Source organism: Lemur catta, chromosome 9 (genome assembly GCF_020740605.2).
Source record: "Lemur catta isolate mLemCat1 chromosome 9, mLemCat1.pri, whole genome shotgun sequence".
Taxonomy (NCBI): Eukaryota; Metazoa; Chordata; class Mammalia; order Primates; family Lemuridae; genus Lemur; species Lemur catta.
The window spans coordinates 31,269,452-31,412,756 of record NC_059136.1 but is presented as its reverse complement, the minus strand read 5'-3'; the positions used below and the strand labels follow the sequence as shown (position 1 = coordinate 31,412,756).

General features: G+C 51.1%; 1 protein-coding gene across 5 annotated transcripts; it reads right to left on the bottom strand.

The window, feature by feature from the left end:
* Positions 1–41,802: 41,802 nt before the first annotated feature.
* On the bottom strand, positions 41,803–134,224 carry ST3GAL1 (ST3 beta-galactoside alpha-2,3-sialyltransferase 1). 5 transcript variants are annotated; one of them, XM_045560372.1, is made up of 8 exons: positions 133,909–134,224; positions 114,128–114,281; positions 60,149–60,997; positions 51,852–52,048; positions 50,772–50,951; positions 49,791–49,836; positions 48,359–48,478; positions 41,803–46,505 (listed from the first exon to the last, which is right to left on the bottom strand). In XM_045560372.1, exons 3-8 carry the CDS (start codon positions 60,452–60,454, stop codon positions 46,332–46,334), a joined length of 1,023 nt encoding a protein of 340 aa, XP_045416328.1. In that variant the 5' UTR covers positions 60,455–60,997; positions 114,128–114,281; positions 133,909–134,224; the 3' UTR covers positions 41,803–46,331. The 5 variants fall into 5 exon arrangements, with proteins under 5 accessions (XP_045416328.1, XP_045416330.1, XP_045416329.1 ...); XM_045560374.1 differs by lacking the exon at positions 133,909–134,224 and adding an exon at positions 132,752–132,991; XM_045560373.1 differs by lacking the exon at positions 133,909–134,224 and adding an exon at positions 114,435–114,570.
* Between the last annotated feature and the right edge of the window lie 9,081 nt (positions 134,225–143,305).

Sequence of the window (143,305 nt, the reverse complement as noted above, 5' to 3'; positions counted from 1 at the left end):
GGGCTGTGTGAGCTACTTTGGTCAATGAAGTAGAGTGAAATATTGTCACTTCTGGGTGAAAACTTGAAAATCCAGTGTGTGACTCTCTACATTTCCTTCTTTCTGCTGTGGAAAGCAGAAGGTCTACCACTCCGAGTCCCCAAGTGACTGTGGTGATCCGTGTCCATCCCCCAGTTTCTCAGTCACGTTGCACATGTAGCATGAGCAACAAATAAACCTTGATTGTTTTAAGTCACTGGATCTGGGGATGTTTGTCACTGCAGCATAACTGATTTCACCCTGACTGGTACAAGCCCCTACTGTGTTGCAGGCACTACCCACCGGGCATAAATGGATGAATAGGAAAGGCACAATCCTTGTCCTTGGGCAGCTCACAGTCTTGTGAGGGTGAAATACAATAAATGAGTGAGCAAACAAATAAATGCATACATACACATACTACATATTATGAAGGAAAAGAATTGGAGTAAAAAGGGAATGAAGAATGGCAGGGGCTGGGAAGCAGGAAATTGACTTAGACCATGTGGCTAAAGGAAATCTCTGGAAAGGGAACACTGAAGTCGAGACGTGGAGGGTGAGAGGAAGGGAGCATGGAGGGAAAGCCAAGAGTCCCAGGAGGGACAGCACTTGAGAAGGCCAGGGGAGGGGCCGGCTGGATCACTGAGGGAGGTGACAGGAGGCTCCTGTGGCAGGGAGAAGTGGGAGGGGAGGTTACAGATGAAGGCAGGGAGGAGGCCAGATCCACAGGGCCTCAGAGCCTGAGGAGGGAGCTGGGTTTATTTGAAGCACTTGGGGACTCCCAGTGCCTGAAGACATGAGGCATAAGCCCTGCGGTGGGAAGCTCCCCCTTTTCCCACTGGGCTGGTCACAAGTCCCGGTCTCTTGGTTGTAAGCTCTGGAGACTCCAAGGCTCACGCCAGGCCTCTCGGCTGCCTCTGAGAGAAGGAAGCGTGACTTCCCCAGGGTATTTTTAACCCTGCACAGTATTTCAACAATCACTCCCTCTTCCTGCCTGGCTGGAGCCCGCAGAGGCTGGGACAGGGGCAGGGCAGGAGAGGCAGACCCAGGGCTGGCTGCAAGGGCACAGGTGTCCTCAGAAGAGACCCCACAGTGGGGTCCTGGCTAGAGTCTCCGTCCTCACTCCCACAAGCCTGGGAGTGAAGCAGTGCGGTGCTCGGTGCCACGAGGACTGCGGGCTGCGAGGCTCAGGGCCTGGGACCGTGCTGTGGAGACTCACGTCCCCCTCTGCCCTCTCTCAGACTGTATTTCTGACCCTGTGACAGCCACTGGTTGGTGACAATGTCCAGGCTCTCAGGCAAGTGCTTTTTCTGCTGGACAGTGGGTCGGTGGGTGGACGGAGGGGCAGGGGGAGTGCAGTGGGGTCCTCAGCCGAGCTCCCCGTCATAGCCTGAACTCTGCTCAGTTCCACACACCTGCACCGTACACGTGAAGATACTGCATCCGCCACACACGCGTACACACACAGATGCCACACACGCGTACACACACAGATACTACATACACCACACATGCGTACACACACAGATACCACACACGCGTACACACACAGATACTACATACACCACACACACGTACACACACAGATGCCACACACGCGTACACACACAGATACCACACACGTGTACACACACAGATACTACATACACCGCACATGCGTACACACACAGATACTACACACGCTTACACACACAGATACTACATACACCACACACGCATACACACACAGATACCACACACGTGGACACACACAGATACTACATACACCACACACGCGTACACACACAGATACCACACACGTGGACACACACAGATACTACATACACCACACACACGTACACACACAGATGCCACACATGCGTACACACACAGATACCACACACGTGTACACACACAGATACTACATACACCGCACATGCATACACACACAGATACTACACACGCTTACACACACAGATACTACATACACCACACACGTGTACACACACAGATACCACACACGTGGACACACACAGATACTACATACACCACACACGCGTACACACACAGATACCACACACGTGGACACACACAGATACTACATACACCACACACGCGTACACACACAGATACCACACACGTGTACACACACAGATACTACATGCACCACACACGCGTACACACACAGATACCACACACGTGGACACACACAGATACTACATACACCACACATGCGTACACACACAGATACCACACACGTGTACACACACAGATACTACATACACCACACACGCGTACACACACAGATACCACACACACCACACACACACAGATACTACATACACCACACATGTGTACACACACAGATACCACACACACGTATACACACAGATATGACACACACATACACATGCAGATACCACACACACATACACACAGATACCACATACACATATAGATACCACATATACCACATACACCACATACACACACCAAACAATCCATATGCACACACACACCACACACTACATACATACACCACAAACACAGATACCATATACACCACACACCCATGCACACACAGAGATACCATATAAACCATACATATGTACACACACAGATACCACATACACCACACACACACCACACACCCAGATACCACATATACCACACACACACCACACATACAGATACCACATATACCACACACACACCACACAGAGGTAACACATGTACTACACACACACACCAAACACACCATATGCATACACACAGATACCACACACACCACATACACTACATATACACACCACACACACAGATACCACATACACCACACACACTAGACACACACACAGATACCACATACACCACATGCATACCACACAGAGATGTCACATGTACCACATACACACACACCATACACACCTCCACCATCACACACACATGCACTACCACAACCCTCCACACGCACACTGATACACATATACCACACATACATGTACCACACCACACATCATGTATAACACCACACATACCACACACACATTCCACATCACACAGACCCACATGCCTGCACAGTGCACACATGAACCATACACAGCCACACACACAAATGCACACCGCACAGCCACACTGCCTTCCTCTTTGTATCTCGGGGGTGCAGCAGGAGAAGCAGCGCCACCGGGGTGCCTGCTGGGGTGGCGTGTGGACATTTGCTTTCCTTTATCCTGCCAGGTACTTTATTGTAGGTGTTTGAAAACACTGTTCTGACAAGGGGGCTGTATTGCCTTCCCGGGGCTGCCAGAGCGGATTGCCACACCCTGGTGGATTAGAGCCCCAGGGATGAACCCTCTCACAGTTCTGGAGGCCAGAGGTCTAAGATCAAAGATTCCACAGGGCTGGATCCTTCTGGAGGCTCCGGGGAGAGCCCGTCCCCGCCTCTCCCATGGCCGGCAGCTACGTCGCTGCGGTCTCCGCCTCCGTGTGCGTGTGGCCTGCCCCTCTCTGAGTCTCAGCCTCCCTCTTCATTCTCCTACAAGACCTGTCATTGGATTTAGAGCCCATCCTAACTCCAGGATGATCTCATCTTCAGATTCTTAATTAATCTACAAAATGCTTTCTCCAAATAAGGGTTTTTCCCAGTAAGGTTCCAGGTGGATATGTCTTTGTGGGGTAGGTAGCACTGCTCAGCCCACAGGACCGTGGGCTTCCCCAGGCTCCCAAGTGGGCTCTTGGAATATGAGCCATGTGACTTTCCTCACCCCACTGACTGCACACATGGGCCATGCACCACACAAACGTGACAACATGGGCAGAACCGTGCCCTGCTCTCGGGGGCTTGTGAGAGGCCATGCCAAGGGGACTGACACAGCAGAGATTGCAGGAACTGTGCCGAGTTCTCCTTTGCCTCCTTCCCTCAGCTAATGGGGTCCTCCACTGTGAGAATGGGGCTGTCTTTGTTGCAGCTGGCCCAAGCCCCCTGTGGACAGATGAGGAAACTGAGGCTACAAGTAATTAGCCTAGGTCATGTGGGGAGCCACAGACCGAGCTAAGGGTCCAGCCAGGGCCTTGGGTTCTAGATCTTTGTATCAGTCGGGAGAGGCCCCAGGATGAGAAACGGGCTGCCTGGTTCGAGAACCTGCAAGGAGGTCAGTGTGGCTGTAGTGGCTTGGACACCGGATGAGGTTGGCAGGAGGGCAAGGGAAGGGCGACAGGGAGATGCCACCGTATTCACTGGAACAGGAGGGGCCCCTGCTCTAGGACTGGCTTCTGCCTGTGACCAGTCCCTCAGAGTGGCAGACCCTGCCTACCTTCCTAGATAGGAACCTGCTTTTGAAGGACACGCAATGAACCCCTGCGTGTTAAGGCACAAAGGGCCCTGGGGACCATATGAGTTCACCTCTTCAGAGGCACAGCCTTCTCTGGGCCAGGACTCGAGGAGACTGCACCTGTAGGAATCCCCGGGCCCCTCCCATCCCCTCCTTCCAACAGACAAGGCTGCAGGATTCAGAGAACGAACATGACTCGCCGAAGTCACACAGCAAGTTAGAAGCAGAGCCCAGACCCGAGCCTTGAGACTCCGACCAGTGTCCTGGGCTGTGTCTAGCAAATAGCTTCTGCATGGAATTCTCCCAGCCCCAAAGTGCTCATTTTACAGAGGAGCAAGCTGGGGCTGCGGGCCGAACACTGCTCTGTTGGTTTGGGAACAAAACAATAAAAACAACGTGTTATGTAGACTCTTGTTTTGTTCACAAGCCAAGGTCTGCTGGGGCAGAGTTCTTCCCTCTGAGTTGTTGATTCTGTGCATGAAGTTCTTCTTTGAAACTTCAGGCGGCTACGAGCCAGAGAAGAGAGATGTTCTCTGTGTCTGGAGTAGAATGAAGGTGGCTTCCTCCAGACCCTGGGGACCAGTCCTTGGCCCGTGATCCTTGAACCCCAAGCCACTTCTTTTATGAGAGTCATTTTAGGGGGCTCACCACAGGGGCTCTGAGGTCTGGCAGAACTGACTTTGTATCCTGGGATCCCCTCTTCCCTGCTGTGTGTACTCAGGCAGGTTGCTAAACCTCTCTGCTCTGCAGTCTCCGGCACTCCCAGCTCAGGGGTGTATAGAGATGAAGCCCATCCCTTACCCAGAGCCAAACTGTACCCAGAGCCGGGAGCAGCGTGGACCCTCCATGAGAGTCAGTTTCCCCCGCTCCATTCCAAACTCTACGCAGTCACTTCCCAGCGGTACAAACAGGAACCCAGCCTGAGCCGGCTGGACTGGCTGTTTAAAAGAACTTTCTGGCCGAGAGGGTGTGTCTGCACAACTTGGTTCTCTGCCCCCAGGGCTCTGGGAAAAGTTCCAGACTTGAGAAAGTTTATCAAATTCCTTTCTTTACCCACCCAGCCTTGAATTTCATGGAAAACAAAATAGAGAAGAAAAAAACAAAGCAGCCTAACACGTGCTTTAGTTATTGCATGGATTTTAAAGTCTTTCAAAGCCGGCTTTCTGCACTGCCACCTGCTAACTGGGTGTCTTTGGGGAAGGTATTTGAACCCCTCTGAGCTCAGTGTCCCCGTTCCCTGTGTGTAAGGGGAGTGCAGTGATGAAGTTCCTGCCCTGTGTTGAGGGACCAGAGGGCACATGGCACAGTTGCTGGCGTGGAGCTGGCGACCACGGCGTGGCAGAGATGGTGGTGGTTGCTGTAGACAGCTTTCCTCACTCTCAGCCAGACTGTCTCCTTGCAGCAGTCCTTGGCTCCAGCCCCATGTCTGTGCGCATCCCGAAATTCCTCTTTCCTCTCCATACCATTGCTCAGCCACTCACTTGCTGGTCATCTTAGGCAAAATGCTGCTCTCCTTGGGCCGTGGTGTTCTGCCCTGAACAAGCAGGGGCCTGGTGACCTCCAAGGGATCATCCAGCTGTGACCTCCTCAGAGCCAATATTTGGCTTTTCATATTTTCAGACAGCTGTAACATCCTTCTCCTCACACGTTCTTTTCTCCTCCAACCTGAATGTAGCAAACGTATTCTGGCTGATTAGTATCCACACTCCCTGCAGTCTGACAAGAACCCTTCATATTGTGTTGAAAGAGTTAGGCTGTCCCACTATGGGCAGGCTTGGTGGTGGGGCATCGGTCAGGGTGGGCTACACTCTGCTGGCCAAGCTGTGAGCACTTGGTCAAAGCGAGGCCCTTTACACTGCTGGACTTTGAATCTCTAGCAGAGTGATGCGAGATGGACAAAAGGACAGAGGGCATTTGTCCCAATGATTGGTCCTGTGGTCCGGCTGAATACAGACCCCCAACGATATCCATGTTCCTAGTCCCCAGAACCTATGAACCTGTTGTTTTACATGGCAAAAGTAGCTTTGCAGGTGTGATTAAGATTTGAGATGGTCCATTTGGGCTGCTATGACAAAATACCTTAGACCAGGTAATTTATAAACAGCATAAATGTATCGCTCACGGTTCTGGAGGCTGAGAAGTCCAAGATGAAGGCACTAGAAGATTCAGTGTCCGGCGAGGGCCTGCTTTCTGGTTCATAGAGGGAAGCTTCTTGCTGTGTCCTCACATGGTGGAAGGGGCAACCAAGCTCCCTCAAGCCTCTTTTATAAGGGCGCTAATCCCATGAATGAGGGGAGAACCCTTATGTCCTAATCACCTCCCAAGGCTGCACCTCTCTTTTTTTTCTGAGATAAGTTCTCACTCTGTCACCTAGGCTGTAGAGCAGTGGCCCGATCACAGATCACTGCAGCCTCAAACTCCTGGGCTCGAGTGATTCTCCTGCCTCAGCCTCCTGAGTAGCTGGGACTCTAGGCACATGCCACCATGTCCAGCTAATTTTTTAATTTTTTGTAGAAATGGAGTCTCTCTCTCTTGTCCAGGTTGGTTTCAAACTCCTGAGCTCAAGCAATTCTCCTGCCTTGGCCTCCTAAAGTGCTGGGATTACAGGCGTGAGCCCCCCCACCTGGCCGCTGCAACTCTTAATACCTCCATACTGTAGATTAGGTTTTAATACATGAGTTATGGGGGGGACACAATCATTCAGACCCCAGCAGTTGGGGAGAACATCCTGGATTGTCCTTGGGGACCAATATAATCACAAGAGTCCTCGTGAGGGGGAAGCAAGAGGATCAGAGGCAGAGGCAGAGGCAGGTGATGTGATGATAGAAGCAGAGGAAGAAAAGGTCATGGGATGTGGGGCCTCGAGCCATGGAATGTGCGAGGCCTCTAGAAGCTGGAAAAGGCGAGGAATGAATACTCCCCTGGAGCCTCCAGAAGGAACTCAGACCTGCTGGCACCTTGACTTTAGCCCTCTGACCTGAAGAAGTATAAATGATACACCTGTGTTGCTTTAAGCCACTGAGTTTGTGATAATGGTTACAGCAGCAAGAGGACTCTGACACAGGTCCGGATGAGACATGGACACAAAGCCCCAGAGCTCCTGGTTCCAGCCCTTCCCTGAGCCTGCCCCTCTGGCCTTCTCCGATTCTGGGAGCTTCCTGGCTTTTCACTCCGCCCACGCTCCGCTGAAGAGCTGGCCCTCGCTATCCCCAGCTGAGTGTGTGCTCTGCCACCTGCAGTGCTGTTTGCTCCACTGAGGCTGCTCCCTTGCTGTTTACTTTACATGTAGGTCGGCAGTTCTGACTCAGACTAGCTGATAAGACATGTGCAGATGATTGTTTAGACTTGCTGCAAACACCCAAAGAATATTGTCCTGGATGTAACAGATGCATCGGGTTCCTTGAGCTGTCTGTAAGAAAATGTTAGAGAAAAACACAGGAGAGCAGGGTCTGGAATCTCCCTGCAGCCCGGGAGGGTTGAACACAGTTGCATGAGTCATGGCAGCTCATAGATCGTGGAGACCACCCTGGTAGGACTTCAGGGTTTAAAGAGAGCAGAGCATGTGTGATACAGGGAGCTCATGCAAAGACCCCTCCTTTTAGCTTTGATTCTGTTACCGCTTCCATTTCTGTAAATGCATTCCTGATGCTAAAGGACTGAGCCTCTAGTTATTTGTTTAGTTCAGGATCTTTCCTATTAGATTTTAAGCTCCTGGGGCCCAAGGGCAGGTTCACCTGGATCTCAAGTCCCCAGCACCTGGAATGAGCCACAGGCTCGTTTGCAGAACGAAGCTTTTAATTCCCTGGCTTTCTCTCCTCAACTAGACAATGACAACCCTCTACAGCTACAACACTTTACATTTACCAAAAACTACTAGAAAGGTCCAGAGGAAAGGACTTCACGTTTGATTTTGAGTTCCAACGCTACCCACGGCTTGACCTTGGGGAGGCCACTCCCACTCTGGCTGGCCTCGGCTGTTATCGGGGGGTGATAACACCTTCGTGGAGCAGATGGGTCTGTCTCCCCATGATCTGTTGTAGAAGGCAAGGACCTCTCAGTGTTGACTTTGCATCTTTCAGTGTCCGACACACAGTGTCACAATGGGCCTGGCCTACAGTGGGACATGGTGAGTGTCTGCTGTCTGAACTTGGGAGAATATCTCCGGAAGTCATGTTTCCTCGGTTTCCCCACCACCATCCTCGTTTCTTACCTGCACCCATCTCCCTCGGCCTCCAGTGTCTCCTCCCTTCTGAAGCAGGATGCTCTAAGCGGCTGCTGACCATTGGCTCCCCACTGCTTTACACCTGTGAAGGCTTCCCACTGACCACAGGTGAGTTGCCCAGGTTTTAAGCAGGGCTGACCAGGCCCTCCCTGATCTGGCCCTGCCCTTGCTCACCATGGGTCCTCTGGCACCCTAACTCCAGCAACATGGAATGTCTCTAACTCCCCACTCACCTTGGGGTCCCTGTCCCCTCACCCTTCCTTCTGCCCACCATGCCAGGCCCATGCAGGTGCTAGAAAGCAGTGGTTACCTGGGCGAGCTCTGACGGGTCATAAACCCAGTTCTCCCACCTCCTAGCAGTGTTGCTTGGGCATGTGCCGTAACCTCTCTGGGAACAGTTTTCTCATTACACAAATGGGTAAAATTATATACCTCCTTCTAAAGGGCAGCAGAAAGTTTTAATGAATTTTTTGTAGGTAGCGCTTAGAACAGAGTCTAGCATATAGGTTATATGATATTCTAATTTCTATCTCACCTCTTTAGCTAAGAAAATCTTTTCTGGTGTTTCAAGACTCAGTTCAAATGTTAGTTTTTCCACGAAGCCTTCTTTGAAGTCTCCTCCTATTACTATGCTGCTGTAATAGTAATAGTAATAGTAATAATTACTATGTCTATTTCTCCCTTTAGTTCTGTCAATGTTAACCTCATATATTTAGGAGATTTGATGATTGGAGCATAAATATTTATAATTGTTATATCTTCCTAATGAATAGACCCCTTTATCATTGTACAATGTCCTTCTTTGTCTCTTGTGACAGTTTCTGACTTGACTTAATGTCTATTTTGTCGGATAGCAGCATAACCAACCATTCGTACTCTCTTTGGGTTACCATTTGCATGAAAGAACTTTTTCCATCCTTTCACTTTCAGCCTATGTGTGTCCTTAAATCTAAAGGGAGTCTCTTATAGGCAGCATATTATTGGATCCTGTTTTTTTATTTTCAAAATCTGTTTGGCTACTCTGCATCTTTTGATTGAGGTGTTTAATCCATTGTGGAGCCGTCTTTGACCCTCTGTCTCACCACAGAGGTTTGGTGTCTCCTTCTGGGTGCACTCAGACCTTCACTTTTCTCAGCATGACACTTGCACTACTAGACTGCTGTATTTGTTTAAATATCAATATTTCATTTAAGTCTGTGGCTCTTTGACAACAGGGATTTTGCCCTTTACCTGACACTTAATATAGTGCCCAACATTTAGCAGGCATTACATGCATTTTATTAAATGAACAATGTAGGTGAGAATAATAATAGCTAACATTTAGCAAACATCCAGTCTAGGTGCAGTGTGAATCTCTTCACTTGCGTTAGTTCTCTTAATTTTCACCACAAAGCTACAAAGTATGTGCTATGATTATCTCCATTTTACAGACTTAGGGAACTCAGGTTTAGAGGAATAAAGAAAATTTTCAAACTTACCCAGCTGGGAAATAGCAACCCAGGATTCAAGCCCAGTTCAGCCAGTTCCAAGCCTGGGTTTTACCCAACTCACTGCTGAGTCAGTTAGCACTCTGCCTTGCTGCATGTGACAGACAAACCCAAGTGACAGTGGCCTACACAGGAGGGAAGTTATTCCTCTCTCATCTAAAAGAAGCTAAAAGGGAGGCAGCCCAGGCTGGCCTGGCAGACAAGGTTCTGTTTTCTGTGCTCCACCCTCAGTGCACAGCTTTTATCAAGGTCCTGTGGAACAAGAGGCTGCTATAGCTCCAGCCAAAACAACCCCTGCATTCCAGGTCACCAGTGGGGAGGCAGGTAAGAAAGGTGCATGCTCTCCTTTTAAGGTAACTTTCTGGAAGTCCCATGCATGCTTTCTATTGCTGTGTAACAAATTGCAATAAATGAAGCAGCTTAAAATAACATGGATCTATTATATCAGTTTCTGTGGGTCAGGAGTCTAGGCATGGCCTAGCTGGGCTCTCTGCTTCAGGGTCTCATGAAGCTGCAATCCAGGTGGCATGGGGCTGTGGTCTCATCTGAGACTCAACTGGGGAAGGATCTACTTCCAAGCTCACCAGGCTGTTGAGAGAAGTCCATTCCTGTGGCTGTAGGACTGAGGGCCTCAGTTTCCTGCTGGCTGTTGGCTGGAGGCTTCCCTCAGCTATTTTTTCTATTTTTAGCAGAGACAGGGTCTCCCTCTTGCTCAGGCTGGTCTCAAACTCCTGAGCTCACACAATCCGCCCGCCTTGGCCTCCCAAGTGCTAGGATTACAGGCGTGAGCCACCGTGCCCGGCCATGTTAAACTCCTTTTGAAAACCTTCCACACCCACGCCTGTGTTCACTGCTGCTAGCATGCGGTTCAAGAAAGTATTTCTATATATATATTCTTCATTGATCTAAGGATACCTTGGTCACATGGCTGAATTAATGAGGTCACATTTGGGGGAAAACACATGGCATAAACATTATGTTTGATGAGAATTTCAGCTGGAGTGTGAGCAGAACAGTTGTCTGAAAATAGGAAAATTTTGCAGTTGTCACCCAGTCCAGCTTTCCCGCAGTGAGCGTGAAATATTTGTGAAATCAGAAAAGGTGTGCCTGGGGATCTATGCCTTTTTATTAGCAAAATAATGGACTAGTGTAAAAAAATTCACTCCTTGAAAACACGGAAGATGCAAGCTTTTGTCTATCCCAGCAAGTTTATATTTATACATGCCCGCTGCCTCAGGGCACTTCAGCACAGTCTGTCCCGGGCATCCTTGGATTTTGGGGGGCTGTCTCATTGGCTGTAGTCAGTGTCTTTCTAGGGTAGTAATGCTGAAAGAGTGATGTTTCAGCAGCACTGTAGACTTGTTCTGGGGCCAGATTTTCATCAGCAACGACCTTGGCAAACTCATCAATTAGTTTCTGCACTGCTTCGTGACCAGCAGATGCTTTATCACAATAAATCTTTAAAAAATTAATGTTGTGTCTTTTATTAAATTTTTGCAACCAGCTTGTTGAATGTTCACAGTTCCCTTCAATCTTCAACTCACGGTGCTAGATCTCCGCTTGCTTCATGACCAGCGTGCCATAAGTGGTATGTGTTCGCTGCATCGCTGACTGATCGATTCTTTCAATAGACCATGGAGATCTTCATTCTTAGCATAAGGCTAAAATGAAGTGTTTTTCTATTTTTCGTGAATGTCTGTTCATCCCTTTCAGCATAGAACTCCAATACTTCCTCCTTTTTCTTCAGGTCCCCGATGGTGTCATCCCAACACCACACTCTTCCCTTAAGAGCTTTCGCTCTTATACTCTGTGCAGTTTCTCCAGCTGTTTGACTTTCTGTCCTGTAGATAAATATAAATGCTTCCTCTTTTTCTTATCATTGTTATCCATAGGAGTATGATTAGGTCTTTTTGACATATTCAACAATATCTTTACATTGCAGAACAGAGAATAAGTATAAAAACATAGCGAATAATGCATATAAGTCTTGGCCCTCTGTGAATTATCACAGGGGACCTGCCGTTGTTGCATCTGGCTTGCACACCTGCCATTTTATTATTCTTTGTGGGTGTGCTTGTGTGGGAAAATCTGGACATGCTCAGAGAAGGTATCTCACAGCTGAAGCGAGCTGGGAGAGTCTTTTTTCCCTTGAGGATGCTGAATAAACAGTGTGTTGTGCACCTGCATGTTGACTGTGACCTGTCACACGAGGTCTGGTGTGGAGGTCTGGAATTTTCCTCCTGTGGCATCATGTTGATACTCAAAATGTTTCAGATTTTGGAGCAATTCAGGTTTTGGATTTTGGGATAAAGGATGCTCCACCTGTATAACAGGATGTGTCAGGTTAAAAAAAAAAAGCAGAATAGAAAACTGTGTGTATAAAATGACTTCAGTCATGTAAAAATATGTGCAATGAAAATAATCTGAACGATAAATTACAAAAGTGTTAATGTTTATCTTTGGCTGAGGATTTTAGGTGAAATTTATTTTAGGATTTTTTTTTCACTTTCTTCTTTTTGTTTTGTGTGTTTTTTTCTTTTTTAAAATTTTTTTATTGATACATAATAATTGTACATATTCATGGAGTGCATGTTACAACTTGATACAAGCACACAACATACAATGATCAAATCAGGGTAACTGGGACATGATTCACCTGAAACATTCATCTTTGCTTTATGTTGGGAGCATTTGAAAACTTCTAGCTATTCTAAAATACAATAAACTATTGTCAACTATAGTTGCCCCATTGTACCACTGAACATCAGAACTTCTTCCTTCTATTTAACAGAATTACCCCATCACCAACATCTCTTCATTACCCCTTTCCATCACCCTTGCCAATCTCTAGTGGCCAACATTTTATTCACTGCTTCCTTGAGATCAGTTTTCCAAACTTTAGATAATGGGCAAGGATCACTTCAACTATCATAAAAAGGGAGGAGAAATAGATATATCCACATACACTGGCAGGAAACAATTTCACCTGGTTTGAATTGCATGGGTGGGACATGGCTGTGGTGGCAGCTGGCTTTATGGCTCCCTCAGTCAAGCTGAAAATGAGCATTCCTCCCCCAAAAACCGTCAACTGGTGAAGCAGGAGGGCCTCTTCCCATAGGCCCCATGGTGGTCAGAAGGGGGAGAGCTGGCCTGGGGCGGGGCAGGGTGACGTGCAGTCCATCAGGGCCCACGTGCTGTCCACCTCCTGGCAACAGCGTCCTAGAGAAAGCCTTTGCATCCCACCCACAGCTGATGCTGTCAGTGTCCTGTCCCTGTGCCCCCAGTGACCAGCTGCCTTCTCCCAGAGCACCTGCACGTCAGCCTGTGCAGGGAGTAGCTAAAGGAGCCTGGGAGTCCAGGAGAAGCTCGTGACCAATGCCAGGTGGGAGTTGGTGGGGACAGGTCCAGCTCCTTCACCCGCTGGTGCTGAGTCAGGCTCTCCGCAGCTCTCAGAGAAGCCTAGTAGGACTGATGCCCAGGTGCCCACAGTGGCACCCTGCTCTTTGCCGCCTCTGGCATTGGAGCTCCCCCCTTCCCTGCCTCATGTCTCATTCCTTGGTGCTCTCCGAGATCATTTCCTGGGTAAACTACGCTCGCAAATCCCCGTGTGAGAGTCTGATTCTTGGGAAGCTCGACCTAAGTCTTGACACCTCTCACGGGCTCTGCTCCAGCATCGGGGACATTCTTTGCTCCTCATATATCTTCTCCCAGGGACACAGCAAAGGCAACTGTCAGCACATGGGACAGCAAGGTGGAGAAGCTGCCTGAACAGCTAAGGATGAGCACTGAGTCCATTCAAATGTCAAAGGAACTCAAAACAAATGTGAGGATTATGACTCTGACACAGAGTGTATCAAACCTAATATTTAAAAAATTAATAATAAAAAGTACAATAATCAGGCAGTAGAAATGGAAGAATGTTAGAAACAGATGTAAGGACACAGACATTCTCATTTTACATAGTGGGAAGTTAATGACACTGCGTGACACTGGAACATGTAGCTGCCTCCTCGCTGCAAAAAATCCCAACCTCTGAATGTTTTTCCTTTATACATATATTTTAATTTTAGTAGAAGAACCTTTAGAAAATAGTATCTTTTGCTGTGAACAAGTTTATCTAGTTCCTCGTGTTCTTGAGTTTCACTTTCATTTCCTTTTCTTCATCTTAAATTAAAATTCTAAGTAATACCCTAGTGATCTAGAGTATCTCACTTTTGTTAAATTATTTCCATAATTATATTAATTATAATATTTCTTGCTACTTCGATAGCAAGTATGTACTGAGCACCTGCTCTGTGCCAGACACTGTCTTAGATGCTGGGGACACAGCAGTGACCGAGGCGGACAGCAGTCCATTCCCCACTGGCTCCCATTGCCATGGGACCCAGGAGTGGAGGGGGCTTGCCGTCCGTTTGCAAATTGTATGGGATGATGTTTGCCAAATAATATCAACAACATCAGGTTTTTTTCTGCGTGGCGGGATTTTGGATGAATCTTTACCTTTTTTTGTTGTTGTTCTTTTTAGTATTGCTTGAACTTAAAAAAAAAAAAAAACATATGTAAGCTTTACCAAAACACTAAAGTGACTTTTGGTTTATTTGTTTGTTTCTTTGTTTGACAATCCTTGGCCTCTAGGAGACTTTCGAAGCCTTCAGCCTGGCACCCAAGGCCTCGGGGTCTGGGCATCAATTTCCTCCTCAGCCCCGTGTCCCAGCACACACCCACGGGCCCCTGTGTCGCTGGAACAGAACCACATTGGCAGGGCCCAGAACCCTGGGGGCTCTCTCACCCTGGAAGACCCCCCTTCGTCCTTGAGACTCATCTCCAGCATCCATGGCTGGCTCTGTGAAGCATCCCTGCCACTGTCCCCGCCAGGTACCCACCACGATTGTCTTCTGTGCCTGGGACCGTAAGAGCCTGCTGACCTGTCTGCTTCCCTGCAGGGTCCTGCTTGTGTAAAAAGCCAGAACGATCACGGCATTCACATAAGGAGGGCACACAGACCAATCTGTCCAAAGAAACCCAAGTATCCAGCAAAAGTGCACTCACGCTGGGGCAGTCCATGGTCCCTCGGGCAGGGGGGTTCTGGAGGGCTCCAAGGTTCAGTCAGAGGGGCTTCTGTGTGGTCTTAGCCTTACCCACACCTTGGGTTTTTGTTTCGAGCAAGGGCTGAAAGTGATCTCTAAAGTTACCCTTGATGTGAGTTATGAGTTGGCTAATGTTGGACCTGACCTTGGCATATTTTTATTTAAGGAACCTCTGGAGATCAATGCCTTAAAGCAAAAATCCTATCTCTCATGTGTCTTTGGGGAGAAGGGACCCTCTGGTTTATGACTTTGGATACTGGGGTTCTGCTTCCCATTCAGTCACCTATCAGTTGTGTGGTCTTGAAAAAACTAATTGATCTAAGTGAGTCACAGTTTTGTTTTTTGAGAAATGATGATAATCCTGCCATTTTATTTCACGGGATTCATATTAGAATCAAACAAGATATAAAAACTTGTTATAAGACGTGATTTCTCAAAAAAAAAAAAAAAAAGTCCACAACATAGTTTCCAGTACAATGTGATCTTCCTAAAACGCCCATTAAGATGCTGAGTCTATTTCCCTCCCTGCCTGTGAATCTGGGCCAGCCTTTGTGACTGCCTCAGTCACAACAGGATGTGGCATGTAGCAGAGGGATGTCTCATGACTTCCTTCCGAGGCCAGGATAGAAAAAGTGATACATTCTCACCTTCCCTGCCCCCGATTTAGGTGGTAAGATCTCTGAACCTTCAGCCCGATGCTGTCGCCACAAAAGGACTCTACACAAGCATCTGTAGTCCTATCATCAACCTCTGGGGAGATGTGGTCACTGTTTCCTGTCATTTAGGATATTTAAAGTCACATGGTCACTCTTGTGGGTTGGGGGATAATCCAACTGGGAGCCCTGACAGGAACTACATGGACAGCAAGATGGTCCCCAATGGAATGAAGGAGTTGATCATAGAAGACGACGATGAGAGAGAGTTCTTCAGAGGATAGAACAGACCCAGCGGTAACAGGTTGGATAGGTAAATAGTCGAATGGATAGATGGATGAACGGATACTTGGGTGGATGGATGTTGAATTAAAGAATAGATAGATGGATTAGTTGAATGTATGCATGCATGTATGTATGTACTGTAATAAAAAATTTGAAATATTGTGCGAATTACCAAAATGTGACACTGAGATACGATGTGAGCACATGCTGTTGGAAAAATGACATCAATAGACTTGTTTGACATGGGATTGTCACAAACCTTTGATTTTTAAAAAACACAATATCTGTGATGCACAGCAAAACAAAGTACAATAAAAAGAGGTGTGCCTTATGTTATGTACTTTGTATAAATTAAAGAATGGAGAGATGGAGAGTTGGGTGGATGGATGATGAATTAAAGAACGGATGGGTAGATAGTTGGATTACTGGATGGATGCATGAATGATGATAGATGGTAGTAGATTCCCTCTACAGTGCACACCCCATCTTATCACTGTCAACTAGAAATCTAACCATGTCGCACCATGCTCTCAACCCTCCATCTTCTCCCCATTGCCTACTAAATAAAGTCCAAGCTCTTTACTGGGACATACAATGTGCTCTATGATTGGTTTCTTCCTTCCTCTCTAAGTTCTCTCCTCAGAGCCACAACCTTTATACAATTGCCTACATGCTCTAAGCTGGAACTGTACTGACCTCCTTGGTATGACTGTTAACTGGCATCTTCCCACCTTTACGCTTCTGCTCCCTCTACCTGGGACTTACTTCTCCCCCAGGTCTCTTTCCTCATTTCATCCCCCTTTCCCCTACATAGAATCACATCTGGACCTCTTAAACTCTAGTTTTCTTTTTTGTTTACCGGCTCATCACCTGCACTAGCTGTGAGTTCCTAAAGGAAACAGACCTACATCTTATTCAGCTCAGCATAAGACACTGCACCTGGCAAAGAGTAGGTACTCACTAAACATGTCTTAAAATGTAACTGTGTGATAAGGCAGAGGAATGGCCCCTAAAGATGTTCATGTCCTAGTCCCCAGAACCTGTGAGTATGTTATTTTACACGGCAAAAGGAACATTGCAGATGTGATTAAGTTAAGGGTCTTAAGATTGGGAGATTGTCCTGGATGACCTAGGTTGGAGCAAGGTTATTACAAGTGTCCTTAAATGATGGGAGTGGGAGGCAGAAGAGGCAGAAAAGATGTGACAGTGGAAGCGGATATCGGAGTGATGTGGCACTGCAGATGGAGGAAGGGCCAAGGAGGGCAAGTAGCTTCCAGAAGCTGCAAAAAGTAAGGAAACAAAATTTCCCCCAGAGCCTCCAGGAGTGCAGCCCTGCAGACACCTTGATTTGAGCCCATGGAGTCCCATTTAGGACAGCTGACTCCCAGGACTGTACAATAATAAGTTTGTGCTGTTTTAAGGCACTAAATTTGTAGTTATTTGTTACAGCAGTCATAGGAAACTAATGCACCTGGTAACAGCTAACACTGATGGTTTCCTACGTGCCCACTGTGCTCAGCATGTTGCATTTGTTAAGTCGTTTGGCTCCTGAAGGCTAAAGAGGCGAAGTAACTATCACGTGGGTAGGATGTGGCTGGCGGGGATTGGAACCCAGGCAGTCTGGCTCCAGAGTCCCGGCTCTTAGCCGCTTCCCTAAATGAAAGATTACTAGAGACCTGCATCTCTGTGCTCCAGAGATGCAGTGGCTGGCTGTTTTAGTGTCGATTCTGAGGGAGAATGATCCTAGCTCCTTCCTTAATCCAGACCCCAGACGCAGGAATCTCTTCTTGGGCTTCCATATCTCCTTTTTATTCTTCTCTCTTCCTTCCTTCCTCGTGAAGATGCCATCAGCACTAAGGAAAACAGCCACTGTAGGAGCCAAATGCTCTGGGAGGCAGCTCTGGAGCCAGCCAGGCTGCACCCTGCCTCTCCTTGGGGCTCCCCCCCACCCATCCCAGCCTCCCACTGAGGAGGGGAGACATTGGGGTGCCGGGTCGGAGTTGGGGTGTCAAGTCAGCCTCAGGTCCTAGCCAGGTGGACTGTGGCTTTTCCCAGAAATCTTTGCCCTGTGCCAGATTCTTCTGGAATCTGCCTGCCCACTGTGCCAGGCAAATTCCCATTCTGCTGCCGTGATCTGCCTCCAGGAGAGCAGGCAGCGTGAGGTGGCTGAGTGGGGCTGAACCCCCGCGGCTTTGGGGTGGCCCGTCCAGGTGTGACCGTCAAGGCTCTCTCCATAGTCAGCAGGTGAGGTTTGCACCCTTGGCTCCCAGGGGCACAAAGATAGCAGGAGGAAATGTGAATCATTCATGAGTAAATGGAAAAAGCAGCTCCCTACTAGCAATCAAAGAAACACACACTGTTTACCTAGCAAATTTGCAAAGTTAAAAAAATGGTAATACCCATCGTTCTTGAAGGTCCTGGAACAAATTTTTCACAATTCAACTTAGCCTTATGCATTACTTTAAAAACTTCTTACCCTCTGATCCACTAGTTCTGCTTCTAAGGAATCATAATAATCAGGGTAAAAAACCCAAACAGACATCAGGACAATGATTTATGTTGAAAAATCATCATTGCAGTGCTATTTATTATAGAAGAATGAAAAATAAGAAACAGCACAAGTGTCAAACATTAGGAGATCAGATAAATAAATTTTGGTAATTCCATAGACTAAATTGACTGATTGTAAAATAAAGCTTTTATAAGACACTAACGGCATGATTTTTTCTGATAAAGGATTATATAAAAATAGCAAAAGCCAAATGTGTACTTACTGTGTGATTCAATGAAGGTACATACACACACACACAAACATATATATGAGTATATACACACATATTTTTAAAAGAATACATGATAATGTTAAGCATGAATATCTATGTGGCTGAGTCTTAGGTTTTAATTCACTTCCTTATAATTATCTGTGTTTTCCCAAAATAACTGTACATTAAGTTTATATTATTTTTAAGTCAGAAGAAACATAGGTGTTACTTGTGAACATCTGCCAAGTCCTTGCTGTGTGGTTAGCACTCATAAAGTCAGGAGTTACAGAGACGATTAAAACCTAGTGTGAGCTCCTTCAAGGAGTTCTCAGATGTATGGAGGAGGCGAAAGTGGTGGCTGGCCCTGTCTGCCCAGCTCTGCCCACAGCTGCGGGTTAAGCAGTCAGCACCCCCGTGTCAGCTGACCGCTCAGCGTCAGTTTCAAACACGCCTTCCTGGGAAGGGCTCCAGGCCCCTAGGTAGACGTTGATAGGTTTGGAAACGAAGCTAATCTACAACAGGCAGAAGCATTTTCTGGCTCTACTTTCAGGGGCTTGGTCCTAGCTTTTAACTCAGATCTCGCAAACCCTTCCCTGGCCCTCCACCCCCCACCTGGCCTGCCCCGGCCTCACCTGGGCAGTCCCCGGTCTCCTGGCACACCAGGCTCTTTCCTCCTCCCTCCTGCTGTGTAGAAGGTTCTTATCCAGAAGGTCGGGCCTTGCACAGGTGAAAGCACAGTTTTGGAGCCAAAGACCTGAGTCCGAATTTCAGTTTCACTACTCACAAGCTGTGTGGTTTAGTCACTGTGCACATGACTAACCCTCTCTAAAACTCAGTTTCCTCCTCTGAGAACTGGAGGTAAAGCAGTGGCTCTCCAAAATGGACGGAGTTTGTGAGCTCCATCAGGCGAGCGTGTACTGAGTTCTTGCAGTGGGTGGGCCCCAGTACAGAGGGAAGAGGCTGTGCTGGCAAAACACATGCTGCAAAGGGAGAAGAAAACACCCTGATTTGTAGCCTTTGCCAGTTTCCATGGTGTAAATACTCCCCCCAGTCCAACGTCAAGCTACCCAAAGGCGAGCTAGTTGGCAAGAGTCCTGCGTGTTTAACGATCAGCTTTAGGACCCGTGTGGGCTTTAGCACACCATTCGTCCCATGAGGACAAGCTTGGCCCTGGTCTTCGTGGAGCTCCCAGTTTAATGGGAGGAAATCAAGAGCTATTTGTATAAAAATGTAAGACATGTCCTACATGGTACATAGCCTATCTCTCAACTAGAAGCTCTGTGATAGCAGGGACGGTTTATTTTCAAAACCTTTTTCTCACCCTTTCCTGACAGATAATATGTACCTGGCAATATGTGTGGAATGAACGCCTTTTAGGAAAGGCCCAAGTCATCAAAAGTTGAGCTAAGAGCCGAGACGGAGTGTAACCCCAGGAGTAACTCTTTTAAATAAGTGGCCTCTCTAAGGAAAAGACATTTAAGAATTAAATGTAACCGTATAAAGGATATAGCACAATGCCCACTATATAGAAAGTATTTAATAATGCAATATATAGTACTTAATATTTCTCTTCCTTTGTTGTTTGGGGCCAAATCTCAGTAGTATCCTAGCTCAAGTGGTATGTCACTTGCTGGCACAGGATCCTCCTGCCTGCCATCCCCAACGCCTTCTGTGGAGACCCCACACCAGCCCTACCATAGCTTCCCGGAGGGGACTGTGTCTTTCCCTGACCACAGCCCTGGTGGCTGAGCCAAGGCATATTCACATCCATGCACTCGTGGTCTGAAATAATCCTGGCTGTCGGTGCCCAGCATGGAGCATGGGGCCTTCTCTCCATCAGGGGTGTTTGGGGAACCTGGGGATGCTGAAGGAAGCTTGTGAGGTCACAGCTGCCATGGTTGAGGTCACAGGTTGGTTCTGGTTAGGGACCTGCTTGGATTCCTTGCTATCACCTTGGGCAAATCCTCACCCTTTGAGGCTCAGTTTCCTAATCTGTAGAAGGAGGGTTTGAACCAGATAGTGTCTGAGCCTCCTTCCAGCTCTAACGTGTTCTGATTGTATCAGTGGACACTCTATGAAATGTCCTTGACGCTTCCAAACTCTCTGGACCTCAAGACTAAGCTGTCCTTTCAGGTGGCCACTCAGGAGCCTCCAGCAAGGATGCCCTGCCTAGCCCCCCATGTCCTGGTGGGAGGCAGGTCTGTGGAATGAGAGAGTCCTGGTGACCCCTCACCTCCACTCCCTCTGGCTACCATGGCTCCCCATTTCCCCAGTGTTGGCCTCCCTGGGGATGCCCTGCTGGCTCCCTATGGCCCAGGAGGATCCCAGGCCACCAAGTATGGCCATATCTGCCAATCCTTTCTTAATACCCCACCTGTATAGGTCCAGTCTCTGCTGGAATGCTTCTATTGATGGGGAGCTCCCCACCATGGAGAATGGGGCTTTCCATTGTTGGGGGGTTCTGAGAGTGTAGGTGAAGGCAGTGGAGCTGGAGAGCAGAAGAGGGAACCAACCTCCATTAAGCATTTACAAGGAGCCAGCCACACAGGACACAGTGTTCTGCAAATCATCTCATTGGATCCTCCTAAAAATCTTGGGAGGCTTGAATAATTATCCTCAGTTTAGAGATGAGAAAATGATCCAAGCGCAGAGACACTGGGTCACTTGCTTGAGGATACAGCTCTGCGATGCCCAAGCCTGAGCACCCACCATGCATTGTGCTACCTGCTCGCAGAGCCCAACCTGACCTCACTGGGGTGGCAAGCCGTGTGCCATATTCACCTTAAATGTGTCCCCTTGCCACCCCACATTCCTGTCTTAGAGGCCCTGGGCCTCTGGGAGCCCTTGAGTGAAGGCTACACCACCATTATGGACTCAGGGGAAGGGAATTTTCACCCATTGTGTCCTTATTAGGTGCCAACAACTCTCTCATCTGCTTTTCCTCCATTATTATATCGTATACCCCTTAACATCAGCTGTAGAGTTTATGGTTAAAGGGACAAAGGCACAGCCCCTGCAGAGACAAAAATGAAGGCTCTAAGAGGCTGGGTGACATTCTGGTTCCATAGCTGATAAGAAAAGCTGGGATTTGAACCCAAGACTATCTGAGTCAGAGCACAGGCCCCTGTCTCTGCAGGAAGCCACACATTCTCAACCACATCCAACCTGCCCCCAGCTCAAAGTCCCCAGGGAGAATGGGGCTAATCAGCTGTGTTTGTAAAAGACAGGTGTGGAAGCCTCCGGACACTGGTTACTCATTACCCTTCATTAAATGCTGATATTGCAAACCCTCATAAATAGGCCAATGGGTGGTAAGTCACCAAAAGGCCAAACCAGACAAACAAGAGCCTTACTGATTAACCAAACCCCTCCTGCCCGGCTTGCCAGCTGCTCAGCAGCCTTGGAGGAGGCTACAGCCCCCACCTCTGCCAGGGTGGCCAAGGGTCAAGGCTGAGCTTGTTTTCCAGGCCCGGCTCATTGGGAATCATGAGAATTAGCAGTGGGAAGGGGCCCTTGATTTGGTGCCGACTCCTGGGACCTCTGGAAGGTGCAGTTGCTGGGCGCTTTTCAGGAACGCTGTCCCTTGAGTCCTGCTTCCTCTGACCCCATGAGGGTCACTGTGAGGAAGTGGCTTTCCTCCTGCATTGCTTAGGGACATTTGGGGGCCTTAGCTGTCTTCCCTGCCCCTGGACTCAGGGTCTCAGCTGCCGCCACCAGTCTGGCCCTCAAGCTGGATCAGTGTCAGGGACACAGGCAGCATTCTCTGGCAACCCCAAGATAAGCTCAAAAGTCTTCTTGGCTTCAAAGTTTGCATGAATAGTATTTGTGGAAAAACAGAACAAAAGGGAAGAAAATGACCACCAAGGGAAGCAAACAGCAACTAAAAAAGGTTCTGGAATTTCCAGAATCCTGCAGCCATGGTCTTGGTTGGTGGGTGTATGAGTCTCTCGTGGCTGCTGTCACAAATGACCACAAACTTAGGAGCTTAAACCAACATGGATTTGTTACCTGAAAGTTCTAGAGGTCAGAAATCCAAAATACATCTCCATGGGCTAAAATCTAGGTGGGCTGCATTCCCTGTGGACACTCCAGGGGAGGATCTGCATCCGTGCTCTCTCCACCCTCCAGAGGCTGCTGCTGTTCCTGGGCTCAGGGTCCCACATCACCCCGCCCCCACGTCCCCTTCTGGGTCTCTGATTCTCCTGCCTCCCTCTTAGAAAGACCCTGTGATGCCACCGGGCCCACCCAGATAACCTAAGGCAAACTCCTCATCTCAATATTCTTATTTACTCACATCTGCACAATCCCTTTGGCTACACAAGGTAACATATTTCCAGGTTCTGGGGATCAGGACATGGACATCTTTGGGAGTCATTATTCAGCAGCCTGCAGTGGATCTGAGCTCTTTCTGCAATGATCACTGACAGATCCTTTGTCCCAAACGTCACCAAGCTCCCCAGTGACCCAAAGGCATAGGCATCCCAGACATCTCCTTCCTTGGGGGCCCCTCCCCGGCACCCCAGGCCTGGCGGGCAGGCCCTGGACACATGTCCCGTGGGCGGCAAGGTGCCCCTTCAGGCCTCCAAATGGGAGGAACTCGGGCGGCCTGTTCGGCCCCTCAGCAGTACCTCTCTGGGGGTTTACCCACCCTTGGCTCCTGATCGAGCTTTAGCTCTTATTCACAACCGTATCTTCTCTGTTGGGCTTGGGTTTGAAACCAGACTTGGCCATGCCAAGGTCATGAGTGACCTTGAACAAATTACTGCCACCTCTGACCCTCCATTCCTTGTGGGCCACAAAAGGGCCTGATGCCATCTCCTTCCCAAGGCTGCTGTCAGGATGGATCGAAATGGTGAACACATAACTCAGAAACAGTCAAGGTTTCTGGCCCCTTGGAATCAGGATATTGAAAATCACAGCTCAGATTCTGGCACGCCCTGCTTTAAATCCTCCAGTGGCTTGTAATAGCACTTACAATTAAGGCCTAAAGTTGGCTGTGGTGTCAAGGGCCCATACTCTGCTGAGGCGGGAGGACTGCTTGAGCCCAGAGTTCAAGACCAGCCTAGGCAACATAGTGAGACGCCATCTCAAAGGAAAAATGAAACACCTAAAGGCTCCCTCCTGGGCCTGCAGGAACCTGCACGGTCCTACTCCTGCACCCTCTCTGGTCTCACCCCAAATCATCCTGTCTTGACTCACCAGGCACCAGCCACACTGACCTACTCCCTGTTTCCTAAACACACCAAACTAGGTCTGTCCTATCCCGATTTCTGTTGCTATAAGAGAATCCCACAGACTGGGGAGTTTATACAGGAAAGAAGTCTATTTCTTACAGTTCTGGAGGCTGGGACATCCAAGGGCATGACCTAGTGAGTGTCCATCCTCCTGTGGTGGAAGACGGAAGGGCAAGAGAAGGCAAGAGAAGCTGAAACAAAGATAAAAAGGGTGCTGAACCCCAAGATAACTAAGCCACCCACACCCAAACAGCAGCACTAATCCATTCATGAGGGTGGAGCCTCTCAAATGCCCCGCCTCATAACACTGCCATGATGACAATCAAGTTGCTAACACCTGAACTCAGGGGGACACATACAAACCATAGCAAGGTCCCGCTTCTGGGATTTGTCCCTGCTATTCTTTCTTCCTGGAGCACTCTTCCCCAGAAATTTGAATAGCTGACGACTTTTCACTGGTTAGATCTTAGCCCAAGACCCAGCTCCTCAGACAGGCTTGACTGGGCCACTCAGTATGAATTAGTTCTCCCAATCATTCCTCATCTCCTATATTTCCTCTATAACATTTGTCACGTTCTTTCTCCTGGGCACCCAGCTCGACCACGTCTCCTGGCCTTGTTTGCAGTGAGGGGTTGGCCCTATGACAATGCCCTGGCCAATGGGTGTGGGTGGGAGTGGTGTGTTCCATTTCTAGACCTGATTTATAAAAATCTCCCAAATTGTCCTCATGCTCTCTCTACCCCTGTCTGTAATGCCAGGTGCGGAGGATTCAGTGAGGACTAGGAGTTCCTAGCCAATGATAGGGTCATGAGATAGTGGAGCCTGCATCCGAACGCAAGAGGAAGTAAGAAATAAATTTCTATTGTGTTAAGCCACTCAGATTTTGCAGTTGTTGCCATTGAGATTTTGCAGTTGTTGGCCATTCTGACATTTTTTATTGGTATTTTCCTACTTGTTTACTGCCTGTCTTTTCTTACTAAAATATAAACTCCATGAGGGCAGTCCTGGTCATCTTGGTCCCTATTGTTGCCTCAGTAACTAGCAGTCACTGGTACATCATAGGTGCTCAACCAAAGCTTGCTGAATTAGCAAATAAATGAGCAAATAAATAAAATTGGCCCGACTCCCCTTTCTATGTTCGACAGAAGTCCAAAGCTCACCCCAAGTTTCAGCCAATTTCTAGGGACTTGGGCTCAAGGACTCAGAAAATGCATTTTGCTTTTCCTTGTGTTGAATTCATTAATCTTAAGGGTCATAATGTGAATCTTTATTCACATTACAATAATGTGGACATGGAACTCTATCGCATCTGTGACGCAGACACACACACACACACACACACACACACACACACACACACACAGCAGCCCAGGGCCTTTGTGCATGCAAGATACTTGACTAAAGTCCACAGACGGTAGAGGAAAGCATTCACCCCACAGCAATGCCTACAACTTCCAAAGGAAGTCAACAACCCATTTTTAAATGCCTAGAGCCACCCTTCCCCACCCAGGCCTTTCCTGCTGCCAGTCCGCTCCACGTTTTGCTGTAACCATATGTCAGCTTTCTGGTTCTTCTTGTCCCCTCCCACCTACCGTCTATCCCCTGGTGGTAGATTGTGCTTTTCCCCAAAGATATTGCAGGCATTTAGCCCATCTCGCATGCTCTTCTACCATATGGAGACCTCACCACCCTCCCAGAGGCGGGTTCTCCTCCCCTCCCCTGGCCCCTGGGCAGGCCTGTGATGCTTCCCCCCAGCTAAAGTATGGAAGACGTACTGCTCCATGCAAGGCAGCTTCCAGCTCCTCCACTGGGACTCTGCGTTTGGAAACTTGAGCTGACAGGTCAGAAGAACCGATTGCCCTGAGCCACGATACTGTGAGGACTCCCTGACCACACAGAGAGGCTGTGACAGGTGCTCTGTCACCAGCCCCAGCCAAAGCCCCATCTGTAGAAACTGAAGATGCCTTTTGATGGCTCCAGCCACCTGCTGCGGAGTCACCTCAATCAGCTGAATGTTGCCATTTGAGGCCCCAGACATCGTGGAGCAGAGAGGAGCCACCCCTGCTGTGCTCTGTCCCGGTTCCGGCTCGCAGAACCTGTGAGCATACTGACACTGTTGTCTGAGGTCACTAGGTTTGGGGTGCTTTGCTGCACAGCAATACAGCAAATGGAACATCCCTTCCCGGCCTCTCAGAGGCAAAAACCAAGAAATGAATCCCCTCATTTTCTTAAGCAGAGCTGTGTACTCATTTCTTTTGTTGTCCCGGCTCTTGCCTTCAGGGTGTCACATTCTGCCCCAAGTGGCTTGTGAAGGTATTTCCCTAAACAAAACCCCGAGAGGTGATTTGATGCCAGCGATTAAGACAGCAAAGTGTTTTGTTTCTGCCAAGTTTTTCAGTACTTGGCACACAAGATGCTCAATTAATGTTGGTTTTTAATTCCAAATTCTTCTTTGAACTGCCGGGGAGTGGGAAGGTGAGTAGCAGGCTGGGGTAGGGGTGACGTCAGGATTCCAGAAATATGCATTGGCTCAGCACGTTAGACTCAGCATCTGTATCAAACATCTAGCAATAAAAGTGTTCCTACCAGGAAATTTAATAGAGGAAATTTAATACAGAGAATTAGGTACAATGGTATTGGAAGAGTTGAGTAACCCTACATGTGGGGTTGCCAGAGAAAATACAGACTAGCCAGTTAAATTTGCGTTTCAGGGAAACAACAAATTTTTTTTACTTGTAAGAAATGGGTACAAAATGCTGTATGTCCCATGCAATATTTGGGGATATTTATACTACGAAATGATTTGTTGTTTCTCTGAAATGCAAATTTAAGTGGGCTTCCTGTATTTTTATTTGCTAATTCTGACAGCCTGCCTGATTCACAGGGAGAACTTCCAGGCAGCCTAGGGGTTAGAACAGCAGGAAGCTTCCCTTCCAGGGGCTGCAGGGTGTTAGCGGCCTCCAGGGGCGGAGGCTGCTGGGCAGAGCTGGAACCCCGGCAGGGGCTTCCTGGCAGAGGCTGGGACCAGGGAGGAGCTGTGGCCACTGCAGAGATGTTGCCTGATGCCCTACCTTCCTCCTGCCTTCATCGTCTCTTCCTAGTGCCTCCTGCTGGCTCAACACAGCCAGAAGCCATTGGCCAGTGAGCCCACCATTTGGGCATGTCATACTGAGCGCTAACTCAGGCACTGTCATTAGTCTCAGGGTGCACAGAGGACAAAAGGGACCAGTTATGGCTGTGGGGTGAACTGGCATTCCTATTAGGACCAAGGAGGGACTGGTCTTGTAGAGAGCACGGGGAAGGGCATTAGAGGTAGGGAATAGCCAGGGCAAAGGCACAGAGGAAGGCAGGTACACAGGTGGGAATGACAGTGAGATGTGGGGTACAGTGAGGATGAGATGAGAAAAGGGGGTGATGCTAGCCGCAGAGCCAAGAGAGGTTAGCAAGAGGCACATGTTGTGGGTCTCACTAGGAGCAGGTTTGAAAGGCAGGCAGTTGATTGTGCAGAGCTGATGCCAGCCCCCTCCTGGTAGCAGGGAGGGCAGGAGGAAGGAAGCTGGGAGGAGCAGCTCTCCTGATGCCTGTCTTGGCCCTCGGGTACCACCAGCACGAGCTTCCTCCTCCTCTCCCTTCCCCCTCACCACTCTCAGCCTTTTTTGCTGCTCCTTTGACCCCGTGCCCTCAAATAGCACTGAAACGTGCAGCATGCTGCATTCTGGAACTTCCTAGCCAGGCTTGACTCCATCTAAACATACCTGAACCCCATCCTCAACCCTCCACTCCCTGCCAGGGGCTCAGGAGAGCGTGCTAGCTAGTTGACACAGAGAAGTCCTGGGCGTCTTGACTTACTGAGCTTCTCCTAGGTCAGTTTTGCATTTGAACAAAGACCTCCAAAGTCAAGTGCAGGACTGAGCCCTTGAATAAGTCTCTGTACCTCCCAAAACGTGGAGCTGGCAGCCTCTGCTCCCTAGCTCTCTGCAGGGGTTGTAGGAAGCAAATATGATTGTGGACACTAACGTATAAAAGAAAAATCAGACTCTCTGAACTTGACTCCTACTCCCCTACCCTTCACGCTGGGCTCCAATCCTTCCATTTACACATTTATCCATCCATCCAACTTTTTAAAAAGTGGTGCCCTTTTCCATGCAAACAACCCTTATTTACCACCTACTAGATACCAGGCACGGTGCTGGACACTGAGAACACAAAGAGAACTCACACGTCTCTGACTATGAGCTCCCCATCAAAGGCGGTAGACAGAAAGCAAAGAAGCACTTCTGGTAAGATGAGGGCAGGGGTTGCACTGGGAGCTCTGGAAGCCTGGTAAGGGCTAGGAGTGGTCTGGAGAGAGCAGAAGGTGATTTTCCAGTGGAGCAGGAGGCTGCCCCTATCTCAGACGAGCTAGTGCACAAGCAGGAGCGGAGATAGTCCGTGACAGCCGATGATAGTTCATAACAAACGCTGAGCTCCAGAGCTGGGGGCAGGGTGCTGGCGGGCGGCAGAGGGCCTTTTCCACCACACCTTGGACTTGATGTTGCAGGGGTTTGGGAGCTCTGGGAAGAATCTGACCAGGGGGATAGCCTGATCAGCCCTGCTATTTTAACACCCCCGCTCTCAGCTGTGCCTACGTGCACCAGGACAAGGAGACTCCTGCTATCTACACAATGTGACCCAGAGTGGCTGTGCACTCTGCTTTTTCCACTTTTATTCGGAAAGTTCAGCTGGTAAAGGGAAGCCATGTGTATGTAACGGGAAGTCTGATTTCCAGGACGTGCCATGCAGTCACAGCTCTATTTGTGGAACAATTCCATGGCTCTGATTTCCTTAGAAACTCAAATGAAACCTCCGCCAGCAGACAATGGAAGGGCTCAGTTTCTCTCTTTCACTGTTCCTGGTTCGCACCCTCCCCCTTCTCCCCTCCCCTCCCCGTCTATCCAAAAGGGTTGCTGCTGGGAATGTGTGACCTGTACCCCTGGATAAGGGCTTCTAGAAGGATCCCCACCCATGGGATACAGGACTGGACAGCTGCCCTGAGACCCAGCCTAGCTTGGGCTCCCATCTCCCGAACCTCTGGCCACGGGGCCCAGCAAGGGAGACACTTGGCCTCTGGATTCTCCCCCAAAGCAGGACAGGTAAGGGGTCTGGATCTAAGCTTTCCGCTGTCGCTGAGACCCGGTGAGATTCCGAGCAAGTCTTTTAACCACCCTGGGCCTTGGTTCCCACATCCATGAAAAGGGGTTGTTAGCACATCTCCGTCCACCTCATAGGGGTCATTTTATCTAATGAAAAAATATATGAGAAATATATTTATTTATTGTTTTTTTTTTAAATTGGGGTGAAATTTATATAACATACAGTCAACCATTTGAAAACATTCTACTCAGCAGCATTTAGTACATTCACAATGTGTAGCCACCACCTCTATCTAGTTCCAAAATATTTTCATCAACTCAAAATATGACCCTGTACCCATTAAGCAGTTCTTCCTCGTTCTTGCCAACCCACCACTCACCCACCCACCCCCCTCCCCTGGCAACCACTAATCTGCTTTTTGTCTTCATGGATTTACAAATTACGGGCATTTCATATAAATGGAATCGTGCAACATGTGACCTTTTGCATCTGGCTTCTTTCACTCTCATAATGTTCTCGAGGTTCATCCACACTGTAGTATAAATCAGTACTTCACTCCTTTTATAGATAATTAATATTCCACTGTATGTGCAGTTGGCCTCCATATTCATGTGGCTTACATCTGTGCATTCAACCAACCACAGATCAAAAATATTTTTTAAAAATTGTGCCTGTATTGAGCATGCTCAGACTTTTTTTCTTGTCATTATTCACTAAATAATAACACAATATAACAACTATTTACATAGCATTTACATTGTATTAGGTACTAGTAATCTAGAGATGATTTAAAGTATGTGCGAGGATGTGTCAGGTTACAGTGCACAATACTACGTCATTTTATATCAAGGACGTGAACATCTGCAAATTTTAGTATCCTGAAACCAGTCCTCTATAGATACTGAGAGACAACTGTGTATACCATAATTTGTTTATCCATTCTTGTGCTGATGGACATTTGGGTTGGTTCCACATTTTGGTGTTGTGAATAGTGCTGCTATGAACATTCACGGTCATGTGCTTGAGGACCTGTTTTCTATTATTCGGGGTATACACCTAGGAGCAGAATTGTTGAGTCATCTGAGTAACTCTGAGTTTAACTTCTTCAGGAAACACCACACCGTTTTCCACAGAAGCTGCACAATTTTCCATTACCACCAGCAAGGCACAAAAGTTCTAATTTCTGCACATCCTCTCTAACACTTATTATTTTTCATCTTTTTGATTGTGAAATGTTATCTCAGTGTGGTTTTGATTTGCATTTTCCTAATGACTAATGATATTGAACATCTTTTCATGTGCTTGTTGCCATTTGTAATATCTTCTTTGGAGAAATAGCTGCTCAAGCTCTTTGCCCACTTTTAAATTGGGTTGTTTGATTTTTTGTTGTTGAGTTTAAGGGCTCTTTATATATTCTGGAGACTAGGGATATGATTTGCAAATATTTTCTCCTGTTCTGTAGTTTATCTTTTAAAAGGGCTTATTTTTAATACAAGTTTGAAATAATTCAAAAGAAAACATTATGTATTAGTAGATTTTGCATTTTTTGCATTGCCTCATTTACTGTTTATTCATTATTGATTGATGGATTTAGGACACTAGTTATATTCTATAACAGCAATTGTGCTAAGAGCTTTGCATGCACTTTCTGATTTATTCTGGAGGTAGCGTCATTTATACTATAAAGATGAAGAAACAGAAGAGCAGAAAGGCTTTGCTTGTGTTTTTCTACCTGCCTGAACCCCCTTCTCTGACCTCCTCACTTGGCTAGCTCCTGCTGCCTCCCATCTCCCCGAGCCTCTCTGCCTCTGTCCCCTACCCTTGGCCTGGGCTTAGCAGAGGGAGCCATCCTCTGGGTCCCCAAAGCATACTGCCCCCTCCCTATTAGGCTTGTCTATTGAATTGCAATGTTTCCCCCACTGAGGACCCTTCCAAGCCTCCCACTCCCTGAGGGCCAAGGCCAAGGGCTGCTCTGTTTCATGGTCCCACGCCTGGCACATGGTGGACATTCCATAAAGCACGTCTCCTGGATAAATGTTCTCACTGCTATTCAAATGAGGATCTGGAAATAATGTTTCAGTGTGGAGAACAATGAGTTGTAAATTAACACGCCAATAATATAAAATGCAAAAAATAGACCCGCCCCCATGGCTGCAACTCTGTTAGAATACAGCTGCACATGCGAGGAAGGGAAAGAGGGACCACCTACTGGATTCTTGTCTCTCTCTCCTTCCCTCTTTTTGTTTCCTTATTTTCTTTTTCTTTTTTCTCCTCTCCTCTCCCCTCCCCTCCCTTTCCTTCCTTCTTTCTTTCATCTTTCTCTCTTTCTTTTTTTTCCTCCACAGAGAAAGAGAAATGATCTTGTATTTTCTGTAAGAGATTCCGGTAAGAACTTCTAGAACTTTTAGACTCTTTGGGGATGCCTGAGCGGTTAACAGTGAAGCATTCCAAACTGCCCCTCCATTGCATGACAGAGCTGGCCATCCTCAGACAATTCGGGGCCTACTGCCCACCTGAAGGACATTGAGTCTGGAAGTGCAGAAAGCACTTGACCAAGTCTTTGTGATAAAAAGCCCCAGAGCCAGAACTTGAACTTGTGTCTTTCCATTATAAATCAATTCAGTTCAAAGCAGTTCAGTTCCTCACATGCATTATGCAGTTGAACCAGGCCCTCCACTCACCTGTGGGCACCCAGGGGTGCCTAGGCTGGCTGGGGAGATGCACACCCCTTCTCTAATCCCAATGGCAGTCGGACTGTCTGTAGAGTGGGGAGCAGAGAGGCTGCACACTGGGCCCGGGCTCCCTCATCCTCAGTGTCTAGGGGCTCACAAGCCAGGTATTTGACTTGTCAGAGCCCATCTTTCTCAGTCGCTCCTTGCTGGGCCACTGCTCAACTGAGATGAAGGATGTGAAGAAATTTTTTAATGTGCGTGTTATTAAAATCTACATTCAACCACCATTCTAGGTTTCCTCCCAGTGATGGCACTCAAGGTTCCCCTACCCGCCCTTCTCTGCACCTTCAGTGGCCCCCGTGTTTCTTGGTACAAAGCCCACTTTCCCTAAAAGGTCCTGAGAGACTCAGCTCTTGCCGCCCATGCCCATCCTCCTCACACCCACGCCCTGCTCTCCCACCTCTGGATGCTGCAGTGCTCTGCCCTCTGCCGGGCACTCCCTCCCCCTCCTCCTTGCTTGGCCAATCATCCTTATCCCTCCCATCTGGGCTCAGTGGCCTCTTCCTCCTGGAAGTCCTCCTTGACCTTCCTAGATGGGCTCAGGCCCTGTGCTCCATGGAATTCTGAGCTTCTCCAGATACCCATTGCACTGTCTTCTGATGGCTGCTTGACCATCTCTACTAGGGGAACACAAGGGTTACACCAGGCAGTCACAGAGCATCCTCCCATGAGTGTCACAGTGCTCTGAGATCCATAACCTTGAGTGCCATGAATAAACACAGTCCCAGGCTCTTGTGGGGCATCTGTATCCTCAGGTAAAGCCCAGAGTTACTGTCGTAAGCCTCAGGAAGTTGCAGCCAAGCCTGAGGTGCTCATGTGCAGAGAGGTAGGTGATGGTTGCAGGATGTAAGTCTCCTTCTCAGCCCATAGCCCTCCAGCCTCCTGCCCCCCATCCTTGACCCTGGGCTCTTGTCTATCCAGTCCTAGAGCTGGGCTAGAGCTGGGGCTGGGAAGCACGCAGCCTGTCTTCCCCTCTGCCTCCTCTTGCCAGCCTCCATGGCATCCCGCTACCCCAGATGGACAGATCTGGTCACACATGGGCTCCAGAGAGAAAGCAAGGATGCCAGCCACGCCACCACCCTCTGCTTCTGTGGGAGGCCTCGGAGGCCTCTGGAAGACACCTGGGCAGACATGGTCCTTATCACAGCCCTGTCACACACTGACTCTGTGACTTTGGGCCATTCAGCCTCTGAGCCTCCTTCTTATTTTTCATACCACGAGCAACACCACCGCTGCCACTGCCACCTCCACCACAGCCATAGGCAGAGCTCGTTGTGTACCAGGCACCTGCTTCAAGCCCACTCCCTCACTTAATCCTCACACCGACTGACCCTCTGGGTTCCGCGGCGTTCTATTCCCATCGCCTGAGAGAAGGAACAGCATCCATGGTGCTGCTGTTTACTGAGAGGCCCCCTGCACTGGGCAGGAGACAAGGTGTGAGATCGCGATGGGCGGAAACAGTGACAGAAACCCCAAGGGCGGGCATGGAGAGTGACCTCCTGGATTGTGTGGGTGGACTGAAGTTTGGCGGCAGGCGAGAGAAAGTGGGTTCGAGGTGAGTCCTAGTGGCTTAAGCCATTGAGGGATGAAGGAGGGGCCCTTTCCCGACATGGGAAGGCCTTGGGGATGTCTGGTGATGGCCAGGCTGCCCTACTGGGACTGCAGTGCAGAGTTCCCCGTGCACTTCCTTCTCTATGTGCAGGGCTGACCCTTGGTACCTCACGGCCTTGGTGTAGGATGCGGCAAACAATGCCCTTAGTTGCCATGGCAATTAGAGGTGGTGCATGGGAGTTCCCAGCTCAGTGCATGATGGAGTAGGTGCTCACTGGGCATTCAAGGCTCCTGTTGCTTGGGCTTCTCTTCCAGGCCAGGCAGGTGCCAGGCTCTGGGGATATCAGACCAAATACGAACCGGATCCTGGTCTCTCGGGAGCCCCAGGCTGAGGTTAGAGATGGTGAGCACAGAAATGATTCCTACAGTGTGGGGACCCTTCAGAAGGCCTCTGTGCCCCCCGGGGGAAGTCAGAGAAGGTGTTCTAGAAGGATGACATGGAATCTGGGATTGGAAGGTTGGCCACGCCAAGTAGCATGGAAAGAGGACTTTAAGAAATGCCGACAGCAGATGCTGAGTTGGGCTCTCCGGGAAGGTCACGTAGCTGGGGTGGGGCCTGTGGAATGTGGGCAGGATGGAGGCTGGCTGGGACCAGCTCCTGGCCCTCGGAGGGAGCTCTGTCTTTATTTTTATCCCTTTAGGATTAGATAAAAAATAATGTTGACCAGGATAAGTAAATTCTTGCATATCTACTAAACGTACACACATTGCTTTGTAATTAACCCTTGAAGTGCCCCTTATATGTTTCCTCATTTCATAGCTAAGAATATCAAGTCTAAGTAAAAGTACCCGGATTAATAAGGGATCTTGTTAACAGACTAACAGAGCCTGTATATTTGCCACCATGTCACTGTCCTTTAATAAATGTGCTGAAGACAGATGAATTCCATTGAAACGTAAGTTACAAGAGGGCAGAAGTTTTTATGTTTCGTTCAGTGCCATATCTTCAACCCTGAAACAGTACCTGCACTTAGTATGCACTCAATAAATATTTATTGAATGAATGACATGCTTTGATGGCTTAGCCATCGGTTCTGGTTATCCATTGCTATGTAACAAACTATTCCTAAACTTAGTGACTTTCCTGCAACGGGGACCCAAGGAGCAGGAGCAGGGCAGGGAGGGATGACGGGGAGTGTGGTTGGGACTCTGGTCATTGAAGGGGCCCTAGGACATCGAAGGGAAGCTATTCAGAAGATTTAGATATGGGGACCTGAGTGCGGAGAGAGAGAAAATGGAGTGTGTGTAACTGTGGTTTGAGGGAAGGGGGCCGAGGAGGGAGTCTCAGGCAATCCAGATAGTTGAAGGTGGCTTGGGGGATGAGGAGCCTGCAAGGTGCCTGAGAAGGATTCAGAGCAGAAGGAGGCAAACAAGGACAGAGGAGCTCCATCAGGCTGTAGGAAGACAGCCGGCCCTTCAGTCAGGAAGGCCCTTCCCCTCAATCCCTCTCTATGGTAAACTCCCACTATACCCTCAGCACCCAGTGCAGGGCGACCGCCCTCTCGTCTCTGAGCTGCACTAGCTCTAGCAATGCTTCTTGCTACACTCCTCCACCTGGGTCTGGTCAGTGCTGTTGGCCAAAAGAACCTTCTGGAAGGCCCTGGCATTCCCTGGACTCTGCTGGATCTCTGGTGATGAATCAGCCCACAGGCATTCACCTCCAAAGTGCCTCTGGAGCAAAGCTGAAAGTCCCCTGTCCCCACAGCCTTGGGGAGAGGGGGATGGAGCACGTATAATCATTAGCCAGGACTCATATAGCTTCAGCATGCTTTCTCTCCGGAAGCTTGACCTCTGCTGGGCCAAACACAGCATCAGGTGCCTCGAAGGTACATTTGACAGCTATCTGGGGATACTGCCGGGCAGCCTTGGAGTGCAGGCTCAGAGCCTGACAGCCAGGTTCACATCCAGGGTCCATTGCTGCCGAGCCGTGTGCACCTGGGTGAGGGGGCTCCCTCTCAGAACACTAGCTTTCTCGTCTGCAGAATGTGCCCATCAGTGAGATTCCCTGCCCCCAGGGTTGTGTGAGAAACAGATGCGTGACCTCATGCAAATACCCAGAATGGGTTGGTAGCATGTTAAATACTCAGTGTATGTTACCTTTCATTCTGTTTAAATAGAGTAAATTCCAAAGGGCCACCAGTCAATCAACACCATCTTTATTTGCATGCCTAGTATGTGCCTGGCACCGTTCCAGGTGCTGGGCACCTAGAAAGGGAGAACCAAGGATGTTCCTGGCTTCGATGAACTTCTGTTTGTAACTATGCTCGGAAGTGAGGAATTAGATAAAAAAAAAAAATTGAGACACATGAATATTGTTTAAGCCCTCCAAAGTGCAGATTTGGAAACTGAGGCTCCGGAAGCCAGCACACGCAGCAGCACTGCAGCTGTCTGCGAGAAGGGGGAAGGATTGGACTAAGTAGCAGGATGCGCCCTCTCTTTCCAGATTGCTTTATAGCATCTCCAGAAAGTGGGCCTCCATCCTTTGCCCGTACAACTCCCAGGACAGGGCTCAGGCCCCCCATGCGACAGCAGCCCGGGCTGTGTGGGAGAGTCTGCACTGGGAACAGGCTGTGCAGAATGAGCCAGGCAGAGAACAGTAACAGCCACCAGCAGCCCCACACTTCCCTTTCACACACCGGTCCTCTGGATAATAGAGAGCAGCGGCTGAGCCTGGGTTGGACAGGCTTGATCCCACCACGCTGCAACTCCGGACTCCTGACCCTGGGGTCCCTCTGATGTCTGCCCTGGTCTGTCTGCAACTCACTGAGCCTGCAGCACGGAGCGCTCTGCCCAGGTTCACTCAGGACTAACCAGGGTGGCACCAGCAGGCCTCTGCCCAGCAGCTCCCAGGCCACGGTGTGGTGTCCGCGACATCAAGGACAAGCGTGGGTAGAGACTGTTGGTGGCCCTCAGCTATTCCGGATGCACCACCACACCTTCCAGTTTCCCCTGCAATTCCATCTGGACACTGCAGCTGGCCTGGGCTAGATCTCGAAGGGAAGCGATGGGCACTGGGTCCACATGGAGACAGTTAGGAGCGAGGGGACCGTCTCCATGTCCTCCTCCCCTTGTGCAGCGACCTTGAAGGCCCCGGGCTGAAGTTGAAGTTGGCTGTGTCCCAAGATGAAAAACAGCTGGGAAGCCTGAGCTACCGCACGCAAGGCCCCTGTGGGAGAACCGCCAAGCCCACCAGACTTTGACCCCGCAAGACAGAAACCTTTGTTGTCCTAAGTCACTGCGATTCGGGGGCTTATTTGGTATCGTGACATCGGCCTGCCCCCATCCTGACAGAGGCAGAGTCAGGCCTGGCCTTTAATCCTGGTCTATCCTTATGAACTGTGGGGCCACAGGCAAGTAGCTTTCAGTCTCTGTGGGGGCAACACTATCGAATTCCGGGATGTTGCGAGTATTCCCTGAGAAAATGCGTGTGACGTGCTTGGCAAAGGGGGCCTGCCATCTTTGCTTAGTATATATGATGCCATTTAAAACTCATCTTGCAGATTAAGAAGCTAAGGTTCAAAGAGGTCAGGTTTCCCTCCCCGCTCCCCAGGTCACACAGCTAATAAATCCCAGGAGTGCCAGGGAGAAGGATCAGAGGGGAAGGCCGGTAGAAATTCCAAGGTCTGGAGGCCCAGGCGGGCTGGGGCCAGCTGTTTATGTGGCAGCAGGAAGCCATGTGACGCTGGTCAGACAGCTCACACTCACACTCGCTTGGGGCTTTGATCTTTTCCAACGGGGCCCAGACTTTTTCTCTTGACCTATTTTCTTGGCCGCATAACAGAGATAAAAATCTCCCTATCTGGAAGGTGTTGGCCGTGCCACTAAGGTCAAGTCTTTTTAAGATCTGACCTTACACGTGGCCACATTGTGCCTTTTCTCTTGTGCTTTCAAACTGTGTCTGGGTCCCAACCAAACCCTGCGTTGAAAGAAACGTGGCAGAAAGTGGGTCCGCTGCGCCCTCTGGTGGCCACCGTCACCAGGTGCTCGGGTCGGCGCTCCGGCCAAGGTCTCAATGCACCCTTAGAGGGCTGGCTCTACCGCAGGGAACCAGCCCCTCAACTCCAACGTGCTTTGGTTTGGAGCAAAGCTGTCCCCAAGCCCTTGGGCAGTATGGGACACTTGTAATCTTTACCCCAGACTCAGGAGCCCGTCCTGGCTACACCTCAACTCAACCGCCCTAGGGCTCAGTTTACTGTCTGAATTCTCCTCTAGAAAGAGGAACGCCTCCTGGCAGGATTGCTGCAGGATTAATCGGGATTCACGTAGGTGAAGCACTCAGCCCCTGCTGTCGGCAGCTCGGGAAAGGAAACCGTGCGTGGGCCTTGTTAACAGACTCCCCTTCTGCATGGGTGCTGCACTACCCGGCTGTCTGCTTGTCCCCCCAGTCACTCAGACCTTCTGGTGGCAGAGACCTTGTCTCACCCATCTCTGGGTCTCCAGCCCCCAGTGGCCCTCAGGGCACATTTGTCAAATGAAACATGTATGTAGGGTGCATCAGCTCATCCCAGTCCTGCGAGGCAGGTGAGCCAGGAATCGTCGTTTCTCTTTGCAGAGAGAGTCTGTCTCTGGATCCAAGCCTTCGACTCCCAGGGCCTGTGGGTGCTCCTGATCCAGCCACAGCCTCCTCCTGGGGGGCTTACAAAGGGAAGACATCCCCCAAAGCTTCAGAAAGGCCAGTTCCAATGTCACAAAACACCGGGGGAGGCGTTCTCAGAATGCTCAGGCACTCGCGGGAGCTGTGTCCGGGTGTCTGTGGCTCTGACAAAGCCCCCAGGACATTCAACTGCCCACAGCGACAGGCTCGACGGAAACATCTCCGAGGGCTCAGAAGAGGGTGTTCTGATCCTGTTACTTAGCGTCCTCTGTGCAGGAGGAGCTTGTCACTGTGTCATCACAGGGAGGCCCCCGGCCCCACAGAGGGGCAGGCTGCTTTCCTGACCTGTGGAGCATGCCAGGGGGTCCTGGGGGTCATAAACTACGCCCCCTGACAACAACCTGGCCTACGGTCACTTCTGTCCTGCTCCAACAGCAGTGTGGGGGAGAACTGCACCTTCACTGGCCATGTGGGTGTTTCTGGACCTTTCTGTGCTGCTGGGCCACCTGGCTGCTCCACTTCTCTGTGTTTCCGCCACAGCAACCACAGTCTTGCTGCCTGCATCCCCGCGCTTGCAGCAGACTTTGCAGATCGGTGAGCATGTTTTTACCCAGTGTGTGCCTTGGGTCTCCTTGGAGCTTACGTGCAGCACCTGCTCTCCAGCCCCTGGCTGCTGGCTGCTCACTCACTGCTTCTCCCCATGTCCCCTACATCCCTCGGAGCTGCCCCAGCGTGGAGACCGTGCTCAGACACCAGTGCCCGGGCTGCCCTGCCTTCCAGCCCCCAGCGGTTTCTGTGAGGACTGTGTCCTGCCACCTTCAGGTCTCTGCTCACCGGGTCTGCGTCCCCCGCCTTTCCTCCCTTGCTACCCAGCTTCCATAGGTGCACGCTCCCTGCAGCGTGTCCCTTCCCAGGCTCCCCCAGCACACCCCCTGCAGGCCAGCAGTCCACCTCCATCCCTGCACCCTGCACAGCTGGGGCGCCTCTAAATTCATTCCCCAGCCTCAGCTGAGCCCTGTGCCCGGCCACCAGCTGCCTCTGTCCTCACAGCTCGCTCCAATTACCCACGCGAAGACTGTCCCCAATTGTTCCCTGCTTCCTCCCTCCTCCTCCTTCTCCTCACCTGCAGGTCACCTCTACCCCACCCCTCCCCCCACCCATGGGGAAATCGAAGCTGTCAGATGGCAACAACCTCACCCTCCTGCCACCAAAGCTGTCTGCCCTCGTGTCTCCAAGTGGCCCCTCACCGTCTGCTTGTGATGGAGGTGGGGGTCCCTCCTGTCTCTTTCCCCTTTGGGGCCCTCCTCCTCCTCTCTCCTGCAGCATCCCCTGCCTTCCTCCCTCCACTGGCTCCTGGCAGTGGCGGAGGCTGCCCTAGTCCTCCCCCTCCACATGCTGGTCTCGGGGACTCCAGTGATCCCAGCCTAGTTTTCACCCCATCCCCCAGCAAGCCCACTCTCTGCTCCCACCCAGGCCATGTCTCAGACGGCTTCTGTGCCTTAGTGAGGGGTGGGCCTCTGAGTACACACACACACACACACACACACACATACACACACACAATTTCTTTTTGTGACGTGAGGACCGTTAGTGACTCCTGCTGTGAATAAGCCAACTGCCAAAGGCTCCCAGAGGACAAACAGGGAGCTCCCATGGGGCCACCTAGCCCTTGCCAGGTGACCCTGCGGTCCTGCAGGACGGCCACATTGCAAAGCTGCTCACTCACACCCGGGGCAAAGCGGAACCTGAGGCTCATCCCTAAACGCCAGCGGAAGTCAGTAACGAAGAAGAAAGGAAGAGAAAACGAGAGCCCACCTGGAAGACACTAACGATGGCTGAATGTACAGAACAGAACGGGCTGACGAGCCACTCCGCTCGCCTTTGCATCCCCGGCGCATTTAAACATCCTTTAGAAGAAGGAAGGAAACTGTTGCAGAAAGCTCCTACTCAGGAACTGCTCCTTAGTCCGTCTGCTCTTTGCTGCTGATTAGGCACGTGGGGAGAGTGGCCTGAGTGGCGTTCCTAGGACTTCCCCAGGGTCCCCAGGACCAAGCCCCCAGCGTCTGCTTGGAGGAGGGGTGCGGCGGGGTGCAGAGCAGGTGGGCCTTGGCTCTGGCCCCTGGACCCGGGCAGGTGCTGGGGCATCCTGAATGCCTTTAGATCCTCAGGGCTCTCTGAGGAGGCACCTTGCAGGGGCTCTGGCCTGAGACGAGGGGGTGACACACAGGGGCAGGGTGGCTGGGCACTTGGAGCCCCAGGAGCTGTGCCTGGGGGCCGCTTGTGGTGTGGTGCCACCTCGTGGCCGCCTGACCACATTGCGGCTGCAATGTGAGGCCAACCGGGAGAGAATTTGGGAGCGCTAGCTCTCCCATGGAATGGAGGGCAGCGTGTTGACAGTAGATGAGAGCAGGGCCGTCTCAGGGACGTGGGGCACGGAGAAAGGGAACTGTGGAGGTGAAGAAACCACGTGGAGGAGGGGCAGAGGCAACACGAAGGCCCAGGCAGTGGGGCAGGAGGCAGGACAGAGGTGGCTGGAAGGGGGGGAGGGAGTAAGAATCACACTGGGTTCCCCACCGGAGCCTCATTGTTCATTTCAATGTTGCTGAGAGCGCCTCTGCTCACGTGTTTGATTTAATAATAGCTAACGTGTTGGAGGCTTACTCTGCGTCAGGCTTTCGTAAGCCCTTTGCATGTGTTAACTCATTTAGTCCTCGACGTGTTTCTATGCAGTCATTACGTCATCCCAACCTTTTCCATAAGGAGATCAGACACAGGGACGTTGAGTAACTTGCTTAAACTCACACAGCTAATGAGCAGGGTTTGGGCAGCCGGACTCCAGGGCACCTGCGTGACTCTGCACCATCCCGCCTCGGGGGCTGCCTTCGGAGGGTCACCAGAGACAAACGTCTCTGGTTGGGAGGCAGCAGGGCAGACAGGACCCCCAGATCTAGAGAGTGAAGCCCACTTCGGTCTCCTGCACCCTTGTCCTCACCCATCCCCAGCCTGCAGGGCTGCTGTGAGAATTCAAGATCATGCCCAGGGAGGTGTTGTACAGACTGTAAAGTGCTGCACCAATTGGGAGGTGTCATCACTGTTTACACCATTTTTACATTATAGAGTCCCAGTAATGGGTTTCTGGATCCATTAAAAACCAAAACAAACAAAACCCCCAACTGGAAATCAGTGCCAACTTTGGGCCAGACTTGTGTCTATCCCTGGGTGTGCCCGACTCTGTTGGGGGAGGACAGACACCAGCCCAGGCCACAGTAGGCCCTGGCCAAGCCAATCTCACTCAGCAAACGTCCAGGCAGCTGGTGTGTATCTACTGGGGCCTCTGGAGATGCTTTTGTTTTTCATCTCACACCCACTGAGGGCCCTTATTGTCACGCCCATTTGACAGATGAGGCAGCCGAGGTTCAGAGGTCAGGTGACTCACCAGTCACCCAGCAGGGAACAGCACAGCTGGGTTTGAGAAGAGGCCTCTCCAAGGCCTACACTAAGGCTCCTCTCTGCCTCCTGAGCCTCTGGGCATTGGTGTGGGGGCGCCAGCCCAGGGGACCCCCTGGAGATGAAGTGTTGAGCCATTTCAGGACGGAAAACATCTCTTGAATGGAAGCAGCAAGAGAGAGGCAGCACTAACGCACGGCCCTTGTAGAAAACAGCACACCCACCCAAACGATAAAATAGCTCTTTTTTAATTCACTTTGATTCAGGTCATTGGAAATATTCAACAATAAATAAAACAGACCAGGGGCTGAGGAAAGTAGACTCCTGCTACGGTCATCCAAATGCACCCAGATCAACGCTCGGCTGCGGAACGGAGAGAGGCGAGTGGGAACAGAAAGCAAATTTTAAAACACCAACAACCAAACACACAAGTCTGCAAAGAGGAGAAAGTGCTCAAGAAACTTTGGCTTTGAAGGGAATTCGGGGAAGTGCTAAAGCGATTGTACAGGAGGAAGGGAATGAACCCGCCACCACTCGACGGGGAGGGGTCCCTGACTCAGACGGGGATTAAAGCTGACGTCCCAGCTCTGGACCGGCAACTGCCGGATGGCAGTTTTAGGACAGAAGCTGCGTGCCGGTGCCGGGTTCCACACCAGCGCGGATGAGCCGGTGGGCTCTGGCAGGCGGAACGGGAGGTGCGGAGCAGGCTGGCTGCCTGTGGGAATTCAGTGCCGTTTTGGTGAGAAAGTAAGAGCTGCTAATGCCCTGACCCCGACACGCCGTGAGGTGCTGCTTGTCCTGACTCTGGTTTTCCTCCTCCCTCTCCTTCTCTTTGCGGTGTCAGGTGGCACCCAGGGGCGCAAGAGCTGGTGCTTTCAGGCAAACAAGAGGACAGTTGACTCTATCTCAGAACTGCCTGGCCCAGCCCACAGGACAGGATGAGGCTGGTGGCACGTGGCCAGGTTTGCGGCAACCCAGACGTCCACCATGAACACAGTGACGTCCCCGAGCTCTTCAGAGGGGCGAGGACAGTAGCCGGCTCCCGATGGCACATGGCAGGCGTCCAGATGTCTCTAGCTGGACACTGGCCACCCTGGGCTTGGGCTTCCCTGCGGGAAGTATTTTTGATCATAACCAGGCGAGGGAGAGTGGGTTTCTGGGTTTCCACCTTGCTTGTTGTCAGGCTAGCTTGAAGAGGACACTTAAACAAATAACCCAGCTCTCATGCAGCAAACCATGTGGGCTGGGATTAGTGGGAAAAGCCAGGTACAAGAAAATAAAACGTAGAACATTAGGAAACCAGACGAGGTGGAGGCGGCAGCTGAGATCTGAGTGATTCTGGCACGGAAGGGCCCGCGGAGAGGCGCGGTGGATGCTGCCTCTGCTGCGATTCACGGTCAGGCTTGGCCTCTAGCGCCCCCTTCTGGCCACAGCAGAGAATGCGATTCCATAAAAGAACCACTGCCTTCCCCACCTTGTCTGGTTTCCCTATTTTTTGTTTTACGAACTCAGTTTTCCTCCCGGATTCTGATGTGAAGCCAGAGGTTAAAAACCTTCCCTCCCTTCTCCTGTAACAGTTGGGAGAGGGCAGGGGAAGGGCATGTGGTTCCAGCTCTAGAGTATCCACCTCCTGGCTTGCTGCTGGGGGAACCGCGGAGGCTGGGATGTTGCTGAGATCTCATGGGCCAGGCTCATCAGCCCCTGCCTTTTTTGCAGCTTCAGGCTCAGCGCTGTGTGCTACAGGCGGGGACTCCTCTGCTCCCTGCCTACAGCCCAGGACTGGTCTCCAAGGGGATCTCTGTCTGCAGAGTGGACAGAGCCCTGGGCTGGGATTCAGGGGCCAGAGGGAGCACCCTGCCATTGCCTGCCCAGCATGGGTCCTTCTTGTTTTCCTGCTGACAGCACAACCAGTGACCTTTGGGAAATACTCTTGTCTGGTTCTCAGCCACCTTCACCCCAGGCCTGGGTTCCAAATGGCTTGCATCAATTGGTTCATTTAATTCTAGCCACAACGACTGGCTTTTATTCGGGTAAGTACCCACTGCTAAGCCAGCAAGACACAAGAGAGTCCGCTAGGCTATGGGAAAGAGAAATGCCATCTCCTCTGCTGGAGGGTTACGGCATGAGAAGGCAGAGACAAGAGCTTGCCCACCAGGGTGGCCTGCGGGTGGAGCTCGGCGCTGAGAGAGCAGAGCAGACCCCTACATGATGGTTACACTTTTTCAAGATGCTGGCTGGAGTCTCGCTGGGAAAGCCCACCTCTGGACAATTTAAACGTGGAGCCAATAACACCCTATTTTTGCTCAAACTCTGACTTGTGCTGGTATAATCAGATTACTATTGCAAGTCACTTCCCTACTCTGGGCCATGCTTTTCTCAGTGTAAAATGAGAGCTAACGTGGTCGACTAGAAGGTATCCCCCAGCTTGAACATCCTAGTGGGAGGAAGAAGAGCAGACCCGGCCCAGACAGCCACCCATGCAGCAGCCAGCTCAGGCACAGACACTTCGTCCCTTGGGGGGACCTGTTCTTCATCAGTAAAACCCAAAGCAGACTGCTCTACTGAACCTGTCATCATCCCCAAACAGACTCAGCTTGCAGAGAAGGGGAAGAGTTCCAGAGTCACCACGGAGCTCTGTATCAGCATCCATGTGACTCAGTTTGTCCCTGGGACTAATCAGCCACCCACGGACATTTGCTGAGTCTTCCACGTCAAGCAGGGCTGTGAGCCTCGGAGGGGTATGACCTCAGAGTGACAACTCGCAGCAACACACCAGCCGGTATCAGTCAAGGAAGTCTTCCATTTGGGAGGCTTTTAAAGCTGAAACAGGTTTGTTTGTTTGTTTGTTTAGCACTTCCTGGATTCTGAATATGTAAGAAAGTAATGAAACCTATGGAAATGTTCCCCAGAAACATGCTCATATGCACAGAATTCAGGGAAAGAAAAAAAAAAATTGGGCATGCAATTTTGGGGGACTCTTGTGAATGGCATGAAGCCATCCGTGACCTCTGACTGAGGCCCCTGAGCCAGCATAATTCCTCCCACCCAGAGTGCAGAGGGGGATTCTGAGCCGGGAGGAGTGGGTCACTTGATTTCTGAGAATGCATTCTAAAAGGTCACACCTCCCCAAAGCAGCAGTGGCCTTTTAGGAAATGTTTTCAATAGGAAAAGTGGTTTTTCTGATGAAGCCTCAGAGCTGCAGCCTACAATCACTGTCCTCCTCTGCCTGCCCCACTCCCCACCCAGCTGCAATGAGGTTTCACTGAGTTTGGGACACTCCCAGTCTGAGAACGATGCCAAATCCACAAGGAGGAGGAAGGAAGCTGGGCTGGAAAGGGAGGGCAGGGCAGCCACTCCACAAGTCACCAAGGACCGACACCACAGGATCTGCCCATCCGCCGGCCCCGAGCCCTGGATACTCCCAACATCCCAAGTCCAAGAATTCCTACAAGCCTCCCTTTCAGCACCCCTTCCCCTGCTGCTGGGTTCGGCAATAGCAAGCTTAATTAAAACCCCAGGGCCAGCAACAGAGCCAGGGTACACACAATGTCAGTTGAATTAAAAAGAAAATAAATCAATAAATAATCAGGAAGGCTGAGGAGAAAGAGGGTAGCTGGAGAGTGAGAAGATGAGGTAAGTGCAGCCACCATTGTTGGAGGCCCCCAACCAACCCCGGACACCCCAGAGGTGGCCAGCAGGGACGTGGCCCAGAGCTCAGGCCCCTGGGAAAAATGCCGTCGGAAGCCCCCTGTGTGGCCTTGGAGGTTCCAGACACCAAATCCAACAGTCTAAGAAAATAAGAGAGTATTCCCCGGCTGATGTGCCCCTGGGTGGCTCTGAGTGTCATCTGAGCTTTATTCCCAATTGGGCGCCGTCTCAGGAATCTAGAAAAGACGTTCCCAGCTCTGGAGCAGGGGTGGGCCGTTGGTGGGGGCCCCCTTTCCCGAGCAGGAGCTTTTGCCTCATTTCAGCCAATGCGTGCATTTCTTCCCCAGACACAAAGGCACATGGAAGTAGGCAGAGCTGCTCTTGGCCACGATCATAACCACGGAGATTGATTGCTCAGGGGGACATCTGCTTGGGAAGAGGCATCTGCAGGAGGGAGAAACATGCTGCCAAGTTTCCATGATGATCTTGGGGGTGGGAAGTCTCTCCTGGCCATGATAAATGAACTCTGGGAAGGAAGGGATGACAGGGTTATCACACCGAGTGAGAGGCCAGGCTTCGTGCAAAGAAAGGGCCACACTGTGCCCCCAGCACCTGCGTGGCCCGACGTGGCTCTGTCCTGGAGGTAATCATCACTCAGAAACATCCCAGCGACAATCGGAGCTGGAGAGTCAGCTCTGGAACCCTGGGCAGCAGCAAGTCTCTCCCCCCATCTTTCCTGGGAAGCCTCTTGTCAATTAGAATACGGGCGTCTCCAGATTCGGCCCCCCCAACCCCGCCCTAGAAGCCAAAATGATTTTAGTGTTTGGAGACTGAAGCTTTCCCAGCGTCTCCCCAGCCCTGGGACAGCAGCGGGAGGAAACTCTCCCCACCCGAGACGGGTTCTGAAACGGGCTCTGCAGTCGTGGTGGAGCTCGGCGACCTTGCTGAGTGGAGGCTGCCGAAGGCTGGGGAGCAAGAGGCTGCAGGAGGCACCTGGGCACACCGCTGGGGCCGGCCCTCGGAGCTCCTGGACGGGACGGCTCCGGCGAGATGCTGGAGCTGGAATCCAGAGGCGTGATGGCGCGTCCATCCCAAACCCTTCCCGGCGTCATCTCCCCTTGAAGATCCGGATTTTGTTGATGGATGCCAAGGTGGCCGTCACGTTGGACTCAAAGTCTGCATCATGCACCCCTGTCTTGCGAAAAGCCCCTGCTGACGGGTTGTTCTCCCAGTAGTGGTGCCAGTTCCCTTTGCTGTCTGCCCCGAAGCCATACAGGTCTACCTGTGAGGGCAAAGCAAAGGTGAGAACCGGACGCAGGGCTGCAGGTGGCACCTCTAGGAAAGGGAGCCTGCAGGTAATCCTGGAATCCCGTGCGACAGTAAACGCCACTTCCAAGGACACAGGAAATCCCTTCTCTAGGTTCCTGGAACTCTCAGGGGCTTGGTGAAGCAAAAGCAAGTTAAGTGAAACTCAAGTCCAATGCCGGGAGGCCCCCTGGGAGGTTAGGGTATGCGGGTGGTCCTCGTGAGGCCGGGTCTCACCTCTGCGGCAAGTGCAACCTGTTCTCCAAGGCTCGAGGAGCCACAGAAGGCAGGCATGGGAAGGAGGGAGTGCAGCGGAGAGCAGGGCTTTGCAGCCCAGCAAACTGCCCAACCCCAGCTCTGCCACTTGCATGGTGCCCTGGGCACGTCAAGTCACTTCTCTGAGCCTTACTTTCCTCATCTGGGAAACAGGACCAAGAATCGCAATGACAAAAAGGCAGCTGGTAGGTGTGGACCCTTTCTTCCCTGAGCCCAGCAGCCATCTGGTCCAGGGGCCTTTCACACGTGTGACAAGCACTGACTGAGCACTTACTCTGTGCCAGGCACTGTGCTGGACATATCAAAGTCCAGGCAGACCTTCCTCGGGTGCCACCTCGGTAGGTGCTGAGGAAATTAGGGACACACAAGTCAGATCTCAGCCTTGGAGCTTACACTTTATGGCAGGCATCGGCTGAGCGGTCCCTGGAGGCACAAGGGCTAAGTTCAGGGCTCCCTCAGCACAGAGGAGGGAGGGGCTGGTGCCTCGAGAGGAAGCTCTTCCCAGGAGGTGACAATTCAGTTGTGTCTTAGAAAATGAGTAGAAGAGGACCAGGGAGGGACACTTGGAGGGGCTTTCAGGGAGAGGACACGCTGCCCGGGCTGTGGTGTGGAGGACAGACTTGAGGGGTGGGGACAGAGCAGGAGCAGGAGACAGCTCCGTGCCACATGCAGCTTCCTCAGTGAATGCACCACGGACAGAGGCCCACCCCGGAGCAGGGACATTACGGTTGGACAGGATGAAGACATGGAAGTAATATTTCTGAGGGAGGACCCCAAGGGAGGGTGAGACACCAACCAAGGCCAAGAGCGTGGACATGCCTTGCAGTGCCCTAGATCCCTTCCTGGGATTTCCAACTGTGAGCCAGGTGGGGTGGGGCTGGCATGGGCCAGGTGTGACAAGAAGGGACACCTGAATGCCCTGCCTGAACCCAGGGCCAGGAAGGAAGTGGGGGGCGGTGTGGCCCACCCTCCTGCTCCCCTCCCCAGGGCGGCAGCAAGCCTCCCTGAGCACTGATGGAAACCGGCACCCAGCCCAGGGCAGGAGGCCCGTCTCCGAGGGGAAATGCACGCTTCTCGAGCTCACTGGCTCCCAACCTCCGTGGATCGTGGGACCCCCTGGTGCCTGGTTCCCAGACATTCTGGTGACATGGGGCTGGGGTGTGGCCTGGGTGCTGCAGCTGAGCCCCACAGATGATTCCAATGGGCAACTGAGACTGAGAACTGTGGCCTTAGACAACTTCCCATTTGGAATCCGCGCCTTTGTTCTGCGGCCACGTCTGAGCTCCCACCACCCATCCGTCCTGGTTCTGTCGTGGGCACTTGCACAGAACGTGCAGAACTCGTGCTCCTGAGAGTTTTCTCATGGAGCACTGTCACCTGCTAAAACACCCCGGGAGACAGGCTTCACAGGCCCCATCACAGAGATAGAGAGTCTGGGCTTCCGGAAGAGATGGGCTGGCCTGCCTGCCCACCCTCTCCCCCGCCTCTCCCGGGAACATGGACGGGCAGCCCCGTCTTCCAGGCAGCCTGGCGGGCAGGGGGAGGGTGACGTACCTCGTCACAGACGTGCATGGAGAAGATGACGGAGAGGATGCCGGTGGACGGGTACCGCCCGTGGCCCTGCAGCCAGTTGTCGAAGACGTACTTGATGAAGGCCGGGTGGTAGATCAGGATCTGCGGGGAGGGGAGGGCGTGGCCCTCAGTGAATTCTGGTGGGCGAAGGACACGGAGCACCTATCAGGTGCCACACACTGTCGTGGCCCTGGGGACACAGTCATGGACCTGAAAAACACCCTGCCGTCGTGGGCTCCCATGCTGGTGGGAAGAGATGGGCACGGCTCCCACCGCTGAGACGGGGTGCTGACGGGGACACGCGGTGTGGGAGGAATGGAGCAGACGAGACCCCAAGGACTGAGAGAAAACTGCCTGAGGTGAGGCTCAAACAAAAATCCAAGGAGGCCGGGCAGTGGGACGTAAGGCCACTCAGGACAAGGGGCTCCAGAGAACAACACTGTGGCACTGCACGAAACACACAGAGCCACCCAGTCTAGCCGGCACTGGCTGAAATCACTGTGGATCCTAGGTTTCCCTCTCCTCGTCTTACAGATGAGAGAACCGAGATTCAGAGAGGTGAAGTGACATGCTCAGTGTCACACAGCCAACAGTGGCCAAACTGGGAGGGGTCCCGGTGTCAGGCTTGGTCTTGGTTCCACCACCGAAGGCTGCCTCCGGGACAGTGTCAGGGACTTCTCAGGCAGTGGCGGCCAAGCCACACTCCAGCCCCAAGGAATGGACTGGAAGGGTGACTTAGCAGATTTCTCATGAACCAACATGCTGCCGTCTCTGGGAGGCCCCCTTCCACCAGCCCCACCCTATAAGACACACCTGGGGCTGCTTCTCTGTGGTGGCGGGCAGCGTGGCCCAGTGCAAAGGGCACGGCGCTGGAGGCACACGGAAACCTCGGTTCTAGCCGTCATGGATGAGCTGTGTGTCCCTGGGCTTGTTACCTGACCTCTCTGAACCTAATTCTCACAGTGCAAAGGGCCAGTAAGGTGGGCACTTCACCTCCCTCCTGCTCTTCGCCCATCTCTTGGCCAACCCATATCAGGGACCCACTGGGGAAGACAAAGGCAGGAAAGACATGGAGAGACACTCAGGCCACACAGGGACAATTCTCCGACTGCCGCATGCAGTGGCGTCCCTGGAGACCTGTTAAAACCCAGACTGCCGGGCATCCCCCCCGGTTTCTGATTCAGCAGGTGGGGGTGGGCCGGAGGACGTGCATCTGTGACAAGCCCCCTGGTGATGCTGCTGGTCTGGGGACCCCACTTTGAGAACCTCTCCCAGTGTGTGACCTCTTCCCGCCCTCTCCCCAGCAGGGAAGCTAAGTGGCAGCTGCCGTCCCCCACCTGCCTGGAGGCCTCTCCTGGCAGAGCTGTAGGAACGGAACTGAGCTTAGAGCTAAAGGGGCCTGAGCTCCTCTCACCTTATCCTGTTTCACCTTGATCTTCGTGGGGACGGGGACATAGGTGCTGCAGTTGGAGAAAGAAAAGTTGGTTAATGGGGGTGGGGGAGGGGCACCTGTTTCACCTTGATCTTCGTGGGGACGGGGACATAGGTGCTGCAGTTGGAGAAAGACAAGTTGGTTAATGGGGGTGGGGGAGGGGCACCTGGGCACGCAGCTCTGGGAGGCAGGTGTGGCCTTGACCTCTCCGGATGCTTCCCCTGCGCTGCCAGTCTGGCCCAGGGCAGCCCCATCACAGACAGCAGAGGGCGATCTCGGCTCGTTGGAGGAGCGCTGCTGTCATGCCCTCACTTCCCTAAAGGCTTGGGTGGGGACCTGCTCCCAGCACAGCCTGAAGGAGTGGTGGGGCCCGTGAGGCCCCCAGTGTCCCCAGCACACAGCCTCAGCCTCAGCCTCCATGCTGGTGCTGACCCCACCTGCACTGGGCCTCCTTCCCCTGCCCAGGGCTGTGCCTGAGGGTCCCGCCCTGCCGTCTCCTGCACCTGGAGTCCCTGGGCCAGCTCTGCACCCCGGAAGCCTGGCCTAAGACAAGGGGCCCGTGGAAACCTGGGAACCGCAGTCACTTGACCTCGGGAAGAGTCAGGGACTTAGGGATTGGAGCCAAGTGGGAGCACAGGCCGTGCCCAGTTCAGCCTGGGGCAAGCGGCTTGGCCAAGCCTCAGTTTCCTCACTGGGAGAAGGGAGCTAACGGTAGTGGCCACTGTGAGGCTTAAATGCCATGACACGTGCCCAGTGCGGGCTCAGAGCACTGGAGGCCTCACCGTCAAGGAAGCAGCGAGGCCAACCACAGCCCCGCGCTCAGCGCCGCCCTGGCCTTGGGGGCGGCAGGCTGCACTGTGCTCCCCGGCCTCCCGGTGCAGTGTCACCCTGCAACTGGCCGGGTGGGGGACGGGGGTGCCCACTGGCCTGGGGAGGGCGGCGAGGCGGCTCGGAGGGACTCACTGGGAGATGGTGCCCGTGGTGGTGGCGCTCACCACCCACTCCAAGTCCAAGGTCTTGAAGGGGACCAGCACCATGCTGACGTTCTCCCCCAGCTCCCGGAAGCTCTCGGGGTACACCAGGTGGTGGGTGGTCTTGCTCCCGACATCGGCCTCAAACCCCGCCGTGGGCGCCCTGTTCATCCTGGGAGGAGAAGGGAGAGAAAGCTGCGCCGTGTGGCTTGGGCACCGTTCCTGGACAGCTTCAGCTCCACACGCCTGCGGTGCGACCTCGGGGCAGTCACCCCCTCCCCGGGGCCTCGTTTTCCTCATCTGTAAAATGGGGACCACTAAGATGCAGCTCAAAGGCTTTGGCGATTTCCTTCTCTTCTTCATGTGAGTCTAACCGTCACCGCCATCGGCCACCTGTCGTGTAGAGTCGTGTCCAGCGGGCATGTGACAGTCCCTCCCCATGGGCAAGGAAACCCAGCTCTGCCCCCCACCCCACTGACATCCCCACTGGACACCGGGTGCAGTGAGGCTGCGAGAGGCCAGCTGAGTGGTCTGAGGACTAAAGTCAGAGATCACAGAAACGAGAGACCATTCTAGAAGGTTGCTGGGATGGGCTGCCCCACCCCTGCATTGCTCCTCGTCCTGGGGCACTTGTGAGTGGTGTGGTGGGAACTACGAGACTCAGGGCACCTTCCAGGAATATCTGTTGACGGGAAAATACATTTTACATGAAAAGCATACGTGGTTCTATCGTGGCCTGGATGGCCAAAGGCGATGAACGTTAAGGACCAAACAAGCGTCTGCCCATCAGTCTTGCCCTCTCCCAGCCTCCCCGTGCCATGCTTGAGGCCCGCTGTGTATGGTTTCTTCTCTGCATCCAGAGAGGCCTTTCTAGTCCATCCCATCCTGCAATGCAGAGATGGGGAAACTGAGGCAAGGAGGTGCCACGCGCGGCCTGGGGTCCCTGGGTGTGTCCAGAGACACCAGGACTGAAACCGTGACCTTCTGACCATGAGCCAAAGTGCTGCCTCTAGCTCCAAGAGGCCCCTTCGGAGCCGTGTGGTGGGCTTGGGGTGAGGGTCCCAGCACCCACCTGAGCACAAAGTCGTGACTGTCTATCTCCGACCCGTATGAGGACTCCTTCAGGTTGCCCGAGTTGCCCACGACAGCACAGCGCCGGCAGCCCACAGACCGCTTCTCCAGCACAGGGTCCACATTCCCAGGCACGATTCTGAACAGCTCTTTGATGGTGTCATTCAAGTTATTGGGCTTCTTCTCCCGCTGGAGCCTCTGTGGGCAGAGGATGGAAGGAGGTCAGCCTCGCTGGGCTGCCCTGGCTGGCGGGCCCGGCTTCCTGTGGGTTACTGACTGGGGCCTCCCATGTGCCCTTCTTTCTGCTGGGCACTGGGCTGCTCAGATACAGCTGCCCCACCCCGTCCTCCGGGGAGCCCAGGTGCTACTCAGGGAGGAAAGAGACCATTCATGCAGGCTGCAAATGTTTACTGAGCACCTACTACATGCTAGGCACTGCTGCAGCCACGTTAGACTAGGCTCTGGTGATCGAACTTGGACCTTCACACCTGGTTTCACAGAAACCTCAAACTCAACATGTCCCAAGCAAAACTCGTCACCTTTCCTCCAACCTGCTCCTCCTCAGGGGGCTCCCCCCTCTCTAAAAGACCCTCCACCTACCTGCGTGGATCTCATGAACAACCCCCCCGCCCCCCACTCAGACAACAGGTCTAGGGGACTGCGTGCCCTTTCTCACGCCTTAAGGAGAAGAGCAGGCAGTGGGTGGCGGCGGCAGTTCTCCAGTCCCAGCCAGGGCCACGGGGCCTCTGTGCCACCTCCCTGCCCAACCCTCAGCTCCTTTAGCCCCAGGACCACTAGGCTCCTGTCAGACCAAAGAATAAGTCATTTGCTGAATACACAAAGCCCTCCAATGTCTGCCTAGCAAATTGTTTTAATGTTTTAAAGTCTAGCTCAAGGGTCAGCTGCTCCAAGACACCCTTCCTGACCTCCAGGAGAGGTTGAACACTAGTTTTATCCCAAGGTGACCAACCACCCTGCTATTCCCAGGACTTAGGGGTTTCCCTAGATGCAGGACAAGCTGGTCACCCTATGGGTCCCCTCCCTGCAGGGGCTCAGGTGGAATTCTGGCCACACAGTGTAGTGACTGCCACTTGATACATCTGCTTTCCTCACTCACAGTAAACATGGAAAGGTTTCGTAAGAAGTGTTGCACCTGACCCTGTCATGACGCCACAATGCTACCAATGAGGAAGGATGCTCTGGGGCTGGATGGGTTGAGTGACTTGTCTCAAATCCAAATCAGGATTTGAACCCAGGCTTCTAGAAAACCACTTAAGGTTGCTCCCACAAGACAGGTACTGCCTCCAACCCTTGGAATCTTGACCTTCAGAAAGCCCAGCCCCACAGTAAGGGCTGGGGCAGGTGGGCTGCAGGGTGACTGCCATCAGCTAATCCCAGCCCCAGGGACAGGGGAGTGGCTGGGAGAAGAAGTGGCTAGAGTGGCTTTGGCTACTACCAGGAGATTAGTGACCAGGGACATGCACAGGGAGATCCCAGGGACACCCAGCTCCACCTCGGAGGGAAGGAGCCAGAAGCCCCCAAGGAGAGGCTCCCATGAACGCGGACTGCTCCTCTAGGTAAGACGATGTGGCTTCTCTGGCCTAAGACCAGGAGACATGCCACGGGGAGCCACAGGATCCGGATCACACGTCATACCCACTAGCACGGTTCTCATTTTAAGAAATGGAAAATAACAAGTGTTGGTGGGGGTGCAGGGAAAATGGAAGCCTCATGCACTGCTGGTGGGAATGGAAAGCAGTGCAGCCGCTGCGGAGAACCGGTCGGTAGTTCCAGAAAGACAAACAGTGCATTTTCACACTCATATATGGGACCTAAAAAAAACTGATCTCAAGGAGGTAGTGAATAGGATGGTGGCTACTAGAGATTGGTAAGGGTGGTGGGAAGGGGTAATGAAGAGATGTTGGTGAAGGGTAATTCTGTTAAATAGAAGGAAAAAGTTCCAGTGTTCTATAGTGCAATAGGGCAACTATAGTTAACAATAATTTAGTATATTTCAGAATAGCTAGAAGTTTTCAAATGTTCCCAGCATAAAGCAATGATAAATGTTTCAGGTGAATCATGTCCCAATCACCCTGATTTGATCATTACATGTTATATGCTTGTATCAAAATATAACAGGTACTCCATGAATATGTACAATTATTATGTATCAATTAAAAATTTTAAAAAAAGGTTAGATACAAAACTACAATTTTCACTCTTAGGTATCAATATATTCCCCAAAGAACTGAAAACAGACTCAGACAGAAACTCACATGCTAACGTTCATCACAGCATTATTTCTAATAGCTAAAAATGAAGGCTGAATGTGGTGGTCCACGCCTGTAATCCTAGCACTCTGGGAGGCCAAGGTGGGAGGATTGCTTGAGGTCAGGGGTCAGCCAGAGCAAGAGCAAGACCCTGTCTCTATTAAAAAAAAAAAATGAAAAGAACCCAAGGGCCCATTAATGAATGAATGGATAAACAAAAATGTGATATATCTATACAGTATTATTCAGCCACAAAAAGGAATGAAGTACTGATACACGCTACAACAGAAATGAACCTTGACATTATGCTACATGAAAAAGGCCAGACACAAAAAGACAAAATGCAATGACTGCACTCATGTGAAATATCTAGAAAAGGCTAATTCAGAGAGACAGAAAGTAAATCAGAGGTTACTAGGGGATGAGGCGGTGGGGGAAGGGGCAGTTATTGCTTCATGGATACAGAGTCTGCGTCTGGCTAATAAAAACATTTGGGAAATAGCGATGATAGTTATATCACACTGAAAATGTATTTAATGCCATGAATTGTACACTTATATGTAGTTAAATCAATAAATATTACGTTATGTACATTTTACCACACAAAAAAATATCTAGATTAAACATCTGCTTTTTTTTTTAGACAGGATCTCAGCCCTGTCACCCAAGCTGAAGTATAACAACATCATCATCACAGCTCACGGTAGCCTCGAACTCCTGGGCTCAAGAGATCCTCCTGCCTCAGCCTCCCGAGTAGCTAGGACTATAGGTGTGCCCAGCTAGTTTTTTTATTTTTTATAGAGATGGGGTCTCGCTGTGTTGCCCCAGCTGGTTTTGAACTCCTGGACTCAAATGATCCTCCTGCCTCAGCTTCCCAAAGTGCTGGGATTACAGACGTGAGCCACCGCGCCTGGCTGCTAAACATCTGACAGGACCACCTAGTGCAGCTCCAGGCTCCCGATCTGCAGACAATCCCCTCAGGCCTTGCTAAGACGCAGGTTCTGACTCAAGAGGTTTGTGCTGAGGCCCAAGAACCTACATTTCTAACAAGTGCTGCTGCTCTGCTCTCTGTGTGGGGACCACACTCTCAGACCCCTGGGGTAGGGGACCACAGCCAAGACCCCCTGCAGGAGCCTCTGCAGAGGTCCCCAACCAGCAAGTGCTGCTACGCTCTCCATGCTTGTGAAGCTGTGCTCAGGCCACAGAGCACCCTCCCGTTGTGCCGTTGTCAGAAGGCAGCGTGGTACTGTGTGCTGAATTAAGGACCAACGTGGCATTCTTGTGTCCATCCTCCAATGATTCTCACTGAGCGCCTACTGGGCACACGCGTGCACCACCACGGAGGCCCAGGGGTGAGGACCTGAGGCCGGTGGGGACACGTGTTGGTGGCACGTTGCATGGTTTGCCTGGTGTGAGCACACAGTATCACATCGTCTTGCCTATTACTGACTTACTCTTCTTTAATGACTCACTTAAGAAAACAAAGGGAGTTTTTTTGAAAAGGAAAGCCCACACCTCTACTACAAGCGGAAAGCAGGGATTACCTGGCAGATGAAAGACAGTAATTGTACGATAAGATGAAGACAAAACAACCTCCTTTGGTGCCAGCTCTATCCTGCTGCTTGCCCAGGCAAGTGTCCTCTCTCTGTGAGAACAAGATTGACGGGTGCTACAGAGGTGCACAGTGAAACACCCGCCCAAATTAAAGTCTTTGCCCGGCAGAGATGGAACGAGAACTAAAGCAGGAATCACTTCCTCACTCTGCGACGTGATGCCCTTTGATGCTCTGCCCTGCATCTCTTGGCATCACACGCTCTGCACTTCAGGGGTCTCCGATATGCTCTAGTCCTTCAGTGGCACAAGGGGACACTGAGGCCTGGACCCCGGAAGGGACTCACTTGAGGTCATACAGTGACTGGGTCAATGGCAGAGCCAGGGAGAGCTCGGGTGGCAAACTGAGGTGTCCCTCTCTAGATCAGCTCCCTAAACCTTCCACTCACCAGCTGAGTTAGATTAGGCAGGTTAGTCCATGCAACGTCACTGTTTTCCCCGAGAAGGAATATTCTTTATTTCTCTGCCTTTGGCAATGACAATAAAAATACTACAAGGCTCCTGGTATGAATATAGGACATAATGTTAGGAAGTCCAAAGATACCCCTCCCCTTCCTTCCTGATTAGTTTCCAACACATGTTTCTATATACAATTGGCACTTAATAAATGCCTGCTGACAGGTACAAGCTCCCTGAGGAAGCGCCGTGTCTTGGGTCGGCTTCCCTGGAAGCAGAGGCTGCAGCAGGGATGCAGATAACCAAGGTGGGCACTGTCTGGAGAGGGACGGGGAAGAAAGGGCGTGGTCTGCAGGGCCTGGGGCAGGGGTGGGTGAGGCGAGAGAGGTGTCGGGCACACAGTTAAGGAGGCACATTTACTCTCCAGGAACCGCCTGAGAGCAGGCATCTCCTTGAAGTTCGAGCCCTGGCTGCCTCTTTCGCAGTTGCCTACCTCAGTTGAGTCCTTAACGTCTCCCAGTGTCAGTCTCCCAACAGAGACCAAAAGTGGGAGAACAGGGCGTGGACTCAAGCTTGTCTGCTCTAAGCCAGGGCTCTAACGTGGGTCTGAGAAAGCGTGTCCACCCCTCTGCGCCTGTGGGCACAAACCACCCTCTTGCAGCAGCTGGGCTCCCCACCAGGCTCCTGGCATTGCAAAGGCAGGGACTTTTTTCTTCCCCCCAGAGGCCCTGCGGTGGGGCCTTAAGTCCAGTTCCGTCCATGAGGTTGTCCTGGCAGCTTTCAGGCTTTTAAAGAGAGTGATGGTGCAGCCTGGAACTCCAGGATGGTTTGGATGTCAAATATTCCGGGCCACTGTCCCAATTCTTTATTCAAAGCACGTGTCTCCAGATTGTGGGTTATTTAGAATCCAGAGGCTCCAAAGCCCTACTCCTCCTTTTTACTTATTTCCACAGATCGAAGCCCCATCCATCCCTCCACACTCAGCCCCTCCAAGTGGCTGCCCTGGGACCAGCCACCAGAGGCCGAACTTCAGAAAGGACTGCAGGTGAGGGCTGGGCTGGGGTTGGGGCAGGACATTTGATACACTGGTAACATCGACGTGGAAACAGATTCTACCTCAATTAGTGCTAACAAAATGCAATTCAGTCTTGCCCATTAAACCAGCAAAAATAAATACAACTGCTAAAACTAATGTTTGCAGTGTTGTAGGGAAACCTGGCGACGTGACTACTATCCCTTCCATTTGCAGAGATGGAATTTGAAATTCAGTGAGACAAACAGGTTCTTCAAAGTCACTCTTAATAGGACCTAGAAAGTCGGGGACAAAACCCAGGGACCCTGATGCCAGGGCTGAATTTCTAAGTCTTTGAAGATACACAGGTCACATCAAGATCCTTCTCCCCTCTTACACCTTTTCATCCCTCCAGGGCTAAACCAGCCTTAAATTTTTAGAAACTGCCCTCCCTGAGGACCTTGGAGAAGAAAAACCAGTATCACCCTAGTTACCAACTCTAATAGCTGTTTTTAATAAAGTCTTTCTAGAGGCTGGAAGTGGTGTGCTGTCTGACACAGTCATTTAACTTTTCTGAGTTTCAGTTTCCTAATCTGCAAAATGGGGATAAGGGCCCCCAAGTTTCTCCTTTATCTGCTGATTGGCAGGGTCCCTTGTAGTCTGGCTCATGCCCAGGCTGTGTACACATGCTTTTGTCTCTGAAAAGCCTTTGTAGGCAGGATCCCACGGTGACACTGAGAATCACAGACTCCAAGCTCTGAAGGGGAAGACGACTTAATCTGGTCCCTCCAACTGCTGTTACAGGGGAATCTGGGACCCAGAGAGGAAAAGGGATACGTATGAAGCCACCTCTACCATCACTATCTTCACTTCCCTACCCTGGTGGTTCTCAAGTGCAGGAAACTTTGCACATGTGCACACACACACAACCTGTCTGGGACATCTGACAACATCTGGGGACATTCTGGCTATCACAGCTGGGGACTGAGTGATCCTGGCATCTAGTGGGTAGAGATCAGGACCACTGCACAATGCACAAGACAGACCCCCATGACAAGAGCGATCCAGCCCCAAATATCCCTGGTGCAGAGGCTGAGACCCCACCCTAATGCTTGGTTCACTGCCTCCATCACCAGACCCTCCAATCTTTGAGAAGGCAAAGACCCTTCCTGCCCAGGACCTGCACACAGAGATGCTCAACACAGATTGACCAGCCGGTATGTAGCCCGGTCTTCTGATGCACAGCCCAGCACTTTCCACCCTTCCAAGTCTCATGTACATTTTCTATTCATGTCAAATAAACAGTAAGCTCCTCCAGTGCAGGGATTACTTAAAGAGAATGCTGTATGGGGAAGTCTGCCTCTTGCAGGAAGTCTCCCTGCTTGTCTCAGCCTCCCTCAACTCTGTCTTCTCCTAGCAATGGCATGTGAAGGACGTCAGAAGACACAGCAATGGCCCCATCCACAGGTGGGTTTCAGCCAGGATGCTCCACCTCCACCCCACACATGCATTCTCACGCCTCCAGCCCATAGGCTGGTCCCTCCAAAATCTGTCTGGATAACCTCTCTGAATCCTTCGTGCTGAGGCTGGCCAGCACCTCCTCCAGGAAGCCTTCCCTGACAGCCCCAGACCCCAAGGGGGGTTAGACGAAGCACCTATCACCCCAGCTTGGGATTGTCCATTTTCCCTTCTCTCTCTGCCACACCTGCATCCCAAGAAGGGGAAGACTGTCTTTTCCATCTCAATACAGTGGTGCTTGGCATTTACTAGGTACTCAATAAATAAGGAATGAATAGATATTTCTTGCTCCCTTCAGTCTATTTTGCATTCAACAACCAGAATGACCTTTCAAATGGCTACACCAGATCGTGGAAGTCCCTGATAAAAATTCTACAGTGGCCTCCTGTTGCACTTAGAACAAACCCCAGGGTCCTTGCCTGGGTGGGTCCTTGCCTCTCAGACCCCTCTCCTAGCGCCTTGCCAGACCCACGCCCCCACCCCTGTCGGCCCCTAGAGCTTCCCACTCCTCTGACACGCCCAGCTGATGCCACCCAGGGCTCTGCACTTGTGGACCCGGGACCCTGCAGCATGTTCTCCGCATGTCCCCAGGGCTGGTGCCTTCTCTGCCTTTGGGTCTCAACTCAAGTCCTGTCACCTCAGAGACCCCCAGACCGCCCCATTTTCAGAGGCCCCTCTCCAGTTTCTCTCTATCGCAAACCTCATCCTCTCTTCCTCAAAGCACTTCTAGAGCCTACCTTGTTTATTTCTTATCTGTCTCTCCTAGCCACAATAAAATTCCATGAGAATGAGGATTTGACTCATTTTCACATTTCGATACCCGTAGTGGGTGAAATAGTGGCCCCCCCCCCAATATATGTCCAAGTGCTAGACCCTGGAACCTGTGACTGTGACCCTATTTTCACAAAGACCCTCTGCAGATGAACTTGTTAAAGATCTCTAGATGAGCTCAGCCTGGATTCAGGATGAACCAACCCTAAACCCAATGGCAGGCACCCTCCTAAGAAAAGGAGAGGGAGGCCTGAGACAGAGAGAGACACAGAGGGGGCAGGCCATGCAGGGGCAGGGCAGAGACGGGAGGGATGCAGCTACGAGCCGAGCAGCGCCAAGGAGCCACAGGAGCTGGGGCAGAGGCCTGGGCCACGTTCTCCCCCAGAGCCTTCAGGGGGAACCAACCCTGCCAACAGCTCGATTTTGAACTTCTGGCCTTCAGAACTCTGAGAGAATACACTCCTGTTGTTTGAAGCCACCAAGCTTATGGTCATTTGTTATGGCAGTCACGGGAAACTAACGCAGCACCTCCTGCTCTGACGTGTATATATAATAGATCCTGCATAAATAGCTGCTGAATAAATGAAAGAACAATAATCCAAATCCTGCTAAGTGCCCGACAGGGCCCAGGAGCACACCGGGGACAGAGCATTTGGGTCCGGGACAGCCCTCCCCACCCCCCCGCCCAGCCCCCATCCCACCGTCAGCCCCGGGTCTCACCAGCCACCATGCGTAGGTTTCCTCCTCCAGGAGCGCGTTCCGCACCGTCAGCAGCGGCTGCATGGTCTGGTTGAACCTCTCGTCGAACCAGGCGGAGACCCTGCGCTGGCCGATGCAGTGGGCGCAGGTGCAGGGCCTGTACTTGATGAGCTTCCTCAGGTTCTCCGAGAGCTCCATGACCATCTGCTTGGGGAACCAGGTGGTGGCCACCATGGTGTGGGAGTAGTTGAAGAAGAAGGAGGTGAGGAAGATGAAGAGGACGAGGAAGGTGAGCACTTTGAGGGTCCTCTTCCTGGTGGTCACCATCTTTGCTACCTGGTGGGGCCTTCCCGTGATGGGCTCCTGACTGAGGAGGAAGATAGAAGAAGAATCCTGGAGATGGAGGCTCGATCAGCAGGGACGGAGGGAATTCCCAGGGAGGACTCAGGGGCTGCTGGGGCCAACCTCACTCCTGCCAGGGCATGGCCACCCCTGTGTCTCCGACATCACCGGCCATGGTACACAAAGGCCATGCGTGGTGTGTTGGCTCTGCCAGCGGATATCTGTCTTTTCAGAAAATAAAGTAGCCTACTGCTTCTGCAATCCTTAAAGAGCTGATAATGTCTCTTGAGGAAGCTTTAATCAGTGATTTCCTTTCCCATCCAAAGGGGTCGAGTGGTAATTAATCTTTGTGACAATCCAGGGTCCCTCGAGGGTGAGGCCTTTGAAAGAAGGGTCTTTGCCACCCCGCTCTGCAAAATGTGGTTTGCGATGATCCTTAATTAGAGCTTTGTCTCTCCCGTGCTGCCGCCAGAGATGTGGCGGTTAAGCGGCCAGCTTGATGAAGGCAGAGGGTTGGCTGTCTGTCATCTGCACAGAAAAGGAGGAAGAAAACAAGGTGAGATTCTGTGACCTTGCTATAGCAAAATATTTCTCTCTCCACACCTCCACCAGGATGCATTCCATGGTCTTCTCCTCTGGCGTCAAACCAACATGGCAGGTGACTCTGCATGACTTAATTATCTTCTAGAATCTCAGTGTGTGCAGGTGTACAATAGGATGTTATCGTCCATTTACGAGGTTGTTAAGGGGCACAGAAGGTATCCCTTCTGTTTCCTACAACCAGAACTTAGGACACTTAGGAAAGTCAACGAACATTTGTGAGATGAGTCAGCGATACATGCATGGTGTAACGTACACAGGGATTGTTAAATACTTGTTACTTCTCTCTCTCTTTCTCCTTCATTCTCTTCGGGATTCTGAATTTCATCAACAACAAAAATGGTAGGCTTAGGGAGTGTCCCACCTACCCAGGCATTCAAGCTCTGCCAATTAGCCCCAGTTCCACAGAGGGGCTTTAGATGGCCCAGGTTCAATTTCTGGTTTACCAGCTGTGTGGCCTTGGGAACGGTATTCGAACTTCCTGGCCCTCAGTTTCTTCTTCTGTAAAATCGGATAGTAACACTCCTACATATAGAATGGCTATGAAGATAAGTGATGCATGCTAAGTTTCTGGTGTCTACTGGGCAATGGCTGAACTTTAATTTGCCTTTATTAATGTATGAATGAATGAATATTTTTTGATGATCCCCTAAGAGTTGACAGGATGATATATTCATGCACATCTATCTTCTCAGATAATCCTCAAAATATACCACCAGCTAGATACTAGTTTCCTTCTTTGTCTTGTAAGAAACTCAGACTCAAAGAGATTAAATGATTTGCCCAAGGTCATGGGGAAAGGAGGAAGCAGGATCTGAGTCCAAATCCACAGCCCTCCGATTCCTTTCACCTAGAGGGGTCGGGGACTCTACCCTGGAGCTGACGCCTGTCTTATTAACTGGTCTTCAGATGACCACAGTTGGAAGGATACAGACAAAACGGGGTGCATTCCACCAGAGAAAGCACACGAGACGTCTCAAACACCCACAACACAACACCAAGACCTCACTGGCTTTCTGGGGCTTCTGTAGGGTGCAACGGTGGTCACACCTCTGCACTTGAGCATGGCGTCTCTGGCCTTTGCTTGGAATGCTTCCCCACCCCCACTTGTCTGATCAATTGCTCCCCGTCCTCAAGGTGTAGATGGTCAACGAGCAGGGTATGTTTTTCCAGGAAAGTGAGAGTTGAAGGGAGATTGATTACCTTCTGGTAGAAAGAGGGGCAGTTCACAAACCAGGTTAAATTCACAGAGCCTTTCTGGAGACATTCAGGACTTGAGGTGTGCTTGGTACAGCTCCCTACAGCTTCCTGAACTGCAAGCCCAGCGTACGCAACCTAAGGTCCCAGCTCCTCAGCTCAGCCGGCAGCGCCATTTTGCTCTAGCCCCTGCCCACTGCTCCATTTTCCACTTCTCACAATGACCTGGCTTGCATTTATAACTAATGGTGTCCACAGGTGTCCCATCCGCTTCTCCCCCCATCCTTCCCCATTAAGGAGCAGCTGTATCATTTGAGTTAGATTAACCTCCATATTGTCACAGGTGGGCTCTGACTTCACTCGGCTGGCAGGGGGTCCCCAGCCCTCTTACCCCAGTAATTGGTCCAGGGATGGGCATGTGTCCTAATTCATCCAATCAGAGTGAAACCCCAGACTTTTGTAGGAAGGGAAGAAACTTTCTTTTGCTCTGGCTGGTTCGTTGTTCAGTGGTGATGTGGCATGCTGGCCATTTTGCAAGCTTGTGTGGAAGAGGTTAGAGCTGAATGAGGCCCAGACAAATGGTGTTAACACGCTGATCTAGCCATACCTGCAGCCTTGCCCTACACCTTGACTTTTCAGTTACATGAGAAAATAAATCCCCTTTATTGTGTAAAGCAGTTTATCTGTAACTTGAAGCAACATGAGTGACTCACAGGTCAGAGCTGCTCCTGCCTCTGTGCCCCTGCCCAGGCTGTCCCCACCACCCAGAAAACTGTTTTCATACCACCCAGTTTGGCCGACGGCTTTTACTAATTCTCTAGGGCTCAGCTGGTGCCAACTCTTGGAAGAAGCCCTGCCGACCCCTGGGGTGAGTTAGGGGCCTCTCCTGGCTCCGCTCTGCCTGCACTGTTTACTGTCTTCCCTGGACTGGGAGCAACGTGAGGACAGAAACTCAGTCTCACCATGGCCCTGTCACCCAGCACACACTCGGTGCTCAGTGGAGGCTGGTGGTACAACGGAACGCAGAAAAGAATAAAGGGAAATGCAAGGCCCGACAATTCAGAGGGAGAACTGAGCAAGACAGCACAGACCACGAGTCAGGAAACTGCCTCTCACCAGGCTGCACCCCTCTGTTCACCTGGGATCCTGCACAAGGTACCTTATGCTTCTGAACCATCTCTTCAACTGGAAAGCAGGGCTGATAACACAGATTCTGCCCGCTTCTCAGGGCTGCCAACCCGTCGAGGTGTGTCCGTCCACCCCACGCACTGACTGCGTGGGTGCTGGTCCCTATGGTGTTCCAGGCTCTGGGCGAGCTGGTTGGGATACACCGTGAGAGGCTCTACGGTGAGAGACTCCCAGGCATCAACAGGAACCCAGAGCCTTCCGGAGAAACAAGGTCGGGGTGGCCAGATCAGAAGAAGTGTGAAAGGGAGGGGAAGGTGACAGGGTGAGAAAGGACACAGGCACATGGGAGGCATGAGAGTGTGTTGGGCCAGAGAAGCCCACTGGAAGGCCGAGCAGGGGAGTGACACAGTCTCACCATATTTGTCTTTACAATGAGCAGAACCCAAGATGCCATTACTGACCGTACCCGCAGTACAGGGCAGGGACAAGTTCCCTTAAACAGAAGACTGGTGAGCCATGTTGATCAAACAAGGCTCTGCATGAGAGGTTGGGTTCCCCACGACGCCCTGCTCTGTGTGGGATAGTAAAGCTCTGGGCCGATGCTAGGATGGGTGAGAGCTGGGACAGACGGCAGGGTTGAGCTGCGGAGGCCGTGGGCCTGTGACACTCCCCTCCCCTCCCCTCTGGGGCACCCTAGAGCTGCACCTTTGAGGCCAGGGTGCTCAGGCAGATTCCACTATCAGCAGAGGCTCCTGGGCTGGTATGGATTAGTACTTTCGAAAGCCCTGGAAAAAACTACAATGGAAAGGCTAGAACACCTCCACCCCCTTCCCAGGCCCCAGGGAAGAAAGGAGGACTGCTGACTTCCCTGCGCTCTAGCAAGCCTGAGGCAGCCTGCAGGGCGACGTCAGCCCTGGCTCCCAGAAGTGGAACCCAGGCCAAGATGCCCCAGGCCAAAGATCTCAGCATGTCAAGTCTGTGTAAGCAGCAGGAGGTGCCTCCTAAAACAGAGAGGAAGGAGGGAGGGAGGGGAGAGAACAGGAGAACAGGGAGGGAGAGAAGCTGCCTCTGCAGAGTGGCAGTCATCGCCCGGGCACATGCTGGCATGCTGGAGGAGGCACAGAGAACGTGCACGTGACAGAGTCTAAAGGGGTCACCAGCATAATACTGACAAATGTCAATACCCTTCTGACAACTCGGAAAGTGAGGATTTCCCTAAGGAAGGTCCCAGAGGAAGACAAACTCCCCCAGCAATAGGGAGTTGGGGCAATTACTAGAGACTGAGAGAACCGTGTGAAACACCTGAAAGTGAAATGAATGACCCTCACGTGGGTTTGAAGCTGTAGTAAATACCTGCTAATGGTGCGGTAGTTGTCATGGCTGGGACACCCTCCCAGCCCTGGCACCTTGGCTGCTGGAGGAATGCCTGGATGAACCACACAGGCAGTTGGCAAAGTTATGCTTCTAACAGACCAGCCACCGTTCCCCCCACGTGACCCTCAATCCACTGGGTGAGGTGGGTGAAATGGGAAACTGAGGTCCAGAGAAGGCAAGTGACATATTCAAGGTCACACAGCGATATGGTGGCACAGCTCCCACCTCCTGGGGCTTTCTGTGTAGGCGTGGCTGATCATTCTACTTCACCAACACCTGCTCTCATCTTCACCGTTTCTTTCCTCTTTTCTTTGGGTTTGCTTTACTGTTTTCTTTCCAGTTTCTTGAGATGGATACTGACGTGTTCACCCTCTCTTCTGCCATGCCTACACTATCTGAATTACATACTAAGTATATATTATATTCTTCATTCCAGTTGTATTTTTTAGTTCTAGAATTTCCATCTAATTTTTTTTATAGCTTTAATTTTCTGGTGAATGTCTCCAGCTTATCATCTATCTTCTTGCAATTATTCATCACAGCTATTTTTGGATAACATGGGTCTATTTCTATTGTCTATTCTTTCTCTCTCTCTCTCTTCCATCATTTGGTTCTGTCTCCTGGCATGCCTGGTTGCTGTCAATATTATGTACGATATGAAGGTACAGGTTCTCACAAGGCTGTCCTCATTCAGGGAGGACTGGCTGTCTCCTGGGAAGCAGGGACAGCCAGTGCATATTACCTTGTTCCAAATGGGTTTGTGTTTCAGTTTTCACATGACTGGTCTGTTTCTGGTCTGCCCGACCCCTAGGGCACAGTCCTTCCCAAAGGATAGCTTGGGACGCCTATCAAGGTGCCTCCTCCTTACGGGCTCCCATCTCCAATTTCTGTCTCCCCTGAACTGCAAGATCACCATAAGCTTAGTTTAGCTTTTTAGCCTCTCAGTTATTTTCTGCTTGGTTTCTTAGATTCTGGACCCATGCAACATAAATACTGGCAAATGCCTTGAAAGGCAAAAAAAAAAAAAAAAAAAAAGCACAGAACACAAGTTCTTTTCTCTGTAGTTCACTTTGCTCTAGGTTCTTGGTCCCTTGGGTTCTGGCTGACCTAGTGATCCTGAACTCACTCACTCACTCAGTCTACCTACCTACCTGCCTACCTGTCTCTATTGCTCCCCAGCCCTGTGAGGCTGCCAAACACTCTGAGCTGCTGCTCTCTGCTTGTCCTCTGGACCCTCTGCCCTCTTACAAATCAGCACATAGCTTGTGCAAGAAGGGAGCAGAGAATGCTGGGGGTGCCCAATTCATTTCCCTTCTCTCAGAGATCTTTGCTCCCCCAGAGTCCCAGCTGCCTTTGTTGTCCTCTAATACCTTCACAGAGCTGGATTTCTATTTAGGTTGGTGCAAAAGTAATTGCAGTTTTAGCACTGTTGCAATTTGCTGTTTCATATTGGAATACATTCTTAAATAAATGTGGTTATGTTATACATCATTTTAATGTGCATTTCTTGCTATATTTTTTTTGCTAATGACTTATTACTTGCTGTTTATATTTATTTTTGACTATGGAAATGACATTAGACAAAAAGCAAATTCGAGCAATTTTCTTATTTGAGTTCAAAATGGGTCATAAAGCAGCAGAGACAACTCGCAGTATCAACAACGCATTTGGCCCAGGAACTGGTAACAAACGTACAGTGCACTGGTGGCTCAAGAAGTTTTGCAAAGGAGACAAGAGCCTTGAAGATGAGGAGTGTAGTGGCCTGTCATCGGAAATTGACAACGACCAATTGAGAGCAATCATCGAAGCTGATCCTCTTGCAACTACATGAGAAGTTGCTGAAGAACTCAACATCAACCATTCTACGGTCGTTGGACATTTGAAGCAAATTGGAAAGGTGAAAACACTTGATAAGTGGGTGCCTCATGAGCTGACTGAAAATCAAAAAAATCATCATTTTAAAATGTTGTCTTCTCATCTTGTACGCAACAACAATGAAACATTTTTCGATCAGATTGTGATGTGCGATGAAAAGTGGATTTTATATGACAACCAGTGACGACCAGCTCAGGGGTTGGAACGAGAAGAAGCTCCAAAGCACTTCCCAAAGCCAAACTTGCACCAAAAGAAGGTCATGGTCACTGTTCACTGGTCTGCTGCCCGTCTGATCCACTACAGCTTTCTGAATCCCGGTGAAACCATGACATCTGAGAAGTATGCTCAGCAAATCGATGAGATGCACCAAAAACTGCAACACCTGCATCCAGCATTGGTCCACAGAAATGGCCCAATTCTCCTCCATGACAACGCTCGACCGCACGTCACACAACCAGCACTTCAAAAGTTTAACGAATTGGGCTATGAAGTTTTGCCTCATCTGCCATATTCACCTGTCCTCTCGCCAACTGACTACCACTTCTTCAAGCACCTTGATAATTTTTTGCAGGGAAAATGCTTCCACAACCAGCAGGATGCAGAAAATGCTTTCCAAGAGTTCATGGAATCCCGAAGCACAGATTTTTAGGCTACAGGAACAAACAAACTTATTTCAGGTCGGCAAAAATGTGTTGATTGTAATGGTTCCTATTTTAGTTAATAAAAATGTGTCTGAGCCTAGTTACAATGATTTAAATTTCACAGTCTGAAACCGCAATTACTTTTGCATCAACCTAATATTTTTTTTTCCAGGATTTATAGTCTTCAGTGGGAGAAAAGGTCTGAAACAAGCTTCTTCCACAGCCAGAAGTGGAAGCCACAGCCTCTTTCCTTTGCCTCTCTGTGCTCCAGTTCCTGGAGCAGCGTCCTGCAAGTATCAGAGGCTTGGCAAATCCAGAGAAGAGGGTGGGGCCCAGCGAGGCGGGAGAGATGCCCAGGCAAATCCTCTCACACCAGCTGGGTGTGCAGATGGTGGGAGGGAAGGGGACGGGGTAGATCTGCGGCCGGAACGTTGCAGCTGCAGCTGCCACCACCTCCCTGCCCCGCCCCGAGGAGGCCCGGCTGCATCTGCTTCCACTTTGGGTCAGCACACCCTCCTCTTGGGCCAGTGAGGATGACTTCCTGGTTCAACACACCAAGGACTTAGCTGCCCCGAACCGGCCCATCACTGAAAAACAGACCCTCCCATACCCTGGCCTTCGGAGTCCTGGCTGGCTGGCTTCACACAGTGGCACAGGATGGTACCGAGTGAGGCCTGCCAGGTGACAGGCCCCCAGACCTGCCAGTAAGAAGGACTCTCCTGAACTGCTCTCCAGCCCTGGCCTGGTCACTGGACACTTTTTATCCATTTACTCTGATTTTGTGAAGAATTTGCTCTTGGATCCTGGCCAACAGTTGTTGGAATAAAAAGTGGCACAGACAGACCTGGGACCTTTCCCCTCTCCTGGCTGTGTGCTCATGGACCAGGCACTTCACCTCTCTGACCCTCAGTGCCTGAATCCACAAAATGAGGGTACTAATGTCTGCACGGTGGGCTACTGTAGCGGAAAATGCCTTGCGCAGCAGAGATTGGCTAAGTTCCTCACACAGAGTAGATATCGCAAAGGTCAATTCTGTACCACCCCCCCCCACCCCGCTAAGTTTCCAGATCCTCATTTGTCAAAAGCTCAACAGGCATCAAAGAATGCAAACCAGGGTATTATGAAAATGATGACTCCAGCTGACTGCACTAGTTAAGTCAAGTCCTAGAGGCACTGGACAGTTGATCCTTCATGCTTTCTGCTTCAGTGGCCAAGACCTCACAGGACCTGCAGGGAAGAGGTCCTAATGCATGGGGGGCAAGTCAGGGTTCCCAGGGGCTCACAGACCCAGAAGCCTCAGCAACAGCCATGCCTTGGGTCAGAGGGCAGTGTACAGGCTTCGGGGTCAGGCCCACCTGAGTTTGCAACCAGTGTTGACCTCCCCGGGAGAAGGTTCCTCCAAGTGGCTCTGGTTGCTCCAATTTTCCATTCCCCGATCACTCTGAGTCTTTCTCCTCACATGCTGGGAAGCTCACGTGCACTGTCTTCCGGAGCACCCAAGACTCACACATCCTCAGAGAAGGCTGGGCCACCCTCACAACCTCCAGCTGTCAGCGTTGGACTTGTGGCCATCTCGACCTTTGCACTTTTTTTATAGTTTGCAATACACAGTCGCAGCTGTCACCTGTTTGGGCCTTTCAACAGCCCTGTGCACTCAGTGGTGAACAGAACACAGGCTTTGGGGGTCAGCCAGGCCTGGGCTCAAATCCTGAAACTATTTCCTCCCAGCCAAGGGACCTTGGGTAACGCTATCTACCTCACTGGGTTCAGAGCTTACAGCAACAAGATGGGGACACTCACATCTCCTCAAAGGGACACATGAGGATTAGGTGCAGAAATGCCTGTCATTTAATAGATGCTCAACACATGAGTTTTACCTTCACTGCCAATTTCTAGATGAGGAAACTGAGGCTCAGAGAGTGCCCAGATTGAGTTCATAAAACCAGGAGATGGTCTTTTGTATGAACTACAGAGTGTTTTCCCAGATTGGCATCCATGTCTAGATGTTTCCCTCCCTCCTTCCTTTCCACACACTAAGCATCGGCTCTGTGCTAAGCATCACTCTCCAGGAAGAAGATGCCCTGGAAGCTGAGTGTGTGGACCTTCCATGTCCAACTCTCCCCAGCGGAGTCCTTTGGGCCTCTGTGTTATTGCAAGGGTATGTTTGAGCTCTGCTTTAATCCCACATTCAGAGAATCGGCTTACTGAGAAACTCCAGCTGAGGGAGTCAGAGCGGGAGAGGCTTCTGCCTGGAAGCCTTGCTGGGCTCTGCAGAACCCACCCTGCCCCCAGGATTCCTGCCACCCGTCCACCCCCGCAGCTCAGGAGTACTTCAGGCCTCAGCTGCTGCTGCTCAGGGTGGACCCCAAGGCCTACTCTTTGCGGATGTCCTTAACCCTTCCTGCTCCCTAGCTGTCACACACAGGGGATGTGATAGGAGATTGTTCAGAAACCTTCAAGGAGAACTCAACAAACTTGTACTTATGATCAAAGCGTGGGGCTAGAGACTAGGGCGGTACTGCAGTTTATATGGCTTAATTCCCTGTTCAAAGGTGGAATTCCTGCATCAACCCTGCCTGCATTCAAGCACTCTTAGGCCATCCTGTTTCTTGCCACCAGCAAGGCTCCCTGTGCCGGCCACTGTCAACTGCAGTGAGAGTATGTTCCTGCCCCGCTGTGCTCCCTTCTATACTGCAGGGGCTGGAAGCCTGGAAACTACTTTTCCCAGCTTCCCCTGCCCATTGCTCTCTGGACACAGGAGCGATTCAGCCAATGATTGATATGAGGCAGGTACCCTCCTCCCTCCTGCAGTGGTAGGAGCCGCTGAGGATCCTGTCTTGGCTTTTGGAAGCTTCCTGGCCTCAACTTGAAGCAGCGTGGCCAAAACACCTGAGGCTGCCCTTCCAACAACTTTAGGAGTGCCAATTCTCTGGAATTCAATCCAGAGCTTCTGCTTGAAGCTGCTGTCCCACTTCATTTGACAGATGTAGAAGCTGAGCTCAGAAAGGGAAGTGACTTGTTCAAGGACACACAGCAAAGTTGTGCCAGAGAAAGAGAGCCAGATCCCCAAACTCCAAGACATGCTTGGGTCCTTAGACAGAACCTGCTCCATTCCATGTATGGGTGGCAGCCCTCACATGGTTTCCACCCTTTGCAGGAGGAGGCTCTCTGGGGCATCTTGGGCCTCAGTGGATCAGAGAGAGTGCAGGCAGAGGCGTGGGGAGGAGAGGGGGCTGGGAGCTGGTTGGCTGCAGCTGCCGGGGTGGGGCCCTGCTGGGAACATCCAAAAGGCACTGAGCTTTTTACTGTGTGACTGTCAAGTCCCTCATCTATAAAATGAGGTTAAAGCCCACCCCTACTTCCAAGGTGACCACATAGAGCAATAACGTTAATGCTATCAGCAGCGAGGACACCTGCCACTAACTGAGGGTTTTCTCTTTGCCAGAACTGGCTCTAAGCACAACACTGGAGCACAGTGCCCGAGCCCCCAGCGACCCCCTGATGATATGCTGGGCGTTACCTCCGTCTTTCAGAGGTGGGGACAGAAGACCACAGCAGTCCAGTGACCTGCCCAAGGCCCTCGGTTGGAAGGTGGGGGGGCTCAGATTCGAGCCAAGGCAGAGCCGAGCCCAGTGGGCAATGCCAGGCTAAGTTCCACCCCTGCCCTGGGCCTGGGCATCTCAGCTGCAGAAGAGGGACGGGACCAACCCCACCCCATGGTGGCAGTGCGAGCACTGAGGAAGGTTTGCGTGTGATGCCCACACAGGGCCTGGCGGGGTGACGAGAATCCTCATTGCCCTGGTTTTGTTTTCTCCCTGGTCAGTGCTCCAGCTCAGCCCCACCCGCTCTGAGTCACCCCTGCAGTTGGCAGCTGTGTTCCCGGGGCCGAGCCCGGACCTGGCCCTGCTCAATCAGCTGTGGGGACGGTGGACCCAGTTGCCTCCAGACGTCATCCAAGAGAAGCTGGCCGCCACAGCGAGGGGAGGCCTGAGAGGTGGCCCTGGCCACCACAGGGGAAACCGGTGGCAAAAAGCTCCCTGTCACTGCTGGGGCTGGGGGTGGCCATGTCTCTCCTTCCACAGAGTAGAACACAGGTCCCAGATGAAGCCAACCAGCCTCAGGCTCCCCTCCGCACGTGCCTTGCGAGAGAGGAGGGACATCCCCACCCTCCATGCCACATGCTGTGACGTGGAGCCACCTCAGGACTTCAGGCCAGTCAGTTCCTCATCTGTAAAATGAGACAATTATCCCAGCCCATGCTCACCCGACTCAGCTGAGTGAACAAATGAGCGGATGGCTGGCTAGACTTGGCAGTCACTCTCCAAAGATACAGCCTCTGTATTACAATCACGGTACGTACAGTCTTGAATATTTAATGCACACCGGAATCAACACTATTGGCTCGTGGATATGTGTAAAGCGCATAGAACAATTCCTGAAAATATCAGTATTACTATCAGGAAAATGTCACCTGCGTTGGGATCATCATTCCTTTGAGAAATCAAGAACAGGACATGTGTGTGGATGGTGGACGGTGAGGTGTAAAATGCAGGAGAAACGGCGTGTCCGAGTTGGACGCTTCCCACGTGCCAGGTGCTTTGCACCCACCGTCCCATTTTGTCTTGGCAACGCCTCTGATCTGACACTGCACCCCGCTCGGCAGATTCTCTCAATTTCATTCTTTCGTTCAACCATCACTGGGCAGCGGCTGCCTAACGGTCATTGTCAAGTGCTGGACAAAATAGTGGTTAGAGAAAGTAGAATGACCTTCACCCCTGCCCTCCTGAAACAACACTGCAGGGTGGGACAGAGGCTGAGATCTTAAGGAATCATACCAAAAAATGAGAATGGCTACGATGGTTAAATGTGAGGTGTCAGCGTGGCGAGGCCGTGGTGTCCAGGAGTTAGTCCCGGTGTTGTTAGGAAGGTCATCTGCAGATGTCCTTAACCTCTACAATCAGCTGACTTTGAGTAAAGGAGATTGATTCAGGTGGGCCTCATCTAATCAGCTGAAGGCTTCAAGAGCAGAAACCAAGGTTTGCCGGAAAAGAGAGCAACACAGAAATCGAGCCCTGCCTGAGTTCCCGCCCTCCGGCCTGCCCCACAGGTTTCGGATGTGCCAGCCCCCACCACTGCCTGAGCCAGTTTCTTATAATGAATCTCTTAATATACACGCACGAATATTCTACCAGCTCTGCGCCTCCGGAGAGCCGACTCACGCCACAGCCCCCGCACCAGGGAGCAGAGGGGCACAGGCGGGGCCGGTGGGTGTCCTGAAGAAGTGGTAACGGCCGGAGGCCTCTGGGCTGGATAGGCGACTAGAGAGAGAGCACAAGAGCCTCCCAGGCAGGGAAAGCTGCAGGTGAGTCCGAGGAACAAAGAGCAAGAAGGTCGAGTGGCAGGGAGGCAGGGGGTGGTACTGGACAGGGCTGGGCCACCCCCTGGGAGCCACAGGAAGCCCAAGTGGAGCTTCCTGACCAAGCTCAGGTCGGCTGTGCCTGAGCCACAACTGGTAGGAGGCCAAGTCGGGGCTGCCAGCATGGCCCCTCCCCCAGGCCACCCCACAGCCTGGTGCTGCTTGCCAGGGAGGGCTGTGTGTGTCGCTGCAGCAGCCTGGCCTGCCAGGGGCTCAGGCAATGGGCCGGGCATGTTTGTTTTCCCTCCAGATGTCCCCTTTACCTTCTCTGCCCTGCTCTGTGCCAGGGGCTGGCCTTAGGGACGGACTGCATCAATGGCTCCCATGCTATCATCTTCCTGCTGCGTCTGACCAATGGGAAAGTGGACAGGAGGCTGGCCGGAGAGAGGGGATGAAGGTCAAGTTGTGACTGCCCTGGCGTCCTCCCTGCGGGGCAGCCAAATGCTGGCAGCCTCTTGCTCCTGTCCACATACGGGCTCTTTCTGGGGTTTCAGTAAGTCTCTGTCCTCTTGTCCCACCAGCCCTAGGGTTGGAAATACCCCCACTGTTTCCACCCCCAGGAACAATGCCACCTTTGTGGTGTCCTGCCAGCACCCTGACCAGCCCAGGCAACCCCACAGTCTGCTTGTTGCACAGCTCCAAGTGGCACGTTGACCATATGGTCTATGCAGTCGCCACTCCTGGAGAAAGGCCCCGAAAGCAGCCCAGTCTCACCCCCTTGCAATGCCCTTTAGACACGCAAGCTGGAAACAGCTCCTGGCAGCCTCAGAGGATTTGCAGGAAGAGCTGGCTTGGGCCTGCTGGACCCCCTGAGTCCTGGCTCCCCTATCACCTTGGGTAGCTGTTCTTTCTGGAATTCTCCCAAACCCTGCTCCAACTGCTGTGGGGCACTCACCTGTCAGTGGTCTTGTCTCCAGGCACAGGCCACTGACAGGGGCTGAGGCAGGCATGGCACCAGGGCTCCCTGCACCATTCAGGTTGCAGGCTCAAGACACTCCAGGTCCCACCAGGGGGATGCTCCAACTAGTTCCTCCCCTAGGCTCCCTGGTGACAGGGTGACAGCTACCAGCCCCTCCCCAGCTCTGTCTCCCAGAGAAGTGCAGCCAAGGCCAGTGGAGCCCCAGGGCAAGGTCCCTTTAGCCGCCCACAGCTGCTCCGATTGGAAGCTTTAGCTTGACCTACTCCTGAGCCCCTCTTGGGGTCTGATCTGCTCTGTCCTCTCCCACTAGTTTGCTCTCTGACTCCTGCTGGGCCTAAATATCAAAGAGACTTCTCATTGTTTTTCCTGCAGACAAAGGCCAAGGAATCTCTCTAACCAAATCTGGTAGCCTCTGGTCTCCCTATCTCAGGACCTATTATGGCAGCCCCACCTGCCTCTTCATCTTATCTGTGCATTTCAGACAGTGTCAACATCTAACACATTCTTTGTGTGGACACCTGGCTAAAGCGCCCAGTGGCCCTTAGGGCAAGCACCCTTACCTCTGCTTTGTAGGGGAGGAAATTGGGCTCTGAGAGGCTTTGCAGCTTCTTAGAGACCAGGCAGGGTGTGAAACAGGTGGTTTCAGGTCCTGTGAGGGAGGTGTACCATAACCCCATTTTACAGATGGGGAAAGCTGAGGCCCTCGGATGTGGGTAGCTTACTCAAGGTCACACGGTCAGGAATCGGGCTGATTCCTGAGCCTGCTCTTCAGCTCTTGCCGTGGCATGCCTGTAGTGTAGCTCTGAACATAGCTGACGGCATGTTTGTCTCCACTGTTCCATAGTGAAGCCACAGACTGGGCCAGCTTCGGATCCAGAATGGAGACAGGACATTTTGGCACCGATGGCAGGGGACAGGGGGCATAGAGGATGGCCTCCCAAGAGAGTGCGTAGGGCTGGCGCTGAGAACACAGCACAGTGTGGAAAGCGGGGTGCGCTCCTGAGAGGCTGCAGTGTGTGCTGCCAGATCATGGACATCTTCAGGAACGTGAACTTGGGGGTGTGGGTGAAGGGGAACCACAGCTGGTTTGTCAGCAGCGGACAGCAGTGACCGCGACTGGTGCATGAGGCTGGACTGGGGTGGGGTGTATAGGACACCCCAGGGGAGCCTGGAGAACAGCCCAGTCTCCATCTCGGGACACCTGGGAAGCCCATCTCCTTTGGGGCCTCAGTTTCCCCACTACCTCCTGCACTGACTCTAGCCCAGAGGTGCCAGCAGTGGGGGAACCCTTGGTTGTGCTCGCAGATCTCCCGCCTCTCACCCTAGTCTCTCTTACTGGTTCCTTTGCTGGGGAACTGGGGGAGAAAACAAAGTGTCCCCTGAGCACAGAGACTGGTTCCCAGTGGGCGGAGTGCAAAAGTGCCCCAGAGAAACACGATTAGCCAGGATTAGGGTCACATGAGCGGGAGTCGGGTATGTTTTCATATTCTCAGCTGCACAAAAAGAATTTAAATCCACAAATCTCCTTATGTGTGTGGATTGAGGGGTGCTAAATTTGGAGCCTGAAGACATCTAAGCGACGTTAGAAGCGTGTAATGTGGTCAGGAATTTAAGCAGTCGCACTGCAAGCGCCCAGGCTCACACCTGTCACCAGAAGAAAGGATTTCCCTGATTTGGGTGGCACAGAAGTCCCCATGAAGGAAAGACTATTCAGAGTCACCAAGCCCCCACCGCGCCAACCTTCAGGGGTCTGTCAAGGGTTCTAAAGCCTCATGTAGAACCGAGAGGCTGCAGGCCTTGTCACCCTGAAGCTGAGATCCGGAAAGTCCGACATGTGGCTTAAAGAGATACCTTTCTTTGCAGTGCCCTGACTTCCATGGAAATGTTTTTACTCTACTGATTTGCAGGGACATCCAGAAGGCCCCTGAAGGAGTTGGGGGGCAACCTCTAGTGGGGTCCAGAATGCGGATTCAAATCGCATGATAAACCCCTGCTGCTAGCATGGCGGGGCCCCGCACACTCCGGTGTTCTGAGACAGGTGCCAGCACCAGGCGACAGCAGACGTCCGGCAGGAACCATCCCTACACCGAGGGTTGCAGGGTGTCCCGGAGTCCAGTGGGGTCACGGGATAAAACTGCCCTGGCCCAGCACCCCCCTGGTCCCAGAGGAGAGGACGGGCAGCTCTCATCAGAAACAGCGCAAGCCATCTGCTGTGGGGCCCCTCCTGGCCCTGCACTCGGGAAAGGGAGACCTTGGCCCTTGACAAGGGATTGTGTGATAAGCAGACGTAAATTCTGGTCTCTCCAGCTAGGCAGAAGGCCAGAGTCCACCCCAGAGGCAGAGAAAAGAAAGGTCTCGTGATTATTGACTGTGTTGATGATTATCTGCTAGCATGGTACAATGGGTGAATAATCACAGTGACCTAAGGCAGGTCCTAGGTCCAAGGAAAGGGAGAGTCAATTTAACAAATACTGCCCAGCTATATAAAGTTAAATTTTACAATGCTTATTTAAGTTGTAGGAAATTGTACCTTGTTCTAACTGATGCTCTCTACTTCTGTAAACTTACTTACTTTTTACTCAATTATTTAAAATAGTTAATCAGGATTGGAGGGTCTTTAGATGATCTCATAACCTTAAAGCCGGAAATTGTTGCCTAAGATGTCCCAAGGTGTATATGTTTAATGTTCCATATGGTGCAATGGTGAAGTGTATATAAGTTGTCACAAAACCCGTGCTCAGGGCCGCACTCTGAGCTCGGTGGGATTCCCTGCCGGAGAGCGTGCCGCTGGCCAGCTAATAAAGACTCACTAAATTTCAATCGGTCTTTCGTCGTTGACTTTCTCGCTCTGGTCCATAACAATTGCTGAGCAGCTGGGGACTGGCAGCTGGAGGGGAGGGCAGGGATTGGCATGACAGGCCAGCGCGCTTTTACAGCAGCCGAGGCCAGCCGCCCTGGTGAGGCTTGGGGCTGCAGACAGGAGGGGACGGGGGCATGGAGCCGCAGAGAGCGTGAGATGCCGGTGCAATGTCTCCCCATGAGCTCCCACAGCTGGTGAGTCCTGGAGAAATCCACACAAATACTTGTTGGGGACCTGTCCCTAATGTGCCCTAACTCTGTGCCAGGCACCGAGCTGGCACTTCTCCTAGGTCTCACGTTTGACCTTCAAAATAGTTTTCTGCTTTTGCAGAGAAAAGATGGAAACAGAGAGGCCGAGGTCCCTTGCTCAAGGTCACACAGGGAGTGATGAACTCTGACTGTTGAGAGGCAGACGCGAAGCCTGTGCTGCACTAGCTGCATGCAGTGAGCATCGTATCCTGTGGGCCTTTGCTTTTTAAGCCACGTGGCGATGACGCTGGGGGCTGGGGAACACGCCACACGGCTGCAACTTCCCAGCCCCTCATAGGCGCGTCCCACCTGTGGAATTAACAGTTACAAAGACGTCTCATCGTGTAGCTGTTATTTGACCAAAGGGGCTCAGGCAGGTTCAAGGCCATCCTCAGAGTCAGGCATCTGTTAAGCTGTGGATGGAGGACGAGAGCCCAGGCCTGGACCCCACTGCCACGGGGAGAGTGGGAAAAGGACGGGGCTTGACTGCTCCAAAGCCTCAGTAGCTGTGTGACTTGGACCAGCCACCTGACCACACCCCGCCACATCTTGTCCTTGTATGCAAAACCGGAGAACACAGCAACACATGCCCTAGGAGTTCTGAGAAGGTAGAATGAGGAAATGAAGCACCTTCACCACTAACCTACCTGATCCCCTCTCTGGTAAAAGCAGACATTTCCGTGCACTGACTTTGCACCCAGTACAGTTCTAAGAGCTGGGCCAAGAGCTTTATGCCTGTTAACTCACAGAATCTATTATCATGCCCATCTAGCAGGTAGGAGGTCAGATAAACGGGTTAAACCACTTGGCCCAGGGCTGTACATTTTGCAAGAATGAAGCTCAAAGGTGGACTGAGCAGTCTGGCTCCAGAGGCCACGCTCCTCTTCGAGCTAAGTATCTGCCTCTCAGCCTGGGCTGGTCTCAGCAGCCTGGGGCCCTGGCCAGAGCCCGTCTCCCAGCTGAGGGTGCACCCAGGCGGGTGTTGATCGTAAATGCCACTTGCCCTCCTTTCAGTGAGAAAGTGAGTCTGCGAAACAGCTCTGCTGGGCTGCTGGCGATGTTAAATGCCCTCGTGGCCAGAGGGGCTGCAGGGGGGCCCCTCCGTCCCAGCCAGTGGGCATTCAACATGGGGAGTGTACCCCCCAACCCATGCCACGAGCCCTCCTGAGGGCGGGACCTCCTGGGGGCAGGAGGACTGTACACCTTGTCCCTGGCTTCCCATCAAAGGACCTCCCACGTGAGGAACTCCGTATTTTAAAAGTATCTTGTTCTGCCCAGCTGCCTTTGAAACACACAGGTGTTGCTTCATCTTCTCCTAAAATGCAATGATGAGAGGTGGGCCTGGCCAAGGTTGGCTGCACTCCTTGGGTCTGAGAGAGAAACCAAGGCTTGAGGGGGCAGGAGGTCTAGGGAGCTCCCTGGGTGTGGCAGAACACACAGGACACTGGGCAAGAAACCTCGATCTGAGTTCCCACTCTGCTACTCTGCCAGCGGGGTGACCTCCAGAAGCCGTCCTCATGTATGAGACGGGGCAGTGCAAACCCTTGTCCCGAGCATGCTGGGGTAGAGGCGGGGACTGCATGAGTTCGCATGTGAGGGACACTGCGTAGGAAACTTCAGCTCTCTCCAGAACACAGCGCGGGGGTGGAGAGAGGCGCAGGATCTAGACAGAGGCCACCCCAGCTATTTCTTTTTTCCCCTCTGGTGTCCTGATCCTTTTTCGCTTCTTCTCTTTCCTTCTCCCCAGGAATGACCAACACCACAGTTCCTTGTGCTCAGGGGCCTTCCTTTCTTCCCCATTGTGTTTTAGTGATCACACTATCTTTGATGATCCCCTGAAAGGGAGGCACCACCCCATTTTATAGACAAGGAAACTCAGGCTAAGAGAAGTCCAGTGATTGCGATCTACCCAATCTCACACTCAGTATTAGACCTAGCATTCCAATCTGCATTTTTTCAACGCTAACCTATAATTCGGAGACACTCCTCCACGGGTCTCTTGCATTCCTACACGTCTTGCTGGGTAGACTAAGAATGCAAGGTTCTGACTGCTCTGTACCTGGGTTGTGGTTGCAGCAACTAATCATGAGACATGAGGCAATTTCTCCCTCTGGGACTAAAAGCTGGCTTGCTGGCTGTTTGCTACCAAATGGTGGATCCCCCCAGCCTGGTGTTCCTGTCCTATATTGCAACCCACTGCACATGCAGGCATCTCTCTGGGCCCTCAGCCTGGCCCCTGGGAGTCTTAGGGGGCAAAGGAGAGCCTGGCACAAACATGAAGCTCATGCTGCTTGCTGAATACAGTAATACAGTCGAGAAATCTCCGGAGTTTTACCAAATAGTCAAAGTGGTCAGGTTGGGGCTGAGCTGGCACCGAGGCACACTAAGCATCTTAGTTCTGTGCCCCTGACCCAGCCTCTCTCCAGGGCTTGTTTAGTGGACACGGGGACAGCTGGAGAACCCAGTGACGCTGACCGGCCATGGGCTTGCCGGTCCTTGGTGAGGACACAGGCAGGGCTGGGCCCCTAGTCCCACAGCGCAGCAGCTTTCTGAGCATTTCTTACAAGAAACTTTCAGGAGCTCACAGGCCAGTAAGCAGGCAGAATTGCTTTCTGATTAATATTTTTCCAGCTGAATGAGGTTCAGTTAATGGAAGACTCACTAAGTCCTTCTGGGCTCTAAGGAAAGAGACACATTCTGCTGTTCCAGAAATGAGTTTCTGGTTCTGGGGCCACAGGTCCCAGGTCAGAGACAGGTGAGGATGGTCTGTCTGAAGCTGTGGTCCAGATGTCTGGGGCAGGAGGGCCAAGGGAGTGTCCCCCTTCATAGGGCATCTCTTTGCTAAGATCCAGAGGTCTACAAAATCAAAGGGGAGCTGGCAGAAGGCTCTGTCCCCGTGGCTGGCTGCTACCTGCCTGGGAGGCAAAGGGTGTAGCATTTCAGAACCACAGGGGAACACACGGACGACCACATATTTTCTGAGGCTCAGGGAAGGATGTGACTTGGCCACGGTTGTACACTAGTCTGGGGTGGCACTAAGACTAGAATCCGGGCTCCCTAACTCCCAAGCACGTCCCTTCCACACGCCCAGGCCCATGAGCTGCTCCGGCAGGAGCAAGGTGGGAGCCAATGCCACCACTCAGTGGAGGGGGAAACCACGTCCACAGACAGGAGCCTCAGCCCAGTGGCCATGCCAGGACAGAGGTCTGTCTGCCTCGGTAGTCCCCGCCAGACCCCAGACTGCCTGCTGGACCTCCCTCCCTGAGGTCAGCACAAGGTCATCAGTGTAGTCTCCAAGACTATTTCTTGTTTTTTAATCCAGGCCCCTGCTCTGCCTGGGAAGATGGGCCTGAAATAGTGGATTACAGTGGATTGCTGAAAACTCACAGTCCTAGTTAAAAAATATGTTTTGAGAATATATGTAAAGCAAGAATATGAAACTATTTCAAATGTCACCAAAAAGTGAAATTGTGCAAAGAGGATTAAGATAAGTAGTTTCCTTTCTTCTGCCCTATTCTATTCTACCAGGCTGCACAACCCCCCTGCCACACTACTACAGACACTTGGAGCTGACAGACAAAGGGACACCAGAAATAAGTAGCAGCTGTGTGGGAAGAAGGGTGAGGGGACAAATGCAGAGAGAACCAAACTCAAAGAGTGCGATGGTACACCCTGCCTCAGGGCCTTTGCACATGCTATTCCCTCTGTCAAAAATATTCTTACCCTAGATTCTGCATGGATTGCTCTCTCACTGCATGCATGGTTGTGCCCAAATCCCCTCCTTGGAGAGGCCTTCCCTGATCACCCTAAAATAGCATCGCTGTCTCTGTCCACCTGCTCTGCAGCATTGCCCTACACAGTCTTAATCACGAACTAACACTCTGTTGTACACTGGATCACTTGCTTCTCTGTCTCCCCCACCAGGAGACAAGAGTTCCTGTCCCCTGACTGCGACGTCCTCCCTGCTGAGAACACTGCAGGCTGAGTGAGTTGTGACACAGCCAGGCACTCAGTGCTCAGGAGCAAAGGTTCACTCTGGTTTGTGTCACATGAGAGGTGGGAAGTGTGGTCCTTTCTGGGCCTCAGAGTCCTCATACAGAAAATGGGATGATCACAGTGGCAAACTCAAATCTGCCTTACCCACAACAGCCAGGGCCGGTTTCTGGCTAGGGCAGGTGCCCTCTGATCTCTGCAGCTTGTGTTTGGAGGTTTTCCTCTCCTAGCTGAGCTTGCTTGTTTCTGACAGAGCAGATCAGCCGTCCTCAGGGAGCGGAAGGCAGAACTCGGCCTACAGACTTCCTTTGGCTTTTGCAAAAACAACAAAACCAAAAATACTACAAAACCACACTGTGTAACTATACGAGTGCCCAGAGCTGCGGTAAGCGAGGCTGAATCCTCCCCTGTGGCTGCGGCAGGATGTGAGGCACACGGCACACACGGAGGCACCTGGCCCGGTCTCGGGGTAGTGAGGACAGGACGGGTCCACGGGGTCTGGTTCCTAAAGAGCCTGGAGCCCCCGAGTGACCTTCCCCGGAGGGTGGCTCGGGCCTCCGTCAGCCACGGCGGGCTCGCTCCTGAACCCACGTGGGCTGAGGCTCCGGGTTTGTGCTGAGCGGGGCACGTGTGGGGAATGCGGCTGTTTTTCTCAAATACCACCCTTCTTGGGTGTTCTCGGAGCCAGGAGCTCTTTCCTTATCAACCCAGGAATCTGTGTGACCGAAACAGAAAATAGAGTCGCAGGTGTCCCGTGAGAGCCTGAGCTTTCGCCTAGGAGGACAACCATGGTGACATGGCCTACGGCAAAGGAAGCAAGGCTACTCAGAGCACAGGTTCTACCCCCACCTCTGCCACTCACCAGCTGTGTGGCCTCAGCAGAGTTCCTCAACCACTCTGAGCATCAGTTTCTTCATCTGGAAAGTAGGAAAAAGTACTCAGACTTACCCCCTGGAGAGGGTGTGGAGCTCTGACGGGAGTTTCTGCAGCACACTGGGCTCACACACAGCGTAAACACGAAGTGCTGTGCGAAGCACCTGCCAAGCCCCGGTGTGGGGAGAGGAGGGCACGGTCACCTCAAGAGCCCTGGACCGGAGCCAGGGGACCTGAGTGTTGAGGCTTTGGGCCCCAAACTAAAACGAAAGCTCCGACTGCATGATCTCCATGGCTGCTTCCTGTTGTAAAAAAACGCTAAATCTGGAGTTTCAACCAGTGTGTAAAATGCGGGGGTTGGGGAGGGACAAAGCAAAGGTGGCCAGGACACGGGGCTCTTGGCCCAAACCCTGAAGGACGAGGAGGGCTGGGAGAGACAGAAAATGAGAGGAGGGCGTGCTCCTTCCCTGGACTGGCTGTGTGCCCGGCACCGGCGTAAGGCCTTCCACATGCATTATTTAACCTCACGCCTGTCCCTGCGGGTCGCTCCAGCCTCGCCACCACACAGAGGAGGACACGGGAGCCCAGAGGCTGGGAGCGGGGCAGGGTCCCAGGGGCAGTGAGGACAGGACGGGGGCTGGAACCCAGGCTGCAAGTCAAAGGCCATCCCCTTCCCACGGAGGCGTGTGTGCTGGTGGCGCTTGCAACAGGGCTGGGGGCAGGTCACAGATCACAGTGGGCACGGGCGGGAGGTGGTTCTGACTCTGGAATATTCTTCTAACTGGCAGGAAACAGACAGCTGGGCATTTTGTGAAGAGAAGCAGAACTTGAACTGAGAATCAGGGAGGTGTCAGGGCTGCTGCCTTAGCTTTTTTTCTAAATGCTGAATGAGAGGACAGCCCTCAGTAAATGACAACAACAACAAATGATAATGACGCCGTGCCCTCGGGCTTGGTCACAGCTGCTGCTGCTCCTGTCACCTATGAGGGTGTAGAACGCAGCTCCTCAGGCAAGGGGATGAAAAGAACTTTCTGAACGGTCAAGAGCAGGCGGCAGGGCTTCTCTGTCTCCCTCTCCCCCAGTGCACCTGTGCCATCAATAAAGGACGCCCTGCGGCCCTGGGACATTAATATTACCTGAGGCCCGTGGAGGGAGGAGGTGCTGGGGGCGGGGCTGCCACTGCTGGGGCTGGCCTGCCTGACTCACCAGGGAAAGGACATTAAAGAGGAATTTTTAAAAACAACAGACTAGTTTAATGAAAAGCAGTTACTTTCCAGAACACGCCACATGTGCGGTCTGTGCCCCTTCTCCCCCACATGCAGGGACACTTGGGGGTGGTGGTGGGAGGGACACAGTCTCGTGGGCCTCGGGGTGAAGGCCGGGGTCATCCCCAGCTCACTGGCTGCACATCCTGCCACAAGTCACTTAACCCTGCTATGCCTCAGTTTCCTCATCTGTAAAGAAGAATGGTGCCCACCTCCTAAGGCCGCTGAGCAGACTCAGAGGGTCGGCATGCGTGCAGAGTGTAAAGCATGCCTGGCATGTGGGCAATGCTCTCTAAGGGCTCAGCAATTGCTGTCGTTGTCGTCATCACCATCATCATCATCTACTCCGGGCCAGAAGCTGCACATTCCCATGGAAGGTGTTACTTCCTATTTCCAAGATTAGGAAGTTGAGGCTGGGAGGGTCAAAACTGCACTGAATTAGTCATCACAGAACTAACTAGCAGTGAGCTGGGAGGAGGCCCAGAACTGTTCTCCACCCCCCGCCACGGCAGGGCTGGGCCACACCAGGCGGGGTGTGGACAGGCCGGCGGTCCCCATGTCCCTTGGTCTCTCCCTCCCCAGCTAACAGAGGCCTCAGACACAGCCCTTCCCAAGCAAGGCCAGATGCGGGAAGGGTAACATGTGTGAGGAAGGAGGAAGCAACTCGGGGTTTCTCAGTGGCCATGTCGTCCCCCAAGGGCGCCCAGAGCCTGCTGGTTCCTTGTCTGTGGGTGGAGACTCAGGAGCAAGAGAACACTCGGGCTTATAAGCCTGACCCAGAAACTTCCGCAGACACGAGGCAGCAAGCGTTAAGTTCTCCTAATGCCCACCCGTCCCCAGCCGGGTCCTGCAGGGTCATCACAGAGCTCTGCCAGGGTCAGCACCTATGGGAAGGGGTGGGGAAGTGCCCCCACTTTGGAGTTTACAAGCATAGTTTTGTAAAAAATGATCTCTCTGAGTCAACTTTGGCTGTGAGCATTGCCCAATTCCTTAGAAACAGGCACAAAAGGCCTCAAGAAAATGCAAATCTGCTGATTTTGCTGGCAAAACAAGCTTTGACTTACCGGGATGATCCTGGCTGGCATGAGACAGAGACTTGGCCAAGGCCACAAAGCAGGTCACAAGGCAGTGGGGGGTGTGGCCCAGGGCTCCTCACACCCGGTCGCCTCTGTCAACTGCCTCGTGCTTCACTGTAGGAGTCGAATATCTATTTTCTGAGCACCTAGTTTGTGCCAAGAATTGGGAGAGGTGCCAAAGGACATCAAGAGAAACCAGATGAGGCATTGTCATTGCAGGGCAATGCCCAATCTTTATAATGTGGCACATGCTACCACCAGGGCACTAGCAGCACCCTAGTTTTATTCAGTGCTTGCTGTGAGCCACACACTGTCCTAAGTGCCTAACCCAGTCGAGCCATCACAACAGCCCTACAAGACTGGCCCTTGCTATGGACTGAACTGTCCCCCAAATTCACACGTTAAAGCCTTAACTCTCTAATGTGACTGTATTTGAAGACAGGGCCTTTGGAAAGGTATTAGGATTAAATGAAGTCCCAAGGGTTGGGTCCTAATGTGATAAAACTCCTGTCCCTAAAAAGAGGAAGAGACCCCAGAGCTCTCTCTCCATGCGCAGAAGAAAGACCACTTGAGCACACAGGGAGAAGGCAGCTGTCTGCAAGCCAGGAAGACAGCGCTCACCAGACACCAACCCTATCAAGACCTTGATCTAGGACCTCAGCCTCTAGTACTGTGAGAAGAGAAATTTCTATTGTTTACGTCACCCAGTTTGTGATATTTTGTTATGGCAGCCTTAGCAAACTAATGCAGAGCTATAAGTATCACCCCTGTTTTACAGATGAGGAAGCTGAGGCACAGGACCTTGCTGAAGGCCACATGCCTACCAGGTGAGAGCCGGGAGTCAGACCCAGACATCTGGCTGCAGAGCCCAGCGTGGCCAACGGCGTATGCAACAGTTTATCACCTGCCTCCAGCCCATCACCTCTCACTGTGGGAGGACTATGGCTCTCTGCTCCACGGTGCTGGGCTTGGCCATGTCACTTGCTTTGGCTAACGGGGGTGAGCAGTTACAACATGTGCCATCTCTGAGCAGAAGGCTGAAATTTGACTGTGGTTCTTTCATTTCTGATTTGAGGATGGCACATCCTGGTGATGGACAACCTTCAGCTTGGACTTGAGACTGAGAAAACTCATGAAACACTGAGCACCACGGCTGACCTGCAGCAGAGAGCCACACAGCCTTCTCACGTGTAATGTGAACAAGAAATAAGCATCTGTTGTAAGTCACTGAGCTCAGAGATGGTTTGTTATGCAGCATAGCTAACACCGGGTTCCTCCTGCAATTATTCTACCTCCTACCAACAAACATTTGATTTGTAAGAACTGAATAGGTGGTCAGGAGACTGGACTTTCACCCAGGCTCTGCCATGTAGCAGCTCAGTGGCCACATAAGCCACTCCATCTCTGAACCTCAGTTTCCTCATCTGCAAAACAGGGATGATATGAGTCCCCGTGTCCTGGGGCTGTTGCAAGGATTCAGTGAGATGACACAGAGTTCTCTGCACGGTGCCAGTAATTCTTAGGATGATGATGTGCTGTGTCAGGGCTGAAGACGGAAGGGGCTGGATTTGCATCAAGTGCTGCTCATAGCGGTCCTCCCTCGGCCAGACTGTGGGAGGTCTCCACTGTACAGGGAGTGGTGGAGCGCCGGTCCCGCTCAGGGGGCAGCAGGAAGTAGGCTGGGAGGGGCAGAGAGGCACTGGGTTCTCGTGAAGCAAAGGCTGCTCCCTCCCAGGCCCCCCAGACCTAGAGAATCACTGAAGCATGGAGGGTTTGCCTCCCCTCCCCCACCTCCAGCCCCACTTCACAAATGAGAAACTGAGGCCTGACAAGGAGAGGGCCGTCTCCAACGTCATACAGCCAGCCAGCCTCAGAACTTGAACTAGAACCTGGTCTCCCAGGACCAGCCTGGGCATCCTTCCATTGCCTGCTGCTCGTTTAGGAGGAAATGAGACTCATTTCTTAGGCTGGCTTGGAAGGAAAATGTCAAGTTTCTCTACCCTCGTGGGTGGATTTACCAAAACGCAACACAATTCAACAAGCTTTTCTTTGAGTCACTTCAAAATATCTCCCCTTTCTGGGAAAGAGTCAAGCCCATTCACACACTCCCTGGGGCCTGGAAGGGAAAGTGGGTAGTGAACTGGGAAGTCAATTTAAGGCATGAAATCACAGTTGTTGGTTTCCAGTTCTGTTTTTTTGAGTCCTTATTTGTTGGTCTGTTTTCCCCCCAAGCCCCGAGGTGGGCAACGTTGGGAGAGAGTGGCCACGGGAAGGTACAGGGGCTGCCCTTGGAGAGTAGGAGCCAGGATGCTCCGTGGCAGAGAAGAGACAGGCGAGGCCAGCACAGGCTGGGCCGGGCACGGAGGGCTTCGGGGAGGGGGTGAAACTGGCAGCCGCTCTGCAAAGATGGGAAAATGTGGCAAGGCAGGAGAGGAAAAGAATTCCAGAGTCTTAGGGGGTAAAGTTTTGAAAGGGAGGGAGGAAGACAAACACTCCGGCTTTTTGTTTTCCGGGAGAAGCAATGGGAAGGAGGAAGAGTTGATAATCAGGAGAAGAATCATGATATGAAAGTTCAGGAAGCTGGGTGGGAGTGAGCTGGGGGGCAGCCCGTGATATAACACATGTGAAACATCCCAGAATAGGCACTGCACACGATTGGGAGCCGCAATACCCAACGCAACATCCACTGTTAAGAGGCAGTTTTTCATGGGTCTCTTGCACTTCTGTGTGTCTACCAGCAGAAGCACTAACGGTGTTTGTTCTGGGTTATCTTTTCAAGGATGCACAGAGCATGGAACACAGAAATAGTGTCTCCCTCTAGAGCAGGGCTCAAGTTTGCTTACTGTCAGTATAATAAAGATAACGTCTCCCTCCAGGAGAAAGGTTGAGGGTTTACTTGCAGCCCATTATAAAAGATCATGGTTCCTCATCTATGAAGCAAAACCACAGGACTTGGGGGCAGGTGGAAATAGTGCAAACAGGAAACTCAGGCTGCCCTCTGTGCTGTAATAAAGTCCTTTGTCTCTGATCCAGGAAGCTTCTGTCTTCTTCCACCATCTGCCAACAGGCTAATTCATTAGCTTGCAAGTAGGGTGATATCTCAGGCTTATTATAGTTCTTTATACCTACTAGCCTCATGTGGCTCTCTGTAATTAAAATTAAACTTTACATTTAAAATACAGTTCCTTAGTTGCGACTTATTAATTATCAGTGCCACTAATTAAATTAACGAATTTCATTACAGCTGAATAAAATTTAAAAGACAGTTCCTTGGTTGCACCAGCCAAATTTCAAGTGCCGAAGGGCCTCATGTGGTTAGTGGCTGCTGAACTGAACGGTAAGGACACGGACCATTCCGGTCACTGGGGCAGTTCTATTGGAGAGCACTGGCCGAGTGGTTGAGGCACAAAATCTGGGGTCAGACAGACTTTGGCTCCATCCTTGTTCTACTACTCACTGGCTGTGAGACTGTGAGTTGGTCATTGAACCTCTTGGAGTTCCATGTTCTCACCTGTAAGACGAGAACCACAGGACTGATCTCATAAAAAACAACACACACAAAGTGCTCAGCCCCACCCAGGCTGGTGGTGAGGATTCCCTAAACAGGAGCTAATTTTTAGGCAATGAGCAAATAAACAAATGCCAGTTCCTCTTTGCATTACAGGGGGAGGTGGTGTTGGGCAACTTTGAGGGATGGAACTGGTTGGAAGAAAGTTAGCAAACTACAGAGGGGCCTCGAAAGCCAGACTTAAAGGTTTGGCCTCGACCCCAGGGCAACTGGAAGCCTCAGAAGATTGTCGGCAGCAGGAAGAAAAGACAAAAATCCAATGAGTCAATATAAGAGAAGGGTTCTGAACTCTGTGGAGTGCAGGTAATTTGGTGTGTGAATCAGACTCTGGGTGACAGTAGGGAAGAGAAATGAGTGTGCTTCCGTGCTTTTGGGAAAAGATCCATTTTTGCCAACTCCACCACTTATCAGTAAGGGAAACCACAGGAAAAGGTTCATGGTTTGATTTGCCCGTCTGCTCCCAGAAGTTCCACAGTGCTTTATGCGGCTGCCTGGAGAAAGAAAGGAAAGAAGCAGAGTCTGGTGATGCGTCTTCTCCCTGACCCAAGCTCGTGGGGACGGTAGGGACAGAGCCCAGAATTTGGTCCAGAAGACCTGGCTGTGAGCCCTGGCACTGCCATTTCCACACATTTCACCTCTGGCAGCCAAGGATCCCACCTTGCAGAGACAGGCACTGCAAGTTTCACCTCTTGGGGTTGTTGGGAGAGTTAGATGAGATAATACATGCCAAGCTCCCTGAATATTCCTGGCACACAGTAGGGACACTCAGAAAAGGAGACCTTTTTTCTCTGGGCTGAACTAGAGGACACGTAGGAAACCTGAGCGGCACAGAGGGGACAAGGATGGTAACCAAGAGCCGATGGTCTTTCCTTAGGTAGCAAATTACTCCCAGTGACCCTTGGAGTCACTTCACCTGGGAAGGCAGGTTTCAGGTTTTCATTTCCTTAGCTGGGGTCAGGCTACCTGGAAGGTGCCGGTTCCCTGCAAAGTAGATGATGTTGGCACTCTGCCCAGAGGCCTTTTCTGGGCGGGGCCACACCCCTTAGCTGCCATGACTACTGGCTGCAGGCAGCTCACAGTTGTCTCTTGCTCCAGAGAATTTCCTGTGGCCAAAGAGGAGTTGCCGTACCTGGGAGGTGATCACCCTCTCACCCCCACCAACCTGGGCAGCCCACAGACAATGACTGAAGAACACGAGGCTACATGAGGCTGGGCCCCTTTGCCTCAACGTGGGACAGCTAGCAGGGCAGCCCCATGGTGCAGTGTGTGTTCTGGGGTTCCCCATGGAATCAGGTTGAAGGTCAACTGCAGCTGGAAGTACAACCTAGCTCAGCAACTCCCCCTGCCCAGTTCTGCTTACCCCACCGCTTCTCTCGGAACACTTCCTCAGTCAGCCACATACACTGAACCCCTGCCTCAGGCTCTGCTGGGAGGGAACTGAGATCCTCTGTGTGAGGCTGGTCTGAGCAGCAATCATCAGGAGGGGACAACTTCAGAAGTGGGGCACTCTTTCAAGTTCAGAGAACTTTTTCAAGAGCAAGGAGGATCCTCAACAACTACCTGGTTCAGACTCTTCTCTTTATAATGAGAACCCAGAAGCCATCGGTCATTTAGCAGAGACTCACTGGTTCCCCAGAATGTCCCAGGCCCTTTTGGGATGCTGGCAACAGAACAGTGGACAAGATAAAGTCTCTCTCTTCTGAATGCTTACAAAGCAAACATAACAGAGCAGATAACAGTAAACACTTTTGCAGAAAACCCCGTGGGACTTGGGGGCAAACAGAAGTGATGCAAACATGAAACTCAGGCTGCCTGCTGTGCTGTGAGTAATTAAGTCCTTTGTCTCTGATCCAGAAAGCTCCTGTCTTCTGCCAGCATCTGCCAACAGGCTAATTTGTTAGCTTGTAAGTAGGGTGACACCTCACGCTGGTGACAGTTATTTACAGCTACTAGCCTCATGTGGCTATTTCTAAATAAAATTAAACGTTAAATTTAAAATACAGTTCCTCAGTCGCACTCATTAATTAACTAATCAGTGCCAGTAATCAAATTAACTAATTTAATTAAAATTGAGTAAGATTTAAAGTACAGTTCCTCAGTTGCACCAGCCACATTTCAAGTGCTTAACAGCCTCGTGCAGTTAAAGCCTACTGGACAGTGTGAGCACAGAACATTCCAGCTGCTGGGGGAAGTTCTACTGGACAGCACTGGCTGCGCGGTTGAGGCACAGAGTCTGGGGCTGGACCAAGTTTGGTTCAATCCTTGTTCTGCCGCTCACTGGCCAGGAGACTGTGAGTAGGGTACTGAGCCTCTCAGAGTTCCGTGTCCTCAGCTGTAAGATGAGAACCACAGGACTGACCTCCCGCGGCTCCTCTGAGGATCACACGAGACAACACAGCAGGTGACAGGGTGGGCAACACGGGGAGGACGTTAGCCTGAGCTCCTGACCAAGTCGCCTGCAAAGACGGGGCGAGGACAGCAGCGTTCGGGCAGAGGAGGGGTCCGTAGGAGACCCTGGGGCGGAAGGGAGCTGGCCGTGGCCGTATTCAGCCGCCGTGGGGCTGGTGTGCTGGGTGAGAGGGATAATTTTACAGGACAAGGTCAGCGACAGGAGCAGGGCTGATCATGTCACTCCAGAGGGCAGCGACTCACCACCCAACAAATCAGCGGAGGAGAAAAGCTCTTCACCATTGCCCTCTCTGGTCACTCCACCTAGCGTCACTCTGTCCTTGGGAGCAGCACCACACACCTGTCCCCAGTGGACAGCCCCGGTCAGGTCCTCCACGGCGGAGATTTCAATGGCAAAGATGAGGCCCCGTGAATAAACCAGTCAGTGGCCTTTCAAACACCAGGTCCCCTTCCCAAAGCGCTTATTTCCCTGTGCTTAATGTGCAGGCACCTGTCAGACACGAGGCCAATAAATATTTCAATGCCCCTTCAGCTCACATCAAATGAAGCACGGGCTGCGGGAGGCTCGGGACACCTGCTGGACACAGTTAGAGAGAAACTGAGGCAGAGTGCTTGCTTTCAGAGACGGCTCACGCCTACCCGAAGAAGCAAGCCTGCTGCGTACTTGCCGGGCAACGCTAAACCAGTGCTATGGCATTTGGAACCTCAGTCTGCTCCTCTGTAAAGTGGGGACGCCCGTAACTATGACAGTGGATCGAAGGTGACTTAAAAACTCCATGCAGTCGGAGCACAGTTTCATTTCCAAGAGCATGATGGGACTGGACCCAGTGGTCCTCCTGGGCCCTGGGGCGGCCACCACAAGCTGAGAGCAGCAGGGACGCTGGGCACACTCCGTCACCGGGGAAGGACAGAGAATGAGCAGGCGTCTGAGGCAGCCAGTCTCTGGTTCTTGTTTCCTAAGTCCTCACATTCATGACTCACGCAAACAACCAGTGACCTTTTCAAATAGGATTTCAAGTGATAAACAGAAGTGCTCGTAGCCACAGCAGATAGAGGGCAAAGAAACGAAAACCTCGTCATTTTCCTTCTTCAAATCTCCAGCGTTATTATCCAGCGCCTGAATTAAATCCTTCTGATACACCGGCATATTTTGGCAGTAAATACTCGTCTCGGGGGTTTTAAAAGATCGACAAACACATTTTGAAAGTTTTATCAAGACAAAGCTTGCTAAGGACAGAAAGGCAAGGTTATCTGAGATGGGGGCTTTAATTAACAGTGTTTATAGGGAGGGAGACAGGCATTAAATGTGCGGTCTTTGCAAAAGTATCAAAGATTAGTATAATGGAATTGTTCCAGCACATCTAATAACAGAAGTGTGGTTCTATTTGTTGAACACCTGCTATGTGCCCGGCACTTTACCATTTCCTAACTGCTTAGATATGCACTATTACATGGATTAAATCATTCCATCTTCCAAACAACCTATTATTAGATGCCTTATTATCACCCCACATTTAGGCAAGCATAGAAAGGTGAAGTCACTTGTTCCAGATCACACAGCTAGTGGACAACACAGTCCTCAAATCCAGGTCAGCAGGCTCCAAAGGTGATGCCAGTTGTGACACACTGTTGTGTCTCACTTCACCGTTACTACAGACCTTCTGCGTCACATATGATCATCCCAGGGCCCCTCCCAGGTCACACGTGAGCTGGGAGTCTGTGAGTCCACACTCTGCTCAAGCCCCAGAGTAGTTTCCCCGGTACGTCACGAGACTAACCAAGCCAAGGGTCGGCAGAGAAGGGGGAGAACATCGATCTGACCTCCTCACATTGAGAGAAGCAAATATACCTCCCCACCAGCCCTCTGCAAAACCAGTTTGGGTTTTGAGTTCATAATTAACCTGTATAGGGTGGGAAAGTTATATCTTAAATACAGCACTGGGTGTAAGAATACCTTCCAAACAGGATCAGAGAAAAGGATAGAGGAGCTTCTTTGGCTGACTGTAAAATTCACACGTGATTCCTGAAGATCAGACCTGACAACCCAGTCCATGGAAGGATCCAGATTTTGGGGATCGAGAGGGAAGGAAGGAGACTGAAGGAAGGAGCTGAGGGGGTCCTCACTTGGGGCCCCACTGGGGCTGCCAAGGACCTGGTGGTTGACTTGATACATCTCTCAAGACACGATGGGCCCGGTGTCCCCTGAGAACACGCTCTTTAAGGTCAGTGGTAAGAATAAAGGTCAGGAGAGGCACAGGGTGAGAGGAAGTCCCTGACTCTGGCCCACCCCTGCTTGGGGGTCCCCCCAGGCCCTTGCCTCGTGACTTCACTCCTGCCTGTAGCAGTGTCCCCTCACGCCTCTTCCGCTGGGGACTTGGGACCTACCAAGATGCAGGCCAATGCCAGCACGCCCTCGAGGCCTCGCCTGAGCCACCTGTCAGAACTCATCACTCCTGGGGCATTTTACTTTACCACTTTCAAATACTGTCTTTTCTTTTCTAGTATTTTTTTTCCTTTTATTTAATTTTAGAGTTGAGGGGGGAGGTCTCTGCTCAGCGTAAAAATCCATATTTACATAAAAGGAAAGACTGAATACATAAGAAACATAAACTTCTCAAAGGCAGGGGTTGGCAAACCACGGCTGGCAGGCTGGCAGCCTGCTCGTCAGTGACGCTTCATTGGAACACAGCCCCACACGTTTGTGTACGTTTCGCCTAGGACTGCTTTCGTGTTATTAACACAATGGCTCAGTCAAGCAGGCATAACAGAGACTGAATGGCTCTCAAACTGGATCCTCAGGCAGTAAGATCCTCTTCTGGGGCCTCTTGACATCTGAGCAAACGAGCAAGGCTGCAAGGAGTGGGGTGTCCCGTATTCCTGGGGCACTAGATGGAGGGGCTGGGGGTCCAGACACTGCAGGGGTCTGCCTGCTACGACCCTCGAGATTTCCTGGGTCCCTGGCCTTTCTAGTGCAGGGTTCCAGGCCTTCGATTCAATCCCACGGTGCACCCACAGCATGCGGAGGGAGGGAGGCCACACTGCTCATTTCTACACCGGCCCCGTGGCTGGTCCCAGGCCCCCTCTGCACAGTCCTTCTCCCTCTCCCTGTCCAGCCAAACTCCGTTCATTCACAGCCCAGATGACCTATCTCTCCCCTCCTCAATGTCTTGATGTCGTTGGGTGACCCAACTCCCTCCGCCCTTGGCTTCTCCATTTTCTGGACCTCTCTGCTCTCCCACCCATGGTCCCGGCCTGCCTCAGAGAGTGAGCTCCCCACCACCGTCCTGGGGGAGACGCCAGGCAGGTGGCCCTCCCAAGACCACACCCTGCTCCTGGCAGTACTTGGGCACCACCCCCTGCTTTGCAGTCCTGCCTTTCCCCTCGCTCTCTGTTCCAGTCATGTTAGCTCCGTATCTGTCCTTGAACTCTCCGAGCCTGCTCCTGCCTCACAGCATTTGCACTTGCTGAATTTTCCAGCTCCTTCCCATCATTCCTATCCCAGCTCAAATGCCATCCTTCAAGGGGAGGAATGTAAGGCCAAAACCAGTTTACATTTCTCTAGTCCTTTTCTTGGCGGTTTAGATCCATCTGCTCAGTTAGACTCTCACAGTAGCTCGGTGACATTAGCAGGGTAACAGTTACTAAAATGGTCAGCCCAGTGTCACAGCTAAAACTTCATGAGCTGGAACTGCTCCTGCCTCTCATAACTCCAAGTCCAGGTTCATTTCCTAAGCCATGTGGCTGATCACAAAGAATCAATATCCCTTACTCAGTCTGAGATTTGACGGGCAGGCTCTTAAAGTGCTCCAGATCAAGCACAAGAACATGCCCTCAGTCTGACTCTGGGCATCCAGCTGGGGGGACCCCGCAGAAAGAGGTTGGAGTTGATCTCCGCACCTTCAGGGGTGAACGTGTTAGTTCAACACGCACAGAAACCACTCTCCCTGGGCAGGATTAGCACCGTAGCAGCTTCCTGCCCACCGGCATAACAGCCATTTCCTGCAGGTTGGCGGCGAGTCAGAATTTGCCCTGTGCCAACCTCCTGGGTTAGGCTTTTACTGAAACCATTACAGGGTCATTTCTGGCCACACAGTGGCAGGATAGTCCCATGGATGAGGGCCAGGAAGCCTCAGTCCTAATCTGGACTTTGTTGTCATAAACCTTGTGACTTTGAGTAAGTCCCTTTCCTTCTCTGGGCTTTAGTTCCTGCCTTGAGAACAGGTGGTGGGTAGGAGCCCATGACCGTGGTTGATAACACACCCAAACTGACATGCAAAGGACTGTGTGGCTTGTGTGCACCATGGTCACTAGCCCCTGGGGACTTCTGGCAAGTCCCTAAATGCTGAGCTTCGGTTTCCCAACCTGTCAAATATTGGGCTAAAATCAGAGGTATGAAAGCTGTTCCTCACAGGTGTGTTTTGTCTGCAATATACAGCAAGACAAAACTTTGAATTAGCTGAAAATTTTAAAAATAAGAATTTTTTAAGGCTGGGTGTGGTGGCTCATGCCTGTAATCCTAGCACTCTGGGAGGTTGAGGTGGATGGATTGTTTGAGCTCAGGAGTTTGAGACCAGCCTGAGCAAGAGCAAGACCCCATCTCTACTAAAGAAAATAGAAAGAAATTAGCTGGACAACTAAAAATATATATATAAAAAGTTAGCCGGGCATGGTGGTGCATGCCTGTAGTCCCAGCTACTTGGGAGGCTGAGGCAGAAGGATCGCTTGAGCCCAGGAGTTTGAGGTTGCTGTGAGCTAGGCTGATGCCACAGCACTCTAGCCTGGGCAACAGAGTGAAACTCTGTCAAAAAAAAAAAAAGAATTTTTTAAAAAATTTTAAAAATAAGAAATTTTTACACAAAAATCTCGACTTCTGGCTTCCTTTGAAAAAGGAAGGGAAGGTGCAGGAAACCTGGGCTGATGTTCTCCATAGGGACAATCCCACGGGTTGAGCAGCAGCCGTCTCCTTTGGTTAGCACCTGATGAGTTTTGTAATTGTCCACAGGCCCCACTATTCCCTATTGTCTCACTCATACCTTTTATTTTTAAACCATTCATGTGACCCATGTGGCCCCTGAAGACATGTGAGACTGTGATCCCCTGGACTGGGTGTTCTACAGGTCTCCTCTGCTCCTGCTGTCATGACTTTCCTGATACTATTCACATGGCACTAGGCACTGTTCTGCCATCCCCTGGGGTGGACAGTGGAGAACCAGCTAGCTTGAAGCTCGGTCCTGCAGGGCTGCCTCTCGCTGCCTGCTGAAGGGAGAGGCCCTGCCCCTGCCAGGAGTCCGATCTCCGGGTCAGCAGAAAGATGATAGCCTCTGAAACGCACCAACCAGCCATCAGGCACACGGAGCTCTCCTCGGTGGCTGCAGCCTCCTATAATTACCTGCCGCCTGTAATAAAGGCCCCGTTTGGAAACCTTAGAAAGGATCTCACAAGAACTTTTTCCTTGGTAATTTCCTGATCACAGAATTTCAGGGTTGGAAAAGATATTTTAAAAGGCACCTAGAGCAACCCATCATTTGAGGCTTAAATCTCCTCCAGTGAGGTTGACACACACGAGTTGGTCGGGGTCCTACTGTCTGCCCAGCGCTGCTGGCAGCTGGGAATACAAGGATGCAGCAAAGGTGGCCCCACCCAGGAGGCCTCCCAGGCTTGGAGGCCAGTCGCATAAACATAATGACAAAGAAGGACTCCAAGGACTCCAAAGCCCCAAAGCTACAATTTGCTTGGCCATGCTATGTGCCAAATACTTGGCATAGATTATCTCACCTAATTCCCAGGAAAACTCTTCCAGGAGGTGCTATTTTTAATCTCCGGTTTGCAGGTAAGAACCTGAGGCTCAGAGAGGTTAAGGCCCTTGGTTGAGGCTGCACAGCCCGAAAGTGCTGGAGTAGGCTCTGATTCCAGCAGTGTGAGACTCTGGAGTTGAGTTTATAAACAACTTCATTCAGCCCACTATCCTAGAAGGGCAGAGGAGGAGTGGATAGAAGAGGCCTGGGACCAGAGCCTGCTGAAGGGGCAACTGTCTGTCTACAGATGCTGAATTCTGAAGGGCAAGTAGAAGAGAGACGGAGCCAGCGTGAGGTGGGGGAGGGGAGGCTTAGGGCCAGGCTGAGGGCAGGGCAGGCACAGAGGTGTAGGGCTTATTTGCAATCAGAGAAATGCACATGAAAACAGAATGAGACATCGCTTGACACCGATTAGCCTGGCAAAAATGAGAAGGCACCGAGATGCCAAGTGTTGGCGGGCGTGTGTGGACATGGGCCTCTTGCCCTGCTAATGCGAACTCCTTAGCCATTCCAGGAACCCCCTGGTGGCGCTAAGGCAAGTTACATACAGGTGCACTCTGAGCCTGGGCAATGCCACTCCTGGGTAAATACCAGAACTATGCAAACTATCGAGCAAATTCTGGGATGTTCTTATGTACGTTAAAGGAAGAAAGATTCTGGTTCACAAAGAACTTAAAATAGCATAGAGAAATGTTCTGTTATAATGTCAAGATGGCAGGAGTCAGGAAATAAATGAGACAACAATGGAGTCACCTTAAGGATAACAGGGTTACCTGGGAGGTGTGTGCCAGGCCCACATTAAGAAGTCAATAAATGAATGCAGGCAAGTACTGTTACTTCTAACAATCATGACGATCACGTTTTGGGACCTCAGAGGGTATTTACAATTTCTCCCATTCATTATGCATTCATTCAACACACATTTAATGAGCAACTGCCAGGTAATGTTCTGGGTGGGGTAGGGCTACAGCGAGGAACAAAACAGATGAACAGAGCTTAAATTCTAAGGGAGATGGAGAATAAGCAAAGGAGTGAATGTGTCAGCTGTCCTTCAGGCCACAGAAGAGGGATGCAGAGTAGGGACTGGAGCCGGGGATAGAGTGTGCAGCGGGGTGTGGCATGCACAGGCACCTAGGTATACATTCTATGGGGAATTCCATCTTGATGAAGACAGCTCATCTTCTGGCACCATGGAAGCTTCTGTGTCCTGACACTTCTGCCTTCAGAGAGTTCCCTGTTGTCTCAGCTTCAGGTGAAACTTCAGGACTCCTATAGCATTATGCAAGCCATCAAGGAAAGATGCTGAGTATGGGCCCATCTGGTACCCTTGCTGAGGCAGGGGCACACGGGTTTTGATCCCTGTTCAGCAGAAACACGAGCCCCCTGCGAGTCATGGTCCCGGCCAGCCTACTCCACCGCAGCCTTCAGTCTAGAACAAAAGGACGTTCACCTGGAGCACTGAAGGCCTCAAAAAGTGCTCTGTGCTCCCACCTCGTAGTTCGCCTTCTAGGAATCTATTCCAGGAAATGGCTCAACGTGCGGTTTTGTGCCCAAAGATGTTTATCATGTTATTTTTAATAGTGAAATGTTAGAGAGCTACTACATGCTTTATATTAAGAAAATCATTAAGCAAATCATGATATGTTCAAATATCTGTTATAGAACAGGAAGTTCTGCATCATTAATAATCTTCATGAAGAATTTTAAATAACGTGGGATAGTATCAGCTATACTGTTAAATTGGGGAAAAAACAGGAAACAACTTCAAAATTAGCATTGCAATTTCAGTATGTTTTAACCACAGAGGAAGTAAAATATAATGAAAGAAAACAACCTAAAATACTGAGATGGGTACTTTCTGAGAGGGATATTTCTGTGGGTTTTTTGTTTTTTTTTTCTGGCATATTATACTTTTTTCTCTTTTCAGGATTTTCTTCAGTGCTCATAGACTACTTTTCTGGCTGGAAAACAAAACTACTGAACAAGAAATTTTTTTTTTAATGGTGACACCTTTAAAATCTTCCACAGCAGCCCAGTCCTGGGGGGAAGACTCCCAGAAGTCAGTGACCTGAGCACTCTCCCAAGGGCCATGTATGATGGGAGAGCCATCCCAGGATTCGCCCAAAGTAGAGAGAAAAAAATAGAAAACAATATAGGAAATTGACAAGAAAGAGAAGGTGAGAGGTGGGTGAAAATGCAGACTCAGCAAAATTTTTAAAACTTAAAGATACAAATAGCTTCCTCAGAATGGGGGTTCGGGGACACTGTCCCTGGATTCTGAGGCTCCCCAGGGAAGCTGGCCATGAAGGCAGGCACTTTCACCCTTCTTTACTTCAAAGCACTGTCCCAGGCACAGTGTGGTTTGAGCTCTACCCCTGTGGGAAAGTATTGATATTCCAAGTCACAGCTGAGGGTCTGAGGCTCAGAGAGGTCACCTGACTGGCCTGAGGCCACACATCTGGAATGGGGCAGAGCAGGAAGTGGAACCTCAGGCCTTCTGATCTGACTCCTAGAGTAGGAGGATGACCTCGGGCCACAGCTGGCCCAGGGGGCCGGAGCGGAGCGCTGGCATGGGAAAGCCTGGCTTCAAGTCCAGCAGAGTCACCTGGTGGCCGTAGGATCTTGCCAGCTAGCCCCTGGGAGCCTGGGTTTCATCCATAAACTGGAGACAAACCTAACACTGACCCAAAGGGTAAAATGTTGAGCATGTGGCACCCTCCAAGTACACACTAAATTCCATTATTGTTGTTTGGTCACCACTGTCCTCCCTGTAGTACAGCTCCTCTCTGGTCTTGCTCCCCAGCACGTGGTTATCTCTGTCCTCTACCACGCTCGCTGGGCAAGGGTCTGTCAGTGTCTATCCCCACAGCCTAGGGCAGAGAAGGTGCTGGAAAAATGAGCACTGGAGGGAAGCGACAGGGACGGAATCTTCAGAGAAGAGATAGCTCTGCTGGGGGAGACACTTGCCACAATGTTTCCACACTCAGCTTTCAGGCTTAATGGAATTTCTGGCCAACTGTGCTCAATGTGCATCTAATTCCAAACAGATGAGGCCGCGCCCCGCCCCTGCCTACTCGGTCATTCCTGGCCTGCTCCGGGCCCTGGAGAGCAGGGAGGGGCCTGCCCCTTCTTCCCTGCCAAGAGGGGAGCTGGAGGGCTTTCAGGGGCATGAAGTGTCAAAGCTCTTCCTGGGAGGCTGCTCAGTCGCCCAAACACCACAGAGCACACCAGAGACTGGGGGAGTCCAGGTCTGGACTTACAAACAGATCCTGGCCCACCCCCATGCCCTCCCTTGTCCTAGCACAAGTCACACAGGCACGTGGTTATTGCTCCCTCCACACTCAGACAGTAAAGACTAGTGGTTAAGCACGCGGACCCTACGGCCAAGCCACCTGAGTCTGAATCTGGCCCTGCCAGATCTTTGCTGGGCACCCTTAGGCAAGTCATTTAACCTCTCTGTGCCTTCATTTCCTCTGTAAACTGAGGAGGGTGATGCTAAAACTAGCACCTACTTCAAAGGGGCAATTCAAGGACAGGTCAGGAGATTATGTAGAGCACTTGGAAGGGTCCCGCCATAAACAGAAGGAGCTGTAAGGACAGCCACTTCTCCTGCTGTGTCAAGTGCATGGCCAACTCTAATGGGATTCTCAGGACCTACCTGGAGTCCTGCAAGGGGTCAGCCCCATCCCTGGGTAATACACTTACGACCACTCAAAAAAAGTCTGCTGAGCTGCTTGCTGGCCAGGGTGTGTTGTGTGCATGTGTGTGCCTGCAAGGAAGTAAAAGGAGCGTGTGCTGCAAAGTCCCTGAGACACAGGCAAGGACGGCTGGTTGGGGACCAAGGTCCAACAGGCCGGCAGGAGACTTGATATGGGAGCTGCAAGAGATGGGACTAAGGGACCGGACCCTGGGGCCTTGTCTCTTGGAAAGAGGATACATTTTTTAACCCTGTGGCTCTTAAGCTCGACCTTGTGATGTGTTTTAGACAATGGCATGGGGAAGAAGCGTGGGGGTGCCAGCCCATGGGGAAGAGCTTCATGTGCCTGTCCTTCTGGGAGCTTCTGACCTCCATCACGAAACAAACATGCCTCAGGCAGCCTATGACCCTCCAGCTGGGGCCACCTTGACTCAGACTAAACCAGGTCCACCACTTGTGACCTACAGATCCATGAAATCAAAATGAATGCTCGTATGCCATTTTTGTAGCTGTCTGTTATGCAGCAAGAACTGACTGATACACCCTCTGCTCAATCACTCCCATATATTGACCCCAGCTGGCCCTCTCAGCTCAAGCAGAGAGCTGGAGATAATAACAAAATAGCTACTTCTTAAGCTTACCAAAAGCTGACTTAGCCATTGTTATCCTAATTTTTCATATAAAAATGTGAAATACAGAGAGGTTAAGAACTTGTCCAAGGTCACCCAGGTAGAAAGTGGTAGGTCCAGGACGCAGACTCAGGCAGTGTCCCCCAGAGACAGAGCTCCCGAACACCAGGCCACACTATCGCCTCAGGTGACATCAGCATTTTACAGGTGAGGGGATTCTGCCACCTCTTTCAGCCCACAAAGGTAGGCTTGAATTGGAAAGGTTGGCCTGGGCTCTGGACAGCCTGCACTGTGGCCAGCTCTGGAGCTCAGGGCACCGCTTTGCAAACATAAGAACTCTACCCAGCCCTGGAGTCTCCCGGAAACCAGAGCCCTGCACCCTCTGCTGTGCATTCCACCATCACTCATTCCCCAGCCAGAGCCTGCGGTCTGGGCTCCTACCGATTATTCTAGATCAAAAAGAGGGGACATAGAAAGAATTGATGAAGACACTTAAGGCTCAGCAACCACCCAGAGCCACCAAATTCATATGCAGGCCTCACTAAGGGGTTTGTCTAACTATATAATTTGCTTCCACCAGCCAATGTCTCCCATCTGACCCAGACATCTGTCTCTAGAGAAGAAGGCAGCCACCAAGGAGCCAGGGGCCCAGTGGCCTGTGTGTTCCTGAGACGCAATTACAAGTCAGGGAGAAAGGAAGAAAATGCTGGGGCTTTCAGGAAGAAAATGCTGGGGCTTTCAGGCAACTGAGAAACCACCATAAAACCCTGCAATTACAGCCCCAAGAACAAAAAAATGAGCTGCCACGGCGCCTGGGGCGGAAATAGCCCAGTGTGGTTTCCTGGACTTAGAATGCTGCACAAGGGGACCTGTAGTGGTGGCCCAGGAGAGGAGCCACAGGATGAAGTTTTGCGGCTTAGCACAGTGGTGGGGGGTGGGCGAGGGAGCCGGGGCAGGAGGCCAGGCCATGGCTGCTGCAGGCAGAGGGCTGTGTAACAGGCGGCCACGCAGACGAGTCACTGGACTCAGCTCTCAGGACAACTCAGCCGAGTCAGGCCTGTATCCCCACTTACTGGACGAGAAAACAGAGGGTCAGAGAGGTGAGGGGACTTGCCCAAGCACACCTGAGCACTGATTCTTCATCCCGGATCCAGCCAAGCCCCGGCCCAGGGCACCCATCCCTGCTAAGGTTCACGTTAGCATGGCCACTTCTTGGTGCAATGGCTGTTTTTCAACAAAGGACGAGGTGAGGGGCTGTTTTACTGTGGGGGTGGGGTTGGCAGAGCAGAAGAAGGGCGAGAACTTGCCTCTTTGCCTACAGGTGCCAAGCCAAGGGAGCGGCACTGGGTTTTGGATAAAGCATTGAATTGGGAATCGAATCACCCAGTTTCAAATCCTGCCCCTACTAATGCTGTGTGATTTGGGGCAAATGACTTTAGTTCTCTGTGTAACGATGTTCTCATCTGGAGAAAAGGGGTGAGGTGAGGAGGGGCGGGGGTGGTAGGATGGATTCCTCTGGTTCCCTGCAGCTCCAAATCCCTTCCAGTGTGTGTCAGCTTGGACTGATGGTGGCAGGAAGGGCCCTGGAGTCAGATGCCAGCGTCAGATCCCAGCTCTGCCCCGAGCTGCTGGGTGACCTCAGGCAAGTAACTTGTCTGTGGCTCAGTCTGCACTGGGTAAAATGTGGATAATGACAATGGCCACTGCATAGGTTGTTGTGACAATTAAATGAGATAATGTGTGTGGCGCTCTTAGAATAGTATTTGTGTGCGTGGGGCTCTGCAGAAGTGTACGTCAGGACTCAACCCTGGCATATGGCCGCGCAGAGCCTGGGAAGACCCAGAAGAAGGCTTGTTGCTCCCTGGGGCTCTCACACCCCAACACCTCCCCCCACCCTGGCGCTCACTGTACGTAGGTCCCTGGAGAAGTCACTCCAGATGGGCCCAGGCTAAGGCTGGGTGCTTAGAAATCAGACGCTGTTGTCCACAGGGAGGTATTCCCAGGTCAGAGGCTCGAAGGCTGAGCCTGAATCCCCCCAGGCCAGCCCAAGGAAACTGAGCCCAACTCCACCCAGAGAGTTCATTAAAATGACCCAGAAATGGTGCACCTGGAGGCAGGGATTTAGTTTAACTCCCAGGGCCCCCGAGACCACATCTAAACCTCCCCAGCACTTTGGGCCTAAAGGGAGGGAGCAGGGCCTAGCCTAGATTACTAGAACTTCCACTTGTTCATGGATTCGTTCATGCCCCGTGACAGGCGCTGAGCTAGCCACTGAGGGTGCAATGCTCACTGCACCACAGCCTGTGCCCTAGAAGCGTCCCTGTCCAGCGAGGGGAGCACTAGCAATTAGCAATCAGTGAGTTCGCTGAGCTATACAAGCTGTCCTCCTCTACCGCAGAGACTGAGTCAAGACCTGCGGTCAGCAAGTGAAGGGGCCAAAACTGTCCTGCCACCTATTTTTGTAAATGGAGTTTTACTGGGACACAATGATATCTATTTGTTTATGCATTGTCTTTGGCTGCCTTTGTGCTATAATGGCAAAATTGAGCAGTCACGAGACAGATGATCTGGCCCACAAAAACCTAAAATATTTACTGCCTGACCCTTGACAGAAAACATTTGCTGCCTGGGGATCTAGATTCTAAGGGCTCCAAGAGCAGGGCCACATTAATCCTCTCTGCCTTAGAGCCTAGCACAGCTTCAGGCACATCAGACACTCCTGTTCCAATGTGGCCAGATGAGAACATGCCACCAAGACAGGGCAGCAGGGACAGTTTCCCAATGCAGGGGGCCCTTGCGTTGAGTTAGTATGGGCCAGCAGACATACTTGCTAGATGAAGAAACAGGGGAAGGGTGTTCCTGACAAAGGGATCAGCCCGTGCAGAGATGCATGGGGTGCTGCAATAAATACCAGTACATAGCAGGGGTGGGCAGAGCACACGGTGGCGGGCAGAGCCAAAGGGGACCGGTGCTATGCTGGGCCAAACATATGCCACTTGAGTGAGAGGGTTCCCCGCTGAGGGAACAGAGCAGCCAGGGAATGGGTTTCTAGCCCTCTCTAGCCACGGTGCGGTGCACCAGGGGACACAGACAGAGTCTGGGCCTCAGTCTCCCAGGTGGCCCCAGTCCCTGTGGAATGTAGCACCCAGTGGTAGAATCTGACAGGCAAACGCCAGGCAGAAGGTGAGCCAGAGAGAATGTCAGCAGTTCTGATGGAGAGAAGACGGGCCTTAGGGTGTTTGGGGGTGCTGCTCCCAAACAAAGGTACAAGGTCGTGAAAATAAAGACCAGCCTGCTGTCCCATTTGGTGGGATAGAAAATCGAAAGGCCCAGCTAATGGGCAGACAGATGGGAGGATGGACTAACTCCCAGGAGAAGCTGGGGACGCCAGGCTCAAGGGGGACATGGGACATCAGGGGATGGGGAAGAGGGGCTCCAGGCCCCGTGATGGGCTCTGGGGTGGTTTCCCAGAGAAGCCTAGGAAGTCAGCAACAGGAAGTCACTGCAGTCCGGCAAGAGGCACAGTGTCACCCGTGGAAGTGCACAGAGTCCCCACAGTCAACAAGGCCCCCCAGGCTGCCTCCCCCTCCTCTCTGACTCACCTACTGGCCCCTCGCTGGCTGCGAGGCTCTTGTGTTCTCTGCTCTCAGGCTCTCCAGGAACAGTCCTCCCTCCTTGGTGCTTGGCAGTGGCCGTCCCCTCCGCTGGGTGCAGTCCCCCGGACACCCACTGGACACATGCTCACCTCAAGTCTCCGCTCTTCTCTCCTCAGCCTGGCCGGCCTTGCCCCCTCCACTGCCAACACTCCCAAATCCTCTTCCCTCTCTCTTTCTCCCGCACTTCTCACCTTCCTGCCTGCCATGCAATCTCCTATTTGTGAGCTCTGTTGTAGACCTGTTGAGCCTAGATCTCTCCAGAATGCCTCCCAGGTGAGCGGCATACCAAGGCCCTCGCTGCAGGGCAGAGCGAACAGCAGGCCTCCGAAGTCCTTCCTAGCTCCAGGGCTCCAGCGCTGCTGTGCTCAGACTGAGGAACCCAAGGCTTTTTTTTTTTTTTTTTTTAACCAATGTGTATTTTCAAAGGCTAAGGGAATGCATATGCTTTGTAAAGCTCACACTGAGAGCTTCCAGACAAAAAGCATTTCAGGAAAAGGCTCCCTGTGTGAGAGGAGGAGCAGCCTGGGGTTTCTGGGGACTTCTTGGGGACTTTCTGGGGCCAGAGCTGTAGGTTCCTTCTTTGATTTCTGCGGTGCCCGGAGCCAGACATTCGGGATCAGGCAGCCAAATGAAGACAGAAGACAGATTCTTCACCAGCAAATAGAGGAAGAGAAGACTAGGATGGCGACCAGGAGTGGTCACCCACCCAGCCCTTGATCTGGGGCTCCAGGGACACAAAGAGGTGAGGCAGGTGTGCAGACCCTGGGGCCCCGATGGCGGGTCTGTCATCTGGGCTCCCGCATGGACGACTATGCTCTGCAGAGCCCTGGGCACAACAGTGGCTGTCCCCACAGTTTCCCTCACTCTTGGTGAGGGCACAAAAAGAAATGGCTCTTAAAATAGTTTGATTCTTAGGAATGATGTGAAATGGGCGACTTTTGCTACAGTAACTCCCTATAATTTTTTGTTGGCTTTAGTATATGTGTAGTATATGTAATATACAGCATAAATACACATGAATGTGTAGTGTATATATGATATATAGTACATATACATTTATACACACATGTAGCATATATATACACGATGTATGTGTACACATAGCCTACACATGTGTATACAGTATTATATATGTATAGATATATAACTTACATAGCATTTAATATGTACCTGGTTCTGTTCTGTGAGCTTTAAAATACTAATTAATTTAACTCTATAATAATCTGTGAGCAGGTACCATTACTGTTACACGCCAAAAAATCATTAATCTGAGTTTCACGCCAAAAAATCATTAATCTGCCATTCTGCGTCTGTAAACCTGCTTGCTCCTGCTTACTCAAAATAGTACCCCCAACACAGAAATTCCTAAGTGACTACAACACCCATCTTCTGCGTAAAATGATTACAGCCCCCATGTTTTGCGTGAAGCTATTACAACACCCATGTTTTGCATGAACCAGATACAGCCTGGAGCCCAAATTGCCCAGATCCTGTTACACCAAAGATAAGAAAATGATATAATGCTTACTCAAGGCTTTTTGTACACATGCTTGCTCAATCTTAATAATTTTCCACCCACAAACTTACAATATAAAAACTTTCTGTTTCAAAGGCTCACTGCTGCACTCTGTGCCGCCTTTGGGCGTTGCAGAGGGCAGTCGCTGGCCAGCTAATAAAGACTCCTGATTCAGCTCAATTCGGCCTTTAGGTGGTCATTTCTCACATCTCAGACCATAACAATTACCGCATTTTACAGAGGGTGGAAGGAAGACACAGAGAAGTTAAATATCTCGCCTGTGGTAACTCAGCTGGTTGCAAGTGGACCCGGGACACCACCCCTCCCTCCCCACCCCCACCAGGCAGCCGGCTTGAAAGGCCACATTCTCAAATACTGCACTTTGGTTCCTAAATTATGTTCCAGGGACCTCTGCAGTCACCAAGGCCCTTCCAGGGAATGCACGATGTCAGAGCCACTTTCATAATTGGCTTTTGTACTTTCCTTCTCTCTCATGTATGTGCACAGTGGAGCTTCCCAGAGGAAATGACAGCTCATTTCACAATGGCCTGAATACAGAGGAAGAGATGAGAACCCAGATGTTTTCCGTTAAGCCCAACATTAAAGAGATCTGTAAAACAATACCACTCCTACTAATTTTTTTTTCTTTTGGTCAGTAGTTATTTTTCACTAAAATGTTATTTATGTTACATGATGGATTTATTATCTTTAAATGAAGTAATAAATATTTAAATAATTCCTCAATGTTAATATTGAATATGCCACGTAATAGATAAATGCCACGAAACAAAAGCTACTGGGACCATCAGCAGTAACAGTGTAAAGGGGTCGGTCCCATCCCCCCAAAGTGTGAGAGCTGCTGTGGGACCCTGCAGCGTGCCGCTCCTCTACACCCCAGTGTCTAGCAGGGCTTCTGACAAGGGCAATCTTGGCAACTTTCCAGGACCGTTCTTCGTGCCCTGATGTAGGTGTATGGCACCCCTGGCCCCCACCTGCAAAATGCTGGACGACTCCCCAGGTGCTGGGACAGCCAACATGCCTCTCCCCAGCATGGAGCAGGACCCTATTTGGGACCGAGAAGAACAGCGTTAAAAGGATACTTCTGCCTGTCCCTTCACTCCCTCCATATTCATTCACTCAAACCGCTAAGGCACTGATTAAGTCCTGGGTCAGAGCTGATGAAGTGTCTGTAAGTTAATCTGTCTTTCTTGACTGTTTTTCTTCAGTGGAATTGCTCAGGAGCCATGGCTGTCTGGATTACCACTGGATGCTGGGATTCAGGGAACCCCTGACTGTCCAAGGGCACTCTGGATTCCATGGAGATCCATGGTTCCTTCAAACCCTAGAGTTCTGCAAAATCCTTCAAGGCTGGGGCACCCTGAGGACCCGGGCAAACGAGCTGCAGATGTTGTAGAAATCCAGAATGTCAGGATCTTTGCGTGTGCTACTTTTCTCCTGTGTACTGCCAAGGCCCCAGTTTTTCAAAGGGACTCGAGTTGAGCCAGGGGCTCCAGTCCAGCCTACACACAGCTGTGAGAGCGCACCCCCCACCAGCTCTATCCCTGCAATTAGCCCCCAAGAAATCAGGAGTGAGCACCTCTGCCTGAACTTCCTGTCTCTTCGTTCATGCCGCCACCCCTCCCCACCCCTTGATCCTCCTGACCTGGGCACTGGGCCCCGCCGAAGGCAGATCCACCTGCCCATGGCATGAGCCCACTGCTGCCGTACCCCAGCCTTTGCACTCGTCCTTCCCCAGTCTCAGCACGGGTCGTGTTCCAGCTCTTGTGCCAGCCTCCCTTCCTCTCTGTGACTTTCCTCCACAGCAAAGCCACAATGGGTAACAGGTGGCAAGAACCCTCAAAACATGTCCAGTGTCTCTCTCCTGGGAACTTATCCCTAGGACATATTTCAAACGAAGGAATATGCTAAAGGCAACACAGTGCTATTTACCATGATGACGATAATTATATGCATTGATATATATTACATACAAATAAGCAGCAACAGAGAGGGACGGTTACTTAAATATGGTACTACCATATTTAAGTATGAAATATGCCACAACCATGTAGCATGATAACTGTTCACGGCAATTCCAAACACCCCCTGAGTGACCCCTCCTGACCCAAGTACTAAAGATTCAGTGGGGAAGGAAGTGGCCCCTGCCCGCAAGGAGGTTCCGTTTAGATGTCTGTCCATCTGCTGAGGCTGCAAAGTGCAGGAAGCCCATCCCGTTCTATTCAACCATGAGAAGCAGCAAGGTCATCTCCCCAGCCCCAAGGCCTTCCCTTCCTTCTCCTTTTCTGATGGCCAGTTCTCTAGCCCAGAGGATATTTTTAGTGCCTGCGAGAGTATTTACATGCAGAGCGTTGAGCAAAATGGTGACAGGTCTTCCTGCACAGGCCCGTGGATAGAGTAAATAGCACAGGAGCTTGTCAGATGGATTTCAGACAGGCCAGCCTTGGCTTCCCTCCCATCTCCTTCTTCTTCCTCCCTAGCCGCTCATAACAGAAAGAGCACGGCCATTTTGGCAGGGTGTGTTTGCTTAACTTAATCAGAGGCACGAAGATCTACACACAGCAGGTATTCTGTATTCTGGTCGGCACACAAGGCAGGGAAGGGGGCCACATCCAAAGTTAAAGGACCATGACCCTACAGACATGGGGCTCTCCCATTTCCAGTTCTCTAAAAGTTGGGGACAGAGGTCAGAGGAGGAGGTGTCAAAGGCTAAGGAAGTGGAAGAGGAGAGAAGTGATCCCCAACGGGGCCCAGGCCTGTGTCCAGCCAGCAGAGTGGCCAGCTAGCCAGACCTCGTGTTTATCAAACCAGCAGCTGGGCTGGCTCTGTGTGGCTGACACAGCCAGTGGACCAACGGTGCCTGCCTTCAGATGGCCGTTCTCAGTGCTGGAGATGCAAAGTTGGACGTGGCCCAGGAAGTCCAATGACAAAGGAGCTCCCAGCCTAACAGAGGAGATGGACAGGCACATGGGCCATTCCCAGCAAGAGAGTGAGGTCAGTGAAATGAAAGGGAGAGACATGCAGGGGATTTGGGGGCTGGAAAGGGGGGAAAGAGCCCCAGAAGAAGCAATGCTTGCTTTTTTTGCTTTTGTTTTTGTTTTTAGAGACAGGGTCTCGCTCTGTCACCCAGACTGGAGTGCAGTGGCACAATCATAGCTCACCGTAGCCTCTGACTCCTGGGCTCAAGTGATCCTCCTGCCTCAGCCTCCTGAAGAGCTGGGGTTACAGGTGTGAGTCACCACACATGGGGCCTCAAGCTGAGTTTGGAAGAAGGGATGATGACTCACCAGAAAGGCTGCAGAGAAAGGCATTCCAGGTACAGAACGGCATGTACAAAGTTCACATACCAAGCCCCGGAGGCATGACAGGCACTTCGTGTGGGGTGAGGGGAACGCAGGCTGTATCTATGGTGTACCTGTGTCTATATCCACAGCCATATATGTCTATGTATCCTATATACAATCCAGGATGTTGGAGATCGCTATATGTCTAGCAGGGTATTGTGCTTTACTTTATTGTACTTTGTAAATATTGCATTTTTTTCGTTTTTTTGTTTTGTTTTGTTTTTTACTAGTTGAAGGATTCTGGCAACCCTATGTCAAGCAAGTCTATCGGCACCAATTTTCCAATGGCATCTGCTCACTTGGTTAGCATATTTTAGCAATAAAGTATTTTTTAATTAAGGGTATGTACATTGATTGTTAGACATAACATGGGTGCACACTTAACAGACTACAGTACATTGTAAATGTAACTTCTACATGCACTGGGAAACCAAAGCATTCGCGTGACTTGCTTTATTGTGATATTGGCTTTATTGCAGTGGTCTGCAATGGAACCTGAGATATTTCAGGGGTACGCCCGTGTTAACTTATTCAATCCTCGAGGTTGGTGCTATTGTTATCTATTCTGTCCATCTTGTGGATGAGGAAACTGAGATTAAGAGAGGACACTGTGACTAGGGTGGCACGGTAAGAAGCAGCAGTGTGACTGGAACTCAGGCCACCCAACTTCAGGGTCCATGCTGTGAGGACTCTGTGATTAGCAGACGGTGGGGTGGGGCAGGGACAGCAGAGAGGGGCTGGGGTTTTGGGGGGCCCCAGGTCATGGTGAGACTTGTCTGTCGTGCTAGAGGTTCTGCACTCTGTTCCGGGGCCATAAGACCTGTGGGCATTGAAAGGAGGAAGGACATAATGGGATGCTCTTCAGGAACAAAGGTTATCTGTCAACTCACAAATACTTATCCGCTAGGCATAACTAGAATAAAAATTAGTCTTTGAGAAGGGATCAGTCTGTGGGTTTGGCTTCTAGAAGCACACAGAAAATTTCCATAGGGGCTTCTGGTGGTCCCTCTCTTCCTGTGACACTGGTGTTGTCATCAAGGCATCCCTGGCTAGACTGGCTCACCCTGGAGAGTCCATTCTTTCATGGAAAAATGTCCTTGCTGCAGGCAGACAGCCTCCCGAGCCGACGGGGAGGGAGACCCTGGCTCCTGTCCTTGCAGTTCATCATGTCCTGCACCATGAGGCTCAGCTATAAATCACAGTGACAAATATGTCTGTAATTTACTCAGCACTTACTATGAGCCAGGCACCGTGCCCAGCTTTTTGAGTCATCATGTCATTTAATCCTTACAAAACCCTAGCAAGTAGGTACTATTATTACCTCCTCTCTTACAAGATGGGGAAACTGAGTCTCAGAGAAGTGGAATACTCACCCAAGCTCCTAGAGCTGGGGAGAAGCAGATGGGAGGGTGCCAGGTTTGTAACTCCAGGCCCACTTTCTTGAACTCGCTACAGCTTGTACATCTCTGCAGCATCCACTTCCTCTGGGGTGTGGGATTAGCCCCATTTTATCAAGAAAACAAGGCCCAGCAAGTTAAGATCACATAGCAGGCAAGCAGCAGAGTCATCTCCAAGTTTGTTCTTATGAATCCAGCACCCTTGCTTCCTCTCCCTCTGGCCCGGCTGTCAACCAGGGCTGGATCTTTGAGCACCCAGGGAAGGTGCTTCCTGCTGCTAGCTGCCGTGGTTGCAGCTGGCCGGGGCCCGACCTTTCCAGAAGATGGTAATGATGAGAGTTACGACTGCAAAGCCTCTGGCCAACAACTGAGCAGAGCCTACACTCAGAAGTGCGGAAGGTCTGTGGGTCCCCTGGTCCATTTTACAGATGAGGTAACAGGTGCCAAGGGGTGGGGGTGCTGGGTCTGAGGGCCCTGGGGAACCACTGATGGCTTCTGGAAGACAGATCTCATGCACTAGGGAGGGAGAAAGCATAGGCAGAGAGCTTACTGCAGGCTGGGCAGTAAGCTCTGTGACAGCAGAAACTACGTTTCTGTTCTTTGACACTCCATCCCCAGCGTCAGGCACTCAATAAAAACCTGTTGAATGGATGTGTGAATGAATGAGGCTGTTACAACCATCCAGGAGAGGGTACAAAATACGGACAGGGAATCCAAGCCCTGTTAACACTTAGTCTTGCTGTCTCTGGGCACACATAATTAGGCATCCCACCTTCATCCCTAATAACCAAAGCATTTTACCACGCTGACAGAAACTCTGTATGGAGCAAACACACATTATTCCATTCTACGGCTGTATTTTATTTAGCCAATCTCCTCATCTTGGCCATTCAGAGTGTTTCTAGTGGACTGATGTAAAATTAGGCAGGAAGTGGATGGGGCTCTGGAGATAGGCCAAATGCCTTTAAAGCCCAGCTCTTGTATTTATTAGCTGTGTGACAATATGTAGGTTACTTAACCACTCTGTGCCTCGGGTTCCATCATCTGTAAAATGGGGAAATGACAGCAGCTAGCTCCCAAGGCAGCTGTGGGGGTTAAATCTGTCCATGTGTGTGGGGCTGTTAGAAAAGCATCTGACCCACAGTGGCCTTGCAAACATTCCACCAGCCTACACGACCAGTTCAGCTGATTCCTTAGAATGCAGTCCCACAAGTGGGACCACTAGGTCAGCCTGCAGAGCTATAAGGAAAGTGCCTTTGAAAATCCCAGCAGCACTAAGGCCAGAGCTCTTTAGCCCTATTCCCTTAGCCCAAGAACAAGGACTCAGAGGTCCCAGATGGGGAGTAAGTCCACCCTACTAGAAAGCACTAGAGTTCCCACTGCCTCTGGCAGGACACAACCCCCTTGTGCCCAGTTCACTCCAGCAGGCACCAGGTACCCCGAGAGAGAAGGCATTCTCCCTACTAAGCCCCCAAGCCCCTCAACTGTACCCCACTTTTCTATGGCTTGCATTTCATTTTAAATTCATGACTTTGTATTATTTTTCCTTAAAGAGGACTCGCAAACTGTACAAGCTTCAGGCCCCACAGAACCAGAATTGCACCTGCATATTCCACTGGTTTGTTAATGTGCCTGTTTTTCCCATTAAATTATTAGCATCTTGAGGACATAGCTCTTGTCCTATTCCGTTTGACCTCCAGGGCTCAGCAAAGTGCCAGGGACTTGGAAGTCACCCAGAGAGTATTTGTTGAATGAACGAATGAATGAATGAATGACGAGGAAGGAAGGAAAATCACAGCCAGCATGGGAAGCTCGGTGCCCCTTCACCCCACTCATTCCATTTGGATCTGTCTTTAAAATCACCCTGTGCAAGTGAAGCCTCCCCCTCCCGCTAGCCTTTCAGATGCTCAGGTCTGCCCTCTCCCCTGTTCCTGCAACTGTTGCTCTTTTCTTAAAGGTTATGGGCACCAGCTCCTCACTGCCGCCATTTGAATATCTGATGATGGCCAGGATGTCCTCTTATCTAATCAGAATGCCCCAGCCTGCTGTCCTTCTCTGGGCCAGCTGATAACATTTCCTTTTATTGGAGGAAATGCTTGAGTTCTGAGAGACAGTGTCCATGCATGTGACTCTGCCAGGGAGGAAAACAGGCCTGGCTCTTCGTGGGAGGCCACAGCCCCCTGGAGGGGAGAAAATCAGTCCCTGCCTATCCTCTGATCTACAGCCTCCCTGCTGTTATCTTCTATCAGCAGTGTGACTTGGTTCCAGAAACATCTCCTGGAGAGCCCCCCCCATCAGCACACCCATGCTGTGTCTTCCCCCAGGTGCCCTGCCCCTGCCTCTCATATGTATATTTTTCCCTATTTGCTGGGGATTTCTTCCCCTTCCACATACCTGGCTAGGACCTTTGTCAGCCTAGAACAGTGCCTGGCTCATTGAAGGAGCTCAGAAGCATCTGTCAATGCCGGCATGAAGCCAGCGTGATCAAGTGCACATTCTGGGTGTGTTCTGCCGGGATCTGGGGATGCAAATGTTCCGCCGGGATCTGGGGATGCAAATGTTCTGCCGGGATCTGGGGATGCAAATGTGTTTACACTAAGGCCTCCCTGCTGAAACAGCTCTCTCAGAAAACCCCACTGCAAGAGAGGAAATGCTCCCTATGCGGAGAAGCCCAGTTCTATAATTATACCCTCGACCGGATCAAGGTCTTTGCAAGCACAGGACAGCAGCCCTCACCCCACGGAAACCCTCACACGCATATGCGTGTTCACTCACTGCCACGTGCTCCTGCACATACTCCCTTACAGGACCCCGTCAGAGTGACGCAGACCATGCACATGGTTCCCGGGCAACGAAGGACGTGGTGTCCATCTGCATGTTTTGGCTGGGCTGCTGCCAGGAGGCCCAGAGACCTCTGGTCGGTGAGGACAACAGCTGCCCCCACCTTCTGCTCTAGTTTTTCTCCTGGGACAGTGGTGTCTCCCTGTGCCTCTTGATCAAAAGCTGACAGGCAAAGAGGTGCTCACTGTAAACTTGCTATTTTAATAGCACAAGTTAATTTCACTTTGCACAAGTTAATTAGCTCTTCACAGTCCTGGTTTTATCCTCTGTACTTGGGCCACTGGGTTGATGTTATTATAGCAATACCAGCCAGGGAAAGGGTCTGGAACCTGGCCTGATCACAGCGTAATAAATGTGGTGGCTGGTGGTGGTGTTGAGAGTGGGAGTGGAGTGACTGTTCACCGTCATTCAGACAGACATGAATCTCACGAATGTTCCAGCGTCATCAGTGTGAACTCATGGTGGGTTTAATATATAGATAGGTCAGTTTAGAAGTGACCTGGATGATATGTGTACTGTGGCTGACGCGTGTACTATGGATATCTCACACATCTGTGCACGTACACACACACTTTCCAGACGCCCCAGAAACAATGCTACCCCAGTAGCAACAAACACACTGAGTCACATGTTGGCTACTGAGCACGTGAAATGTGGTAAGCATGTCTGAGGACTGAATTTGTAATTTTATTTAATTTTAATTAATTAAAATTGCAATAGCCCCATATGGTGCACCTCCACGTGGACAGCTCAGCTCTAGACCAGGGTTGCCACACTTTTTCTGTTAAGGACCAGGGAGTAAATATTTCAGGCTATTCAGCCACACTATACTCTCTGTGGTAATAACTCTGCTGCTGCGGTGTGAAAACAGCCACGGACAATACCTGAACAAATGAGCGTGGCGGTGTGCCAGCGAAGCTTTATTTAAAAATAGGCCAGGCCAGACTTGTCCCACAGGCCACGGTTTGTTGATGCTCGCGCTAGAAACACTAGGCCTTCTTCGGGATGACAGGCACTCGTCATCAAATGATGCTCCCAATCCAGGTTTTTATTTACTGGTGTTCGTGAGAGCTCAAAAAGCTCTTCTTTTAAGAAAAAGAGAGGCTGCCTGATACTTGAACAGGTCTGCATTTTTCCCCTGAGGGAGGATGTATTTCCCTTCCGTGGGCACTCGTCTTTATGGGCTACCTCTGGGAGAGACAGGCCGCGTCACAAAGAGACCAAGAAACAGGGAACACCTGCCCTACCCCTGCAACGTCATCCACAGAAGAAACCAGAAAGACAGCACACCCCCCTTGTGCTAGAGACAGACTAGTCACTTACCTCAATAGGCTGAGTGACGTCCATCTCTGGTCCACAGCTGGGATTGTCCTGGCCAAAAAGCTTAAAGTGTTTGCTCGCTACAGCTCTTGGCGGCACTAATTCCCTCTCCTTGGCATTTCCGGTTCAGGAAGTTGGGGTCTGAAGATGGTATCAGCTAGAAGGGAAGAGGACAAACATCTAAGTCAGTTTTGACATTTAGTTCATCCACTGCCTTTGTAAGATGACTCAAGATAATGAAAAGACATTCACCCACTTGTTCCACTCACTCGCTCAATTATTTATCCATCAATATTTTTTAAACAAGCACCTGTTCTGTTCCATGCACAGCCAGCCACGAGCCAGGACAGGAAGTAAGTCATAACTTCTACCCTCAGGGAGCTCAGCCCGGCGGAGAAAACAGACAAACACACAAACTGTTCAGGGCAAGGTAATACAAGGAGGTGGGAGAGCGACACTGAGGGGAACTGAGGAGGGAATGACCAAATCAGTCTGGAAGAAGAATTTAAAGAGGAGGTGATCTTTTCAGCAGCTCCTTGAATAAGGTGCTATGAGATCTGCTTGGCAAAAACTTGAGGAAAGTGTCTCCAGGGACAAGGAAAAAGAAATATGTAAGACATGAATGTGCTAACAAAAGCGTGAGATCAGGGAGGAGGGATAAATCATGCTGAGACCACTAAGAAAGGGCTCTCTGAAGGCTTCTACGGAGAGTACGAAGATCAGCAGGACCTCTCAGCTCTGGCTGGTCCCCAGCCCTGAGACGTGCACACCGTGCATTTCCTAATCCAATCCTCCCCTGAAATCCCTGAGGTGGTCCCACTTTGTCCCATACAGTGGCTGGGCAGCAGAGGCTAGAGAGCTTATGTGAGTCAACTTGCCCAGAAAGACAAGGGCAGGCAGTGGCCGGGACCAGACTACAACAGAGAACATCCCATTCCCGCCAGTCCCAAAGTCTTCATCGTAACCAACAGTGCAGCAGTGGGCCCGATTGGCCGGGCCACGTGCACGCACACCCCCCTGCATGTGGCTTTGCCTGCCCTTCCAACAGGAGGTGGAGTCTATTTCTCCACCCTTTGAATCTGAGCTTGGCCATGTGACTTACTCTGCCCAATGGCACAACATGCAAATGTGGCACAAATAAATAAACATGTGGCTTACAAAGTGCTTATGCCTAGAAGTTCCCCTCTGGCTGCCGGGAGTCATTCTGCAGCCACGGTAACAGGCCTGAGCTAACTTCCTGCAGGAGGAGAAACCACCTGGAGAGAGGCATCCCAGCCGCAGGCTTGTGGGTGGGGCCATCATAGGCAATCCTACCCCAGCTAAGCTCCAACAAGACCAGAAGAAATGCCCATCAACCCACAGAGTCAGGGGGAATAATAAATCCTTGCTGTTCTAAAGCCCTAAGATTGGGGCTGTCTGTTATGCAGAGAAAGCTAACTGATACAATCACCAAGGTATCTTTACAACCCTGGCAAAATGATAAGCTTGCTTGTTAGGAAGAAAGGGCTGAACTTCTTCCAAACATGTTGGTGACTGTCCAGAGACAATGAGGGCCAGAAGGCAGGGCCTTGGGCAAAAGGCAGAGTGGGAGATTCGAGAGCTATTTTAGAGGTAAAATCAACAGGACTTAGTGACTGACTGAGCCCAGAGTTATTTAAAGGTCTGCGTCTGTCTGGGTCTGGAAACCATGTGTGCTGTTGACTATAAACAGATTCTATCTGGCGCCTGCTGATGGGGGCAGGATGTTTATATGGAAGAGACACAAAAGTGGCCAGAGACTGAGCAGTTAGGGCTCAGGGGCGGGGAACAGAAAACTATAGGAAGGCAACTCTTCCTTTGTAGCCCATTGTCTGAAATGAGAATTAAGGCAGGTGCTCACTGCCACAGCCTCCTAACTGGTCTTCTATTACCTCCCCCTCCAGAGCCACCCCCTTCTCTTTGCAGTAGCCAGTGGGATCCTTGTCATTTGTAACCCAGGCCTTCCTCCCTCCCATCACCGAGGGTGCATCTACCCTGCTTACCACTTTTTCAGCACAGCCCAGCACACCGCTTGGTGCATGGGAGAAAGTCAATTGCTATTTCTTGAATGAGAGAGTGACCAAAACAATTCAGGTATCACACTTCTAAGATGTTTCCTTTGACACACCCCCGTCCAATGTTGGGTTAGGGGCCCTCCCTTGGGGAATCTATGGCTTCATTCGTGTCTTTATTCATTCATTCTTTCATTTAGCAAGAACTTACTAAGCACTAGGCATCACCTGAATCCTAGTGTCAGGTGCTCTCTCTAGACCAAACCCCTTAGAGGTGGAGAAGGGGGGTTGTGTTTTATTTATCATTAGATGTCCCCACCCTCACCTCCACTGACTATTGCATGAATACAGCAGGCACTAAATGATGACTGGTGAATCAATGAATGAATGGACGAACAAGCAGATGAATCTCAGAGCGTCAGTTGGGATGTGGCTGATTTATAAATGTAGCAGGAGCCTACAACCAAGTTTGAGTCTTACGCATGCTCCATCTCACTAAATAGTTGATAATCATCACAAAAAAACTGCATGCATGTATGCATATACATGGATACATATTGTAATTGCTCCACGCCGTAAGACATACGGGGGATATCTATGAATTAAACTAAACACGGAGATGGGCTCTCAGCTGAGCCTCAGATGTCTAACTCCACAGCCTGGCACCTGCAGCCACCTGTGATCTTCGATTAAAGCCTAAGACTCTTCTTCTTGGGGCAACGCATAATCCTAAACCAATTCTTTCCCTGGTCTTGAGTTGGCTTTAAAAAAATAAGTTGGTCATTGTGTTGGATTCCAATCCCCAATTGGCAAGCTTGCAATCTAGGGGCTTATTTACACTACACCCCTGTGCCCCATGTGGCCTGCCTGCTGCAGCCGCAGTTTCTCAGCCTCTCGACTATAGCACAGGGGCGTTAAACACACAGGGAAGGCATTTACGGCACTGCCTTTCTACCGACGATCCTAGAAACAGCCTGGTACTACTTAGATGTCCATTGTTTTTTAGTTTTAACATGACCCTGACCACCTTTCCTGAAGTGTCACGTTGAAGCTCTCTTCTCACCCATGCCCTGTTGTCATCCTTCTTTCTACATTGGTTCTCCACTTCCCCAACCCTTCCAAGACTGATTTCAATTAAAAACAGCTAAACTCTCACCACCGAAGAAACATCTGTGAAGTGTGTTCATGCACATGAGCGACACAAGGAAGACAAATCAGACATAGTCCCCATTTGGAGAGGCCCAGAAAAAAAAGCTCATGTGACTCACCAAGATCACAGTTAAGGAAAACAAGGCCTGGAGAAGTGGCTCCTCCACCGGACAGCGGGACAGCAGCACAGCTGGACCATGGGCCAAGGGCCCTAGACTCTGGGTTCAGTGTTCCCACAACCAAGCTGACCTCCTCTCATCCTACCCCAGCCACTCATCCCAACATTTCTACCCATCCGACTGGCAGCCTCGAGCACCAATGCAGGACCCAAGCAGGGAACTGCTGGGCTTAAGCCAGGAGACTCAGAAGCAAGAAAAATGTCTACCAGCTCCAGCTATAGCACATACTAGGACAAATTCCAGTCAAACAAATCACAGTTATACACTTATTTTTCCTGTTCTGGATCCATAATTCCTTCCTTCTCTGTCCCTGTTAGCACACCCACCATTCACAGCCCCCACATGCCATCTGAGGTTCCTTTCTACTGCACAATATATTAATAATACAATAAATCTCATCAGAGATTTTGTTCTCCAATTTTGTGTCTTCTTTGGGTAGAGCAGCAAAATGGAAGTAAAACTTGACATCACTCCTGGAGGCGAAGAGCCAGTTTGCTTAATAAATCATAGCTTTTCTCTTCCAAGTGAAAAACGATCATCTGAATCATTGTTAACACTGGATCTGGCTGAATACTATTGCTGTGTTTTTAAATTACAGGAATCTTTCCCGAGGACTGTGGGCATGTCATGTTCCAAAACAGTGCAGCCTGCTTCTAGGTGCACCCGCAGGGGAGGCTGGACAAGTCCAGCTGTGTGAGTTTAGAAAAAACAGCCTTTCTCTGAGTCTCACTTTACTCACTGGTAAAATGGAAACTGTATCTGCTTCGATTACACTTTTCAGGGTGGTGTTGAAAAACAAGTGAATAAAAAACAACATGAAATCACTTTGATAATAATAAAGCAAAACTAGCAGTAGAAATAGCAGGTAACATTTTTAAGTGCTTACTAGCACTTTGCTAAACTAAGCCCTTCGTACACAAAAGCTCAGTTAATCCTCACAATGGTTCCTGGATATGTGTACTATTATTTGCATCATTTTGAAGATGAGTAAATGGGGGCTTAAGGACATTAAGTGACTTGCCTAAGGTCGTATAACTAGTAAAGACTGATGCCTGAATTATAAACTAATTCCTAGCTCGACTCAGAGTCCGGGACTAACACAGTTTACTTCACATCAGCATTTACAGAGCCTTAGCCTGGGCTATGCCAACCTCTGTGCTCTGCCCTGGTGGGGACAGCAATACACTCTCAGCCTCTGCCCTCAAAAAGCCCACTGTATGGGGAGGGGGACGCAGACTCACAAGCAAGGAATTGTGCCACTCTGTATCCAGTGGAAGAGTGTAAATGTGCAAGAGGTTGGCTTCGTAACCTGAATTCCTGTCCGGAACATGAGGCTCATGGAGAATGAGATCAAGACTGAGACTGGCCAGAAGGATCCAGTGAGCAAGGAGGTGAGGAGCAAGGGACACAGAGAGGGGGATAATCTGGGGCCTTACTGCTCCCCCAGACTCCACCCGCGCAGAGCCCCATAAATCGTAAGATGCACTCAACTCATGGCAGAGTATCTCTGCCCTCAAGGAGCAGGACAGCTCATTGTTGGCTCCTACTAAGTGCCAGGTGCCTTCCCAAAATTTAATCATGAGTTAAATTCTAGACCCATTTTTCAGAGTCTGCGATCGCCTGCCCCAAGTCACCAGGCTACTCAGGGAGACGCCTGGATGCCCATGCTCTCAGGCTGCCCTGACCCTGTGTCCCGTTGCAGCGTATGACATGACTGAGACACGTTTATGCTGCAGGGGTGAGGCTGGATCCACTCCACTGCCCTCCCAATGATGTTCCAAAATTCTGCACTTGACGGTGAGAGGTAGAGGTGGAGGCCGGCGGAGGGACTGAAGGCTGGAGAGCAGGAAGTACAGACAGATCAGAGAGGGGGCCCTTTTGAAGGGGCCAACGATGCCCAGGAGAAAGTCGGGACCACACCTAGTGCCCGTGACCTTCTCAGTGTGAGTGAGCAGGGAACCTTCTCCTCTTCCATTACCTCCTCCTCCTCGTCCCGCCACCTGGCACCACTGGCCCAGTTCAGATTTGAGAAACTTTAATGGAACACATGCTATCCTCCCAAGCGCTGGCCCAAGCCCCTTTACTTGTGTTCCTCTACTTGGCTCTGGGGGCTGGGAAGGCAATGCCATGGGAGGGGACTTTCTGGCTGGCACGCGCTGCCTGTGCAGGGAGCAGCCCACCTGCTGCGGGGGATGGCTCGAGCCTTGCCAGAATTGAACTGAGCCTTGTGCCTCGGCTGTGGCTTCTCATCACCCGCCTCGGCCTGGCTAAGCTTTAGAAGTTCCTCTCCCCCCATCTCAAATCCAAAAGGTCTGTAATGGGAGGGGCAGCACAGCTCCCTGGTGTGCACCTCTGTTGCTGTGCTCCCTGTGGTCATCAATGGCTCCCCAGTTCCCCCCGGCCATCAGGCTGCAACTGTCCCAGTCACTTTCCCTGTCCTAGTGCAATCTGTTCTCACTCCCTAGAGATGAAGTCACCAATCCCACACGGGAGCAAACGCTCCCAACGTGGCTCACGGTAACTCCCACCTGGATCGTCAATCAGTCCTCCCCTCCCATCTATTGTGAACTTGGGCCACAATGGTTTTCCTAAAATGTCATGGATCTGATGAAATCCCATCCTGCATGAAGGAAAAGAAACCCTGATTGCACCTCATCACTGAACGAAAACAGGCCATTCAGGCCCCGCCACGGTGGGGCCACGACCTTTTCCTTCCTTCTACCCTTTCCCGCCAATCACACGGGTGGGAGGGTGCCTGGCTCCGCTGATGGGCTCCTCCCTGGGGTTCCCCCTCCACCCTCTCTGCCGCTGTCAGAAGGGCTCACCGTGTCCCCAGTTCCAGCCGGAAGACTGTCTCTTCTCTGGGGCTTTTTCCAACCAGCCCCTGTTTTATGTATGTCAGCTCTCACCCAGAAAGATGGGTGGTGCTATCCGCAGGGCACAAGTGGTGAAACTAGGCTGGGACGTGGGAGTCACTTGCCCTGGATCCCACAGCTCGTCAAGGGTGAGGAACCTGTCTTCTCCCCGGGGCCTTGGCCTCCGGGACAGGAGGTGCCCCCTTGGCACCTGAGACTGCGTGCAGAGGGGTGAGAGGGGCACTGCTGTGTCTGCCCAGAATCCTGCCCCTTTCTCGGGTCTGGGAGGAATGTGAAATACAGATGTATTTGTTTTCTAGGCAAGCTCAGCTAACTAAGGAGGCAGAACTATGTACTTTTGAACAAGATTTTGTGGGTGAGGGAAAGAAGGAAGAAAGGGAGGGAGGGAAGAACGAAGGAAGGAAGGAAGGGAGGAAGGGAGGGAGGAAGGAAGAAAGAGAGGGAGAAAAGAAAAAGTCTACTGACCATGGAAACCGTGGGCCCAAGGACAGGGCTGACATCATACAAAGTCTGTCCCTGGTGAATGTGACCCAGAGCACCAGTACTAACTGTCCTATTTATAGCCCTTTGAAATATGGCTCGGTGAAGGGGGGACTTTATTCTTTGGCCTCGTAACTGATCCTGGGGAACCAAGTGGAGGGTGGTGGGAGGCAGGCTGGCAGGGGTCCTGCTGTGCAGAGAGTGAGCCCAGACACACTGGGGCCCTGAACCTTTTATTCACCTGTGTGTTAGAGGGAAACATTGTGATATGGTGGGAAGGGGTGTGTAACAGGGCCCCCAACTCAACCACCCCAACCCGGGGAACTTAGGGCAGTGGCCAACTTCGGGGAGCTGTAAAAATACTGATAATGATAATGAGCTCACAGCCAAGTTTAGAAGGTTAAAGAGGCTACAATGACCAGTACATTGTATTTCCTGGCAGAAACTCAGGAAGGAAAAGGCGGCAGACGGATGCCAGAATTCACACAAACCGACACGGACTTGCTCAGAGGGAGGTCCAGAGGAGACTGGGAGACTCTGTGTCGTAAACCACAGCGGGACAGGCCCTGGCGCAGCGGGGTCCTGGTAGGGATGGCACCCGCGGCCTGTGGCTGCCCCTGCTGCCTGCTCTGGCGTGCAAGATGGCACAGGAGGCTGCCCCCTGGGGCACCCTGTGCTGCCCAAGATGACAAGAGAGCCCAGTGGTGAAAGCAGGCCTTGGCAGCGTTACACCGCACCGCCGATGGGCTGAGGAGTCGCACCAGACAGGCCTGGTCTGAGCTATCTTCTTAGCTGTAAAATAAGGTGCCGGGGTCTTGAGGATCCTTTTATGGCTGATATCGTACATATGTCTCATCTGCCTCTAATATCCGGAGACCACACCCTAGCTTCGTAAACCCAGACAGATTTCCCAGCCTTAAATTCAGATAGCTCCAGAGAGCCGCTCCCTGCCACCTCCTCCAGGAAGCCCTCTCTGGTTGGAAACTCTGTATGAGGACGAGCTTTCTCATCCACAGAGTGGCCCAGAGGTCAAAGGGCTACTATGTGGGGCAGAGAGCTCCCTATCACTGGGAGTGACCCAGCAGGTGCAGGATGACCACAGGGTATAGTCTAAGTGAGGAAAACACCGCTCCAGGGAGCTGAGCCAGAGGGAGACTGTTGAAGGTGATGACGATGACACGTTCCCCACAGCATATATATATTTAGCAAGCATTGTCCCAAATGCTTTCCCAGTACGAAACCATTCAAGGCTCACTTGGTACCTCCTGGGAAGTAGGTGCTATTATTATCCACATTTATGGATGAGGAAATGAAGGTACAGAGAGGTTAAGCAACTTGCTCAAGGTCACAGAGCTAGGAAGTGGCAGAGCCAGTGCTTTTATTGAGGGAATCAATGAATCAATGCATGACTCAGAGATGAATAATTGAAGTCTTGGAGCAGGAGAAGGCTGAACAAGGGCACTGCTAAGGCTCTTTGCAAATGCTGAGATTTTACAATTCTTTCTTTGTTTCACACCATCTAAATGCGCAACCTGTGTAACTAGACATACTGCATCCCACCCCCTGCCCCAAGTAACAGTCACAGTATGTGACACCATGGCTCACAGAAAAAGAGATAACCTCGTTTACTCCATCCCAGGGGCAGGTCTTCCAATATTCAAAGCTGTCTCCAAGGCCAGTACATTTTTGTTTCCTTGTTTGGATGTTTGGCTTGGTATAGACATCAGTTCAATTTATAAAATCCTACACAACAGGTCCTTGAATAACATCGTTTCATTCAACATCATTTCATCATAATGTTGACAAGAAAAGAAAATTAACTCCCGGCCAGGGTCACTGTGCGGAGTTGGCACGTTCTCCCCACGTCTTCGTGGGTTTTCCCTGGGTTCTCCAGTTTCCTCCCACAGCCCAAAGACATGCACGTTTGGTGACCTGGTGTGTCTACACGGCCCCCTTCTGAGGGAGGGTGTGTGTGTGGGTGTGAGTGTGCCCAGGGATGGAACAGTGTCCTGTCCAGAGCTGGTTCCCACCATGTGCCCTGAGCTGCCAGGGTAGGCTCTGGCCACCCTTGACCCCGAACTGGAATAATTGGGTAAATAATTATCTTACTTGTTATTAATCTTTCTTAAATATATGGATAGCTCACATATTTTGATATTTAATATTAGAGGTGTTTTGGGCCTTTATTTAGAAGTTTGGTTTATGACCAGAAGTATGTCAGAGGAACTTAACTCTTGTTTCTGTCAATTAACTTAGGGTGAAATCCGATCCTTTATACATCATTTTGTTTAAAGTTGCGGTTTCCAAGACTCTATCAACAACGTTAATCGAGGACCTGCTGTAGTTCAAGGATCATGTTTGCTTAGCTCAGTTTGTTCTATGTCTCAGGAAGAGACAGAAAAATAACAGCGGGCCTTAGGTTGGAATCAATTCTTCAACCCATGTTGAAAGGTGTGTGTTTCATTTGAAATTTCTATCAGGTGGTGGAAGGAAGAACAACCTTACTGTCTGTCTAATGTCTCCCCTTCATTTTAATTTCCTTTTTTGCCAAAAGACTGAATTTTAAAATTTCAGATTATGCTTTAGAAACAAGCAATAATACACCCCACAAAGACATTCTTGTTTGTGGCAGCTAATATGTTTCCTAAGCAACTGTCTTTATTCATCAAACTCTCCACCAGGTGGTAGGATTAACAGTGTTTTCAAGTAATAAGAACAACAAACCTTTCTCTCCACTGTGAAGATGTTATTAAAAGGGAATTTTCCTATGTTGCAACAGCGAGTTTTACTATTCCTTTTACTTGAAGCAGGTTGTCCCCAAAAAGCACCCGTCTAGATTGGGAGCTGGCTAAGTTTACGTGCCCGATGACAAACTTTGTACTCAGCCTTCCTACTCAGGCCTGTCTCCAGCCCCCTGCAAGCTCAAAGTGGCTCACCTTCCTTCCGCAATCCCCAGGCGCGGTGGGGCTCTCTGAATTCAATTTATATTTACAAGCCAAAGGATGAGGGTTTGCAATCAGCAACTCGTGGATCCATGCGGAGATGGGATGGGGAGGGACTGTTTAAAGGATACAAAAATTACAGCTAGGTAGGAGGAATGAGTTCTAGCATTCTATAACATTGTTAGGGTGACTATAGTTAACGATAATTTATATTTTCAAATAGCTAGCAGGAAGGATTTTGAATGTTCCCAACACAAACAAATGATGAATCTTTCAGGTGATATGCCGATTACCCTCATTTGATCACTATGCATCGTGTGTATTGAAACTCACCATGTACCCCATAAATAGGTGCGATTATTATGCATCAGTGAAAAAACCACTGAGATACCACCACATACCCATCAGCATGACAATTTATAACTTAGGAAAAATATTTGCATTTCATGTGTGTTATCTATTGCTGTGTAATAAATTATGACACATTTAGCCACTTTAAAGAAAATTCAAGCCAGACTTTAACAGAATAAATAAAGCCACAGAGCCAGCCAGAAATGGTGAATTAGGGGGAAAACTTGGAGCCCCAGCCTTTGGGAGAATGAAGCTGCCGGTACGAAGACTTGGGAAGTCGAGACAAACCAGGACTTCCTGCCAAAAGGATGTTACACGTCTTCCACGGCCACTGGAGGACGTGGGAGGGCACAGTCACCCAGTGTGCCAAGCATCCTGTCTAAACCCCTTAGAGAAACTGTCCCTCCCTTGCAGAGTCCCCACCAAGGCAGAGATAAAGGATGACCCTGGGAATTACCTGGCACGGTGCCTGAGGTCTCAGATTTTGGACAGAAACAGGGTACTTAGGAATTCCGGTTCTGCCACTTTCTAGCTATGTGACCTTGCTTGGTTAAGTGACTTAACCTCCCTGAGTCTAAGTTTCCACATCTATAAAATGGGATTAGAAAAAAAGTAAAAACGCACACTTTGCATTGCTGTTGTGAAGACTAGGGATGAGGGAAAGCGTGCAGCCTAGCCTGGCCTAGCCACGGCGGGGGTGCCACGGGGGGGGGGGGGGGAGGGGAGGGCCCTGCGCCGATGGAGCCTGGACAACCTCTCGTGCACACTGCACAGTTCAACTCGTAAAGCCTTCTGGAAAACTCATCAACTGAAATTATCTTCTTTGAAACCTTACTCAAGGTTTGCCCAGAGCAGCCTCTCCCGCTGCCGGTTAACCAGTTTACCCCCTAAAAATGTGCAAGCAAGATTCCCTGTTCCCAGACTGTCTGCAGGCTTTTTTCCTCCTCTCTGGCTGCTGTGTCTTGCTGTTGACTACCACTCCTGTGAGAAAAAGATTTACGTGCAAAATAACTCTGGGTTATTCATTGGCAGCTCCTTTCTGGAGGTTCCACCGTGATGCACCTACACTTGTGTCTCACCATAGAGCTCTCCGCTACCTGCATGGGCCCCCCCAGCACCCAAGTCTCACGGGCACTGATGGAGCTCTCCAACTTCCTAAAGCTTAAACTGGCCCTTGGCCAAATCTGTTGCTGGTTCCAGTTCAACCGTAACTGCTTTACATGAACTGTAAATGGGGATTAATGTCATGTTATGTTATGTTGTTATTGTGATGATGAAGTTTTGACTCCAAAAGCCGACTCTAGGATCTGATTAGGATGGTGAAATCAAGATTTATGGTTTTCTGCCACTGTTCTCAGGCTCAACCAGATGGAGACGGGGAGCATGGAGGTGAGGTGGAGACAGCAAGGTGACGGGGGTGGGGGCTGAGCGAGGTGGCTCTGCCAGGCTTAGAGGCCTGGATCTGACATTTTCCAGCCACCTGACCTAGTGCTGAGCAGTTCACCTCACTGGGCTTTGTTCCTCATCTGTACAGCTCAGAGTGGGAAGAGTGGTGGGGGCTCTGAAGGTGTAAACCAAGGACGACAGGTGATGGAACTGTTAGGCTGTTCAAAGTGTGTGCTTATTCCTTGCCCAGAAGTGACCCATGGAGTATGATGGTAATTTCAGGCACACAGAAGGTCTGGGTGCAGAGCCCGTGTGACCTTGGTAAGTCACTTCCCCCTCTGAATCCAAGTCTTTATCGGCAAAATAAGGAAGACCCGCATCCCAGTTTAGCACACAGATAACTGTGAAAGCTGATGTCTGTGAACACTGTCAGTTGATTTACTCTGGACCCCTGGGAGCTGTCTGGCCTTATTAGGGCTCCAGTAGACTAAAGGGAGAGAAAGAGGAGGAATGAATCCCTTCAGTACTTGGCCAAAGAAATTCAGAGATTTATCTGGGGCTCCAGTTCAGTCTTCTAGGAATCTAAGAAAAAGTTGGGTTTTTTTTTCCTTTTCTCTTTTTCCACTGAGCCTTTTATTTCTAAAAAGGTAAATGTCCAATTAGATGGATTTTTGTCTTTCATGTGGAGTTGTTTTAGGCTTTTTGAGCATGAAACAATATTTTGAAGTCATTCTACCCTTCCAGTTGGAGAAGTAGCTGGGTTTGCTTTGGTTGGGTTTTTTCGGTTGGGTTTTTCTCAAGAACTCTCTGCTAAGTAAATATGCATGAAGGGAATTTTTGGCCATTCCTGTCTCTTAGTTCACTGTGGATTCAAATGGATTTTTTTTTTAATGTAGCAAAATATATTACAGTGCTATCTATTTGCGTTTGATTTTTTTTCTAAATGTAGTTAATGAAATTCAGAGAAAGTACTTTCTTTGTACACTGGAAAGTGGACTTTTCAAAAGCCACTTGCAACCCCCTTTTTAATTCTGCCAAATAACTTGGAACTAATGTTCTTTTCTTCTCAACTTTTCTGAACTATTATAAGTAATTTTTAATTCATATTTTATATTTCCTGAAGGGCTTCAGACTCTAGCTGGTTAGATAACCTCTGATAAATAAAAATTATAGAAGGCCACTGTTTTGGAAGTAAGTTTCTGCACTAGGCCCAAAAGATGAGACTAAAAAGCAAGATGGAGTCACCCATGCTAATGTTCTGAGTCACCAAACCCAAACCAACTTATTATCTGACTTCTGAGAAATCAGGAGAGAGATAAAAGCCAATTTCCCAAATAGGGCAGATTAAATCTTCAATGGGCAGGATGATAAAGTTCCCTCTGCTTTAATCCTCACACAAAAAAGTTAGTCTGAAGTAAGCCGATGTTAACTAATCAGCTATTTGTCTATTGTTCTGTCTAAAAGTAACTAACACACTCTTGGTTCTTTGCTTCTGATTTCCTCAGCCCATCTCTATAAAGCCAGCCTCCTCTGCTCAGGGAATGAAGCGTTGCCTGATTCGAGAATCACAAGAAAACTTATTGAGATCTTTAAATTTGTTGTAATTTTGTCCTTTGACACTTTCATGTATTTTAGAGGAGAGGGGAAAAATAAATACACACACAGAGTCAGAAGTAATGATCCCCAAATCCCCAGAATAATTGAAAGAAAGAAACTTCTAACACACGAATGTTCACATAATATTATTTGAATACTGCATAGGCTAAAACGCCATCCTGGAGCACAACCCACCCCCACACCACCCTGTCTGAAACTCAACCTTCTCAGGAATAAAAACTAACATTTGTTAAGAGACTTTCATATGCCAGGACCTCTGCTAAATTCCTTAATGAATAAACTTATTTTTCACATCAACTGTACAAAGAATATCCTCATGACAAAAGAGGAAACTGAGACAAAGAAAAGGTAAGTAATTCGATCACTGGGTAATAAGTAATAAACCTCGACTGAAACCCAGGCAAACCTTAATACTTACGCTATTAAGCTTCTCATTAAGATGCTACTGATAACAATTTAAGGGTATTAATAATATCTTACATGCATTTATTTTTCTAGGGGCGAAAGAGAACAAAGGGCTAAAATTTAGGCTTCCACCAGCTGTGTGGCCTTAGGCTCGGGGGTTACCTAGGGAGTTACCCTCCAGTTTCTGGGGCTTCACCCCTGGGAATCTTGTACTCTGCCCACCCCCTCCTCATCTCCACATATAGCTATTGCAGAATGAAATGAGACCCACAGGTGTATGTGACCTCCTCCATCTTGCCCTGTCCTGGGGTGCTCCTGCCCCTGGCTGCTGGGCAGGTTCAGTTCTTGGTGGTGTCGGATTGTGCAGAGAAGGCCAGACCAGGGCAAGGTGGCGGGTTCATCCTCCTGGTTCGTCCCCTGCCAGGCTGAGTTGTGGTCTCTCTTCCAGAGGCTTCTGTCAACACCTACGAGATGCCTGCCTCCCCCACCCAGCCCATCCGTCCTGGCACCTCTCCTCCCAGTGGCAGTAACAGGGTACCGTGGCATTCCCCGCTGATCTCCCTAAACGCTGCTCCCATCTCTGGAAACACACCCTTTCATTAAACTCTCCATTCAACGTTTCCTGCTGGAACCCAGAACGGTAAGATGTTTAAAATACTTATCACTGCTGGACACACACTAAATACTCAACAAAAAATGTTAGTTTTTATTCCTGAGAAGGTTGAGATTCAGACGGGGTGGTATGGCGGTGGGTTGTGCTCCAAGATGGCCTTTTAGCCTGTTCAGTATTCAAACAATGCTCCTAAAATTATTATCAACAAGGCACGTTCACATGCCTCATTCTGTGGGCTCCTCCCAGGTCTCCTGTGGTAGAGGCAGAGTGGGAATTTATTTTGCCATCCCCTAGCTGAGGACGTGGAGGATCAAAGAGGTTAAGTGATGCACCCAAGGTCCACGGCCAGGAGCACACGGGACGAGACCAGGGCCAGGACCTGGGAGTTCTGAGTCCCAGGCCGGGGTTTTCCTGCCCAACCCCCTGACTCTAGGAAACATCCTGACACCAGGCCCTCTTGAACAGTTGCCGCAGGCCATAACCACAGCAGACTGAGTCCACTCCAGGAACCCTGAACTTTGACGCAAGTCCCACTCTGCTGACCAGGGAGGCCACACAGGAAAGGCTCCAGTCAAGGTTGCCTGGCCTTACAGTGCTGGGCACTCCATGTCCCTGCTCCTGGAAACAGCACTTTGGGCAGCTTCCTCGGCCATGGCCCTGGCTAGCTAGTAATTCTGTGTCCTGCCCTAGGGAAAAAGCAAGTTTTACAGAGCCCATAGCAATGAGAGAAGCATGCTATTCCAATGCAGTCGGGAGGCCCTGCTTCTGCCAGGGGGGTCACTACAAACCATTTTATATTAAAATCAGCCTCCTCATGTTTCCATGAGCTTTCCAAAACTTCCCAACCTCAGTCAACTTCTTCATTCCGCACAGGCTCTGTTCTTGGAGTGCTCCAAGCAATCAGTCACTTTCTCTTATAAACAGACTTACGCAGCTGGAATCTGGAGCTCTGGGTCTCCTATGTGCACAATTCTCCCAAGCATTCTTCTCTCCTTTAACCCTCCCAGAGCCCCTGCCTCCCAGGGGTGATCTCCCACATGCCCCCCAGAGCTCACACAGCTGGCTGGCAGTAGCATCCCCCTGGAAACCTGGGCACTTTCTCCCACCCCCTGCCTGCCATGCCATTTACCTCCATCCTCCCAAATCAGCTATTTAAATCTGAGATAAAGTATCAGGACAAGCACTAAAAAGAAAGCATTGGGTTTTATTTCTTAAAGCAAATGCAAAGCAGACACTGTTCTATACACAACCACTGAAATGCTTGGAGGCTCACCTAGTGTAAGGACCTGCAGGCTGGCTGGGAGGCGACAATCGTCCCAGGCCAACAAACAGAGATCAGGACCTCTGGAAGGAAAGTGGCCAAAGCACTAAGCCTCTAAAATGCCCTGTCCCCTCACCTCTTCAGAACCATGCAGAAAAGGCTTGTGGCCAATCTGTTATTTTATTTTACTTTACTTTTCTTGCCCCACCAAGGGTGTGCAAGACACTTTGATATCAGACGCATTCAAGAAGATAACTTTGCTCTCCTGCAGCCTAACTCATCTCTAGAACACCCCAGAAACCTAAGGCTTTGTCAGTGAATCCTTCTGTGGGTCCCTCAAGGTGGAGGGAAAGTTGCCCATCCTCTTTCAGCACACGCGTGTTTCTATATGCCCCACACCGTATGTCCCCTGCCCCTCCCCAAGACACTGCAATCTCTGGGACAGCAGGAGACAAGGACCATTCGTTCTTCCCTCTCTGTATCTCAGCACCTTGCAGGGTGCCCCAGAACGTCATTTCAGGCTCATCTGAAAATCAAAACAATCCAACCACCACCACCAAGAACAAAACCAAATAACCTGGTCTTTAGAGTCTGGTAACTTCCCCTCTGAGCCTCGGTATTTTTGCATTGAAGTGAAAGGGTTGAACAAAGTTATTTCTAAGGTCATTTTCAGCTTGTAGATGGGAACAAAACAGGCCCTGGCAAGGTCACCATGGTCCCTCTCTACAATATGCATCATTTGGGAGTCCCCAGAGATGTCACCTTGGCTCTGTCAGGTTTCAGACCTCAGAATCTGAATCTTCTGGGCCATCTTTCAAAATCTACAGCTGCTGGAAAATGACTTTGCCAAGTGAGTGAGGGCTCCAAATGGCCCTGACCTGCTCTGTGAGAGAGGGGGACGATGCCCTTGGCACAGGTTAGTGGACAGTACCGCCTCCCTCGGTCAGGGCTGTCGGTAATGCCAGGAGGGTTTTGAGGGTGGTGCTGACTGTAGCAAACATAGATGAGGTGGGGGCTGTCTTCACAAAGAAAAGCTTTAATGGACCCAAGGTGACTGTCAGAACTCCAAAGCCTCTCATTTTGCAGAGTGAAACTGAGACCCAGAGCCTGGAATAGCAGGGTGCCAAGCTGCAAATCCACTTAGCATTGCCACTGGGACTCGAATGCAGCCTCTCTCCGGCCCTGGTCTGGGCTCCTGCGAGCAAAGTAAAGCATAAAAGAGCTCTCAGACACTCCGTCTGCGTGGGGACGTGGTGAAGACTGCACAGGGACTACACCACTGAACAAAGCTGCACGTAAGCCTTATTCTAGAATTCTTTGTGACCAAGCCAGCTCTTCCACCAGCCTGTGGAGTGTGCACACATGCATACAAGACTCACTGGGAAGCCTTTACAAGATGACTGGGGGCTTTTATTTTTTGCTTTCCTGGTTGCTTTTTGTGGTGTGGGAGGGGACGTGGGGTGAGGGTTAAGGTTTAGATCCCATGTGGCAAAGCCCTGTCCAAATACAAATCCTTTGAGTCAGCAACCCTTTAGACAGGAACTGACTCAAGCCAAGCAAGGTTAACTAACCAGGATGTTCAAAGAGTCACATATCCAAGAGGCCCCATCCTGGGGGACTGCCAACCGCTTGCTGTTAGGGCGGTGTCCGGGCTTGGGGCGCTGCTTGGTGAGGAGGAGGAGGAGAGATCCAGGCCCCGGATCCAAGCCCACAGATGACTCCATTCCCCCAGAGCAGGGGGGCCCAGGGCTCCCCGTAGCAGTGACAGCCAATTCTGTGGAGGTCCCCAGACATCAGCAGGAATACTGGGGAGCCCAGTCGGGGCAGTGGCCAACCTGAGCCTCCACACCAGAATACAGCCCTGTCTGCAGTTTGCAAGAATACTGCTTAGAAGTTAGCTTCTGCCTGCTGCTGCAGCGCTAGAAGTGCAGAATCCACATCCTCTAAAGAAACCCTCTGCTATCACTTCCCCCAATACTTCCTGTTTTTCTCTCTCACCCTGGTGAGGTTCTGCGGCCTGCCAGCCAGGGAGGTCAGGGAAGACCCTGCTCAACACCTCCCAACCTGCCCCTCACCTTGCCCAATCGCCCCACCTGTACAGCAAATGCAGACCCAACAAAACGCAGGGACAACAAATTCCAGAGCTTGTGGGATTTCCGAAAGGCAGGGGAAGGAGCTCTCTATTCATTCTTTCATTTATTTACTCAGCAAAAACTGTGATGGAACTCCTTCCCCTCAGACCTGAAGTCAAGGTATACGGGTACAGACATACATCCACATATATATGTGAACATATGTATGTATGCAACACTCATATTCACATATGTATTATGGTCACACAATTTTCTATTCTGTAGAACGTATTTTGGAGATAGTAGTAATGGCCCCGTTTAGCAGACACGGAAACTGAGAAACCGAGAGGTTCAGTCTCATGACCAAAGTCAGAGGGACTGAGACCCCACTCCGCACCCAGATCTGGCTGGAAGCAGGGGGCATGAAATGGTGAACGCTGGTCAGTCGTTTCAGCCACCAACGGGATTTCAGAAAACGGCCTGGGCCACGGTGATGGGGCAGGCATGGGAGGTGCCAGGAGGCCCACAGGGTGACACAGGCACCAGGCGCCCCTTTCCCGCCGCGCAGCCTCGCAGCAGTTTCCACAGAAGCCAGCAGGGGGCAGTGCGCCTTGCCTTTTCGAGCCTCGAGGCCCTCTCGGGCAGCACCCGGGAAAGAAAACCAGGGGGGCTGCGCCCGCAGCTTCTAGGAATACGACAGAAGGCGAGCGACGCGCAGTAGGTGCTCAAGGCACGTCTAGAAGCCGAACGGGCTTGACCGAGTAGATAAATTTGAGTTCAGCAGTAGAAAGGGGAAGGGGAAAAGGGGGCGTCCTGGCCCCTGCCAACACCTTCCATCTTAGACGCCCGGGCAAAGAGCATGGCACTGGCACCTACTACGTGCCAGGGGCAGTGGCGATGGCTGGACCGCCTCGTTCCCCGCTCATCCCTTTTCCCCCTCCGCCCATCTCTCCCTCTCACCACACACACCCGGCCGCAGAGCGGGGTGGGCGCTCGCCGTCTCCCTGGGGAACCACACAGTCACAAATTCGTCGGGCCTGGGGACCAGCAACAGGGATAAGTCAAGTCGGGGTGAGGCCAGTGTTCCCAAAAAGCAAACGTGAAATTCAGGCGAACGCCAGATGCGGCCGGCGAGTTAGTCCCTGACCCCAGGGTCACCGCTGTCTCCCTCGGCGGGGCTCGCCAGGTCCAGGAGAAGCAGCGACCTGCCCAGCCCCCACCCCTTGCGCGCTACTAGGTGCGCACATGTCCCCTAGCCGAGCGCACCGCAAAGCCCCGCTCCAGGCAGGGCCCGAGGGAGAAGAGACTCAAGGCTCCCGCAGATGGACAGAACGCACAAGGTCCGGACGGGGACTCGGCTGCCAGGCAAGACGGAGAAGCGTTTGGGCGTCTCTGTGCCAAGCTTGGGCGCAGCCTCAACCCCCATCTCAAGTTCAGCGGCGCTTCCTCCCGCAAGGTCACGCTCAGAGAAGGGAGCTGAAAGTTGCGCCACCGTCCCGACTCCAAACTAGCTGTACCCCCAACCAGGGCACCTTGCCCCAGTGTAACAGCTGCCCGCCCCGCGCGCTCCCAGAAGGGGCTACCCTGTCTCGTGCAGGTCACACACGCGACAGACGCAGACAAGTTGCTAACTTTTGTCAGATTATTTATCCGCAGCTGCGGCGCCTAACGGGACGGGGGCGGACTCGGGAGTTTCGAGTTGCCACTGACACCGCTCCCCTATGTGCTCCCCTTTGCCCACCCGAGCCCCCCACTCCGCACCACGCCGCGTCCAGCCGCCCCAACCCAGGCGCCAACTTCTCCGCGGATCCGGAGCAGCGCGGGCAGGAGGCGTCCCCGGGGCCAATAGCCACCACCCGGGTCTGCGCCTGCTCGCAGCGGATTGGGAGACCAGATCCGGATACCGTCCCACGACCGCTGGTCGGGATCCTGGGCTGCCTCCGCAGTGTTCCAGCCCGTGACCCCGACTCCGCTGGGGCGCCTAAGCCGCGCCGCCCAGTGGGGTCTCCTCCCACTGCCGGGGAGACCCCAGCCCGGTGCTGTGTGCAATGTCACCGGGGCCGCTCCGGTAACCGCTGCCCAGACGCGGCGTAGGCTCCGCTCTGAGCCCCAGGCAGCTCCCCCAGTTAACGGCTGAAGACCCCCAGCCCGAACCTCCTCCCTGACCTTCTTCCGCTCCCACAGAACCGATGGTCGCGGGCTAGGGAAGGGGTCTCCCTACGTGTGTCTTCCCTCTGGAGCCTGCGGTCCTCGGTCTCACCTCCACTGTCACACCCTCCTAGTTCCCTCCTCATCCCTCTGTTCCCGGGTCCGGACAGTCACCCCTCCACTCGGAGAGCACACACGAAACTGCCCGGCCCCAACTCCGGAGGACGCAGCCCCCCGCGCACCCCGACAGGGTTCGGCCCCGCGCTCGCACTCACCGCGGCTGGAGACACGCTGGAGTTTCCGCGTGAGGGGAGTCGGAGGAGAATCCAGAAGGGGTGTTCCTCACCCTCGCCCCCTTCCTAGCTCACATCGCCTCTTCCTTCTCTCTCTCCTCTTCTTCCTCCTCTTCCTCCTCCCTCCGGTCTAGGGCTCTTTGTCTTTGCAAAGTGTCGAAACTGTCTGGCATAGTGGGCTCCGCCGGCGGAGGTTGGAGCCGGGAAGCGGGAGGCGGGGTGAGGATGGGAGCGGTCTCGGGAGCACCTTCCCCCGGGTGTAACGGGAGCGGGAGGCGGGGCGACCGGGGAGGGGCCTCCTCCCCCGGCAGGCCGGGCCGGGAGCCGGGGCGCGCCGGAGCCGGCAGACGCCTCTACAGCGCGGCCCTCCCCTTCCTCCGCCCAGGGCCCGCCCCCGGGGCCCGCGCTCCCGCCTCCTCCCCCCGCCGGGGCTCGGCTTTCCCCTCGCTTGGGGCTTCCTGCCAGCCCCATGTAGCTCCTCCGAGCCACGTGGACCGCAGCGGGCTCGGCTGGGGCCGGGCCGGGGTGACGCCGGCGGCGGCGGTGGCGGCGCGGGGATCGGATCGCCGCCCCGAGAGTGGCTCTGCGGGGACAGCTCCGTGCCTCCCCGCGCCTGGACCTCCGCCTGCAAGCTGGCGAGGTTAAGGAAGAGCGCCGGGCGGCCCGCGGCCCCTGGGTTCAGCCACAGGAAGGAGAAGACGGGCACGCACCGAGAGGACTTGGCGGTGCCCGAAAGACCCCGAGTCGAGGGCGCGGTGACGAGAAGGGGCTGATCCCCCTGCTGGCGACTGGGCAGAGCCCGCGACTGGCTCTGAGGGCGCGGGACTCGAGGTGGGATTTAGGGAGGGGGAAGGGAGGAGCGTGGCAGAGTTCGGGGACTCATGAGGCCGGTTCCGCGGTTCGGAGCCGCAGAGCTGGGCTCCGCCGCCGGCCCCGGCCCCGGCCCCGGCCCAGCCCTTGCCCTGGCTCGCGTGCCCGCCGCTGGGTTTTCCTCCCAGATGCAGAGGCTGCAGCGTAGTCTCCAGCCGGGGTCGGCCCCAAGGCAACCTGGGGCTGGGACTCGGGGTTTGCAGTTATTTAGCCCTCCCTCTTGTAGAGGGAAAGAGGAGGGGTGGAGACTTGACTTTGCTGCACAGCAGAGTGCAGGTCTTGGATGCTGAATGCTGTACACAAGTCGTGTAAATCTGGTTGCTCGTACCGCCTTACTGGAACTGCCTCTTTCGCAACTTTTCTATGTTAAGAGGAAAGAGGCACAGCTTGGCCTACGGGGTCAGTGCGCCCTTCCAGCTCCCACTGCTGCAGTCGGAGAGCCCAGGCTCTTGCAGTGGAAGGGCTGGAGCGCACCCTGGCCGTGCATTCTCCCGGGGACGTGCTAGTGGAGGGATTCAGACCAGGGCCGGCAGGATCAGGTTTCTGGTTCACACTCAACGGGTGCGTGATCTTGGGCTGGTTACTGAATCCTTTCGGTAGCTCTGTGCCTCAGTTTCCTCATCTGTGAGAAAGGGCCTAGTGTCTGTCTGCCAAGGTTGTTGTGATGATTAAGTGAATTCATACCCGTAGAACCTTTAGAACTGTACTTAGCATACAGACAGTGTGCAAAGTTAGCTGTGCAGATGGTGGGCTTCTCAGTGCCAGGTCCCTGCCTCCTGGACCTACCCTAGAAGCTGGGGGAGGGGGCTTGGGGGAAGATTTCAGGGACTTGGGAGAGAAAAGGAGAGATATTCAGAGAAGTAGAAGAGAAACGGATTTTTAAAAGGGGGAGAAGAGAGAATGAGAAAATTAACTACTAGAAAGGGAATGAAAAGAGGAATGGAAACTTGCAAAACACATATCAGGAGGGGGAAAAAGCCAAAATAAAACGAATAAAAAGCATATTGATCTGCCTTTTGGGGAGGGCTTGCAGCCTGGCTAAGATTCCTGCCCTCCAGGAGGTAGAGAGAAAAGTTTTGGATGTTTCATGACCTGCTCTGAGACCTCTTGCCTGACCCTGTTGGTTTTTGTTACTGTTTGGCCTGCCTGGAAGCATCTGGTGGGCTTTGCTCTTCCTGAAACTCTGGGTCATTGTGTTCACTACACCTGGCCTTACCCAGATGCTTATATGTGTGGGAGGAGGGGAGCAGAGAGTTCTAATAGCATCCGCCACTGTCCTTTGCAGTGGCAACATCTTCCAGTAAGGGGAACCTTCTAACCTGGACCACTCAAGCTTTTAGCACCTGGAGGTGTGTCTTGGAGCATCATCCAAGCCCACCTCATCGTCTGAAATACAAGAGTCATGATCCCACTGTTCTCTTAGGGACAACCGAGTGCAGTGCCCCATTGATATACATGATTATATATCCGGTGACTGCCTCTTGATTTGCCTCTAAGCTTGCTGTGGGTAGGGAATGCATTGTGTTCTGCTGACTGCAGCACTTGTCTTGCTGCTGGTTTACATATTAGATGCTCAATAAAGAGTTCCTGAATGAATTGATAAAAGACGTGTTGTTTATTGCATGGATCAAATAAAATAATGTATGGGAAAGTACTTTTAAAAATAGAAAATGCTATCCTAATATGACACTATGCCACTCTAACCTAGTAGATTCTGTGGAAAGAGGATCAGATTAGGCAAGCTAAGTAGCCCCAGGTCATCCAGCTGTTGCACTTTGATCCAAAAGCAATTCAGTTTCCGCTCTAGGTTCTTGGCAGTTACCCTGGATGACTCCATAGTGACATGGAAATTCCTCATTAAGTGGTACTGATGAAACATGCATAAATCATCCTCTCATCTATATAAAAGGTTGTACATCAGATATATCTTTTTCCAGTTTCTTATGGGTTAACCCAGGTCAGGCCTTTTCTCCAAGTTCCACTTTCTGTCACAATATGTTTCTTACCAGGTGTCATGCACTACCTCTCTCCCTCCCTTTTTTTTTCTGGATTTGCAACATTTCATGCAAGCAGCACTCTTGCCACCCAGGACTGCTTCAAGGATTGTTCCCAGAGCTCAGATGTGGGACTATGTGTCAGAGGTGTGTGCATGCATTCCTCTTTGTCACCCCGAGTGTGTCTCCCAACATGCCCTGCCAGAGAACAACGGGTAGTAGTCATTACTGGGAGTGTCTGCATGGTGGGTCCCCCGGGAGGGCTGACATTGATTTAGTGTTCACTGCCACCTCCCACGTTTTCAGAGCACCAGCAAAGCTCTTAGTAATGATGGTTAAGGAAATTGATTTCATCCTTTTCTACCTCCTTTCTTGGCACAGCAGAGTGGAAAGATCCTAATGGGTTCTGATCCCATTTTGGTGATTGTGCAGAAAATGGAAGGGCTGCCTTGCTTGTCAGAGACAAGTTCAGAGGTGCTGGGCATGTGGCGTTTTGTGTTCTGAACAGTGTTTTACTTAGAGCTCTTGGGATTGTGAGGAACTTGTTCAGATTGCCTTAGAAAAAAGCTGTTTAATTTAGGGATGTGCAGATCAGAGCCAAAAAACGGAAGCTGGAAATTCGAGAGACAGCTCATCTCTATGTCTCTCTTTCTCCTCCCCTCCATGCTTACAAACACACTCTCTCTCTCCCCGCTCCTCTATTCTATCCCTGCCCACAGGCTTCCTCTGTGAAATCCTGGAGTCTACCCTAAAGTTTTCTTCATGTTTGTGGCTCCAGCCTCTTTATATCCTGACAACTATGGAAACCACCCTTCTAGTTTCACTTCCTATTGTTGATCCACTTGGCGTTTTAATTTATCCAGGAGAGGAATCTGATTGACTGGCCTCATCCACAGGGTCATGGGTTACCAAGCCAACTCTGAATAGACTTCCCAGGCAACATGAGACTCCTCCACAGGTGACTGTGTAGAGGGAGAGCCTTCTGGGAGATTTTGCATTTGAAGGAATATAGGATACGTGGCCCTTAAGTCCTCCTCCACAGTGAGGATCTTAGTTGGCGTTGGAGTTAGCAGAACTGTTTAGCAGAACCCATATAATCTACACTATTACATATATAGTCATGTGCCACATAATGATGTTTCGGTTAAAGATGGATGACATGTATGAGGTGGTCTCATAAGATTATAACGGGGCTTGGCCAGGTGTGGTGGGTCACACCTGTAATCCCAGCACTTTGGGAGGCCTAGGAGAGAGGATTGCTTGAGGCCAGGAGTTAGTTTACTGTAAAATAGTATCCCATGTAACACCGGCAGCAGCCTCATACATCTCATGTTTACCCATGTCTTGATTGCATCATTTTCCCTCGTGCTTGATTTAATCTAGTGTTGTTCTGTTCATCACGGCCCCTAAGCATGCAAAATCCACAGCTCACGTTGCCAGCAAGAGGCCACTTCAAATGATTGAGCTGCAAACTAAATTAAAAATTACTGAGGACTGCAAAGGTGGAAAAACAGTGGTCATTTTTGCACACCGGGCAGGCAGGTCCCGCTCCACCGTAGCTAAGAGCTCGAACAAAGACAAAGCTGAAAGGATCTGCTTCATTGAAGGCAAGAGATGTACAGAAATTTGAGAAGGACCTGTGTTGGAGACGGAGGAACTTCTAATGGCCTGGATTAAAGACCAGACAGGGACGAGTATGCCTCTTAGCACCATAGTGATCACAGCCAAAGCAAAAAGTTTGAAATGTGGCAAGAAAAGACCAGGTCCAAATATAACGTTGAATTTACTGCTAGCTCTGGGCAGCTTAAACAATTCATCATATCATGTGAAAGTCAGTGATGCGTCTGTGAGTGCTGATCTGAAGGCCACTGAAGAATCTTTAGTTACAGAGAAAGATTACTTGTCAGAGCGAATTTTCAATACAAATAAAACCTCCCTATTCTGGGAACTCATGCCTGAAAGGACTTTCATCCATAAAGAGGCCAGTTCCGTGCCAGGTTTCAAGGCTTTTAAGGACAGGATAACAGTCTTGTTTGGGGGCAATGCTGCAGGCTACAGATTGAAACTCTTTGTGATCAGGCATGGTGAGAAACCCAGCACCTGCAAGCCTATGAGTAAACTGCCAGTGCACCGCAGGAGCAGTAAGAAGTCAGGGCTGACCCCTCTCCTCTTCCAAAATGCCCTCCTGAATTGCTCTGCCGGTGCAATGGAGAAGCACTGTTTGGAGAGTAACACGCCTTTCAAGAGTTTGCTTATTGTTGACATCGCTTCTGCACATCCTCCTTTTATTGGAGAACTTCATCCCAGTATCAGAGTGGTGTTTCTCCCTCCAAACACCACCTCTTTGGTCCAACCGATAGATCAAGCAGTTACAGCAGCTTTTAAGGCCTATGACCTGAGGAGGACAAGGCTATTGCTGCAACCAAGGAAGACACTGAGAAGACACTGATGCAATTCTGGAAGAATGACAACATTTATGACTGCATCAGGAACCTTGCTTGGACTTGCTGTGATGTCACTGAGGAGTGTATGAACGGCATCTGGAAGAAGACACTCAAGAGGTTCATCCATGGCTTCAAAGGATGTGCTAAGGATGAGGAAGTTGCAAAAATCACCACGGCTGTGGCTGAGACGACAAACAACATTAGCCTGGGCGTGGGTGAAGGAGCTCCCAGAAGTGCTTCCAAGGGACTGATCAATGCAGAGTTGAAATTGGAATAGGAATGTGGACCTGAAGAAGAGGCAAGAGAAAAAGAAACTGCAGGAGAAGGAAATGAAGAGCACCCCCCCCTGAAGATTCACAGTGAAGAGCTTAGCAGATTTTGCAGACTTTAACAAGCTTCTTATGTGGACCTCAACACCAAAAGGTTTTCATTAATAGACAGGAAGGTTCATAGTATATTATCTGCTTACAAGCAAATTTCTGATGAAAAAAAGAAACCATCCAAGCCAACCAGCGTGGACATACAATCGTGCATCACTTAACGAAGGGGCTACATTCAGAGAAATGTGTCATTAGGCGATTTGGTCTTTGTGCAGACTTCACAGAGTGTGCTTACACAGACCTAGGTGGTACAGCCTACTGCACACCTGGGCCATGTGATCTAGCCTATTGCTCCTAGGCTGCAGACTTGTGCAGCATGTTACTCTACTGAACACTGTAGGCAGTTGTAACCCAGTGGTATTTATGTATCTAAACATAGAAAAGGTACATAGAAAAATACGCTATAAAAATAAAGCACTTACCATGAATGGAGCTTACAGGACTGGAAGTTCCTCTGGGTGAGGCAGTGAGTGAATGGAGAGTGAATGTGAAGACCTAGGACACTACTGCAGACTTTGTAAATATTGTACCGTTAGGCTACACTAAATTTATAAAAATTTTTTTTTCTTTCTTCAATCATAGATCAACCTTACCTTACTTTATCAATTTTTATACTCTTTTGTAATAACACTTAGCTTAAACTATAAACACACTGTACAGCTGTACAAAAATGTTTTCTTTCTTTATATCCTTATTCTATCAGCTTTTTTTCTACTTTTAAATCTTTGTATTTTTTTTAACTTTTAAACTTTTTTGTTGAAAACTAAGACACAGACATACACATTAGCCTAGGCCCACACAGGGTCAGGATTATCAATATTACTGTCTTCCACCTCCACATCTTGTCCCACTGGAAGGTCGTGAGGGACAATAATATACATGGAGCTGTCATCTCCTATAATAACAATGCCTTCTTCTGGAATACTTCCTGCAGGACCTACCTGGAGTTGTTTCACAGTTAACTCTATGATTATGATGTTTGCATAATGAAATTGCCTAATGATGCCTTTCTCAGAGTATATCTCTGTCATTGATCTGCACATGCCTGTATTAGACCCAATATCCATGCTTAGCCAGCTGAGTAGTCTCAGTCAATCATGACCACCCTAATCTCTTTGCCAGAAATTGGCTCAGGAATGAATAGATTTAATCCCTATTTGGACCATCAAGATAAAGATAGAAATACACTTGAGTCTTCTGGGAAAAAAGTTTTTAAGAGTAAGCCCTGGAAAGCCCATTTCTAACTGGACATAAACAAGAAAGTATTTTTAATGCAGTTTCTCTAGGAGGCATCTTGTGTCTGTGAAAAAAAACAAATTGAACATAAGTATTAATAGATCCAGAGTCTTGATCACACCATACCTGAAGCCTATCTGGACATTCTGTTTCATGAGTCAATAAAATTCTTTTGTTTACACCACTTTGGGTCGTAGTTCTGTTACTTGCAGTCAAACACTTGATAACTATGGCTGGATTCCTGAATCCCCCTCCTTGCCGCAAGTCATTCCTAAGCTAAAAACTCTTAAGACTTTAATGGCTCCTCATTGTCTAGGAAAGTAAGTCCAAATTTCTGAGTCTATGGACATTCTTGATGTAGTCCCAATGTGTGGCGTCTCTCTTATTTTCTTCCAATACTCCTCTACACAAGCTCTTTATCAACAGGTGTGACTCAGACCAGAAGCTCTGATTAAATTACATCTTGTTATGTTCTTGAAATCCACATAGGTCTCCATCTTGCTGGGCTGGCGAAGCCCCCAAAGTGTCCAAAAGTGCAGAGGGCTAACGCAGGGCCTGGTGTGAGGAAGCCCCTCCACTTGGCAGTCCTCACTGCTTCCGCAGTGCCTTTCACTGTCTTGGGCTGCAGGACCCATAAGGACTGTGGCTCCTAAGTATCCTTGTCACAGCGTCCAGACGTCCTGGATATGTAAGCTTCCTAGGGCAGCCATGACAAATCACTACAAAGTGGGTGGCCACAAACAGCAGAAATTTATTATTTCACAGTTCAGAAGGCCAAAAGTCTGGAACGAAGGTGTTGATGGAGTTGGTTCCTGTGGGAGACTCAGAGAGAAACTGTCCCCTGACTCCTAGCTTACGGTGGCTCCTGGCAATGCTTGGCATTCCTTGGCTTGCAGACCCAGCACTCCTGTCCCTGCCTCCCTCTTCCCATGGCTGTGTGTGTATGTGTGTGTGTGTGTGTGTGTCTTGTAACAGCACCAGCCATTGGATTTAGGGCCCACCCTAATCCAATTTGACCTCATCTTAACTAATTTAACCAATTACATGTGCAAAGACTCCATCTTTAAATAAAGTCACATGCTGAGGTTCCCAGTGATCATCATTTTTTCCAGGACATTATTCAACCCAGGGACCAGGGATACCCTGTCTCCCCCTGCCCAGCCCTCTTCACCGGCTGCCCTTGAGTGGCGGCTTCCACGCTTCACAGCCCCAGCTCACGTCCAGCCCTGGAGTTCTTTTTTGTCCTTTTCTGTCTAATGTTCTCAGGATCAGGCTCCTGTCCCCTTTTCCTGTGTACGTGGGTTTAAGTTTGATTTCCAAGCTGGACCATTGGCGACTTCTAATTTTCCCTTAGGCAGCAATCCTTGAGGCCAGGAAACATCCAGGGCCTGACTTCAGGCTTGAAATGGGGGAAGTGGGAATACATAGGGGACTATACCTACAAACCAATATTAAAATAAAGTCCCCTGCCATACCTATTACATCTATGTTCCACATACAGCAGTCGATAGAACACTCACCATTCCTTCTAGAATACCCACCACCAGGCTTTGTGTACGGACTGTTAGTTCCCTGGAAGGGTCTCCACCAGCTGAGTCCCTTTTGTCTGATGTGTATGGCTCTCCTCAAGGGGGCTGGAAGAAATGCTGCTGAGTGAAGGCTTCACTATTGTCCCTTGTGTATCCCTCAGCCCTTCCACTTACAAAATCCTCCTGTGTCTCTCTTAAAACCTTTCATTACTTTGTACCTTTGTGGTCACATGCTTATTAAGTTGTATTTCCTATTAGATGGAATGATTCTGAAGAAGAGGTGTAATCCTTTCTTCCTTCTTTCATCCATTCATTCAACAAAAATTTGTTGAGCACCTACTATGTGCCAGCTACTGTGCTAAGTGCTGGAGAAGTGGAGGTAGACACAACGCAGCTGCCATCCTCAGGGAGTCCACAGTTTGGCAGGGGACAAATTTCTGGTTATGTCACCACATTTAGGCAGTGCTGTGATCTGATAACAAGGAGGTGTGATGAGATCACTTAGAGGATCAGCTTCCCAGGTCACGACTCCCGGGCTCTTACCATGACCTAGGTGTGCGAACAGGACGTGTGTGGTGCATCCTCTAGTCCAGGCCTCCACCTGGAGGCCAGGTGGAGTGTGGCCTTTGTTTTGAGAGCCATGAGAAGCTCTTGGAGGGCTTTACGTGGTGGGCATTGGCAGATTTACATGTTGGGCAGACCCCTCAGCAGCCTTGTAGGTGGGGAGGGGGCTGTCCAGACTAGAAGCAATGAGACTGTGATTTCAATCATCCGTGCCAGGGGTCTGACCTAAGGAAGTGGCAGAAGCCTGGAAAGAGGTAGATGAGTTTCAGAAGAGATGGAGCAAATAGAACACAGCCATGATTTGTTAGGGGCAGTAGGGAGAAAGGAAAAGTTCATAATTCTGTTTTCCAACAGAGCTGGAG

What these genes read in the sequence shown, in the direction of transcription:
- ST3GAL1 (XM_045560372.1), bottom strand. Translation starts at nt 60,454, where the DNA reads ATGGTGACCACCAGGAAGAGGACCCTCAAAGTGCTCACCTTCCTCGTC. An exon ending in ACCACGGGCACCATCTCCCA is followed by an intron (nt 49,837 to 50,771) that starts GTGAGTCCCTCC and finishes CTCCAACTGCAG; the next exon opens with CACCTATGTCCCCGTCCCCA. An exon ending in CCATGCACGTCTGTGACGAG is followed by an intron (nt 46,506 to 48,358) that starts GTACGTCACCCT and finishes TTGCCCTCACAG; the next exon opens with GTAGACCTGTATGGCTTCGG.